The following is a 144,179-nucleotide window of genomic DNA, read 5'->3' as shown; positions in this document are numbered from 1 at the left end:
AGTTCTACTAGACTTGTTCACTTCCAACCAATATTAGATTGCATCTCTTAGAAGTTCAGATTGGACATTAGGAAAAGGTTCTTCACTGGGAGGGTGGTCAGTCACTGGAACAGGCTCCCCAGGGAAGTGGTCACGGCACCAAGCCTGCCAGAGTTCAAGGAGCGCTTAGTCATATGGTTTAGTTTTAGGTAGTCCTGCAAGGAGCAGGGAGTTGAACTCTTACGGGTCCCTTCCAACTTGAAATGGTCTATGATTCTATAGGTAACATTGGTCGAATGTAAAGTTGCTGTGTTTATTTATCAAGTAACTTGAATAAAAAATAGTCTTTAACCTACCTGTAAACTATGAGACCTTTTCAATGGAATATGAACTCACTGTTCAGCTATTAACTTTTTCTTTTCTTTCTGCAATTTAGGGCAGCAAAATACTTAACTAATACTACTTAACTAATTAACACCTAATTCTAAGCATAAATCCATTTCTGCATCTCTCAATATCTTGCAAAATCAATGGCAGGTGAAATGAATCTTATGCCACTTTATGGCATAAAATCTGTCAATCTCCCAAGAAACAGTTGGTTCTGACCTAATCCTAGTCTAGAGGTAAGCTTTATAGGGCAAAGCAAAATCCATTCTCAGTTGACCTCTGCTAGCTGAGGGGAAAACATACAAGCTCTTAACTAGCATATTAACTTTTTGCATAGTAAATATTTTTCCTTAAGTATGTAAACTGCAGTTGACAGTGGTCAAATTTCAAACGTTTTATAAAGGCTGATTGGCATTCTTTACTTAAAATTACAAGGATTACCATAGAGACTTTTGAAAGCAAACATTGCAAAACATCCTTGATTTAGAAAAGCCTTCCAATTTTTTTGATTACTAATCTTTGCTATGATTATGTACTTAGCTTTCTACCAAAAGAAAACACCACTCTTTCAAACAATAATTGGTTAAGGGAATACTTCGTATGCTCGGTGTTCTGTAGAGACAGAAACTGTAGGAGTGTAGATCTCCTGTTACTTTAGAGAAGCTGAGAATTTATTTTGCTTTGTATACGTGCCAATGAGAGTTTTACTGCAGTTTCATCGTTAACTGTTTAAGATATGTACACCCAAATGTGATTACCTATTTTTCAGGAGCTACTACTGAGATGCTCTGCTTCCTATTGATGTTAACTCCCAGGTGTCCTGAAGGGTAAGACTATAACCCCCACCCCGGATCAGGATGGGTTTGTCTTGAAGATACATTTTACATTAAATTTGCTGTACTTGGAGCATCGAGGCAATCCTGATCACCATACTGTTCCCCTCAAAGGGCACTATGCCACACATGAGCTTGGGAGTCCTGCAACTTTTTGCCCTCAGCACTTCAGTCTTCGTTATTTTGCAGCAGGTTTAAGTGGGCTGATTTTACCTAGAATTCCTTAGAGTTTCTTTTTACCTCACTTCACTTTTTCTACAAGTGTCTCTTGGCTTCCCAAGGGTAGGTCATGGCAATTGCTACTGTCTTCTCTCGCTCTGTGATACAGAACATGGAGAAAAAGGGCAATTTTAATTGCTGCTTTCATATCCTGCTTCCTTATTCATAGCACACAGTGTTTCTCCCTATTAGTCACATAGTCCAGGAACAGGTGTCTGTTAAAATCTGGAAATGCCCTTTCTCAATGAAAACTAAGGGAATAGCACCTGTTGAGGAACAATTGTGCATTCCTTACCTTTAGGTACTTCTTAATGCAAGCTATATATTTTTATGCAGTCCCATACTTGTCTCCTTCACCTTTCCTTTACTTGACACTACGCCTCTGCAAACTGGTATTGCCCCATTTGGAAACCACTTTAATACTTTGGATTCAAAAGGTAGATGATTTCTTTAGTGGTTTCACACTGAGAAGGAAGCTTGAGGAATAGAAAAGGTAAAGAGTAAATAGGAAGCCCTTGCACCAAAACCACTTTAAAGTTACTGAATAGTGAAACTAGTAGGTAAGAAATGCCTCTTTCCTGAATCTGTTTGTGGCAAGAGAATCCCTGGCTGGAACACCGGGTCTCCTCTGCCAGTGCCCCATGCCATTCTTTTTGCTGCTCAGAAAACAACTTTGTTGCTCGTAAGAAGTATCAACCTCAAAAGCTTCAAAGTGTGTCTGAGCAGCACTACTGATTTTCTACATACTGCTGCATGTGATGAGGGATCCAACCTTATGCTGAACCTGATGCATGCCCTACAGGCAGGAAAATGGTATATTTCAGATGCACACACAAAAAAACCCCACAAACCCCAAGCCCCAGCCCCTTCACTTTTCTCTCAAGAAATTCAGTTTCCATCAAATACCAGGCAATCCTGATGTGTTAGCATCTGTGTTTATACACAGTTCTGTATGTAAAGCACTTTTACTGGCAAGTGTGATCTGGTGAGTTACATTGATGTGTCTCACTTTTTAATAAATACAATCAAGTTCCTGTCTGATGCCAGCTAATTGCCATCTATTTTTCAGATGATGACTCAGAAAAAGAAAATATTAAAACATAATCCTGAATTTTTATAGTCCTGGCCAAGTGTTCTTATTTTAGATGTACTTTTTGGGATCACACAAGGTGATGTTCTACTACAGGAGAAAATCAGTTAGCATTGTATGGGAAAAAAAATCTCTTTGCACCTTCCTCAGTCTGATCAGGAGAAAAAAGATTGTTTACAAGGAGTGATTTGTTACTACAAACTCTCATAAGCAATAGTTTAGAAATTGGGCAGTCTCACATGAAGGATGAAACAGTAGAGGTGGTTGCTTTGTATGTACATTTTGAAAGGGGAAAAAATAGCTTTTCCCAAAATAAAAAACTGTGCACCTTGTGCCTATATTGACATTTAAGCAACATGGGTGGGAATCAGACCAGGGATTTTGTTTCTCACACTCTATGTGGTATACAATGACAAAAATGTTGAATGTTTCCATTCTTGGCAAAACACATCCACTTAGTGTGATGGAGCACAGAGCTTCGGATTCCCTCTGAATGAGGGCCTTACAACCAGAAATAATTGCCTACTGCTGGAATATGGATTACTTTCAATAAACACTTCAACACAATTTGAAAGAAATTCTGTTGAACTACAGTAAGCCTTTGTATGCAGAGAGTGAGTTTTTGGGAAACAGGGACTATATTTTTCAGACTATCTGAGTGCAGAATTGTGAATCAGGAAAGAAATCCCCAGCCATCAAAAGGCTGGGCTCTTGAGTCTGATATACGAATACTCTGTTCAAGTGGCTGCTGTAACAGACAAATTGGTAGAAATCAGACCAAGCAAGTGGTCTGTGAACTGCCTGTCCCAAAAGACGTAATAAAGAAGAAGAGAGAAACACTGTAAAAGAGTTTCTCTTTTCTTTTCTTCCAAAAGAGAAGACCCATAGTATTCTGCCTGGAGTGGTGAGAAGAATACTACTGACTTGAAAATATTCCTGAACAGCTTGGTTTAAATTTGAGACCGCTTGCTAGGGAAGGCCATACATATCACCCAAGAAAATAGACTTCCAGCATGTACAAACACATTTTCTTATGGTTCATCTACTCCTGTTTAAGTGAAGCGTATGTTAATTTAACTCAAGCAAATGTACACATCCTCAATTAGTCTGCTCAAACATCAGCGGCAGCTATAGCATGGTTAAACCTCGTAGTCAAGTATCTTTGACATCTCTCCTCTGTTCCAGAGTAGCGTGTTAGTCCAGCTTGTGAATCAACTTGTGTAAGGGTACTGATGACTGAATGGGATTTAATTTTAAAATAGGTGTTGGATATTCTTAAACATCAAAACTCATTGCAAAATATCTGAACAGTTCTGGAGTGCATTCCTAACCCAAAGGAACCCAAAGTTACCTTCTTTGTAACTGCTTCCGAAACACAAAGGGCTGATGAATTTAACTTTTTTGATGGGTGAGGGAAAGGTAAAGGAGGACAATCTTTTATAGGCCTACATCCCTCACATAGGCCCAATACTATAACTCTACCGTTCTCACATAGACGTACCATGTGACCAGCCTAAGTCCTGGGCAGATGAAGAGCAATCTGGTTTAGTCTCCTTTTGGGCTGCCACAGGGCAACAGGTACAGGGAACTGCTCTAGCCATTAGCATCATGAGAGAAAAAACACATAGCTTTCAATTTCCTCATAATGAAAAATCTTGGATGTGCTTTCCTTGTCTTGTTGATTTTGTCTCGAGTGTAAAATACCTCTGCTTACTTTGGCTCTGAGTTGTGTTACACGGTAAGCTATGGACTGTGCGAAATGAATTCTATCATAAAGGAAAGTAAACACTTGTCATTAAAAAAGCAAAGCAGTTTTTTAACATACACTTGCCTTCTCAGAGATTTCTCAAGTCTTAAATTGCAGTTATTTAGAAATACGTTGTAGTCTAACATGACTGTTGGAAAGCCAGTTCTAGAGCTAGTTTTGTCTCAGTCATTAGCTAAGCAATAAAAAAGCCAAGTGTACTTCATGGTAGTTATTTCAAGAAATTTATTTCTAAAACAAGAGGTGTAAGACTAATAACTTGAACCACCTGAGAAGTGTAAGAAGTTGTGAGAGATTAGCTGCCTGGAGTGTTTTGCTGCTGCTTTTGGACAAACGAGCTTTTACTAGAAAGTTAACTTCTCCTCTTATTGACTGCAATAGATGTGAAGTTTACTTGGACCTTGCTCTGCATTACTGATACTTTATCTTTGAAGCCCAGAAGGCAGGAGAAGGGTTGGTTAAGCTGTTTCCTCTTCCCTTCATCATACAGAAGTTTTTGATCAAAGTCTCTATTTTTTCGTGTGTGAGAGATACGGTTGAATTTGTTTTCAAGACTTTCCCATCCTAAGTGGTCATAGCAGCTTTCTGTTCCCAGGTGCCTCTTACCCTGTAGTAACGAGCAACATCCTCAATTTTCCAGCAGTTAACTGTTCTTGTTGTCTTTGCTGATCCACAATGACAGTTTTACTGCCAATTACTATTATCTGTTGCTGCCTGAATCCTTGCTGTGTGGTACACTGCTTCTATGCATCTGTTACTTCCTAATGGAAGTGCTGTAAAAGTCACCAGCAGCTGGACTGAAGCAGTAACAATAGACTGCCAGGATGGAAACTGGCAGGTGGCTGTAGATATGAAAAGTAACTCCAGAATACATAACGGACATAAAGTTCATATTTGAATGGGTTTGTTTGTTTGTTTGCAAAATTTTTTCTTAACTTCTATCATGAATAGTTAATGTTGGAGAAAATATATTTGTTTCATCAAGATCGTTCACTGTTAATGGTTACATTTTCTCCAGTCAGTTGGCTTTCAACAGACCCCTATCATACCCTTTCCGTCTAATCTCCAGCAACAGAGGCCCTGAATGAGGCAGGATGTAAGTACAAGCAGCACAATGAGGCTGTGATATTTCTGGAAGATTTGACTAAGCCTTTGTGACACCTAAAGAGCCGTAGTTGTCTCTTCGGTACAGGTAAGTCACCTAGCCAGACAGCCCACGAGAGAGTTAACTTCTTTCCCTGTAGATTGCCTGTGCTAAACTTTGCATATGGATAGCAGTTGACTGGATAGTCAATTGACTACATTACTTGCACAGCCATTTCTATTTGTATCCAGATTTCTGAAACCATTTAACAACTACATATGAAATGCACTTGAACTTAAAGTTTTCATGTTTAGTAATATGAACATGCATCAATATGACTCATGTTTTTCATTGTCTTTAGAAAAAGTGGCAGTTGTCAGCCAAATGGAAAAAGTCAACTCAAAGAATAAAGCTAGAGGTAGCTTTATTCTACTAAAATACTAGCATATAACTAACTTAAGAAAAAAATCTTTTCTATTTAGGAGCTACTTTCTCCAAGCACATGGTTTGTGTTAGGTTAGAGAGTTCACCCTGGCTGCCAAGTTTTATAAAAGTCAGTGTAATATTTTTTTAACCAATGGAGTTAAAAAACCCAAATTATAATGTCAGTTGGAAACACTTATTGGAAAAAAACCTTACTTGCCACTGGGTTTATATAAGCATGAGGAAGCTGAAAATCAACAGTATCCATGAATTTATATCTGAGTTGTAACGTGGGGGTTTTCTTCAAATTACTACTGAAAACGCCTAAACTTTAAAAGCTTCAGCTGGCTCAGATTTTGAGCCTCAGCCAACTGTACTTTTTAAGTCTTGGTTTATTACTAGTGAACTTTCATTGCAGCTAGTAGTTGGCTGTTTACCAGTGGGCTCAGTAATGAAAAGTTGGCTTGCATTTCCCTAGAGAGCTCAGACTTCCTTCCTCAGCTGAGTCTTTTCTAAGTTCTGTGTGGGGAAGCTCTGTCATTCTCATTGACAATGTCCAGCATTTGAATTTTTCAGTCCAAATCTGTAGTAGTTTCAATATAGCTTACTTTGTAAAGAAAAAAAGTGGAAAGGAACTTCTCTGCATTACTTAATAGAAGTTTTTAAATGTAAAGGTTATTTTAACACTGAAATGCACCTCTCCCTAGCATCCTGTTCAATTCATTCAGCTTGAGAATTCAACATTTACACAGAGAAACATTCTCTTCTAGATTATTTTTGTTAGGTAAACTACCATTATTAGAATGCAAGTAATGTATAGTATATACAATACTAGTAATACACGTTTAACTCCATCATAATTTGGAAGAGATGAGAAAATGAGTAAAAATTTGCCTTGATTTCCTTTCCCCGCACTTACCACCTCCACAGGCATTTTGTAGTATTTTGTAATTAAAAAAAAAGTCTCAATTTTTGTGCTCAATTACTGGCCTTACGCCTGCTTGTTCTTACAAATTGAAGTCTTGAACCTGTATACTTAACTGTATTTTAGAAGCCAAAGAACTGGCACAGTTTCGGTAGCTTGGTTTGGTTGGAAAGCTAAAGTGCCGCTAATTTAAAATTAATCTAATTTTTCATCCTTAGATGAGGCTAAACGTCTCTCCAAATGGAAAGCAAAGCTGCCTTTCCACTGTCTGAGGAGAAAATAGAGTGGAACTACTGCTTGTCTTACAAATTTAAAAAATCTAGCTTTAGAAGGTCTAAAACCCACACCATGTAGTGTTACTCTAAATCAAGAGATCTGTCCAAAACAGTAAAATGGGGTTGTTACTAAGTATCATGCTAAACTGGGATTCTAATATATAAATCCTAGTCTGTAACATTTCTTCATGTATAACGTCTTCAGCTTTGCCTTTTCTATATTGGTTTCATTAAAAGTACTTCGAAATAGTTTCAGAAGGATGAATACTACATAGAAAACAACTTTTTAAAAATAATATTGAAAAGTATAGAATTAAATTAGTTTGCCAGACTTCTTGGCTTGGTATTTTTTTCAGAAAGTTGTCTTGTGTATTTCCAACTGTACATACAACTTATCTATTTATATGCTGCTTTCATCATCATCATCATCATCATCATCATCATCATTATTATTACTATTGGATTAAATCCAAAAAAATACATATAAAATTTGGGGAGACAAAATTCTAAGTTGTAGCTACTCTCATGGAGATAAGTTTGACCTGAGATATTTTTGTTTGGAGGAAACTACTCTTTTTTTATATGTCTGAAAAGATTTGGTGTGCTAGTTCAGGCCCATGTATTTTTAGGAATGAAACAAAATGATGTTTTAAGTAAGTGCACTGAAATGTGTCCTTCTTTCTGAACAATTTATAAGAGTAACTAAAGAAAATCCAAGCCATTTATCTTCCCACCTAGTTGTGCCTGAAGAGAATTTTGAGTATGGTCTTTTCTTGGACGCGTATTTGGAGGAGGCCAGAGAGGGAAAGGAACGGTACTGAGGGGTGTCTGTAGATACCTACAGTGAGATATCTCCCAGTAGCTTTGCCCTCAAATGCAAACAATACAGGAATCCCTGTGGAAGCAAAACCAGAGGAGTAACCCTTGTAACCCTTTTCTTCCACTCCTCCCAGCACTGTACCATTCAATTCAGTATTCCTTTGCCAGCCAGAAGGCCTCGCTCTTTCCCTCTCCCCACCTCTCCCTCCTTCCCTCCTTCCCTTCCTCCCTCTCACACACACACACAGATGGGCTTTACAGCATGTCCAGGACGCTTTGGACTCAAATTGCTTTGGCTGGGGCTGTGCCTGCCAAAGTAAATAAAAAAGGGATGGAGGGGAGGGATGACCTTCAGGTATTCTCTTTTTACAACCAGCTGGGGTATGGCTTGACCTCGGCTCAGCTGTATAGCAGCATAGTAAGGAGAGGTGGTCTGTAAAGAAGGATGATGCCTAACTGTTTAGACTTGATTTTAATGACAGTTAAGGGGCTGTGAATTTTTTGAGGATATAGATTCTGGAGCTTTGTAGAGCAAAATTCTAGCTCCTTACAAAATAGATGCTTGGTAGGCAGTTTTACTTTGTGGGTGGTAGGCACTGTTACTTTGGGGCTAAATGCCACATATTGCTTAGAAGTTATGGAATTTATTACAATTCATCTAATGTGGCTGTAGACTTGCTGAGGAAAGAAAGGCGAGTACTCTGTTTCTTCCATAACTGTGGGTACTCACTACATCACTACAAATGGTTTATATAAATGTCATAGGTGCAACATTGTTCACTGCTTTTCAGTTAACTAACAAGTCATGTTGTTGTTTCTTGTCCCTGGATGGATAAAACCCTTATAGCAAGACCATTTAATAGCATGAAATCGATATTATAAAATGGTATTATTTGAAATTGTTTCCCAAATTTTGTCCTCTAAACTTGATTATTTGTACCTTCAGCATCACCCAGCAATGCAGAAAATGTGAATGTGGCTGAGACAAAACTTAATAAAGCATCTCAGATGTGCTCACGTTTACTCTGCCTTATAGATCCACGTATAGGAAGAATGATTTTCTCCTTTCCAAATGGCAGAGTGCTTTCTAGAAGATGAGGCAACAATAAAATAATGTCCTATTCAGTAGCTTTAAATAGGAGTCCAAATGGGACCTGGTTTTCTGATGTATATGAGAGCAGACACTGGGATGCAAGCGCAAACCATGCTCTTATAGATTGCCGTACTTCACCCTAACTGCTAATGGTGTACCACAGCGTTCCTGGGCAGGAAGCAGCTCTGTGGATTACAGTCTGCTAGTGGAAACATTCTGGGACCTAATTGTTTTATATCCAACATCTTAAAAATGACAGAATGTAGACTTTAAGGGTACATGCAGGGCAGAAAAAAATCTGTATCTGGAGTTTTATGCATGGTGTCAATTAAAAGCTTAATTAAATGTTAATGTTAGTTAATGTTAGTAAATGTTAATGTTAGTTAAATGTTACTACAGAAAATCCAGCCAAAGACATGTGCATGTTCTTCAGCCTTTAATTGTAGAATGAGAACAAATAATCTCTGAGTACATGCTATAGCATTTGGTTAGGCATTCAATTCTCTGCTTTCCTTAGTCATTTCCTTTAACAGTAAGATTACCATGCTAGCTCTTCTCATGCTGCCATTGTGTATACTCTGATTTTTGACAATGGTCTGTAAAATCCACCTGTAAGATGGGTACAAGTAAATGTACCTGTAAATATTTAGCAATAATATTTCAACTTAAGGAGCAGCCTTAGATAAGATGACCAGGTTATACCCAGAGCAAACTACGTAGTGCCAGTTCTGAGGATTTTGTGGGTGTGTCTGGCTCCTTTATCAGAATCTGCCATCAGAGCTTTAGGTGTTGGGTATCCCCATGTAACCAATGTGAATTGAATAGGTTGAGCAAACTCAGTTCTCCTGACCAAGATGTCTGAGCTGTAAAACCCACAATCATTTGGGAGGCTTTAACTTCCAAATGATCTAAGCAGAATGATGAAAGATTGAGTAAGCTGTGAAAGTTAATGTAACCTCAACACTAGGAATAAATTTGCTTTTGACTAGCTGTAGTAGGTTGACCTTGGCTGGCTGCCAGGTCCCCACCAAGCTGCTCTGTCACTTCCCCTCCTCAGCAGGACAGAGGGGGAGAAAATAAGATGAAAAAAACCTCGTGGGTCAAGATAAAGGCAGTTTAATAAAGAAAAAGCAAAGGCTGCACATGGAAGCAAAGGAAAACAAAAGATTTATTCTCTATTTCCCATCAGTAGGCTATGTCCAGCGAAGTAGGGCCTCAGAACGTCTAGCAGTTACTCCAGAAGACAAACACCTTAATAACAAATGCCCCCTACCACTTTCTCTTAGCTTTTATTGCTGAGCAGAGGTCATATGGTATGGAATATCTCTTTGGTCAGTTCGTGTCAGCTGTCCTGGTTATGTCTCCTTCCAAGATCTTGCCCACCCTCAGCCTACTGGCCTTTGAAGGGGGGGCTTGGAGGACAGCCTTGATTCTATACCAGCACTGTAGCCAAAACACTGCTGTATTATCAACACCTTTCTAGCTACAAATACAAAGCACAGCACTAGCAGGGCTGCTTTGCGGAAAGTTAACTCCATCGCTACCAGATCCAATACACCAGCTGCGCATGATACAGCAGTGAGTCAGTGGTGGGAGTTTTGTTTGAACTAGGTTTTTTTTTTAGTTTTCACCCTCCTAGTTTTGTGAAAGATTAATTCTCCCAGGCATTTGAGGCAAATTAGATTCCTAGACAAACCAAAAATTAATCTAAGCCTGTAAAATTCATACACCTTTAAAGGAGGGGTAGAGAATGGCATGGGAGCGAACGGAAAGTATCAGCTGAAAATAATGTTTTCTATATGCATTACTTGGAGTAGTATAGTTCTGCAACAGGCTGCAATATAGGGAAGAATGAATAGATCCATATCCTGGAGTCAAACGTACCACACTGTAACTGAGAGAGCTCTGTTATTTGTCTTAGAGTAACTGCAACAGCATACAAAAATTATAGCAGTAAGTAACTAAAGAAATGTTATGTAATGTGATGATATCTGAACCAAATTGGTATCTAGTTGTACGAACATAATACTGTCCATATGCATGAACTATAAAATAACCTCCAAGCAGTGCAAATGCAGTCTGCATTCAGCAGAGCAGGACCACAGTGTGCACTGGAATCTAGAGCTGTAGAGGAACCTTCCAGCTGGTGGGAGTGCAGGGTCAAGCCAAAAACGCTGACCTCTTTGGAATAAGAGTAATGTCAGTGATCCGCATGTTTTTCTAGAAAATGCAAGAGTAGGGGAAAAAAAGAGTATCTGAAAGAAACTGCAAAGTAAGGGGAAGCAAAATATTATCTAACATGAAAAACATATGTAGAGCACCTAATTTAATATTTAACATAGCAGCTTCCCAATTTGTGTCCAGAGCGTAGCTATTTTGATCTCTCATGGAGGCACAACATTTGATTACAGTTTTTCTCACTGGGAGCTGTCAAACTGGCCTTAATAAATTGTTGGCTACACCTTCCCCCACACAGAGTTATATCCTCTAACATGTGACCCTGGATGATCATGCTGAGCCAAAAAACTTTGGAAAAGTCACCGGGCTGAATTCACTAACTACCCTGTTCTCCAACAGAACAAGCAAATGCATAGTGCAAAGATGAACACTATTGCCTTTTTACCCTGCTCTCTTTAGCTCCAGTGAGCAGAACAGGACCTAGCCTGTTGTTTTTTTTTTTTCAGATCAATCAGTCTTTTGATGTGTAATGTTACCTTCTTGTACCAGTCATGAATTGCTTTAACAGGATTGAAAGCCAGAGCTGCTGATGCCAGTTCTGCTGGCATGAACGTGAATGAATAAGGGGCCTTCAGAGCAAGCGCTTACCCATGGGAGATCAGGAAATAGGGAAGACTGGATGCTATGGTCATGACAGCAAGGGTTTAGTGTTGTGCTGGGCAGAAGTTAATGCTACACCTGTATGAAAACATAAAGCTAAAATTCTGAAAGAGATAGCATCATTGAGTTGTATCTCTCAGCACCTCCTCTGGTACAGCTGCTCTCAAGCCCTAAACAGCCAGGTACATCCTTGAAGACTAAAGTGACCAACGCCATCTAAGCTGTCATCAGAGACAATAATCAGGGACAGTAACACCCAATCAGTCTGATTATTTGCAGATCTCTGCACATGCATAAGGAAATTCTTCCTACATTTATAAACTTAAAAAAAGTGTTCCCTACAAAACTACTGCAAACAGATTGCAGTGGTTTATTTCTGGTGAGCAATGTTGCCATTATCCCAGCAGAGGGAAATCTGGAGACATTGTCAAAGCAGATTTAGTTTTACAGAAGTAAAACCAGCTTGTGGTCATAAATATACAGGAATTAGTTAGTAAAGGCCTTTCTTTTTAATTATATGACTGCAGACAATGATTAACTGATGTTATTGCTTAGTACGCATTAGGAAATGTTTGTTTTTAAGCTGTATTCCCAAGAATAAGATCTGGGGCATTAAATACACTAGTGATGTCACTTGTTTTTCTATAAAAATTAAGTTAGTTTTTGTAAGTTATTTAAACTTTTAAGTTCTGGGTAGAAGCAAGATATATTCTTTGGGATTTTTTTTTTCTTCTTTAGATATTTTATGTGTGCCAAAAGTAGTTAACAGATCTTCACAAAAAACCAGAGAAGGCATGCTTTAAATATACTAAAAGCATCAGGCTTCACTGAAAGGGATACATGCTACTTAATGAAAACTGTTCTGATGCTTAACAGAAAGTTCTTTACAGCAACAAGTGGAACACTGCCAGGAAAATTATGATAGCATAGACGTAGCTATACTGACAAAACTATACATGGTAATGGTAATGTAAAAGGTTTTGGTTTTTTAATTGCTCATCTCCTACAGAAATGAGAGAGACCAATGTAATGGTACCTCCATAAAGGCATTCTGCTGACCTACCTATATTGGCCAGTGACAGGAACTTCCGATGCCTGAGCAATGCTCAAGTGACAGAAGTCTGTAATGTAAAACTAATCATGTGAAAACCAGAGATTCCTGATTAGTCATTAGAGTGAAGAAGAATAATTACTTGATTATTATTATTGAATGTATAGGAACTAGAACAGAAATCATCACTACTGAGTGGCTTAAGATTAATTTGGTCTCATATTCTAAAGAGATGAAAAAGTCTGGTAAAAGCTACCCAGCACCAAGCTGGAATTATTCTAAAGTGATAGGAAGTAAAACATTTGCAGAAGCAAACAACCACAGACTCCTACGCAATTTACTGAGCAAGTCTCCTTGGCTTTCTGCACAAGCCTTTGCCACAAAATTGCACTCCAGAATTTTAAATTTCATTTTAATACTGCTATTTCTGAAAAGGAAAACAAATATGTGAGAAATTGAACCAGATGCATACTGCTACTTAAAGCCCAAGAGTGCTGACTCACCATCACAAGGAACTTCAGGTCCAGTGGTGGATTTCTCTTTCTCCCTCCAGTCTTTGCCAGAGGCTATTGTCCCCAGCACTGCAGGAGCAGCCAACAAGAACATGTGTGTCCTCCTTATTCTCCTCAGTGCATAATATAAGCTAAGGTCATCAGCAATTTATACATGTCAGGCTGGAAGCAATGGTAGGACTATAAAAACTGTGCCATCCTCACTATAGAAGCTGTGGATCCATGGATATCTGACCCCAGAAAAAAGCTGCTGCTTTTTATTTGCTTATTTAATAGTTATTTTTAACCTTAGTCACTTCCTTGGTTTGGTTAACTTGTGGTTTTAGAACCAGTCTCATGAACTTCACAACTACCAAAACTGGGGGAGAACATGGCAGGGGGAAGAGGCCAAAGGACAGGGAGGCAGGAACTGCTTGCATCAGTTTTGCCAGGAAATGTCTGTATCGCCATAGCCAGCAGCAGAGTAGGGGACAGCGTTGGTTGTGGGGGATAGGAGCTGCTTCTGTGACTGCAGCTGAGCCTGCTGCAAGTATAGTTGAACGATGACTGTCTAGTTAGATTTGGCTCAAGGATGAACTCAGTAGTCCATGGCAATTTGTGTCTCTAGTGAGCTGTTCTGCAGCATACCCTGTTAATCTTCCTAGCCCCATTCACAAGTGCCTTCTAGGTGCTAAACTGCTTCCATTTATATTGAACTCAGAAGCCATCGTTAGGATTTCTGTGTTAAAGTCCCCGTCATCAGTACATAAATCTGCACTGCACTAAAAATACAGATGAAAAAAGACCGCTGAAACAAATCACATCATTGTATGCTTCATTTTAAAAAATAAGCAACTCCATTTTTAAAAGTGTCTGAATTTCTATGCTGTGTAATGCTGGGGTGACTTTTAATCTTCTTAAGCAATTTGACTTTACTCCGGAGACCTTGAGCCCTGGTTAATACAGCAAAACTTTGTTACAGAGTCTTCTGCCAACCCAGATTCCTATAACCTATGTATCGGGAAAGTTTGTCTGTCATGTAAATGCTGAGGTACTTTTACATAGAGATGCCCTTTCCCTGGGGCCTGTTGTCTGGCCTCCATAGCAGGGCATGCTACATTGTGCTTATATAAACACAAACAACCCCTTTGCATAACTGTCAAGCAGATGTATTACCCTTTTTAATTGCTGCTCCACACTGTATAGGTGGTGAAGATGCCAAGTTCTATGCAACTGCTCATGAGAAAACGTCCTGTTTCTGCATCACCTGGGAAAATCTAACTATTAAATTATCCAAAAATGGGCTACAGGTGAGTCAGGGGATGGGGACAATTTTACACCTGTCGAGAAAACCATTGCCAGATGTCCTGATTTCAGCTGGAATAGAGTTAATTTTCTTCCTAGTAGCTGGTAGAGTGCTGTGTTTTGAATTTAGGATGAGAAGAATATTGATAACACACTGATATTTTAGTTGTTGCTAAGTAGTGCTTACACTAAGTTAAGGACTTTTCAGCTTCTCATGCTCTACCAACTGAGAAGGCTGCAGATGCACAAGAAGCTGGGAGGGGGCACAGCCAGGACAGCTGACCCAATCTGGCCAAAGGGATATTCCATACCATATGATGTCATGCTCAGTATATAAGCTAAAGGAAAGCTGGCTGGGGGGCTGCTGCTTGGGAACTGGCTGGGTATCGGTTGGCGGGTAGTGAGCAATTGCATTGTGCATCACTTGTTTTGTATATTCTTTTATCATCATCATCATCATTATTATTGTTATTATTATTGTTGTTGTTGTTATTATTATTTTCCCTTCCTTTTCTGTCCTATTAAACTGTCTTTACCTCAACCCACAAATCTTACTCTCCCCACCCCCGCCGACGATTCTCTCCCCCATCCCACTGGCCGGCGGGGGTGGTGAGAGAATGGCTGCGTGGTGTTTAGCTGCCTGCCGGGTTAAACCATGACTGTCTTTTTGGCGCCCAATGTGGGGCTCGATGGGTTAAGATAACAACAAATCTGATCAGAGTGCGCTAGAACAAATTTGTTATAAACATTCATTAAATTAGTTCAATAGTCGCTGGTCACAATGTTGATTAATTTGCTCTCAAAGTTGTTGTGCTTGTTCTCAGAGTTGTGTTATGTAACACCTTACTTGCAGTATATGTTCCCTGTTGGGCTGTTTATCACCTCTGGGAGCTGGGTCAAGCTTATCATTTTGCTGTACTTTGTAGCACTGGCTTATGATATGATAAAATGGCTGGTCATGAGACTGATCTGGTATTAGCATGCAGCATTGCCGTCATCTCCATACTTCAGGACCCATCTTTCGGAAACTATTAATAATTACACTTTTTACCTTTTCTCCTCAGAGAGCCAATTTATGGGGGAGACACCTTCTTTCACCTTCCCCTTCTCCTCCAGGCTTGTTACAATAGCTCTTGAGAATTTTTAATATCTTGGGATGTTCAAACCGGCATGTTCCTGAATGTGTTTCTGGTCTTGTTTAAAGTTAAACAACTATTTAAGAATACCACCCAGAGATCTGCCCTGAGGCTGGATGGTTATGAGTGGCAGGGTGTGTGGGATAGTATGGGCAAGTGCCTAGGACAGTGGGCACCTCTTTGAACTTCACCTCTGCACAAGTGCAGAATCCTGAAAAACTAGTAAAGTGTTTGGAAAAAGTATGCTGTCACCCTGGCAACTCCAGAGAGACACAAATCACTGCAATGTGCTGGGGCTTGGCCCATGTCTACCGAGCCCTTCTCAACACTATTCAACACTTCCACCCTCAAGGGAAAGAGAAGGTCTCTGGATCTGATGACAAAACGACAGGCACTGCGGCTACTCCAACCCCTGCGACAGGCACTGCGGCTGAACCAAAGAACCAACCCGGGCCAGTATCAGTCACCCCTATACACAAGAAGAAATTTTGAAAGCTAAAGTCAGCTCATTTAGTAAGGGATGATCAAAAAGCAGGGCCATCGTGAGAAGAGGAAGAGGAAGAACTCATAAACGAGAGTAACCACCCGATCTCTATTCCTAAGTGAGCTGTGTGGTATGTGAAAAGATTTCAGCTGTCGTCCAGGCGACCACATTGTCGCCTGCCTGCTCCGATGCTGGGATAACGGGGCGAGTAGCCTGGAATTAGAGGATACGGAAGTCAAGCAGCTGGGATCCCTTTTTAGGGAATGGAGCATTGACAAAGCGATTGGACAAGGGGCACAAGCCCTCAGCCTCTGGAGGCAACCCCTGTCAGGCGTGAAGGAAAGGTATCCCTTCAAGGGAGATACAACGTCACCCAGGCAAGTGGACCACTATGGAGAAAGGTATCCAATACCTGAGGGAATTAGCCACTAATGACATTGTCATTGTCCATAGTGACTTGGACAATGAGCGGTTATCCAAAGATCCACATGAAGTCAAGTGCACCTGACCCATGTGGCGGAAGTTTGTACGGAGCATATCTTCATCATATGCCAACTCATTGGCAATACTGACCTGGAAGGATGGAGAGGAACCAATGGTGGATGAACTGGGTGGCCAACTCTGGCAATACAAAGAAAATATTTCTTCCTCCCTCCTCTCGGCTGTGGAGAAACTGACCTGGGAGTTTCAGCAAATGAAAGAGGATATGTCCTACTCCCCACCTGTATGGACCAGTATCTCAGCTATTAGGAGTAAGCGTCCCTCTGCTCAAGAGAGAAGATATAGAGAGTACACACCACAGGCCACCCTGTGGTTTTATCTGCGTGACCTCGGAGAGGACATGAGGACGTTGGATGGAACTTGACCCTAGACGCACGTACGTGAGTTGCAAGGAAAAACAATCACAAAAGGGGGTTCTTGCAGGAAAATTGCTGCTGCAGTTTCCAATGAGCAGTTCCCCAGACAGAGTAGAAGGGCTGATCTCACTTTTGATCTCAATGAAGGGAATTCTGACTCATATTTACAAGAAGAGGGTAGCAAATATGATGACCAGGACTAGAGGGGCCCTGCCTCCAGCCAGGTGGAGGAAAGGGACAACTGGGATTACTGGACTGTGTGGATTCGATAGCCTGGCACATCTGACCCACAGGATTATAAGGCTCTCATAGATACCAGTGCGCAGTGTACTCTGATGCCATCAAGCTATAAAGGTGTATAGCTTTATATACATCTGTATTTCTGGAGCGACAGGGGGATCCCAAGAGTTAACTGCATTGGAGGCCGAAGTGAGCCTAACCGGGAATGAGTGGCAGAAGCACCCCATTGTGACTGGCCCAGAGGCTCGGTCATCCTTGGCATAGACTACCTCAGGAGAGGGTATTTCAAAGACCCAAAAGGGTACCGGTGGGCTTTTGGTATAGCTGCCTTGGAGACGGAGGAAATTAAACAGCTGTCCACCTTGCCAGGTCTCTTGGAGGACCCTTCTGTTGTGGGGTTGCTGAGGGTCAAAAAAACAACAGGTGCCGATCGCTACCACAACGGTGCACCGGCAGCAATATTGCACTGAGACTCCCTGATCCCCATCCATAAGCTGATTCGTTGACTGGAGAGCCAAGGAGTTGCTCACCTTTCAACAGTCCCATATGGCCATGAAAGTCTAATGGCGAGTGGAGACTAACAGTAGACTATCATGGCCTGAACGAAGTCACACCGCTGCAGAGTGCTCCTGTGCTGGAGGTGCTAGAACTTCAATACGAACTGGAGTCAAAGGCAGCCAAGTGGTACGCCACAATTGATATCGCTAATGCATTCTTCTCAATCCCTTTGGAGGTGGAGTGCAGGCCACGGTTTGCTTTCACTTGGAGAGGCGTCCAGTACACCTGGAACCGACTGCCCCAGGGGTGGAAACACAGCCCTACCATTTGCCATGGACTGATCCACACCACACTGGAACAGGGTGAGGCTCCAGAACACCTGCAGTACATTGATGACATCATTGTGTGGGGCAACACAGCAGGAGAGGCTTTTGAGAAAAGGAAGAAAATAGTCCAAATCCTTCTGAAGGCTGGTTTTGCCATAAAACAAAGTAAGGTCAAGGGACCTGCACAGGAGATTCAGTTTTTAGGAATAAAATGGCAAGATGGATGTCGTCAGTTCACAATGGATGTGATCAACAAAATAACAGCTATGTCCCCACCAACTAGCAAAAAGGAAACACAAGCTTTCTTAGACGTTGTGGGCTTTTGGAGAATGCATATTCCAAATTGCAGTCAGATTGTAAGCCCCCTCTATCAAGTGACCTGGAAGAAGAATGGTTTCAAGTGGGGCCCTGAGCAACAACAAGCCTTTGAACAAATGAAATGGGAGATAGTTCAGGCAGTAGCCCTTGGGCCAGTCTGGGCAGGACAAGATATAAAGAATGTGCTCTACACTGCATCCCCACCTGGAGCCTCTGGCAGAAAGCACCAGGGAGACTTGAGGTCGACCCCTGGGATTCTGGAGTCAGGGATACAGAGGATCCGAGGCCCGCTACACTCCAACTGAGAAGGAGATATTGGCAGCATATGAAGGGGTTCAAGCTGTTTCGGAAGTGGTTGGCACTGAAGCACAGCTCCTTCTCGCACCCCGACTGCTGGTGCTGGGCTGGATGTTCAATGTGAGGGTCCCCTCTATACATCATGCAACCGATGCTACGTGGAGTAAGTGGGTCGCGCTGATCGCACAATGGGCCCAAATAGGAAACCCCAGGGATCTTGGAAGTGATCAGGGACTGGCCAGAAGGCAAAGATTTCAGAATATTGCCGGAGGAGGAGGTGACGCGTGCTGAAGAGGCCCCACTGTATAGTAAACTACCAGAAAATGAGAAGCAATATGCCCTGTTCACTGATGGGTCCTGTCGTCTTGTGGGAAAGCATTGGAGATGGAAGGCTGCTGTATGGAGTCCTATACGCCAAGCTGCAGAAACTGCTGAACGAGAAGGTGAATCAAGTCAGTTTGCAGAGGTGAAAGCCATCCAGCTGGCCTTGGACATTGCTGAACGAGAAAAATGGCCAATAGTTTATCTCTATACTGACTCATGGATGGTGGCAAATGCCCCATGGGGGTGGTTACACCAATGGAAGCAGAACAACTGGCAGCGCAGAGGCAAACCCGTCTGGGCTGCCGCATTGTGGCAAGATATCGCTGCCTGCGTAGAAAATCTGGTTGTAGAAGTACGTCACGTAGATGCTCACATACCCAAGAGTCAGGCCACTGAAAAACACCAAAACAACCAGCAGGTGGACCAGGCTGCTAAGATTGAAGTGGCTTAGGTGGATCTGGACTGGCAACATGAGCGTGAAGTATTTATAGCTCGGTGGGCCTATGACACTTCAGGCTATCAAGGAAGAGATGCAACACATAGATGAGCTCATGATCGAGGGGTGGACTTGACCATGGATACTCTTGCACAGGTTATCCATGAATGTGAAACATGTGCTGCAATCAAACAGGCCAAGTGAGTAAAGCCCCTCTGGTATGGAGGATGATGGTTGAAATACAAATATGGGGAGGCCTAGCAGATTGATTATATCACACTCCCACAAACCCACCACGGCAAGCGCCATGTGCTTCACGATGGTGGAAGCAACCACTGGATGGCTGGAAACGTATTCCATGCACCATGCCACTGCCCAGAACACCATCCTGGGCCTTGAAAAACAAGTCTTATGGCGACATGGCACCCCAGAAAGAATTCAGTCAAACAATGGGACTCATTTCCAAAACAACCTCATAGATACCTGGGCCAAAGAGCACGGCATTGAGTGGGTATATAACTTTGATGAAAACCAAGCAAAGCGCAGTGATAATGGAACCAGAACTGGCTTCAGCATGCAACAATCCAACACCACACACCATCTCTTCTGCCGTGAAGGACTGTTATGGAGATGGAGCCCAAAGTCATGGACTAAATGAACATAACAAACGTTTTATAGGGAATGAGATTTGTGTGTATATATCAAAAGACATGAAAAGTGGTGGTGATTAATTGGAATGTATTGGAAAGTGTGGGACTTGGGTATGACGTAGATGGTATAGAATAAGGGGTGGATACTGTCCTGGTTTCAGCTGGGGTAGAGTTAATTTTCTTCCTAGTAGCTGGTAGAGTGCTGTGTTTTGAATTTAGGATGAGAAGAATGTTGGTAACACACTGATGTTTTAGTTGTTGCTAAGTAGTGCTTACACTAAGTCAAGGACTTTTCAGCTTCTCATGCTCTACTGACTGAGAAGGCTGCAGATGCACTAGAAGCTGGGAAGGGGCACAGCTAGGACACCTGACCCAAACTGGCCAAAGGAATATTCCATACCATATGATGTCATGCTCAGTATATAAACTAGGGGAAAGCTGGCCGGGGGGCTGCTGCTCGGGAACTGGCTGGGCATCAGTTGGCGGGTGGTAAGCAACTGCATTGTGCATCACTTGATTTGTATATTCTTTTATCATCATCATCATCATCATCATCATCATCATCATTATTATTATTACTATTTTCCCTTCCTTTTCTGTCCTGTTAAACTGTCTTTATTTCAACTCACAAATCTTACCTCCCCCCACCTCCCCGATTCTCTCCCCCATCCCACTGGGGAGGGGAGTGAGCAAACGGCTGTGTGGTGTTTAGCTGCCTGCCGGGTTAAACCACGACACCGGCTAAGTGGTTTCAATTTGTCAATTGTCAAATTCAATTTTGCGGGTAGTCAATTCATTTTGCGGGTGTTTGAGTCTTTTGGGTAGAATAGTGCTTACTCCACATTTGTTGGCAGGAAACAAGCTATCTTGCTGTGTGGCAGTACCACAAAAATAATCCAGAATGTGCACTTTAAGATACAGAAGCTAGATAACAAACCTTCCTAACTCACAGTGCTGCCCAGAGCCTTTTTATCTTTTCAAGGAATGACTGCAGTGTTAGCACTAACACTTATATGTGGTTCCACAAGATAACTCTTTGCTGTCCTGGACAAAGCCTTTATCTGATCAGCAATTCAATCCTATCTGCAAGTGCTAGGTCAGCAGGTTAATTGGAAATCTGTGACTGGTTTGACGATCCAGGAAAACTAGAGTGATGTCTCACAGGTTTGTATTTGTAAGACAGAAGTATGTTGAGGTCAGTAAGTCAAAGGGCTCAGAGAAGCATCCCCAAATTGTTTCAATTCCTGTGTCAGCAGAGTGCTGTTACTGTTTAGTATTTTGAGATTTACTGCCAACAGGAAACTTCTAAAGCAAAGACCCCTGGGGCTTGTGATTGTGTAATTCTAAACAGCATAACAATACTTTTTGTCGCTTTTATCACTCTTCTGCCTGGAGCCAGCAAACTGCAGTTATAGGAGGTTTGCTCCTCAGAATGATTTAGGACAGGGCATTTGAGTTACAGAGATGCTCAGAAGCCATGAAGACAGTGATCTATATCAAAAGAGAGAACCAAAAGGAAAGGTGTTTGCTTGGGCAGACATCTCATTCTGATGCTTTCCTCCTGCTGCTGCAACTGTTACCGCATGCAAACTGACAGGTTCCTTCTGCACAGTGATTTGTTGCACCTATAGCTGTCGCAGCACGTAATTCATTGTTTCTGGCACATCTTCTCCAGCTGTTCCTTGGCAAGAGTCTTCCTCTGGTGCTGCTGGTGGTTCAATCTTTAGTGGAATGATTGAAACATGTATGCTCTTGGAAAGGCATATGTAATGATGGTCCAGGCAGGCCCTCAGTGGTAGCTTTAGGCAAAAAAAGGACAGTGTGTGACTAATATCCAGTCCACATTTTGTGCTCTTGCTATACCACAGAACACAGTAATGCTTCCAAATTTTTGTCTCTCTTCCATTAAAGAAACATATTTTAATTGCTTTTACAAGCTTCTAGGATGTTCTTTTTCAAAACTTTAAAAATATACTTTAAGCCTTTTTCTTTAAATTTATCTTCCTCATTCCGTATGAGTTACTAACTTTGGTTGTCTTTAAAAACATGAGGCAGATACCATAAATTGTTTGGGGACTAAACACATTCATGTTGAGATGCAAAGTTCTCTTTGCTTCTCAAAGCTTCTTGCCTCATGCTAGGCCAAATTCTTTAATCAAGAAGTGCAAACAATGAAAAAAACTCCTGTGGTGCATGCAAAGACAAACTGATGCTTTAAGTCAGATGCTTTTTAAATCTGCATTTACACTTCCTTTAAAGTCTTACCCAATTTTCTGTCTGTAGCACTTCTATGCTTCAGAGCAGTAACCACATGGGAAAATGTTTCCAGTGCATGTTCCACGCTATGACATACCTTATTTTTCAATAACTTGAATAATTGAATTTGAAAATTTGAATAATTTTCAAATTGAACATGGAGGAAGGTGTAATTCTTGCTACCTGCTGACCTTGCTGTGTAGCTTTCCACTGTTTTGGAGTAAAGCTGTTCCCCGTCCCCTCCTTAATGTTTCATTAAATCAGCAGTTTCTGCTAATTCTTAGATGTTGTGTCATATTTGGTTAGCAAAAAGGAAAACAGATTTAATTCTGTTGAATGAGATTTTCTCTGATAAGTTCTGTGTACAGAAAAAAGGATCTGCCGCCTTCACTGTCAGAAACCTCTGTTCAGGGTTACTCAAAAAATTTACTGTCAAAAATCGTCTCTCAATTCTTGGAAGACAGTATATGCTGGGTGACAAGAGTGAATTGCGGTTGGGGTAAAACATATTTAATATCCCCATTTTTATTTTTCATGCTGAAAATAAATGCTCAATTTTTAACAGTGCTGCTGGAATTCACAACAAGACGACATTTTGGGGGGAAAACATCACTGTTCCTTCACGTGTTGTGCAAGATTTTAACCCAGAATGTTGATATCTTCCTCCATCAAGATAAATAATGCCATTATTGCTTAGGTTCTCTGACCCATATCCTTTTTATTATTCTGTTGCCACGTAGGAACTAGACACCCAGACAGCTGGTTCCTCAGGAACTCTGTCTTCACCAAATGCCACAGGGCTGTTTCTTGCCAATAATGCAGGAAATCTAGTAACTTAATGTATCTCAAGACTTGCAGCATCTTTCTTGATGTTGGTAAAATGCAAATTTTTCAATAGTTTCTGAATTATATCTAATAAAATTAGAGAAAGAGGGTTTTTTAAGCTTGCTTTTTTCTCTTTAATCTTAGAAATTTGGAAGAAATCTGGCATATTTAATATGTAATTCTTTGTGAATTACCTAATACAATGCTTTGGAATAAACTGTGATGGCCCTCATGACCTCTTCTCCCTCACTAGTTGTTAAAAATTTCCCTCACAAATTTGAAATGTGTGCATTTCCACATGGATTTGTGTATAATCTGGCATATATTTGAACATATGGAGAAGCTTGTGTTTCAGCAACCTACTTCATGTACTTTCATCAAGCATTTTTTACATGCACGGAAACTATCTCTTTGCATACATGGGAGTAATTAAATCTATTGTTTGCAGTAGCATTGTTTTGCTGACTAGGAGGTTCAGCATTAGACAGGCTTGCTCCAGCCAGTGACAAATTTGCTAGTCAACAGGACAGCTGACTTAAGGAGCAAAATAAATAAAACCTTTATTAAGTGAATGTTTTTCTGCCTTTCAGTACATATTCTCCATTATTTGAGTAAAATCTACATATGACTGTTTGTTGAGCCGTTCTTCAGCCTTAAGACTTGACATGAAATGCCACAGTTACCCTCATCTAGTCTCCTTATAGCAGAAACTCCTTACTGGTACCAATTCTTCACGGATGGTCCTATCTGAGCTAGGCAAAAATCACTTTTTCTTTTAGCAAAGGAATTTCGGAAGGACAGAATTGCTTCTGGTGGCTCTGACCAAGAGGAAGGTGACACACTGGAACTCCTGATGTAGTAATGGGACAGGGAAGAGGAAGATAAAGTAGATTTGGTTTGTTTGCTATGAAGATATCCTAACACCATTGTGTGGCAACATAAGGAAAGAAAACATAAGGAAATTCTGTGTGGAATAAATGCATGAAGCATCTTTTGTACTCCAGGTCTACCAGATATGAGCAGATGATAGATACGCTTCTGAAGAAGGCAGGCTATTTTAATATGAGAAAGCACCTTGGAATGGAGATTCTCTCATCTAATTCCTACTCTTTCAGTAGCTTTCTTCTAAGAAATATTTCTTCATTGGAAAAGTTCCCCAAGAGCTATTTCTAGGAGGAATGACAGATAAACCATTGCGGTTTTCCTTTAAACTAGCTTTTTAATTACATCATATGCCACCTACAATGTACTAAGTCCTCTGCCTTGTATTTATTTCATTACTGTGAGTTGGTTTATGGAAAAAAAAGAACTAGATTAATGCCAATTTAAAGCTTGGACTGGCACACCTCTTACCTAGAGAAAAACCTATGGTGATGTAAAACTTATTTATCCAGCAGTTCTTGTTCAGTGTGGGCGTCAGTTATATTCTGTGATAGAATAGAAAGGGAGGATAAAACGTGACATGTTTTAAGGGCTGATGAAAGGAAATTACAAACTATTTCTACAGAAATACTTCTTAGTTTGGCCTGTTGCCTCCTTCACAGGAGATTCTGCCACAACTTGAAGGCACTCAAGATTTTTTTGGGAAAAAAAGGGGGTTTTTTTGTATTTTTGGTCTGACACCTGAAAGTAATATTTCATCTCTTGCTTTGTTGGTTCAGATTTCCCTGGAGAGTTTACAGTGACTACTCTGACTATGCAGAGCCTATTGACTGAAAGGAGTCCGCAGTCTCAGCTGGAGCCTCTAAGCATAACTGTAATACAAAAAAATAGTCCAGGGTACTACATGAATGATTTTGTAGATGTCCTGAAGCCCTTGTCATCCCTTGAGAGTAATTTTTAAGTATATTAATTATTTAACAAGCATGACATTGCAGAAGTAGTCTGAAGATTGCTGCTAATACACTTCTCTGTCCCATGCGTCGTCTGTCCTTGAGCAAATGCATGCTTGTAAGTCAGGATTGCAGCCTACTTTTCTGGCAGTGTTTGAAAGTTTAGTTGGCTTGAGCAGTTAAGGAAGATTTATACAGGAGCAGAGACTTCAGACGTGTACCAACCCCATTATTAGCTTGTGACACTAAGGTCTTGTATTTTGGGCTTGCTTTTAAATGGCAAGGAAGAGTGGAAAAACACAGAAAAGGTTAGAATGACCTGACCTGGCTTGGAGTTGTGCTTAGCTGGCCAGATACAACCTCTGTTCGTCTCTTAGTCTTTGCCCTTCTCTTCTTCCTCCACAGTCCCGAAAACTGTCAACAAAAAACAGCCTCCAAGTTTCACTTCAAAATAACTGTCCCTTCTCAATCTGCTCTCATTTTAGAGCCAACATTATAGTGTTCATGATTGCATGTGGCAGTGATTTTCTTAATTCGGCAAGACTGATAATAAGCTTTATAGATTTTTTGTTAGCACAGGTATTGAAAATGTAAGTAAAAAAGAAAAACAACCAAGGAAAGGAAAAACCAAACCAAACCAAAACTCCACTTCTCTCATTCTTGGGAGGCACGTATTTTTCCATCCCTCTGGCTTCTCTTTTGACACTATTAAAGACTTTTCTGTCAGCATATTCTTGCCACTCTGTCCAAAAACATCACAAAAGGTGTGCAACCCTTTCAGAATTGTCTAAAATTAGGATCCACGGGTATACGGTAGCACTGGCAGCTAACCACTCCAGGGTGTATGCAGATCACACGCATCTGTTTCTTACTGCATTTACTGCTGTGAGTCATAGAATCATAGAATCATTAAGGTTGGAAAAGACCTCTAAGATCATCGAGTCCAACCATCAACCCAACACCGCCATGCTCACTACACCATGTCCCTAAGCACCTCATCTACACGTCTTTTAAATACTTCCAGGGATGGTGACTCAACCACTTCCCTGGGCAGCCTGTTCCAAGGCCTGACCACTCTTTCAGGAAAAAAGTTTTTCCTCATGTCCAGTCTAAACCTCCCTTGGTGCAACTTGAAGCCATTTCCTCTCGTCCTATCGCTTGTTACTTGGCAGAAGAGACCAACACCCACCTCACTACAACCTCCTTTCAGGTAGTTGTAGAGCACGATGAGGTCTCCCGTCAGCCCCCTCTTCTCCACACTAAACAGTCCCAGTTCCCTCAGCCGCTCCTCATAAGACTTGTTCTCCAGACCCTTCACCAGCTTCGTTACCCTTCTCTGGACACGCTCCAATACCTCCACGTCTTTCTTGTAGTGAGGGGCCCAAAACTGAACACAGGATTCGAGGTGTGGCCTCACCAGTGCCGAGTACAGGGGCACGATCACCTCCCTGCTCCTGCTGGCCACACTATTTCTGATACAGGCCAGGATGCCGTTGGCCTTCTGGGCCACCTGGGCACACTACCAGCTCATGTTCAGCCAGCTGTCAACCCACACCCCCAGGTCCTTTTCCTCTGGGCAGCTTTCCAGCCACTCTTCCCCAAGCCTGTAGCGTTGCATGGGGTTGTTGTGGCCAAAGTGCAGGACCCGGCACTTGGCCCTGTTGAACCTCATACAGTTGGCCTCGGCCCATCGATCCAGCCTGTCCAGGTCCCTCTGCAGAGCCTTCCTACCCTCCAGCAGATCAACACTCCCGCCCAACTTGGTGTCGTCTGCAACCTTACTGAGGGAGCACTCAATCCCCTCATCCAGATCATTGATAAAGATATTGAACAGGACCAGCCCCAGTACTGAGCCCTGGGGAACACTGCTCGTGACCAGCCACCAACTGGATTTAACTCCGTTCACCACAACTCTCTGGGCTCGGCCGTCCAGCCAGTTTTTTACCCAGCGAAGAGTGTACCTGTCTAAGCCTTGAGCCGCCAGCTTCTCTAGGAGAATGCTGTGGGAGACAGTGTCAAAGGCTTTACTGAAGTCCAGGTAGACCACATCCACAGCCTTTCCCTCATCCACAAGGCGGGTCACCTGGTCATAGAAGGAGATCAGGTTGGTCAAGCAGGACCTGCCTTCCATGAACCCATGCTGGCTGGGCCTGATCCCCTGGTTGTCCGACACATGCCTTGTGAGCGTACTCAATATGAACCGCTCCATAATCTACCTCGGCACCAAGGTCAGGCTGACAGTCATGGAAAAGAAATGAAAGAGTGCTCCAGCATGTTGTCAAAAACTGCAGCAACCGAGTTCCTGTTGGTAGGAATTGTTTGCTTGCATGTATATATATTATATAGGCAGATTCATTTTAGTCTGATACAGTGGGTGAACATCTCATGAGAGACAGAAAGCCCAAATGGAGGAATACCAAACACAGGCACGTGGTACCTGAAGTGTCTCATCAGCTACTGGCCGATGAGTGTATACTTTTCACCAGACTGCTCAATCCTGGCTCATATTAGCAAAACTATTTGTATATGAACAGTTCATCTATATATGAACTACAGAAAAGGAATTTGAGAAGCCTAACTATCCCTGATGGCAAGAGGAACAAAGAAATGTTAGAATATTGCCCTTGGTTATTACCTGTTGTCTAAATCCACATATACATGTTGTTTGTACTGTGAACATTGGAAGTTTTTGGTTTTAGTAGCTGCAGGCTGCATTCAGTCCCTATTTTCTCTTAGCTGTCATCAGGCTCCACACAACCCTCAGCCTCACAGCTGACTTCACAGGTGCCCTGCGATCTTGCTGCATTGTGCCTCATTTATTTGTTCTTATGAGATGTGCTGCTAGAGTGCTGTTTCCTCATCCCTAGTAAAACTCTTACCTAAAGAATCAAAACCACAAAAAGAAAATTAAGGAAAAGAATCAACTGTATACTTAGCAGTTTGTTTTGTAACAGGCACATTGCTATCACTACTGCCTGCGGAAGAGATCTGTGGTGTTTGAGGAAAATACCATATTCTGCACAAATGCTTGAAGTTCAAGTACAAAAGTAGCATCTACAATGCTATTGTAGCTTTGTCAGTCTCTGTGCTCTGTTGTGGAATTGGAGCTCTTAACACTAAAACTTCATCTTCCTTGCATCTTACCTCAAGTGTCTAACCACTTCTCAAGCACTGAAGAAAAACTCGTAGATTTAGTATGGGTGATCAAGGCACCCATAAGTTTCCACCCTGATACACACCACTTCTGAGACCTGCCAGCCCGAAGAAGCTCCCCTATAGCAGATGGGACCCAAGAGAAGTTTACCCAAATGAAGTAATGATCTATGAAAATAACATCAGAGGTCAGGACATGTTTCACCAGAGATCAAAGTCTACTGGTAGCTAAAATATTTCTCTTCTATAACTCTATAGAGCAGCTTTTGCCTCCTTCATTGCTATCATGAAAAACCTGCATTATATGAGCAAGAGTCATGGGACATCTCTTCTAGAGAATCTGATTATCAAACCCTAGAGGATATAGTTGCTGGTAGCTGTGGTGTGAATCTGTGAATATAGGGGTAATCACACTTATGGAATAGCTTACCAGTAATTGTAGTTCCAGATGTGTTGTCCATATGCTCATTCATTATTCCTCCCCCACTTTTTTTTTTTTTTTGCTGTGTCAAAGGTTGAAAAAATAGAGTATGTGCTTTGCACTATCCTTTTGTGGTCATGCACAAAGGAACAGGAAAGAGGGACACACACCACAGGGTGCAGCACAACACAAGGCTAAAATAGTGCCGAAGAAAGGGAAAGGAAAATCATCATGAGCAGCACATGGAGAAGAAAAAGTAAGGGGACTATCAGAGCAGGCAGGCAAGACATAAAGAGGGTAAGGCAGCACCAGCAGCAGCCTAGCCAGAGCTTTAGCCACGGGCATCACACAGGGACTTGAAGGGCAGGGAGAGGGGACTAGAGAGGCTCCTTCTTACGCCACTGACTCAAGCTCAGAGCTGCCATTCAGACCTCAGCAGAGCTTTAAAAATGCTCCTGTTCTGGTGCCTTAATTCAAGCCTCTTCAGTCACGTTTTGTGCAATGCAGCTCGAGAGGAAGATTGGACTGGTTTTACCAGTGTAGTGGTTTTACCAGTGGGAGCAAGTAAGAGGTTGGGGGAGAAACCAGTTGCTGCACAGATACCTTGAAGTTTGCCTTGCTACAGACTGGCACAAGAAAACAAGTTTTATAGGTAGATTACATGGATGTGTGACATTTTTCATGCCCTATATCTGCAGTGTATGTTGCTCTGCTTCTTATTTTACAGTGTGCTGTCTTTATTTTCTCTTTACTGCAGGGAGCAGAGGCCTCATCTATGTGATAAATGCGCCTGGCACCTTTTAATGGTCTAAAGAGTGTTTAACAGGGAGTGGAAAATTGGGTGGTGCGTAGATGATGGAGCAATTCCACCCAGTGGTGGCAATGCCACCATTTTCAGTGTGCAGGAAACGGCCAAGGCAGCAGAGCTGCATGAAGCATGGGGCAGCTATTCCCTTTGTAGCTGACCAGAGTATCCTAAATGTAAATGGCTTCATCAAGAATCGCAACAGTGATTGCCCTGTAAATTGGGCAGGCAGCTCTCGCATCTGCTCTCAAAATAGTTGTTGTGTCTGCAGAGCTGGTTTCTCATCCTAGGTGACAATTTGGAGAAGCATGCCTGTGAGCTTTGCTGTTTACAAAGTGTACATTGCCAGGGCTGTGGGGTGGGAAAGTTTCTTTTCCCGCTGTTGGTAGGGAACTATTACATGTGGTTCCAGAAACCAGCTTGTCCTGGTGGAGGAGCACTGCACGGCAAAGCAAGTGCAGAGGCCCAGAGTGGGAAAGGCTCGTTCGCACTGCCATCCTCAAGCGGAGAGGGACTGGAGCCTTCCCAAGGGAAATGGCAGTGTTGGAGCAGCGTGTGGCCCTTGGGGCTACTATGGATGTGATGTGCTCCACATGGTGCCCACTCCTCAAGCTTTCGGCTGTTCATGCCATTCTGGTACTGTGTGTCCTACACTGCTAGAATCAGCTTTGGGGCAAGAAAGTTGGAGAGGGATGTGAGAACAAAGCATTGCAGGAAGACCTGAGCTAAGGCTGGAAGCTAGTTGTGCTGTCTGACTACTTAATATCGTCTCATGTAACCTCTCTCACAAGCAGCTTAGAGCCAATGAATGTTTTGAAAACCAGTACCAGGCTGGAGCATGACCTGAGAACGAGGCATGCTTATGCATGTACTGTTTTGTCCTGTGTACAATCTTCTTGAACAGCATATTTCAAAAACGGAGTATTTCCCACCTAGTTCAGAAGTGCCTTTTCTTCCACCTAGCCAGAGTAAAGGTGATTGCATACAACAGCTCTTTGAATTTATTTATAGGGAAGTAACAGAGATGGAAAATGTCCAAAACCAACAGTGGTTTTCAACAGTGATTGCCAGGCCAGCTGCTTGCCAGGTCTAAGAGGAGGCAAGACAAGGAGATCCAGAGTTTAGCCAGACTTGATGAAAGAGGATAACATCATAGTCTGAGTTACGCACTTTCTTCTCCCTCCCCCATATTTTTGTGCTAACTAGTGCTTATTTCTGAGTGCCAAATGCAGCAGAAAATATGTAGCTTTTTTCTTGGTTATGTATTTGTTAGAACTTGTTACTCTCTTGCTCTGGGGATGGGAGAAAAAAAGCACAGTCTCTAGTTACTTCTTTGGTTTGGTCTTCAGGGATTTGGGACAGTCTTAAGGGACGTGCAGAAGAGCTTTTGTGTTTCTGAGGTGATAATTAACTTGGGGCAGGTAAAATGCTTCTTCTCAGTGTGCCTGGTGGGAAATGGGTATGTCATGGGCTCTGGCTGGAACTAGTGCTAAAATGCCCAGGAGTAAGGCTCGCAGCTAGAAGCGAGGAGACGGTACAACAGGAGGTGGGGTTGCCAGCAGAAAATCATGGGCACCGCCAGTTAGGATTTTCAGTTTCAGCTGAAGCAGAGTACAGCAGACAGTAATATGGCACATACGGCACTGTGTCAAACAGCAACTCCCCCCTTTAGAGGGGACGTTGTTTTCTGCTGCCTTTTTTGCCTCTCCTGTGAGCTGAGGGCTCCAAGAGTGTCATCACAGAGCTGGTCATAGCGGGTTGCTAAAATCTGACTGCTCCACTGAAAGGCAGAGCCCGGAGGAAGAGGGGCTCACAGTGCAGATGACAGCACAGGGGGAGTCCCGGATTGACTCAGCTCAACCAAGCCAACCATTTTAAGCTGATTTGTAGCAGTGAGAAGTTTAATGAGTGTTCAGGATCTAGTGGATAAGCAATGTTATGGTGGTTTTTTTTTTTCACATATGAGATTTTTCAGGACTTTAGACCTTTTAAAGACTGACAGCCAAGTGCTCAGTGAGAAATGGGGTTGTCCTAAGTTTGACATCTGAGATAACCCTCACTGAAGCTGCAAAGTGTTCTGCAATGGCAAGAAAGCAAAGTCAAGGGGGTAAAAAGCATACAGAGTTTTATTATTTTTGTCTAGATTCATGTGTTTCTATTTTTCTCTTACTTGGAACAAGAAACCTATACATCACACCAGTGTGCTTCTCACTGTTCGTGTCGCCTTCACCCAGAGACACACGTAGAGGACCAAGGGCAGCAGCACACTGCAGACTTACACGGCGACTCACATCACCACTTGCAGTATGCCGGGAGACCTCCGAACCCTTGTACACTGCTTTGCTAGGTGGAGTCACAGTATACTCTCAGAGGGAGGTCAGCTGTTAGCCAATATGAATGGGGGTAGCAGACATCTTACAGCACCTGTTCTGTGCAGTTTTGAAGAAAATAAGGCTTAGCACTCACCAGTCCACCTTGTGTGAAAGAGGATAATGTCTGCCCACCACATTTTTCAGAAAAGCTCTCAGGCATAAGGGAGAGATTAATACCAGGGATGTACTGGTCTATTGGGTTTACATGGTGAGGTTTTGATAGCTTGGGGACTGCAGGGGTGGCTTCTGTGAGAAGCTGCCAGAAGCTGCCCCCATGTCAGACAGAGCCAGCTCCAGCTGACTCTGAGATAGATCCATTGCTAGCCAAAGATGAGCCCATCAGTAACAGTGGTAATGCCTCTGTGATAACATGTTTAAGAAAGGATAAAAAAGCCCACTGTGCAACAGCAGCTGGGAGAGTGGAGTGAGAACATGTGAGAGAAACAACTCTGCAGACACAAAAGTCAGTGAGGAAGGAGGAGGAGGAGGTGCTCCAGGCGCTGGAGCAGAGGTTCCCCTGCAGCCCGTGGTGAAGACCATGGTGAAACAGGCTGTCCCCCTGCAGCCCATGGAGGTTAACAGTGGAGCAGATATCCACACTACAGCCTCTGAAGGACCCCACACCCAAGCAGGTGGACATGTCTTGAAGGAGGCTGTGACCCCATGGAGAGCCCTTGCAGAAGCAGGGTCTGGCAGGACCTGTGGTCCCACAGGGGACCCACGCTGGAGCAGTCTGTTCCTGAAGGACTGCATCCTGTGGAAAAGACACATGCTGGAGCAGTTCGCGAAAAACTGCAGCCCGTGGGAAGGACCCATATTGGAGAAGTTTGTGGAGGTCTGTTCCCCATGGGTGGGACCCCTCGCTGGAGCCGGGGAAGAGAGCAAGGAGGAAGGAGCGGCAGAGACAACATGTGATGAACTGACCGTAACCCCCATGCCCCGTCCCCCTGCACTGCTTGGGGGGAGGAGGTATAGAAACGGGGAGTGAAGCTGAGCCCGGGAAGAGGGGAGGGGTGGGGGGAAGGTGTTTTTACATTTGTTCTTATTTCTCATTATCCTACTCTGTTTAATTGCAATAAATTAAATTAATTTCCCCAAGTCGAGTCTGTTTTGCCTGTGACAGTAATTGCTGAGTGATCTCCCTGTCCTTATTTCAACCCATGAGCTTTTCATAGTATTTTCTCCCCCTGTCCTGTTGGGAGGGGGAGTGATAGGGCAGCTTGGTGGGCACCTGGCAGCCTGGCAAACTGACAGAAGGGTCAAGTGCAGCGGGAACGGAGCAGGACTAGAAAGATGGTTTTTAGCGTAGTGAATCCTGAGACTACCTGAGGCAAGACGAGAGGCAAGCTGATGAGGAAATCTGAGTTGCACAAAGGCTCCTGCAGTGGACAAAATCTTTCAGTTCATCATCAGGCATCGCTGTGTCATTCAACTTAGTCACTTCTGCACCAAAACCCAGCCCTTTGCCCCTTCTGAAGGAGGCTGGTGCAGAGTTCAAAGCCAGTTATCAGTTTTCCGTGAGCTACAACAAGCTGACATCACTTAGCCTACCATCTTCCTTGAGTCCTGGTGCTGACAATCATCTGCCAGCTGAGGCTTTGCACACTGCCATGTTTTCATCAGCCCAGAAAGACTAGCTGTCTGCCCCAAAAGCGTTCCTTCTTTCAGGGACCAGCCGTAGGACCACTCCAAAGACTTTTCCCGTTTTCCTCTATCTAGGCAGGTTTACATGACCAAAAAAAGCTAGTGGAGCCTGGAATGCAGAAGCTGCTGAATTTTCCTTTTCTCACTCCCAAGAACTGCTGCCAAAGCCTGCTTGTATTTATGGGCTTTTATGTGGGGCCCCGTGCTCGGTCTCAGAGCAGCTGGGCAGCCACACGGTGGGTCTGGCTTTGAAGAGAATCACTGATCCTGCAGCACACACCTTTTTGTGCACTTTCACCTCCATGCAGGCTGAGATTTTTCTGTTGCTTCACATAACCCATGAATGCAAACATCAAACCCACTTGCTGATTAAAGAACCACAAACAATCAAAATCAATATTCACTTTGCAAAACGGCAAGACCTGAAGCATTAGGGTCTAATGAGGACATGATGCTATGTTCACAATAGCATTCCTCCATTCATCACCCTGCCTATGAGGAAAATAGATGGTATGTTTTTGACACCTCTATTCTCGGAGATAAAGGCTCAAGATGGTATTACATCAGAGTGACAATGTTGTGTCATGGGGGCTGACTAAGGGGGGCGTCTTAGTGTAAACAACCTCTCCGACAATCACATGCAGACACACTCACAGACAAAGAGGTATTTGTTGAAACCATGCAAGGATGCACAGTCAGAGGCCTCTGTCTCTTGCAAAGAGCTGGTATACCAGGTCAGTGTGTGTGAGCAAAATGCCAGATGAGCAGTCTCGTGGACAGAGCACCCAGTTACAGCAGGCATGACTGTGACAGCTCCCCTTCTGCTCTCCTCCCCACTTTCCTTGGACGTGTTTCTTATAGGAACCTGAGGAAAAAGAATTATCCCGTCTATCTGTGCAAGTTCCTTAGTCTTTCCTCTTGTGGTTTGGTGTTTCTTCCATCATGCCAAGATGTTGGTAACAGGACTCTCTCTCTGCAGCAGCTTGGCAGAGGACAGATCTCATTCCTATGTCCCATCAAATGAACATTTGTGATAGAAGTGACTAAAAGCTGTATCTGAAGCTGTATTAGAAGTGAAAGGTTCTCTCTCTGTTCACCCAGGTGACCCTAAATGCTCTTACTGACATAAATTAGCAAAGTAAAAGTAAGTTGCAGTCACCTGTGATGAGACAAGTTGTCCTATCCTGGCTTAGTTCCTGCAGTCCTTGTTCAAATAAATTATTTCATTAAACCAAATGAGGCTTTTTGACAAGAGTGCTGTGACCCTTTTTACTTTTCTCGGAGAGCTGTTTTTTCTTACATTGTGGTAATTGCTTGAAGCAGTAGAGAACTCTCTTGTTACCCTGCTGCTTCTGAAGCAGTCTTATCTTTCTGGGCACATAGCACAGGCAAGGGACAGGGCAATTAGTTTTTGAAAAAAGATTATTAGCTGATTTATTAATTATTAATAAAAATAAATTAGTTTTTCTTTTTCAAACTGTCTGTTATACCCTGTGTGCTCACTAGAAAGCTCTGAAGTGACATTTCAGTAAGTATTACTGACTGAAATGAGGATGAGGCCTGGAATGCCAGTCATTTGATGCAATGCTACAAAAGCAAAATGTGGCACTGCTGTTATCCTTTAGAGGATGTGAGCCCCCAACCAATTATCAAAACACTGCTAATGCTACTTTAAGAGCATTCTAGGAGATGTTTAGGAGCAATTTTCCTATGTTTGTTATTTCAAGCCTCACTTAAATTCATTAGCTCCTGCTGCATATTCCTGATAATCCATGTAAATGTGGCTATGATGCCATTTGTGATGGGAGGATTAAGGTGGGAAACAAACAACATCAGTAGCACATAAAGTCTTATGAAATCATTCTCAGAAGCCCAAAACCTTACGTAGTACACAGTGAAGGAATAAAAATGCAGCTGATGTGGTGTATCAGAAATGTGGGCAAAAGGTTGTGCAGAGGAGAAAGCAAGGCAATGAAATCCTGAACCATGCAAATGTATTCTTAGTTTTGTAAAATCCTTTAAAGTCTTTGCAGCCCTCTGATTCTGGGTCCTCTTGGCCTGATTAGAAAAGGCCATTCTCATTCGCAGGTTCATTTATGGTCAGAAGATTGGACTGTAGGGTTCTTAATTGGGAAATAATCCAGTGTGCTGTGAAACTGGCTTTACCTTGGGACAGTGAACTATCTAAAGCAATTGCCCATGCAGGGAGGCCAGTGCCTACTTTCCAATTATCCAAATATTTATTGCAACTTTTTAAACATCTCCTAATGTGAACATCAAGATTGCTAATATGGGGGGAGAGGGGGGTTATGGACCCTATGGCATGGTTTGTTGGACAGGACTGTGGAAATTTCCTACTTACAGAGAGAGAAGCTTAAATTTAGAAGGCATGTGAGTCCCATGGAGGATTTTTCTTCATGGGTGTGGATAACTTTCCCACCGAGGAAAGCTATCCAAATGAACAGCTGCGCATATTTGATCACAGTTTTCCAAGCAGTGACAGCACTGATTATTGTATTGATAATAACCAGCTCCACTCGCCCTTCCATTAACTGACTGGGCTGGTGTAAGCCTGCTACATGGGGCAGGGAGGAGGAGGACCTGACTTTTCTTTGCTCAGAGTTAGCCAAGTGCCTTACTTAGAAGATCTGATTCGAGAAGGGTTGTCTTAACTCAGTGCAATACTATGCGAATTTGCGTGTAGGAAGGTAGCAGTGCTGCCCAGGAATGTGATGCAAACGTTTAGTTTGGGGTGAGGCTGGGGCTGTCTCAGATGCCCCTGCAGCAGGGCAGCTGCTGCGGTTGCACGTGTTTGGGCAAGTCTCGCCGTGGCAGACCCCGCTGAGCCTGAGCTGGGGGCACGCGCTTGTGGCAGGCTTTACCTGCCGGTGGCTGCAATGCCTGCAAGCACGGACAAAAAGAGTTGCAAGTCCCTTGCGACAGATGGCTTTGGCACTTTGGGCTGGGACAAAATGTCTGTCCTACCAGCTCTGCACTGGCCTCCGCATTGCTGCCGGATGGATGTTTGAAGCACTGCTGTGCAGGAGGCGGATGGATGTCTTACACAGTGGCTGAGAAGTGCCTCGTGCCCCAGAAACCGTTAGGCACTCATTCTTAGGGAAGAAATCATTATGTCTTATTATAGTATGTTCGTTGGGGACAGTATGGGCCACTGCATCTATGTAAGTCAGAACAGTTTAATTTGAGTATGCAAGTGTGTTTTAAGAGGTTGAAAATCCTATTTAAAATTGTTTTAGTAAGCAGTCATCTTGATGTAACTGCAGTTCTAGGTTTTACAAGGCTGTGGTATTAGCCAGTGTTTCCTTCTGTCATGTATTTCCAGTGCTCTGGTTGTGATTCAGAGAATGTGAAGAAGCTCTTAACCAAATCATGGCAATTTAATTCCCATTTGAGGACTGGGCTGGGTGCATTTTGGCAGTCTCTGAGGAAAACAGCATTTGTGCAATTGCGGATAGATATAAACAGGGAGAAGTGGGTGGTTCTAGTCAATAAAAAGAAATAGTGGGACTTAGACCTGTAGCAGCAATATCATCCTGATGTTGTCCAGCTCCAGCAAATGGGTTTGGAAACAGACTTCTGAATGTTTATTTAAGAGATGTGGCGCTGCATGGGCATCCATCGCACCATCCTATGTATGTTCACATTAAGAAAAATAGTTTGCATTTAATACAAACTTTGAAAATTGTCGAAAAGAGTCTCATTTCCCAGCTCTGTTCACCGGGCTGCTCTTACCCCGCCTGTTCTGTTGGATCCTGCTTATGCCAGCTGGAACCCAAATGTCTGCTGCAACTTACAGAAAGAGTAATTGGCTTGGAACCTACTACCTAAAACAGTGAAAAATGGACAAGTCTTGCTGCACTGGGCTCTGGATTTGTGGCTGTTGCCAATAGCTCCTTCTTGAAAAGAGCACCATGGGGAATTGGCCTGGGTACAATGCTTGGACACCTATCAAAGTTTACCCTCCTCCCCCACTTAGACTCCTTTCTTTTCACTCACCCACCATTAATACCTGCCCTCCCCACAGTCCTCCATTCTTCCAAACCCAGAGTGGTGCTTGCTGAAATGTGATTGTTGATTCCTTATTTCCACTTTCTGAAATGTTTTTCTCCCTTTATGAACGTGAATCGAAATGCTGGACAATGCCCCACATCCATGCATTATCTCTGCTGCTTAATGCATACGCCATACACATGAGATGATTGTTACTGCTCCAGTAGGTGAAATTGTGACAAGTGGAAAATGCTTTGAAGTGCCAAAATGTACATTAGCATTAACCATCTGGAAAGTGTACTCTTCTCCAAGGATTATGATTCTTTGCATGTTTCATTGCTACTGTAAAGATTATTTCCTAAGGAAAACTGTTTCAGAATAGCCATTTCCCTAGTGTTGCCACATTTAATGAAATCTGAGGACTTCAAAATCAATTCCAAGTAATACTCATCTTCCTCCTGGGGTGATGTTTTAAGAAGTGGCCTTGCATAACAGTCTACCTCACACATTTGGTGAGGGATCATGGTGAGTGACAGCAGGTGGAAAAGATAAACCCCAGCTCCTGTGTGGTGCATGAGGGCTCCTCACACCATTGCTGTATCAACAGGAGTCATTCATCTGAGCTTCCTACCAGGAAATGCACAAATGCAAAATATGTTTATATTGCCTAGCAGGTATTTCAATCAATTATATCCTACAAAGGCTGATGTAATGGTGAGAGATTTAAAAAACAAACCAAAAGCCAACAGCCCTTTGTGGCACTGAAGGGCATAGCATGGGCGAAACACAGCATACACCTGGGAAACAATTGCCCATGACTCTGACATGCAGAGCACTGGTAGAAGACCGGCAGTCCCTGAATGCTGACATAAATATATGAAGCTTTCTTACTGCTTAGAATTTTGAGGAAAAATGACATGTATCCATAGTGGATGGCTCACTGTTTCATGCTGAAACATCTCCTACCCTCAAAGTCACTGTTGGACTGATAAAGCTTATCATGACCCTTGCATATACCAACACCGTCTTGAACTGTTGGAAAATCAGAGTAAGCTAATTTCAGTGTTACTACGTACCAGATCTCCAGCCCTGCTCTGTGCATGTGTGGTGACATACCAGGAGTGTCTTCTACTACAAGCCAAGTCCAAAATTGAAGCATCTACTTCCCTTGAAAGAATTGATAAACCAAACATCACACTCTACATTTATTTTCTGCTAAAAGGCTCTGTTACTATCTTGTCTCTAAAAACAGAACACCAAATTTTTGGAAAAAAAGATAAATTTCGCTATAGACAATCCATGCCATGGAAAGCTCCCACAAATGCTTAAATAGCCAAGTTATAACAAATGAATGTGCCTTTTGCATGACAGCTCAATCATTCATTAATGTGGTTATACCATTCTGCATCATATTTAAGTAAGCAAGCTTGGTATTCAGCAAATTATTGCCAACTCCACCAGCACTCTGTTTTCTGGGCTTAATACGAAACCTGCTTGAAGTCTGAACTCATCATAGAATCATAGCATCATAGAATCATTAAGGTTGGAAAAGACCTCTAAGATCATCGAGTCCAACCGTCAACCCAACACCACCATACCCACTACACCACATCCCTAAGCGCCTCATCTACACGTCTTTTAAATACTTCCAGGGATGGTGACTCAACCACTTCCCTGGGCAGCCTGTTCCAAGGCCTGACCACTCTTTCAGTAAAGAAATTTCTCCTAATGTCCAGCCTAAATCTCCCTTGGCGCAACTTGAAGCCATTTCCTCTCGTCCTATCGCTTGTTACTTGGCAGAAGAGACCAACACCCACCTCGCTACAACCTCCTTTCAGGTAGTTGTAGAGCACGATGAGGTCTCCCCTCAGGCTCCTCTTCTCCAGGCTAAACAGTCCCAGTTCCCTCAGCCGCTCCTCATAAGACTTGTGCTCCAGGCCCTTCACCAGCTTCGTTACCCTGCTCTGGACACGCTCCAGCACCTCAATGTCCTTCTTGTAGTGAGGGGCCCAAAAATGAACACAGGATTCGAGGTGCGGCCTCACCAGTGCCGAGTACAGGGGCACGATCACCTCCCTGCTCCTGCTGGCCACACTAGTTCTGATACAGGCCAGGATGCCGTTGGCCTTCTTGGCCACCTGGGCACACTGCCGGCTCATGTTCAGCCGGCTGTCGACCAGCACCCCCAGGTCCTTTTCCTCTGGGCAGCTTTCCAGCCACTCTTCCCCAAGCCTGTAGCGTTGCCTGGGGTTGTTGTGGCCAAAGTGCAGGACCCGGCACTTGGCCTTGTTGAACCTCATACAGTTGGCCTCAGCCCATGGATCTAGACTGTCCAGGTCCCTCTGCAGAACCTTCCTACCCTCGAGCAGATCAACACTCCCACCCAGCTTGGTGTCATCTGCAAACTTACTGAGGGAGCACTCGATCCCCTCGTCCAGATCGCTGATAAAGATATTGAACAGGACCGGCCCCAGTACTGAGCCCTGGGGAACACCGCTCGTGACCGGCCGCCAACTGGATTTAACTCCGTTCACCACAACTCTCTGGGCTCGGCCGTCCAGCCAGTTTTTTACCCAGCGAAGAGTGCACCTGTCTAGGCCGTGAGCCGCCAGCTTCTCTAGGAGAATGCTGTGGGAGACAGTGTCAAAGGTTTTACTGAAGTCCAGGTAGACCACATCCACAGCTTTCCCCTCATCCACGAGGCGTCACCTGGTCATAGAAGGAGATCAGGTTGGTCAAACAGGACCTGCCTTCCCGTCCTGGCTGGGATGGAGTTGATTTTCTTCCTATTAACTTAGCCTCTGGCAGAAAGCCTGGTGTAGTGCTGTGTTTTGGATGTAGTGTGAGAATGTTGACGACACAGTGATGTTTTGGTTGTTGCTAGGTAGTGTTTACGCTAGTCAAGGACTTTTCATCTTCCCGTGCCCTGCCAGATGTGCAGGGGGCTGGGAGGGAGCGTAGCCAGGATGGCTGGCCCAGCTGGCCAATGGGCTATTCCATACCATATGATGTCATGCTTAGCATATACGGCTGGGTTAAGAAGAAGGAGGGGGGGCGTTCGGAGTGATGGCGTTTGTCTTCCCAAGTAACCGTTACGCGTGATGGAGCCCTGCTTTCCTGGAGATGGCTGAACACCTGCCTGCCGATGGGAAGTGGTGAAGGAATTCCTTGTTTTGCTTTGCTCGTGTGCGCGGCTTTTGCTTTCCCTATTAAACTGTCTTTATCTCAACCCACGAGTTTTTCTCACTTTTACCCTTCTGATTCTCTCCCCCATCCCACCCGGCAGGGGGGGTGAGCGAGCGGCTGCATGGTGCTCAGTGGCCAGCTGGGGTTAAACCACAACACTTCCATGAACCCATGCTGGCTGGGCCTGATCCCCTGGTTGTCCTGGACATGGCTCATGAGCGCCCTCAAAACCAACCGCTCCATAATCTTCCCCGGCACCAAGGTCAGGCTGACCGGCCTGTAGTTCCCCGGATCCTCCTTCCGGCCCGTCTTGTAGATGGGTGTCACATTGGCAAGCCTCCAGTCGTCCGGGACGTTCCCAGTTAAACAGGACTGCTGGCAAATGATGGAGAGCGGCTTGGCAAGCTCCTCCACCAGCTCCCTCAGTACCCTCGGGTGGATCCCGTCTGGCCCCATAGACTTGTGAGCATCCAGGTGGCATAGCAGGTTGTTAACTGCTTCCTCTTGGATTATGGGGGGGTTTCATTTCTATTAGCTTCTGTGAAGGCAGAAAGTCATGTCTTGTGTAGCGGTGATAGATGGAATTAGCACTGATGGCAGAAATGAATCATGCTGCTTGAGGTTGGCTGACTCTTGGTGATGACGTAGTTGACCATTTGGCAATGTACTCAACGTGCTCTGTGCCCCCAAACCAAACAGAATTACCTGGGCAAAGCTGTTGAGCCCAATAATACATGGAAATAGAGCTCCCAAAAAGTGGAAGTAGCTTTTCAGTAGACATATTCACAGCCCCAGTTGCAGCTAAGCTTTGTCACTAGGCTGAATGTTCTGTGGGTTTTTTTTTATTCAGAAAGCTTGATGCTTTTCCACAGCCAGGTTAAGCTATCAATGTTAACAGATGTATACATATCAATGTATAACAGATTATTTCTGATCCCATGCCACTCACTCCCATGCTTACTCTGGATAAGCATTAAGAAACTAATCCAGGTTAAAACTAACCAATTTGGCCAAAAAAACAACTTTCACTATAGGTCAGTACCCAATACAATCTGCTGAGCAGCCAAATCAGCGTCAGTGCTAGCACGGACTGTGAGAGTAAGTAGATGGCACCAGCCCCAATCAGTTTTACTGGTATGCCTTTGAAGTACTTCTACTAATCATTGGCAGAGCCAGGACATCATTTTCAATAAGCTTTAATGTCACAGTCACTGTATATGGATCTACAGTCAGGACTACATCATTATTATTCAGGATGCTAAATACAATTAAATATTTGTCAATTTATTTATTGAGTAGTGCACATTTTTAAATAATTCATAGCTGATTTAATAAGTTAAGTGATGAGGTGCACACGTATGAGTAGTTTGCTTCATGTCATCAATGCAGTGAAAGTAAATAGGTTTTCTTTTTCTGAAATATGAAGAGCACATGCAACTCTTCTCCATAACATAAACTTCTAAAATACTATTTTAGTATCTGCCAATATTGCATAAAGTAGGACATCTATCAAGAGTGAGAAGGATGTTTTACTGTGTTTTGCCTGGGCATGCGTTTTATTGATTTTCAAGGCATCTAGCCAGAGCTATACATTCACAGTGGCAATGCAAGGAATATGGCTTGCACTTTGAGAGTGTTATTTGCTCAAGTTCACAGTAACTTCCAGTTATGTTGGCTTATTGCATCTATGCACAGACATCGCTCCTAATCACCTAACAGCAAACATTGAAAGAACCATCTAAAATTTACCTATTGCTACTTCGATGCACAGATTTTTGCCAGCAGGAAATGGTTAAATTTTCATTACATCTCCATCTGGGGAATCTTGCTCACTGCTTGGCAATTACCTCACTCATTATCTCTTAGTTTCCCCGTGGCACACATTGCATTTGCCATCAGTCTCAGGCAGGTGAACTTCTTCAGAAGTAAGGTAGTGCTGGGCTGATTATCATTTTTACATCTTATTAGTAGAATAGTTTTATAGGGAAGTTGTAGCCTGTGGCTGCAACCAGCATGTTTTTATAGACTTAATACAAAAGAAGCCTCAAACTCTCGTCCCAAATACTGAGCCTATGATGTCTTTTACTCTGAAAGTGTTTTGTGTCCTGATGTAACTGATTGTGCTCACGGAATTGCATTACCACTAAATCTGCAATTTAGTCCAGATTTCATCATTCTATCATGTTAACAACTGTTTTTAAAGAATAAGAAAATGTTAAAGAGTAAATACTGCATAATATAATAATAATAATAATATGCATAATTGTGCACAGTCTTCTGTGATTAGCTGTGATCATAGAAAAAGGGATATGGAATAAGGAATGGGAATTTTACTGTTGAAATTCAAATAAATGCAATATTCCCATACTGCAAAATCCAGGATCACAATCAGTGTGAAATCCTCACGAAAAGCTTTTGATCTGTGGGAATGTGTACTACCCAGGTCTCTTCCATTAAACTGTCTTCATTCAAATATAAAAACCTAATAAACTTTCTTTGGCAAACCCTATACTGCTTCCTAGTAGTTTCAGAAGGGGACATAGTACTTTTAAAAGTTTTTTTAAGGCATATAGAGAAAGTACAGTCAATTCATGAAATCTTTTGAGTGGCATGCATAGAGATCTTCATAGAAGACAGAGATCCAGAAATACAATAAAATGCTGAAGATGTATAGAATCCTTATGAAGCTCAAAAATCACTTTCCATTCTCTAGGAAGGGGCCCTATTCACATGCCTACACACAAAATAGAAATAGCTTTAAGAATTAGTCTTTGAAAATTAGTCTTGTATTTAATTGACTCTATCCTCCCCCCCCCAAAAAAAAAGAAAAAGAGACATGGAATACTGAAATCTGAATAATTGTGTTGTGATGGAACACGTATTGTACTTGGTAAGAATATGTCATTATGTAGACAGAGCAAGATTTCCTAACAACTTAATTTTCTGGATCTGAAGGATGGGGTTTTTTTGGTGTATCAAATCATGGCAGAATGCAGCGCTACTTGGGACCAAGACTATGTTCAGAGACTTGGTTGCTAATGCAGCACCTTCTCATTTAAAAATTATAAAAGGCACAAAAGGGATGAATTGATTCATACAACTGCTTTAGGCAGCTCAACAGACTAAAGACTAAGTATAAACAGGCTGGCTGCTTCTTTAAGAGGTCAAACCCCTTTATTTTTATAGATGGTTATATTAAAACATCTGCTCTTCAAGACACACCTTTGTAGACAGTACTAAGCTTCTATAACCTGAACAATTAAAGAAAAGAACCCTTTAGTTGATTGATATCTCATGGCTTTATCTTGATCTTTCTTTTCCTTTAGAACTATCTTTTTTCCTCAACTGGCAATTTCAAGAACTTGCCATGAGCTAAAGAATTCATTATCAGTCTTTAAAACAATTTAGCGTGAAGTTTAAAGTAGTAAATTAGTGCTTAAGGAATTAACTTTGAGAGTGTCAAATACAAAAACTGAGTCAAATACAGAGTAGACAATATTGTGCCTTGCAGGTATGTTTAATGCAGATGTGCATATTACGATGATTAGTTGTACAATGAAGTCTCCTACTGATCACCACAGTAATCTGCATCACAATCAAGAAAGTAACACACATACTAGTTGCAGTCAGAAGGAAAGAAAACCTGTATATGAAGGTTTCCAATGTATTTTTTAAGAAACCTTCCCTTGAAGATCCTTGCAGAAGCCCCTGGTATACAGACTAAATCAATGTAACAAAACCGCCAATAAAATTATGGTTTAATCCACTCGGCAACAAAAGGGTCAAGTAGCATGAAAAAAGCTCACGCCTGCAAATTACTTATTGACACTAATAGGTTACTCTTCAGATAATTTTCACCACAAATTCATCCGTTTTCTAATGCAAATGTAACTTATGAAAAAGAAAAAGGGTAGGCCACCAACTGAAAGAAAACATTTATTGAATCAAAGTCAATACTTTCCTTTTAATATCTACAAGCAATGCTGAACTGACTTTATTCAAGAATGAACACAATGTACAAAAAAAGTATGTCTGTTATAAAAATACGTCAATTTTTTTTTCCTGGCTATTGAGCTGAAAACATTTTGACAAGTGCAAGATAGGTTTGGCAAGCAAATTTAAGCCGCTATTACCAATGACAAAGTTCAAATGATTTTGTACTTATAGTATATTTGACTCATTGATAAAGTGGCATTGGAAATGTTGACCCTTAAAAAAAAAAAAATCACTGCACTGCCATGTGTTTACGCACCCAGACAATTGAGTATCTTGATCTTTTGTCATCACAAATCAGTACCTTTATCAGTGAAGACTATCCAACCTAATTCGAACTATTCAACCAGATAACTGACTCCTACCACTGGAATACAACTTAGGGAAGGCAAACTACCTCCATGGCCCTGTATTTTGTGTGTTGTTTGCAAAGTGAGAGAGTAGGTAGGTTCATACATGTTTAAATCAACCTGACAGCTGTTGCAATGTGAAATCAGGGAAAGGATGGAAAAAGAATAAAGAATCATTTATGACAGCAATCTATATTTATGAATATGTGTATTTACATATAAAAATGGATCTGACTAGGCTCAGTTATGCCTTATTTGTTTGGATGTTTTTTTTCACATAAAAATTTAACTCAACCAGGACTCAAATCATTGACTTCTCTCAAACCACCAACAAGGAGGGAAAAAAGGGACCATTTACAGAGATAATCTGAAAACAGTGCAATATTAAAATACCATTTCACAACGTGTGAAAGAAACATGCTTTGGAACCTGAGCAAAAGGCGTTTTACTGACTTAGTAAAAAGTCACCCTGTACGTTGTTTTCATTGGCATCTGTTCTGCCAGATTAGTATGTTGCTCTTAGCAACTTTCATGGCCCCTAAATATTTAGTACACAGAAACTGCCAACTACTTAGAGAGGTCCACTAAACTTTTCAGCTAATATTGCAGGCAGTCTGACATGCTGCTACTGGAAATGACCGTACAGCCTAAAATTAAGAAAAATTGTAGAAAGAAAAAGAAGCAGCCAAACTCGATGCTTTTCTTTTTTAAATAGACTAAAGCGCTTCCACAACACTTAGATACGGTACTACACTGGTTTACAGTCTCAAGGTCAGCTCTTTCAAAATAAATATACTGAACATTTACAACAAATGCCTCATGAATGCAAGCTCTCTCTTTATTATTTCAAGACCAGCTGGATAAAAACTAAAATAAAGACATAACTCTGAAGCAGCTAAGTTACAAGTCCTTTTTCAGAAACAGGCATAACTTGGTGCCACAGCAAAATTTCTCACCAGTCTGCAGTAAGCAATTTTTTTTTTTTTCTTCTAGCACCAAGCGGGCCACCATACAAAGCAACCTCACAAAGCATGCGGTCATCTACTCTGCTGATTTTGTATGAAATAATCATTTGTGCTTGCAGGTCCCAGACCTTTCAAAAATGGGTATGAACAACAGATGATTGAAGACATTAATGGAAACTCACTCATTTCTAAATTACTCAAGTGGAGAAAAGATTTAAAGACTAAAAAGCAACAGAACGTTGCGCATTAGTATTTGTGAGGGATGAGGGAAGCTAAGGTTGGTGCTTTAATTTGCCTTAAAACCAACAAAAAGCTAAAAACAATTCTAAACAGCTCTATGTCCATGATACTGGTAGAGGCCAATGTGTGCATGCCACTGAAAGGCACGGTCGGACCAATCTGATAAATGGCATCATCAGAGCAGAACAGCAACTTTTCACTGGAGTAATCACAAAGGGTGAACAACGAGCCATCGCTTCTCTCATGAGCACAGAAAGCAGTCACCAAGGCAAAAGAGGGGACACAGGAAAGAAGATACAGGAAACTCACATAAACCTGGAAGACAGAAAACACACATTAAACTGAGTTTTGAACATTCTGAGTGACCATTTTCCTACTGCAACGCTGCTATTCATTGATTTAACACCATACATATTATCCTAAAATGGAACTCTTGTAAAAATGGTACCCTAATCATATCACAAAATTCTTCTGAAATTTGTTATAACTAACTAACCTCACTTGCAAAGATTTGCCTACAGTATCATCGTAGGTATAAAACAGGCTTACGGACAGACTGATGCAGTCAGGACAATCTCTTGTTCATTGTGTAAAAAACCTAACATGCTTACATGATATTGAATTTTTTTACTCAGAAATGAATGTTAAAATCGGGCATCATAAAGACACAGCTATTTATAGGGAGCCAATTATGAAATAGTATGATTGTTCTGCCTAAAAAGCAGAGTGCAATACTTACTGGAAAGGTTTCCCCAAGGTTATCCTGCCTTTGTATCTACAAGCTGCATCTGAACATTTGCAGACATGCCACCCCCATAGCCTCCCTTGGACTGCATTTGGTTCTGAATTGAGCTGACCTGCAGACAGAAGGAAAAAGGGGGCAGAGAAAACAAGAGAGGCAGTTAGTGAGCTATGGCATCTTCTTGCTTCCAATTTTATTTCTTGTTTAGGTTTGGTTTTCAAGTGCTCCTTTACTATTAAAGCTACATTACTTTTGCATGAGGAATGCCAGCATAGGCTTGCTGGAATTTTCACTTCTGCAGGCAGCTCAGCAGGAGAGATGGAAGAACTGGTGCTGAGGCAGAAGTTTTTCCTTATTCCCAAAGAAAACTGGCTGATTCAGGCTTTCACTGACCCGCTTGATTACTCAAAAAAAATTAATCAAATATCTTACTGGTATCCAACTCCACTCCATCTGACAAGCTGTAATTTATCTGGTTATATGGAAAATGTTCTTTGCCAAGTATGATAAACCAGAGAAGTTGACACCACTACCTTAAAAATATAATAGACAACTTTCAAAATGTCTGGATAGTATGGCTAACTTCAGATAATTAAAAGGACTTTCTAAACCAAAAAGGAGCTTTTGGTTTGTGGAAGGTCTTTCATTTATCTATTTACGTAACAGCACACACTGCTTTCCTTAATTGCTATTATTCCTTTAAATGGCAGGGCATTTATTGTTTAAATCATATTCAATCTATCAACTTCCCTGGAAATAGCTTATGTGAAGGTGTTTTTAGCTTGATGCAAATAAATACATAAAGAACCCCCCCCACACACAAAGACATGCACATCCCTCTATGGCTTTCATTGCCTTTATCAACAAAAAGGAAGGAAATCCACAGTTCTTTGCTGCTTGTGTTGCTAAGTCAAAATAATCATCTCCAAGTGCCTGCAGGAAGACAACTCCTACCTTAAAGGTTTGGCCTTTTTCTCTCTGCACCCCGGAGGATACACAACAAGTACACAATGAGCACAAAATAACACATTCATTCATGGCTACAGCATCTGAAATTGAATTTGCAGCAAAGCCTATGCCTGCAGGGCACCACTTGCAATTATTACATGTATGCTCCTCCTTCATAGAGACCTCAAAACATCACTAGAAAGCTAGATTAAAACAGCACTGGAGAAATATTTCCAAGTAGCTTGCACGATATTTTCCCTGTCTACAAAGACAAAAGTATATTCTTTTCCACACCAAAGCAAAACACACGCGCACACAAAAAATGAATCAGCACAACTCTTTCTTACACAGTTTCTCAAATCAATGTGAAAAAAAGAGCCTGTGTTAGGATCTTTGTCTTGAACAGTATGGCATATTGCAGTGCTGTGCAAAAGATCGGATTTTTATGTATTTAAGCAGCGCAATGTAAAACCATTTTCTATCTTGGCACTTTGCTCAAATAAGTGATCCAGCTGCAGCAAAGCAATTGTTATATTCACATTTTTCTTCAGGGAAAAGTGTTCAGAGCCAATACTCTAGTGGATCTGACATCAGAGACTACAAATTCAGTAAGGAAGTGTGGAGAAGTGCAACCACATTCATGGGGTCGTGTCTAAGAACTTTCACATTTCACCAGGCTGGTCATCTTCTTTACCAAGCATCTTTTGTTGCTCATTGGAACAAAAGGCGTTTGAATTTAATCTTTTTTCCCTCAGAAAATAATTAACCTACATGTAAACGTATTCACAAGAATGACTTGAGGATGACATTAATTTCATCTGAATGAACCCTGCCTCTAGAGAAAAACATCTCCAGGCCAGGTCACTTTCCAGCCTGACAACTTGCCTACAAGACTTTAAAATTTTGGAGAAAGCAAATCGACACAAATCGCAAGGCTAAAGTGTAAATTTTTATGAGTACTTCTTCTAAAGGTTAAAATAAATTCTCTGGCACTAGAGTCACACATATAGATGTTTATGTTAGTGGGTAAGGAAGTATCAGCCTAAATTGCAGAGGCTGTTACACCTAAAGGAAAGAGAATGCAGCAAATGAAACTTGACTGCATTAACAGTTCAGTGGCTATTTTGCATATGAAAACTTATATAGCAGACATACAATGTTAAAAACACTGAGCAAAAAGCAGGTCTAACAATTGTAAGCTTATAAGGTGGTATTCTTTCTGAAGCATCCTCCTTTTGAGGCAGTCTGAGCTACAAGAACAAGCACCATGAAATGCAATTTTTTTTTTTCTTTCCCAAAGATGCCATTGCCTTTCTTTGATGATACATAACAGCAAAGTTCTTCTCTCTTATGTCTAATTTAGACAGGATAAAGATACAAAGATTTTGGAAGAGGAAGAGGATTGCACCAATTAAAGATCATACAATCTGTTGTGCTGCTTATCTCTCTCATTAATTTCCTTCTTTCCTTTTCTTTCCCTCCCTTTTAGAATTAGGAAATAGCACAGATTGTCCTTGAGAAAGAAAAGAAGGGAAAACTAAGAAAAGGACGGAATATGTGAAATCAAAAACTAAACTGAGGAATATGAAGCAGCAGAAAAAAGTAAGAGATTTCACCATGGAATATGAAGGTAAAATAAAGTAAGTGATGGGAAGGAGAAAGAAACAGTGCACAGAGGAGTCCTACTGTTTAAGCGTACCTTTGACAAAGTAGCAAGGCGCTCTACAGAGAAGGCAAACAAAAAAGTAAAATATTTCAGTAGTCAGAAAACTACTGTACTCAGAATCATAAGAATATGTAATGAAGAACAACACTAATGAAAAAAAGACACAGAGTAGATAGTGGATGAAGAACCAAATTTATATGGGAAAAAGTAATGAAATTGGAGGAGGTCCTCCTAAGGTATTCAGAAGAGAAAAGGCACAAGGAGGTTCACGAAGGAGTATAATGTCCATACTATAAAGGAAATTAAGCAGCAGAAAACCATGTGGAGGTTAACAATGTAATCTTGGAATTTACGCTGTGAAGAATGAACAGGGAGACTGGATGCAAGATTATCACAGTAAGTCACCACAGAAGAGGTGGGAAAATAAGCAGTGTGAAAAAAGAGATTTGTGCTTCTGAAGAGAAAGAGGGGAAAAAAGGATTATTTTTTGCATATAGATCCTTTCTATCTGAGATCAGAAACATCACTCTGGCCACTGAATGCAGCACATTATCCAAATGAAAAAACGTGAGAGAAACTTTATATATCCAGTTATGAACATTCAAAATGAAAAAGTCTATCTAGAGAGACAATGATGATTACCTACTATCTAGAGATGAATTGGATATTATGCAAGGCAAAGGTGAGGACAAGCAGGGGGAAAGCGAAAGAGGTGAAAGAGCAAAGTTTCAGGCAATCACCACCACAAACCTCACATAAGGCAGCTCAGCTGTGAGAATGAGGAAGGTTCTCACAGGAGGGACAACTAACATTTAAAAAGCAAAATGCCATGCTTTTAGAAAAAATAAAGAAAACTGCTCACTGTATTATTTCGATTTATAATGGCTTTAAATATTAATGTAATATATTGCATTAAATAAGTAATTAGCTTTAACTGAATTTTATCAAGTTGAAGCTGTGTTTGTCAACTTAACTTGCTTACAGATGTTTTAGTACAAATCACTTCCAATCCATTATGTTGTTTCTGGGAAAATGTAGTATATTGTTTGTCTTATCAGATTTTCTAGCTTTGCCCTTCCCCAATACGTACTGAGTTACAGAAGTTTTTGTCTGATCTCAGTAAGCGGTAAACTAGTTGAAACTACAAATGACCTCACTTGCCTACATTAAAACCATCTTTCTTTTACAGTTCTGCTTTCTATTCTGATACCTCTGACAGAACTCTTTCTTCTTCTTTGTCAAGAAGTATTTTTATCATCTTCATCTCAAAACATTTTTTTCCTTTTAAAGAGGATTATTAAGGTCATTTCATCATCATCTACATAAAACCCTTTTCTAGATTGCATATTATTGACTTTAAAAACAGATTGGCATTTCACATAAATATGAAGCTGTACAAAAGAAATCTATCCTCATAAGCTAATTTTCAGTATCTATCTTAGCCTCTGTTTTTCTCTTTCAGAGAGATAAAAATATTTATTGCTCATATCAGCTACAGGAAGCCACAAAACCTTGCCTGTGACATCGTTGCTTGCTCTGGAAATAATTCACACTGTAAATAGGGCTACAGAGTATAGAAAAACCTCACCAAGGACACCCAAAGATATTTGTGTGCACCATAAACCAAGGTAAGTTAGAGTTTAACATGAACTATATTTAAAATAGATTAAAGCATTTAAGGTAAGGAATCTAGTCAATTATAAGACACTTTTAAAAGTTTTCTCTAAAATACTCTAGTGTATTTTCAAATATACCACTATTTTAGTTCATACGTGCCATCAGAACAAATTTTTAAAAAGTATTCTACACATACCCTGTACAATTTATACAGCATCTACTATGGATAAATATAGGAATTTTAAAAATGATATTCCATACTCTTGAACGCAAGTGTTTAGGACTTGGAAATAAGTAGGTTGTTCTTAAGTTTTATAGAGATTCTTTCTTATAGTTGAAAGACTCATTGCTTCAGCCACAATATACATATACAGTGTTCCTGTATTCTGTCTAAGATGAAATATTCTTCATCCACTCATGCCTACCGAATTCATTCCACTGAATAGATCTCCTGATCCTACATGTGCTGTGTGAACAAAGTTTGTCGGCTCCCCAATCATGCTTCGGTCAATCCGCCGTCGTCTTTTCTGAAAGGAAGGTAAAGAAACCATCTAACTGAGAGTCATTGAAAAGGCAAAAACAATGTGTGTCATAAATGTAAAAGTTAATTGCTCATAGGAAATTTCATGCACTGTAAGATATTTTCATAGAGTCAAAAAGCAGATTCCAAATTCCCAGGTTAACCAAGACATTGGTAATACTGACCTTTGTTTTTACTTCGAGGATGTATAGCAGATCATTAGAGCAGCATTCATACCACTCCTAACATTTAGGCCAAGAAAACATTTGTAAATAACCTTACTACATTCCATGGTTTATTAAGCAATATTTGCAACGTTTCATACAGTAACTTCCACCTATATTTGTATTTAAATCATGATGTGACAGATCAAATTTGAGGTTCAGTGATTCAAAACAAGAATTGAGGATCAGAGAGCATTAGTATAGTCTATAAAACCACTAACTTACAGAGTTTCTGATTTGCATGCCATGGGAACTTTTTTCACTATTTGTAATATACTTCATGGTGATGTTCAAAACAATGCCTTGAGTTTGATCAGGGTTAGTCACAGACATATCTTTACTGAACCCCATATACTCAGATAACTTCCAGGCTGCGTGGTTGTAGTGTGTGAGCGGAAGGGGTGCAGTGTGATAATAAGGCAGGATGCCAGATGAGGGACTCAGATTCCTGTGCCATGAGACAGAAGGCAAGAATTGCTTAACCTCTGCCTCCCCCTTCTCACAGTCACAGCTTCATTTTTTATTAATGTAATAACACGCAAATTAAAAATTGGAGGCAGTAAGGACTTCCTCTAAATTAAAGCTGCTTTGGTTGCCTGCCTCCAGCTAAGCATTGCATCTAAAGGAATAAAACAAGGAAACCCTATCCTTGTTTCTTAGGCCAGAGCCAGGGAGCTTACATAGAGCAAACCATGGCGTGTGCAGTCACTGTACACCTGTATCCTCTATTTGAAAAAAACCACTAGCCATGAAGCACAGTATGAATTTAAGGTGTCTCATACAAGATCAAGTGTAATAGCTAAGAAACTACTTGAGCTCAATTAAAAGCTTCCCGTCATCTTAAAATCCACTCAGCCTCATTTTTAAAAGGATGTCCGTTTCTAGTCTTCAGTGAGATCTTAAGACCACCCAGACTCGAGACACAAAGGTATATGCCTCACGAGTGGGCTAGCTGCTGTTGAAACACAGCTACAGATTAAATCTTTATGAATGAGAGCCCACGACTATGAGAATATATCATGGGGTTTAGCCAGCAAGACCTTTCCTGTACGTTTTCCCCATTACTAAAACCAGATTTCAGTAGGTTTCAGTACCTTACTGCATCGTATTAATAGCTGGGGTGAGGAGAAACATGAAACATACATAAAACGCTTCCATAGAATAGCAAAACAAAATGATCCGATCTATGCCAAAACTATTAGTGAATTCTCTACTCCCAACAAATTTGACAAGATCAACCAAATAAAATAATAATAGCTATAAAGCCATCTCCTTGTAGGTTGAGGGCTTTCACAGGGAAAATGTTTATGGAAATTAACCGAGACGTCCCAATTACAGAAAACATTAGTAGAGTTCATAGAGCCACAACAGAATCTATTACCATGTCCCACAGTGCATTAATATTTCAATCTGGAAGTCAAGCTCACTTATACATACAGCAAATGATTTCTTAAGTTAAGCATGATATCAGCTAGTAAAGCATACGTCACTGCCAACTCTTTCCCACACCAGGTTTATGCTGGATGAGAACTGCTCATCTGACATGTTCAGGATGAGGAGCATCTCCACCAGGTGTGATGATTATTTTAAATGCACGTTGCTGTATTTACACAATATAGTATTGTAATATGCTGTGACTCTGAGACAGAAGAAAGCTCTAGAGAGCTGTATGAAACACACCGCTCCAATTAAACACTTAAAATTGTTTCAGGTCTGCAGTAGTTGCCCCTCTCCCCCTTTTAAAAAAATAACTGCCAGAATCAGATTAATTTATATGTCTAAACAATACATCCATGATTTCTTGGTTTTAGTAGAGTTTTGAAATGCAGGGTTTTGATGTAGAGAAAATGTACACAATCTCAAGGCTTTGGCAATTTTTTGTTTGTTTATTTGTGTTGCAAACAACCAAACTCTTTCTTTGGGCAACTCAACTTATTTTCCTCCTTTACTTGTTGCTAAGATCACTGGCATGCCAGTAACAGAGTGCTCGATCTTGTGAACGACTGTAAATGATTCTCCGCTAATCTTCAGCTAGTCAACCAGTAACCACTAGTTAAAGTGCATCACCATCAAACCCTGTTTCTTATCTTAAGGGAGTTTCTTATCAGAGGCATCAGCCAGTTACGCCCTGGCATGTGCCCATTGATGTGATCTCCTTGAAGCAATGGAACAGTATTTAAATGCTCTGCTATATTAAGACCACAAAGTAGTTCACTCTGAAAGCAAATCAAACGTTTTTTTGCTGCAGAGCACTCAGTTTGCTTTACATTAGTGTTTTAGCTTGGATCATGAGCATGCTTTTAAAGGAACTTTGCCAGTCCCCATTTACCATGCTTCAACTTTAATTTCAGAATAATCTTGGAGCGTACAAATTAGACTTCTTTTGGGTGAAGCTGAACTGGAAGACTAGCTGATGCACTCCCATTGCTAACGGACACTGTGGCCAATGGACCAGGTAAGCCGACCTGAAGCAGACCACAGAAGATATCTAATGCACACCATGGTTCCCCAACACCAACTGTTCTGCTCTACTACATAGCTGCTCCTACGAGGATGTACCATTTCCATAGACACAGCCTCAGCCAGCACTGAAATGACCAGTTAGCATGGATGAAGGGATATGGGGAGCACTATAAAAAGTCACCTGGTTTTCGAGGAACGTAACACAAGAGACAGGAGTAGGGGAGCATGCCTGGAAAGGTTACAAAGCTTTTGCAGAGAACACCATTAGCTTTGCCAGGATTTTATTGTGAAATGTGTTTTCTGAGGCCCTGTACCTATAAGAATACATGCAATACCATTGTTTTATAAACAACTGATTCTTCAATAAGTTTAGTATATTTAATTTGAAAGAAGCCGAGAAGCATCACATTCGTCTCTTACTTAGGAAGAAATGAATTGTACAGTTACGCTCATTTCCCTCTGTGTATGACCTGTGCCTTTCAATGCTTGTTCCTAGTGCAAGTCATATGCCTGAGCTGACAGAGCCCAGCAAAAATGAATTCCCGCTAGCCTTCACCCATGCCCCAAACTTCGCTTGATAACATACCATAAATAATTAGCCTTAGAATATAGATATACCACTAACCATTGTAGTAATGAGATCTGACTATAAAGGTGATCTTTAAAACAATTGCATGTTTGTGATGCTAGTACAAAGGACTTCAACATACACACACCTGAATATTTGTATCATCTAAAGGTTTGTTTTAAAGATGTTTCTGACGGAGCACATATATGTCCCAACTGTGCAGTCTAACTGCAGTGAGACCCTATGTCCTGTATCTGTGTTTCTTGTGGATGTTTTCTTAGCAGGGGGGAAGTAGAAGAAAGCTCACTTTACGATTACCTCACTTGTCTGTTATCTTTCTTGTTAGTTTGGGTCATTGGTATCAATAGGCAAAAAAAGTTTAAAATCTGAATTGTAGTATTGTAGTATTTGACTTTTCCCCCGCCCCCTTGCCTTGTCCCAAGGCATTTCCCCCTTTACTACGTGGGGAAGGGGTGGCAAGGAGCACAACAGAGGTGAGATGAGAGGAAAATACCTGTAAAGGGATCCTGGAAGTGGAATATGAAATGTCATCATTTAATGGCTTTAATCAGTTTATTCCCTTGACAAAAATCTGCAGAATTTGGATTGCAAAGTACACACCAGGTAATTTTTACGCCATGGGAAAAAAAAAAATCTTTAAACAGAAGTAGAAGAGATGCAGGTTTGTGTGTTAAATGTTTGAGAGGAGTGGAAGCATTCTCAGGACCCATCTCAGAAGCTTTGCTTTGAACGTATACTAGATGCAATGAAACTGGATCACATTTCAGTTACCATAGTAATGAAGTAAAGAATTGATGTCTCTTCTATTCTTAATCTGTGAGTGATGCTTTGCACCCACACAGGGTAGCATCTCTTTCGAAGTACAAGATCAGTATTCAGAAAGCCACCAACAGTTGCATCACACAGAAATTATTTTAACCCTGCAAGTTTCTTGAAACTTCTGATAAACAGTTTTAAACTCTGTTTAAAAAAATTAAACTAATTATACCATGTTATCAACCTGCCCTTCAGGAAAAGCCACAAGCATTTTACTGAAACACCGTTTTCATTGTTCAAAAAATACTTATTTGCAAGAAATTCAAAACTGTAATCTGTTTCTTTAAACAATTGCCACTGATGGGTCCAGAGACATGTAAAATTTCCTTTTTATTCGCTTCTATTTTTGGCTTGCAAGGAAGAAGTGATCTTTTTTGACTATCTCCAAATTTTGTCCAGAGGTTCAGCTGCACTTCTCTAGCTCAAGCCACTTCATAGTGATGGCAACAGTTCTGAATTAGACAAGTCCTCTGTCTGTATATATACATACCAAAAAGAAAAGTTTTGGAAATTTTTCTCCATTGCACAGTTATGCATCCCTCTCTGCCCTTCATGACAGGCCCTCTCAAAAAAAGAAAAAGACATGCAGAGTAACATCAAGGTCTCAAACATATCAGAAAATATTTGAGTGATGTCACTTAGATCCTAGCAAGCTGATAATTATTTTTCTGGAAACTGCTAAAAGTAGAAGTCGCAAATGAAGTCAAACAGAATATCATACAAAGGTATCGCAAAGTCAAGTACCAACCTACATATGCTGGGGATCAAAAGCAAAGAAATCTCTTCTGTTAGCTGGCAGAAAAGTATGTTCGGCTAAATCTACACCAGATTTTCTGAGATAGCTGCTAGATACATCTCCCAAATCCAAGTCTGAGTGAAACATAAGTTACACACAGCACTTCAAAGGACGCTGCAATATAAAAGCCTGCGTGGATTTGACCTGCAGAAGGCTCCATCTCAGCCCCGGTCAGCACTCAAGTGGAAGTGGTATTGCGGGTGCAGATGAGGAACATGCTCTCTAAGCGTAAAGCGATACATGGTGGAAACTGAAGAAATTCAGAGGGGATGGTAAGTTATTGCCATATTGCGAACATGTAGAGTTTCTGAAAACAATGCTGCTTTATTAAAATCCCCCACATATGGCACTTTTCTCCTACCACCTACTTTAATTTATCTCCACTTTACACACAAGAAAAACTGCCAACTCTTTTTCCCACACAGCAATGCTTTTACCCAGTTGTATGTTGTCCTGGCTTTTTGTATCTTAGGATCTCAGTCAAGTAAACTGTAAGAAACCAGGCACCAGTGAACCCACTGCCTTCAATGCAAGCCTACCATGGCGAACAAACAGAGCAGGGGCAGACTAGAACTTTGCACCTCACATGAAGAATAACAAATTTTGGTATTTAAGTCACAAGTAGTAAATCTTTGTTTTGATCATTCTTCTCTAAAACTAACAAATACAGTTGCTTTTCTATTAAGGAGAACATTTTATTATTATTTATTATTATCATCAAGCTACCACAAGGCAAGGATAACACTTTCCTAGTGCTAATTTTGTAACATTTACCAAAACGTTACAAGTGTCATTTTTCATGACTGTGCTTCCATATATATATATAGTTTTGTCTTATTTTATGTGCAGTAAAAATATATTGCACTTAATATATTTATGTATTACATAACAATATATATTAATATATCATATATTGCATTTCAAGGCATTTTTCTGTCACTTCATATTTATCTGTGTTCCAAAAAATGTAGGGCTCAGTAAACTAAATTAAAAAGGAAATAGCATGCCGATGTGATCTACCTAGTCTAATCTTGTGCAACACATTTCCAACCAGATCCAAATCAATATGAAGTGATCCATCTGTAAAACGGCAAGTGATGCACCTTCCTTTTTTTGGCACAGTTCTTTTTGTCTTTCATTCTAACTCCCCGTAGAAAAGGAACTTTGGATCGAATTTGTCATCATTTCTCCTTATTCTGCAAGACTATCTCTATTATTTTTCATGACGTTATTTTGCTATACTCTTGTTATTTCAATACAAAATTTGTAAGCTTGCCACAAAGACTTATATGCAGAAAATCTAAGAAGTGACATTTATTGAAGCATAATGCCTGTGCTTTATAGTCTCCCTTTCTGAATAAAATTATGAGAAACATCTTTAGTATTTTAACTTCAAAACAGCTTTGACGCATCATCAGGGAAAAACAGAACAAAACACCATGATTTGGCACCTCATCTGATGCAAAGTAAAACCATCAACTTCCCGAGATTCATTTTCCAGTCTTGTATCAGTCTTTTCTCTAATTTCAGACTATTTTTTAAAAAAAATTAATTCTTTAAAAGGAGTGCAGATTGCATAGATCAAGGTATTCATAATATTCCACATTAGAGTGGGCTATTGCAGCAGCATTTCAGGCTTCAGTGGGCCCCATTCACCTGCCAGGATTGCCTTCATCGACTCAGCAATGCTTACTGCTGGCTGGCAGGCTCAGTAACCTAGCTAAGACAAAAAAATGTTTTTTTCCTTTTCTTAAATGATTACTGTCATACAACAGGCTTATCTCTCTTCGCAGGAAGATAACTAAAGAACATTTATTTCCTCTCTGAAGCCTCATTCAAAACTTAATAAATTTACTTGCTAATTCCCTATTGGAAAACTCTCCCTGCTGAACAGAGAAGTGAATGCTCTAAAGAGTTGCTTTGCAGAATGAGTTTCTGTGGTCAGAGAACGACTACTTACGTTTATTACCTCCAAAAATTTTGCTCTTTTCAAAGCAGAAAGATGACTTCGAATTCATAAACACTAGAAAGTTACACAGCTTTTAAACTTATCTCCACAACATGAGGGTCAGTCTTTCAGACTGCTCAGTCACTGCTATCTCAGTCATTAAAATGGCATCAAATACAGTAAGAAGCAATTAGCTTTCTATGATAGCTCTTTGCAAGCTTGACTTCAAACTAACAGCAGGGTAATTTGAACATAATAAAGTATAATAAATTTTAACCACATCATCTAATCCTTTGCCACACCAAGAGATCTAGAGTTAATACATCTTTCCGTATTAAAACAATCCAAATCCCAAACTCTCCTAAAATAAAATAAAACCCAGTAGAGCAATCACAACTGTTGTTCTTATGGTAGATAAGACAAGACACATGCAAACCAGGAATACGCTCCTGGTTCTCCTCTGTACCTGCCTAGTGCATTTGTTTTCATGATTAGGAGCTACTCTGCTCGTACATCCAACACTCTATGGATGCACTATCAAGACAGTGATAGGTATGTATGTGATTTGCCTTTTTTTTTTTTTTTTTAAATTTTTTAGGGAGGCTCACAGCTATTAGGGAGGCTCACAGCTATTATGTTTGACCTTCTTTCACAAATAACCCTCAAACAGCAAGCCCTTTTTGGAGAACTTCTGTTACCATTCATTCTAGTGTTAATTTCAGGCTAACCCAATGCAAAAAGTAAGCTCTTTTAATCTGCTAATTTACTCTCTGGGATCTTCGCAACCAATCAAGATAGGCGTTTCATAACTTTTCCTTGAGGACAAAGCAATCTATTAAACTTTTCAATACTGTAACTCTCTGTTGAAATAGAGCTGTTTGCTAGCTTTGTATTCAAGAACTCAGCTGAAATTTCAAAAGCAGTGCAGGCCAAAGAGAAAACTAAGATAGAAATCTAAGGAAAGGATTTAATCAAAGACAAGATCGTCAACCATTTCAAGATGGGGGATTTGGATGGTTACAGGAGAAACTGAAATAGAGGAAACACCACTTTATTTTCCTTCTTTGATCTCTCCTACTTTTTATATCTCTCCGAAAAGAGCACCAGCAGCGAAGGAGTCCCTATGCTGTGCCACCCAGCTGATCCTCCATACGCTAACACACAGGAAGAGCTAGGTACTTGCTCAGAATAGGAAGTATCAGATCACCCTGTAGAGGTGGCTTTCTCTCCTCCCACATACATGCCGTTCTGCTCCCAAAATAGTCTGATGTGCACAGGGTGGCTGTCTTAAGACAAGCTGTGGTCTGAGTGATGTGTCTGGGTTCCCGATATTGACCCATCAAAATTCCCTAAAAATTCTTAAAGTGTCTTTTATCAAACCCCACATAAAGGGGCTGCAGGGGCAAGGGTGTCCCTTGCATTTGTTTTTGTCCGTTGTGTGTTTAAGATGCATTTCTCCACACTTTCGTCCCTAATTAGGAACCTAGAGATCCATGTTAAAAACAACAAAAAGCATGTACACGTATAAAGCTGGAATGCTAATACCAAGTGGATCATTATGTAGCAAACTAGTACTGTGAAACCAATGGCTGGATGTATAGGACCATCATAGAGCCAGGATAATATTTTTGAACAAAAGGCTGCACACCTCCTAAACATTTCCCTGAATATTGCAGTGCTCTCCATTTTTTTTCAGCTTTTTAAACCCAGGAGCTTACACTGCCAATTCCAACATTTATACAATCTGCAAGTACCATACGAAAGTTGATGAAATTAAAGAGACACCACCCACAGTAATGTTAAAACTCCAGTCACGCACTAGCATATATTTAAAGTTTCAACATTTAATTTAATTTTTGAACCATAAAGTGACAGTGACTATATTGAACTGCAGGAGACTACATACTCTCTGAAGAAGCAAGGATGAAGAACTAGACCTTTAAGTTTCAAATGCTGTATTTCAAGAGGTCTGTCCTCCAGAAGAAACGTACAGAGAAACACAACTAAGATAATATGCAAGATAAATTAAAATGCTAGGCAATCCCTCCAAACCACCATACGTCAGTGACAGATTTATTCTAAAGCAGCAACATGTGGTATCTAAGCCCAGCGTAATGATGTTCTGACCAGCGCTTGTGATCTTCATCAACTGTGAAACACCAAAGCTGCTACCATTAACTTGTTTTTCTCAGTCCCTTACATGGGCAGTTTCTAGCTAATTGCTTTAAGAGCCCTGATTGCGTATGGATCTTAGAAACAACAGCTTCATCAGAACAGAAGCAGGAGGAAACCAGCACAGGTTTTCATGCCAACTTTTAAGCAAGAGAGATAAGTAGCAGGCCTCCAGCACGCTCAGCTTTCATCAAGTTTTCAAAAAATCCAGGACGCTACCTGACTTCTGTAGTAAAAGGAGAGTCAGGAATCTGACACAACGGATTGAAAGAGGTAAGTTTTTAAATAATGTAAGCTGTTATAATTAACATCTAATAGATTGATTATCAAACGTACACTGGATTTAGCCTTTAGGCAAAATCACTTGGCATTTACTGACTAACTGGCAAAAAAAGAATAAGCAAATCTGATCACTTTCTGAACTCCCGAGCAAAGGAACTAAAAGTTCCACTCGTACTTAGAAAAAGACAACAGTAAAGGGAAAATAAGAGAATCTAAAATGGCACAGAAGCTGACTTTATCAAATCTTCTAGCCTGTTTTTAAGTACAACTTCACATCGAATTAATCTATTTTGTAAATGAATACCTCAAACTGGATCACATATTGTTACCTCAAACAGCTCCTTTGCTTTTAGCAAATTCAGCACCTTCTTGAATCTTTTGAAGTGTATGCTTTCTGATCTGTTTACACAATATTCCTTTGTATTATGATGGTGGTAGTCATCACATGACAAAACTGGCAATTGTAGCCTATGTTTTCTAAATAAACAGGAAAAATTGCCAGATGAGGTCAAATGACTCTGAAAGACAATAGGTCTTTTAAGAAATGTGTTTAGCTCATACATTAAAGGGAACTTGTTCCATTCCAGATGCTTAAACCAACTTTAATTCACATAGTAAATCAGAATCCATTCCTTGGTATAGCTAGTAAGTACTGTCCTTTTCAAAATACACATTAGCACAATTTTAAGATGACATTTACAACTTGTAACTTGGCTGTCACATTATGCCACGAACTAACTGCTCTTTCCAATAAGTTTATTTTCATTACTTTTGGTGATAAATGCCTCTTTAACATCATGTAAAAAACAAAACAGTCATCTAAGATAATAATACTGGTTTTCTACTCTAGCAACCATACTTCTTTAATATCGTTAGACTATGCGTCTGATTGTAGAGTAACAGGTAATTCATCAATGATAAGGACAACAGGGAGTGATGAAACGAACAAGTCTGTGATACTGGCTTGTGGTATCTCAGCAAAAATCAGAACTTAGCATTTAACATATACTCTTTTCTTACAGTTGCCAAGCTGTGCAACTTCCAACACATTAGCTGTTGCTTGGAACAAGTGCTTATTACCAGCCCGCACAGCTGGAAACAAAGTTTATCACTGCACACCTTTTGGAGTGATCCAGAGCTGTGACACAGGTAAGGGACAAAAACTCTGCGGCACATGGTATAGAAGGAGAAACTGAAAGAGTGGGTTTGTTCACCCTTAGGAAAAGAGGAGACATCTGCTTGTGGTCTTAATGGTCTTCCACTACCTAGCAGGAGGGTACAGAAGTCAAACAGACTTAGAGGTGCAAAGTGATAGCATGAGAAGCCACAACCTGAAGTTGCAATATAGAAAATACAGATTAAATAAATAATTTTAAAAAAGTAATTGTTACGTAGGTGGTCAAACACTGGACCAAGAACCCAATAAATCTGAATGTCCGTTCTTGGAGATCCCGAGAACACAACTGGACATGGCCCTGTGAAAGCCAGTGTAGCTGGCTCTGCTTTCAGTAGGTGCATTGCACTAGATGGCATCCAGAGGTCTCTTGTCACCAAGATTATTTTCCAAGTCTCTGTCTTCAGCTGGTGATGAAGAGGAAGAATGTAGAGCGGGCTAGAATTGACTTTGCTGTAACACAGATGCAGTATATTCTCCCCAGTGATCAAAATCATAATGTTAAAAGATACACATTAAACAAATAATGTAAAGATACACCACAATACAAACTTTCTGGAAATTTCTAATAGCTTCTTAAAAAAGCAAATCCCAAAGTCCTGATAACAGCACACTGCAAATGGCATCATGTTGAGCTCTCTTCCCTTGCACTTGCTCACCTTCCCCAACAAGAACATAGGAAATACTTGAAAGGTCATCTGGCATGATCAGAGCTGGAGCTCTCTAGAGGACGTGTGTCAGGATTACAACATGTAGCCACCTCCTGCTCAACCAAATGACTGTCACGCCCCCCCCCCCCACCCCACCCCCCCGCTACAACGGAAACAAAAGCTTCAGGTGTCCTTAAGTACAATGCATATTGAAATTCTTTTGTTAAGAAATTTATTTCATGCTTGCAAATCCTGTAGTAAGACTTCCTAGAGCTAGCTGGCTAATATAAACAGGTTTGTTATGTCCTGCTTCTGCAGGCTTCTGCACCCATTTGCATCTATATGGAAGCATACATGTTGCATAAGATACATTACATACAAGCTTTCTGTACTCCTATGTACACTCTGTATAATCTTCTAAATCAGAATGATATGCACATATCAAACTCCATTGCAGAAAAGTAAAAGAACAAAAAATAAACTGAAATATTACCTCCGAACAGGTAATAGCCACTGCTAGATACAGGATCCTCAGTCACACTCAGCATACAAAACCGATCACTTAAGTCCAACGCTTTGTCTGAACCAGCTAGTTAAAATATCTACTGCTCTGAAGAGAATAGCTCTAAACGCGTTGTCACATGTGCTCGCAAGCAGCAGTGTGGTACTGCACACTGTGATTCACCTTTGACTATGACAACAAATCAGGGCACACGTGGTATTTTCAGAAAACCTTCACAGGCAACTCATAGTAATTCCCTTACTAGGAGAAGATGGGTCTTCAGGAGTTATGGCACTGATATTTTTTAGCAATAGGATTCCTGAGTGGGAACTCTAGTACTTGTGCCGCAAGCAAAGACAAAGCCACGATAGTTAATAATAATATCCTCAAGAGTCAACAAACACACAGTGAATTCATCAGCTTTTAAATACCTCTGTGAATGTCATCTTAGAAGCTTGACATTAGTTTGCCCAAATAGCAGCAGCTTCTTGTTTATATACCTATGCAGTGAAATATCTAAATATTTACCTGGTTTTCTAGTGGTGTTCTGTACTACTTACTTCTCAGTGAAGTTTTATCAAAATGAACTTACTCTGAATGAAGATACTTTCTTTTTTTTGTACAAATCCTTTTTTAAGCGAAGTAATCCCATTATACTTTTGTGTGTGTCAGCTCTACAAGACACACTTCTGACTGCTGACCTTTCTGGCAATCTTCCCATTGGCATTTCCTTGCCAGGACAAATTATTTGTCACCTGTGTGAACTCATCATTATCTCTGGGTTCTCCTTGCTGCTACAAAGGCATCCTGACCAGTTACCTCATCAGCATATAAGCGCTGTCACATAGCCTTGCGTAGCCCATTTTGCAGTGGGGAGAAGCATTTATAAACATGGAATCACAAATTTGCTTCAGTGGCCATCCCACTTTGCTCCTGTGAGGACTTTGGCAAAGCTCCCAAATTTGAATGTCAGTGTTGGAAATCTGTTCATCCAGTTCGTTTTAGGTAAGTCACTGGAAAAAGTGTGTCCCAAAATATGTTATGATGTAGTCTGTCTTTGCTTGCTCTTGAAACATCAAAGCAAAAAGGAGTTACAACCTACACAAGGGAAGCAGGAACAGCCTCCCATATTCTTCCCATACTATGAAAAATAGTTAGGCATTTGAAAGGTGATCCCAATAGTGGACGTGGAAATGATGGCATTATACACAAAAAAAAAAAAAAGACAATACAAGCAGCATCCAAGACAATTTAGCAACTGATGGCCCTGTAGATATTTTAGGGATGCTTAGATGCCGAGCCCACACATAGCATGGCTAGAAGCATCTCTGGAAGAGTACTCTACCAGCAACTCTTACGAAATGTTCAAATCAACAGCTGCCCTCAGACTTAAAATAGCTTTCTGCTCAACTTTTGACATATTCAGAATAGTATCTGACACAGAGCAGCAACACAAAAGCCTGTGCCCAAAGTGTGGCAAATACCCCCAAAAGATGGAAGGGGAGTTGTTCAGGAGCTAATTAATGAGTCCTAACAGAAGCATGGGGGCAAAGGAAGAGCAACATGGTGTGCCATTGCAAATCCATAGGCTCAAAAGACAGACAATGAAGAAAAAAGGCCATTGTGAGGGAAAACTTGTAGTCAAGCACTGTATTCCTACCTATTTCAGTTCAACAAGGAACATAAAAAGGAGGTCCTTTCAAGGAGTGTTCTGCTTTCCCTGGCAAAACAAAGGAATCCTTGCTGCCTTGTCCAACTTCCTATCAAAAGAAAAACACCAGTTCCAAGCATGTACAGGCACTTTAGCATAGTCTAGCTGAGGCATGCCACAATTCCACAGGTCCTGAGTGTAAACAATCATTAACTATTTAAATTTCATCAAGTCAGGAAGTGCCCCATATTCCTGATTTATTTGTCAAATTCTACTCTTCTAAATACGGCCTCGTTGAAAAGAAGTATTCAGCAGCAGTAGCAATAGCTCCTTACTCTTCCACTAGCTGCACTAAGACACACAAATTTTGTTGAGGACGAAGTCTCAGGTACATTCATTATTCAGAATTTACTGCCAGACTCACGAGTAGGATCAACAACACATCACACAATCATTTTTAGAGGCATAATGTTCAGAAACATTATGTTCAGTTTTAGGACGAGAGGAAATGGCCTCAAGTTGCGCCAAGGGAGGTTTAAGCTGGACATTAGGAGAAATTTCTTTCCTGAAAGAGTGGTCAGGCCTTGGAACAGGCTGCCCAGGGAAGTGGTTGAGTCACCATCCCTGGAAGTATTTAAAAGACGTGTAGATGAGGCGCTTAGGGACATGGTGTAGTGGGTATGGTGGTGTTGCGTTGACGGTTGGACTCGATGATGTTAGAGGTCTTTTCCAACCTTAATGATTCTATGATTCTATGAAAAATCTTTCTACTTACTAATCCATTTCTGTGGCAAGCCTATCCCTCCTTGTCTTGCAGATCTTCTGCACTAAGTTATCTATGATAAATTTATTACAGTAGAGCAAAATTTCTATTATTGTATTATTGTGTCTCCTACTTGCATACTTTTTGACACCATTCCTTCAGTTTAGTACTGGCAATTCTGAAGTTGGATTCACTGTAGAAATCCAGAAAATATAGTGGCTTTCTCAGTGTGTCAGATCTATTGGTCTTGCCAGAATAAGCCCATATTTAGGAGCGTCTTAAGATAGGAAGAATAGGAAAGCATGGTTCTTTAACAGTCAGCAAAACGGGAAGCTTTGGCAGTGCAACACTGAGGACCATGGAGATCTCTCAGACTCCTCCAGGTTCTTGCATTATTGGCAACTTCAGGGCAACAGCTTCCCAGTTCCACAAATGTAGTCAGCTTCTATCAAAAACAAGATACGGCCAACATCAGCTGTTGGCTACAAATTTACAGTCACTGGCAGTTAATGAAGAGAAGAAAAAGCAATAAACATACAGAACAAAACCGGGTTTTCTGAAGAGCTGCAGGCTGGGAATTTCTAAACTGGGTGCATAACAACAAGTGTAGATTATTTATAGTAAATATTTTTCCTTTTACTCGTCAGCAAATGGAACCATATGATACCTAAAAAGACAGGTACACAACTCCATCTTCCCAACAACTAGAGTTATGAACACAGAATTGAATAGTAATTGTTGTTAGGAAAATATCTATTGTTCCTAAGTTAAAGAAAAAACCATCAACTACCACTATCACTCTATGTTTCAAAGCCTGAGCGTCAGGTACCCTTTACCAACACACAGGTCTCCAGTGAACTCTGGCAGCTATCCCAACAAAACAAGTTGTTTTTGAACAGCTGGCTCACCAGCATGACAACTGCCAAATTCCGATCGTATCAGATTGTTTTAAGAATTCCCTGTGCCACAGTGTCATCAGGCTACACTACCCAGGAACATGCTTCCATGATCAAGGCACAGAATTTGCAAGAAGTTCATTTTCTTCCGAGATTTCCTGCATGGTTTCTATGCCTCAGCCTCGCTTCGCCGTTTCACTGAGTTTCCCTGAAGTTCTGTGAAGATCCATGGACACAGGCATTAGAGTAGCCGCCTACAACTGCCATCCTGAACTGACATTGCCACTTACGTACTTCTCAATAGCTTTGAAGTTTTACACTAAGGAGAGCTGCATACTACATCAAAATAATTTAGGACAAGAAGAGATGCACCAACATGAAAGGTCTCATAGGCAGAATCTGAGTTGTCTACCATGGAATTGGTAAACACCGGTTGTCACTTTGTAGTTACCCTACGCAGAGCTTCTCAGAGCTTCTTTAACCTTTCACTTCAGATGTCTGGAAATAGCGCATTAGAAATATTTTTGAAAATCAGAAGGCTGTGGTGGTCCTGCTGTCCCTCTGGTGTTTGCTCCACATCCCTTTCTTCACTGCCTGCTGGAATGAACACGTGAGCAGGCACAGACAGCCAGAGAAATTTCATCCTTTCAGGTGACTAGCATTTACAGTCATTACCGCATACTCACTTCTCAGGAGCCCTCCCTGCCTCTGCTCCTTGCTCTTTATTACAATAACTTTAACCTCTGTCCTGGTCCCCTAAAGCTATCGGTCAACTTCGTTATTTGACAGCCATTCAGGCAGGAATTTTACCCAAACACTGCTGTTTTTTCTAGAAAGAACAACTGATTTTTGGGATAAAGGATCCCAAAGGCTGCACAGCTAGAACAATAGAGTAGTATTAAGAAAACCTGCCACTTCAAGCTTCTATTTCCTCACCTGTCTTTGTCCTAAATCATCTGTAGCAGCTATGTTAAAGTCCCTCCTGAAAAAGGGGAATTGCTATAGCTCTTCAGAAGCTCAGAAGCTTAAAAAGCTTGTCTTCATAAAAACAATGTATACTTGGTTTATGCTCCAGCTGCTTTTATGCAAAGCCAAACATTACAGCTTCAGAAGTGACCCTAGTTCTCCCTATAACATAATTTCTTAAGCTTTAAAGTCTTAATTTTAACATATTATACTGAAAACGCAAATACATTTTAAGTACACTTTATGTATCTAATATTCTTTACAACTCAAGGGCAAACATAAATTTCTCCACTAAGAATAACACAAAGAGGTTTTGTTTTCCAGCTGCAAAGCTAAAAAAGTCAGAAAGCGGAAAGACGCGTGCATTACCAAGACACTCGACATTCCCTTTTTCGGATCACTAAGGAAAAAGTTGAGAAACGCAAACCTTTCCGCCCTTCCCAATTGTTTCCCTGCAGGCTTCATCTTTAAACCGCTCTTCTGTGTTCTGAGATTGTATAGTCAGTTCAATTTTGTTTAAGAAACTGAAACAAGTAAACTTGCATAAAACACACTCTAAAACTTAGGTGTGGCTGTTTTTCTGGGGAACAGGAACAGCATGAACCGTACCAGGTTCAGCATTTCTTGTCTTATGCATTGCAAACATAAGTGTCTGCTATGTTTGGTCATAAAAAATAAATTGTCAGTGATACTCACTCCTACAATGCCCCCAGAGCCAACATTGCTAAGAGCCTAAGTTGAATTCTATTCCTTCTTAGGCACGACCAAAATTTACTAAATTCCAGTGAGCTGAAGCAAAGGGATTACTTGCAGAAAACTTACTGTACCAGTGTGAGAAAAAGATTCAGCTTGACTCTCTGAACCCAGACTGAGTTTGTAGACCTGTCAACTGGAAGTTTTACTTGTTTTCAAAAGTGGTTCCGTGTAGGAGTCCATCACTTGACGTACATTTTATTGACCAACAAACAACTATATGGTAAAACAGGTTTTCGAGTTGTATTTCAGAGCATGCTTCAAAGGGAAAGTTTTGTCTGTCTTTTTAGATAAAAAATACACGGACATCAAAACCAAATAAAATCCTCCTATTCTCTTTATCATTTTTCTTTCCTTTTCACTGGGTAATAATGTGAGCTGACTAATTCTGGAACACTAAATTACATAAATTATTATGTAATGTAAGGTACTGCAGAGTACCTGATCACTTTTCCTAATTATATAAAGTAGAGACAGATCAGACTGATGTAAGCTCTTCTGTTCACTCTGACTAAACAGAAATTAGTATTTATACTGGTGTCAAGTTCAGAGAGAGTGAGCAAGAGGCAAAGATATTGCAGAATGTCATTTTGGTGATATGAAGCATGCTACCAGCAGCATACAAGGCGACTGATTTTACTGTCTTCAAAGGATGATCAAGATGCCCTAACGTTTGTAAAATATTATGGGAGATGTTACAAAGCAGTTATCTGACACAAGTATTGTGCACTTCAGAAACTCATATTATAATCTCTTTAAATATTATAATCTCTTTAGATCTCTTTCTGTTTACAATGAACATCAAGTAAGTAGTTAAGTCTAAAAAATAATATATATGTAATCTATAATTAACATAATCCATTTTAAAAATCTAGCTGGAATAAATTTTTGCCTTAACATTTAAGCTGTGCTGCCTTCAAAAAAAAAATCATGATGCTTATACACATGCCACATAAAAACCTACTACTAAACATCCAAGAGTTTTGTGTTTTTTAGTATTTAGTAGTGCCTTTCCTCAGAGGATCTCAGCACAGTTAGCAGGATCCCAGGCAAGCACTCAGAAAAATACTGTGGCAGTAGGTTTTTGCTGTAATTCAGCAGATTATTCCCTACACACACACACAAAAAAATTACAAAACACCAAAATCCAACCCACCATCCAAATCATACTTCACAAATCCGAGAAACCAGGAACTACAGTTTGTAAGCCTTTGTTATGTAGAAAAACACTAAGTATTGCAGCCTGCAGAAAACCCCATAACCTTCAGTTCTTTAACCACTAAATCAGTTAACACACATCTATCTTCACACATCAGTCAGTTTCTTGCCAGATTTTAATCTAAGTGTGTATGCATTAAAATGTGTAAATTTCCTCTTGATTATCTTCTCTGTGTAGGAACATTACTCTCCTTTTATAATGGAAATGTTGGCATTTTATTCCTGAATCAAAAAGAGCAGCTGAATCTCACTGACCTGAGATGCGTGCAAATGTTTTATTTCTTTAGGGGTAGGGCCATAAAAAGCGTCCTTGATTACATCCTTTCTAGCCTACCAGCAGTCAGTTTAATCCACACGGCTTTCACCATGGCCATTTTAATCACCTCTTCTCCCTCATACTCACTGCTGGTAGCAGCCTAACATTGGTTGCATCGCATTTCACAGATTTTCACTGTCTTCATGGTTAGCTTACAGAAAAGATAATATTCACATAGCATAATGGGCTTAGAAATCTTTGACAGGTTTTAAAATAATTTTTAAAAGCAATAATTAAGTAGCCCCAGTTCTTCTCTCTCACATATAAGTCCTGTTTCTTTATTCTCTGAAGTACATACAGTGCAGTTATTTTCTTTCCTCCCCCAAATCTTCCTTTCTTTGCATTACAAATTGAAGAGCCATTTCATTTTCAAAGCTTAATTCTGATGTTCAAAAAAGAAAATATGCCTTTGATATTTTACCATGGGGAATAAAAGGCCCTGCAGGCTCTTTTGCCTGCTATTCTGTATATCAGCACGCCTGTTCTTGTGTTGGCATTTCTTCTTCCCTTTACAAGTTCAGCAATGCCAAGCTGCTATCACAAACACAAGCAATCCAGTTACATACATATACATGTGTGTGCGTTTGCATATCCTAGCAGATTTGTTTGGAATATGTGCCTAGCAGGATTTGTTGCCCCATTTTAACAGTAATCTACTATTTAACCATCATCCTAGAGCCTAGGAATTAAATGTTTTTTAAGTAACTGGAGTACGGCAAGCTGTATTTAATGTAGTATTTGTTTCAAACAGAGTTAAATAACATGTTGGCCTATATTAGTTTTACACAAGTCTTTCAAGAAATCTACCTGAAGTGGATTTGGCTTGGAAGCCCCCTACATTAGAGGAACTTGATGAGTCATAAGAGTAATTTCCTTTTATAAATAATACACTTCTTTGACACACAACTTGAGTTCCCAGTTGAACATAGCCAAGTGTGCTTTCTTTAGATAATCTAATTCCTGAGAGCATGAGTTTTTCAGTTCACAAAACTGATGAAGGACCCCAAAAGGCAAGTTTTATGTAAATATACATAATGAGATAAAGATTAATAACTACAGTTTATGCAACTGTCTTAGACATCATCTCTAATATTCTATCATTCTGGCGTAATCCCCAATTAACATCTATTCATCAATCCTGTTGAAGTCTCTTCCTCCATTTTATTCAAATCCGATTCATTTTTCTCTACTCACATCATCCTATACGCCCCAAACAATTTTTCTGTTCTTTCCTCATTTAAGATCAGAAGCTCTGAAGCCACTGATGGACTACCATACAGCTCCCCAAGTAACCTGCCTGACATCTTCCAGCTGTGAAACAAGGATAGCAATGCTGATGTCTCAGATGAGTCAGGCCTGAGCTGCAAGAAAACTGAACTCAAAATCAGTGGCATAACTTGGGGGTTTCGGTGGAGGCAAGACTTTAAGCCGTGCTTAAAGCAGTCTGAGGCCAGAATAAGAGACTGTCACAAACTTCCAGAGCATTCACCTGCACTCAGCTGTCACCACAGTCACTGCCCATCAGAAATGTTTTTGGTTTTTTAAGTAAGTAGAAGAATTTAAAAGATCACAATTTATTTTAACAAAGTGAAACTACAAAGCTCTGTGCTGCACCACATCCCCACAGAGAGATGGACGTAAAAGAGAGGGAAGGCAGGCTCTGATAAGCAACAGTATTTCCCACCGCGCACCGTGATGAGATGAGCTCTGCTCCAGAGGTGGAGAGCTCCAGCTAGCCAATACCACCATTGGCTAGAGCAGTAGAGCATGAAGTGCCATGCTATCCAGCAAAGAAGTGCTGGTCTGGGCAAACTTAGAAGACCAATCGCTATTTGGTCCCAATTTATTTCTCAATCTCCAGAGATAAGGCAGTCACATACCAACTTAAAACCATCTTGTGCAGGTTAGGAACACCTAAACCGTAATGCAGGCCTGCCAAAGGTAACACAAAATTAAAATATTCTGGTTTGAGAGCATCCCAGTACCAAAACATATGAACTATGAACTAGGTAGTCCTTTATGATAAACCATCAAGCAGAAAACAAAGGGTAGTTACGTTCACACTGAAAAACAGTCATACCACAAGCAAGAGAAACAAACAATTATGAAGACCGTGGGCCTGCTGAAGACAGTGTATTATAAACCCACACTATTTTCTGAGACTGAATGAGCTGAATTTACAGTTCAAGAAGACAGATAATGTAACTTAAAACCATTTAAAAAAATTCCATGCGAGCCTCTCCCTTTTGATGTCAGGTCACTCTCGGAGCTTGACATGTCAACAAATCACTCCATGTCACACATTTATTTGAGGGAGAAAACACAAAGAGAGATGATATCTTTCCTCAGCTACAGTAAACTACAGCTCTCTTGAGGGTACACCCAAGCAGCTAAAAACCCCTCTAAAATTATTTAAAAAAAAAAACAAAAATAAAACCGATGGGTTCAGAGAGGCATTACTTCCTTGAATCTGCATCAGAGTGCGGTTCACAGCTTCACTTTTTCTGCCCAACCTCCACTCCTCTATTCTCTTCACTCTGTGGCAGGATATTAACCCAGAATTACAGAAGTCAGCATTTTAGAGTGATCAGCTAAGCCACTCTGAAGATGCAAGTGAGAAAATCATTGCAAGTGATTACATACTGAAGTCTATGGCTTAATGGGTACCTTATAATTTCAGGATCTCTGAGAATACATGAAGAATAACTATAATATAATTCAACGGGAACTGGAAATCATGCATGTCTCACGCATAAGTAAGAGTCATAACAGGAACTGCAGAACCAAAGGTTTGAGGAACAGTCTGAAAAAGGAAAACTTTCATTATTGTGAAATGTTAATGTTGGGAATTAAAAATGTAAGTGCAGGCAGAGATCTTTAAAATAGCCATTTAAAAATGCATATTTTGTGAGTTGCATATTGGTCTTCAGAATTATCTCCAACAGAGTATCTCAGATGCATTACAGAAAAATTACAATAAAAATACAGCAAGATAGCAGCAGAGGAAGCTTCTACTCTCAATACTCCTTTTCATATCAAAACCAGTGAAAGGTAAAAGGCTGAACACTTAGCTTCAAGGCAACAACTGACTTCTCTATTGACTAACACAAAACATATTTCCATACGGAGTCAGTGAAAGTGCACATCTCTCAGACTATATCCAAGTTACCTCTGCCTTCAGCTGTTGGCAAGTAGAAATGCCCCTAAACCTACATGCTTCCCCATCTCTCCTGGTCCGACAGGAAAAGCAGAACAGGGGAAAAACAGGTGAACTGCCATGCATTAAAATTAAGGCATACCAAAAATATCAGGGCTTTGCAGCTTCAACTTCCATTAAAAAAAAATTACAAAAATTGCACTGGATTTGTTAATTTCAGAAATGCTTCAGCACAGCCTCCAAGGGTGGCTGCAAAACTTCAACTTTTGCTAGGCAGTATCAACTATTTCTTGTGGCAGCTCCTTTTGTCAGTGACTCATACTAGGTTTTGCTCTTGAAGATGTCTTCTCACTGAAAAATTTGGAGATTTAAAAGAAAGAGGCTCTAAGGGCTCTAACACTGGTGTCCAGATCAACAAAGAGTACAGTCTACTTCCTCCCCATGTTTAAGCAGAAAGCCTGAGCTCTGTAGAGCTTGTAGATATTGAAAGCATATTATGTCCTTCTTCAAATATGTTGATAATGGCAAGACACATTCTCATCAACAGAAAGCTGGCACAATTCTTGTTTCCAGTCCCCCGAAGAGCTCTTTTCCAACCCATCAACTAGTACTACATTAAATAAATAGCATCAATACAGCTAACTAAGAGCTCCTAAAAATTTCACAGGCATAATAAGGGATCGCAAAATATTCAGTTAATTTTCATTCGGTTATGTATACATAAACACAAAATACTGCCTTTTTTGTTTTCTTTGTAAACATTTTAATACTTGAACATCGTAACGGATATTTTAAGACGTGGGGCCTAATTTAAAGGTAAAAGAAAAATCTAAAGTAGCTCTATCAGGCTGAAAGCAGCACAAACAGATCAGGTTTGAGAAATAAAATCCAAGCATTTTGCTGCTTATTTAACTCTGCCCCCTTTGATAAGGTGTTCCCTCAGGCTACTTCTACAACAGCACTGAATAGGGAAAGGAAGAAATTTGGAACATCTGAACTGGCAGCTCAATACGTAACTCAGTATGACAATTCTGAAATCTGAGGGCTCTCTAGAGTTGTCACCTTTTACAACTGAGTCTTTCATAGGCTTACTGAATGTGGTAGGCTGATCATAGAATCATAGAATCATACAGGTTGGAAAAGACCTCTAAGATCATCGTGTCCAACCGTCAACCCAACACTACCATGCCCACTACACCATGTCCCTAAGGGCCTCATCTACACGTCTTTTAAATACCTCCAGGGATGGTGACTCCACCACTTCCCTGGGCAGCCTGTTCCAAGGCCTGACCACTCTTTCAGGAAAGAAATTTCTCCTAATGTCCAATCTAAACCTCCCTTGGTGCAACTTGAGGCCATTTCCTCTCGTCCTATCGCCAGTTACTTGGCAGGAGAGACCAACACCCACCTCGCTACAACCTCCTTTCAGGTAGTTGTAGAGCGCGATGAGGTCTCCCCTCAGCCTCCTCTTCTCCAGGCTAAACAACCCCAGTTCCCTCAGCCGCTCCTCATAAGACTTGTGCTCCAGGCCCTTCACCAGCTTCGTTGCCCTGCTCTGGACACGCTCCAGCACCTCAATGTCCTTCTTGTAGTGAGGGGCCCAGAACTGAACACAGGATTCGAGGTGCGGCCTCACCAGTGCCGAGTACAGGGGCACGATCACCTCCCTGCTCCTGCTGGCCACACTAGTTCTGATACAGGCCAGGATGCCATTGGCCTTCTTGGCCACCTGAGCACACTGCCGGCTCATGTTCAGCCGGCTGTCAGTCAGCACCCCCAGGTCCTTTTCCTCCGGGCAGCTCTCCAGCCACTCTTCCCCAAGCCTGTAGCGTTGCCTGGGGTTGTTGTGGCCAAAGTGCAGGACCCGGCAGTTGGCCTTGTTGAACCTCGTACAGTTGGCCTCAGCCCATCGATCTAGATTTAATGAGTAAGAGAGCATGTGTTTTAGTCATTTCGAGCCAGAAGCTGCACTTGCACAGCACTGCCATGCTGAACAGGGAGCCTGGTCCAGTACTTCTTCAGTAGCAAACACCTGATTTACTGTGCATGCCTACTGAGGGTGATTTATTCTGCATTATTATGCATACTGAATGCTTCATTATCTTTATTGTGTTCAAGTTTTTAAGAGTTGCAGTGCTAGCTGTATCCTCAGCTATATCTATGACTCCTCTAGAAATAAAGCTAAAGCTGACAATATCCATCAATGGTTAATTTACTTAAGTAACCAGAGTCAAGATCATTTATGTCTTCTGTAGCATTCAGCATTCAGTTCAGTTGATAAATAGAGCAGTATGTGCAGGGTTTTTCCGCCTGTATTTTGAGATGAGCCTTCCCACTTTAAATACAGATCTGTCAGTCCTCTTTCATACATCAAAAAAGACACGAAGGAAACTTCACTTTCTAAACCACTTTAAACATTTATGGCATAGCATGCAGCAAAACCGTAACAGCCCTTTGACAAAATACAAAATGGAAATAATCTAAACAAGAGACAAGCAACAAAACAGAAACTAGTTAACTAGAGAGGAAGCTCAGAGCAAGAAGGAGAGCAGCACAGTTTATTCTTTTATAGCGGAGCAGTAATTTTACTGCAAGGTCAAAGGAAACTGAAGAGCTCAGCTGTACTGGGCGGTGGCCCAAACCAGGTGGGAGTGCACCAGATTATGACCAAAGGCTTCTCAGACTGAAAATTAACTTTGCAAGTTAAAAAGGGACAGAATATGAAAAAAAAAAGTGGAGGAAAATAACAGATTCCTGGTGTAGGCGACAGCTCGGCCTAAGAAAGAAACCATGGACATGTTCTCTGAAAACCTGCAAGATAAAAGGCTCTCTAAACTTTTGTTACCAAGCAATGCACCTGGTAGTGGGGATTTGGGAGAGTTTACTGAAATGTAATAGTGCATGGGATGATAGCACATAGGAAGCCTGGGAAGACAGACTCATCTTGTCACTGGGAAGCGCAAGATCAGCTTACAGAACCTATAAAGGGTATCAGTGGGAGGTATAAGAAACCTGGTTCAATCATAGGAAGTGTTACTCTTCTCAAAATAAAAAAAGGTTTGGGTCAGATCATAAGAGATTGAGTTCAGCCTATTTAAATGACCAAGAAAACCTGAACATAGTTATTGAGATACTTCCTTGGTATCATGAAAACAGATGTGAAATCAACTAGCTGTCTGAAGTCTTCATTGTGGTAAAATTTTTATTACCAATCCAAATCTGATAAGAGAAAACTAGAAGCTGATACAAAAACACCTTCCCTTGGCTTTTGTTTGCATTCTACTCTGGTAAAGACCTCAGCCTATTAAGAAGCAAGACTTAAGCCACCATCAGGAACATGCTTCCTTCAACTGTATCACTATTTAGTTTTGTTTCTTTGCATACTCAACTTCTTCATTTATCACCGTATTTCAGAGAAGCATAGAGACCCATGTTCAAACATGCCCCTTCCATGATCTTACTATGAGTACTGCAGTTTTGGAAACACCAAGTGAAATATTTAGCAACCAAAGTAACATTAGGAGAGAGAGTAGAACACTGCTTTCTAAGACGCCCATGTTTTATTTCACAGCAACACAGTGCACCCATTTAGCACTGACAAAAGACAAAAAGCTGTGCCGTGATCCATTTCAGTACAAGATGATGGTAATAGTTGAATACTGTCTTTTAATTAAGGAACCTCTTAAAGTGCACTAATATGTAACTGCAACATTGTTACTGTTCTGCTCTGGGGTATGCTATTAGGGAAGTGATGGCAGTGAAATCAGGTAAGTAATGTGTTCTTACTGCCACGAAGTTTGCTAATCTTATCTAAAAAGACGTGGTTCAAAACCATGAAAATGCACTGGAAAGCACCAGTATGTAAGCCTGGAAGGCATACAGAGTATTGGCAATAACCTAGAAAATGCCTTTTTGTACAGTCCAAATAATAGTCTGCTATAAAATTGACTGAAAGGACTCAGTGCATGTACGCGTTTTTCATTTTAAGTGCATTATAGCTACAAAGAATAGAGATGCCATGCTGAAGATTCCTAATTAATATGCTAGAATTTTGCCAGAAGAAAGCAACAGAGACAGGTCCTGCATCCTAGATTTCAAAGAGATGAGGAAAACGCCTTAGCTCAGTGGAAACTATAAACATCACAGAAACATGCAACTACTAAAAGTTCTAGGGTTTTTTTCTCCAGTGAAGAGGCTTAAAATTTATGTCACTGTCCATGACATTAAAGGTCTCCCAGATACCAGCACCTGACAAAGATTATGTGAAAAAAATCATGTTTCAGAAAATGTAAGTTTAAAAACAAAAGCAACATTTTAAGCACTGATCAGAACAAGTAGCAAATTAAGTAACTTCCTGCTTTCAAGGTCTTTATTCTGAGAGGCTGGTAGTTGTTAGTGTTGCTACAAGACCACATTAGTCCTTCCACAGAAGGAGCACGCTGAACATAGAATGGCTGAACATGAAAGTGATGGCTGGGACACTGTTAGTCAGGCCATGAAGAAGTTCAGATGTGGGAGGTAAAATGAAAGAAGGCACATGAAAGAGATGAAACCGGGCTGATGAGACATTTCTCCTGAGAAACTGGACTAAACTGACAGATTGAATGCACGGTAGGGGACAGACAAGTAGCTTTTACACAAGTTTGCGTGTTTCACCTATCTTTTGATACAACAGGGCAATTAAGAACCAGTATTTTGGGGCTAAAAACTAGCATGTTTTTCAGCATGTAAGTCTCCCAAACATGGAGTCACACAACACCTGCAGAGACAGGGAAAAACTGCTTCCTCACCACTTGTCTGGTTTATCAGTTTGCTCACGCTGATGGTACATGCTTTGCTACATGTCAGAGAGGAAAAACATTCCTGTACTTACTCAGGTAAGTACACTTACTCAGATGTACATATATCTGATTAAATACTCCACTTACTGCAACAGCGCATGGCAGAACAATGGCTGTACAACACAACACAGCAAAATGAGCTGAGTAACTGCAGGGGAAGGACAACTAAGCGCCTATTGTCAGGCATGCCAAGGAGGGCCCACACCACTTTTTTTCTGAGATGCGTCCTGAAGAATTTTGGCAAGGCTCCTACAACATTTGAAAGGCAGATTTCAGGAATTAGGTCAATGCTCAGCAACGTGCTATTTGTATCTTAAACATAAAGACGGTTTTAATTTTCTAAGTAAATGCACGCCACCAGATCAGCAGAAACATACAAAAATGGGTTGTTTCCCTTTTCTCCACTTTTGAAGTACATTCTCCACCCTTCCCATGAGTCATGACCCACAGATCATGACATGCTATATTAACATTCCGTGTATTTCTCCGGCAATAACTTAACTGTATCATAAAGTCAGGATTTTATAAGGACTAAGCCTCAGGATTTTTGTGAACAAACAGAATATGCCATTTTCTATCTCAAAGATTTTTAACAGTCATACCTTATTTTTAATGGAAATACATGTTCCAAAAATTAGGCAAATAACTTTGGCTATATATGGATGCAGCTAGCATTTTAAAGCACTGCATGGTATTCAAATAACAGGAGAGGACTGCAGCTTCCCATGTTGGTATCTTGGAGTTCATCTCCCACGACTCTACTTGACTAAGAGTAAGATAAAGTTGCATTCATTTGTTAGAAATGTTAATGGTCACACTTTAATATCTGCATTGCCACGCAACGATCAGTCTGGCATTCAGGCTTTATGCAATGACAATGTCTAACATTAGATTTTTTTTTTTAATCCTTTGTCTTCCCTAAAGCCAAATACTATAATCTCAGATATTAATGTGAGTTTGCTCTATTCACTCTGGGATTCTTTTGGTCACTGTAATTCCAGCGTATCCTTTAGTAGTAACCGGACTCTTTTCTACGTATTTGCAAGATGACTGTCCTTTCTATACATTCATTTAGCTTGATCTGGGTGCCACACCAGACAATAATTTTTCGCACAGTGCTAACCATATTCCTGGTTAATGCCACCTTCATGCAGACAGACTTTCTCCCAACAGCATTGGATTCAGGAACACACTCTAAAGCATAGAATCATAGAATCATTAAGGTTGGAAAAGACCTTTAAGATCATCAAGTCCAACCATTAACCTAGCACTGCCAAGTCCACCACTAAACCATACCCCTAAGCACCACATCTTTAAATACCTCCAGGAATGGTGGCTCAACCACGTCCCTGGGCAGCCTCTTCCAATGCTTGACAACCCTTTCAGTGAAGAAATTTTTCCTAATACCCAATCTAAACCTCCCCTGGCTCAACTGGAGGCCATTTCCTCTTGTCCTATCACTTGTTACTTGGGAGAATAGTAAAAGACCAACACCCACCTCACTACAACCTCCTTTCAGGTAGCTGTAGAGAGTGTTAAGGTCTCCCCTCAGCCTCCTTTTCTCCAGGCTAAGCAGTCCCCAGTTCCCTCAGCCGCTCCTCATAAGACTTCTCTAGACCCTTCACCAGCTTCATTGCCCTTCTCTGGACACGGTCCAGCACCTCCATGTCCTTCTTGTAGTGAGGGGCCCAAAACTGAACACAGTGTGGCCTCACCAGTGCCGAGTACAGGGGCACGATCACCTCCCTACTCCTGCTGGCCACACTATTTCTGATACAGGCCAGGATGCCATTGGCCTTCTTGGCCACCTGGGAACACTGCTGGCTCACGTTCAGCCGGCTGTCGACCAGCACCCCCAGGTCCTTTTCCTCTGGGCAGCTTTCCAGCCACTCTTCCCCAAGCCTTTAGCGTTGCCTGGGGTTGTTGTGGCCAAAGTGCAGGACCTGGCACTTGGCCTTGTTGAACCTCACACAGTTGGCCTTAGCCCATCGATCAAGCCTGTCCAGGTCCCTCTGCAGAGCCTTCCTACCCTCCAGCAGATCAACACTCCCGCCCAGCTTGGTGTCGTCTGCAAACTTACTGAGGGAGCACTCGATCCCCTCGTCCAGATCGTTGATAAAGATATTGAACAGGACCAGCCCCAGTACTGAGCCCTGGGGAACACCGCTCGTGACCGGCCGCCAACTGGATTTAACTCCATTCACCACAACTCTTTGGGCCTGGCCGTCCAGCCAGTTTTTTTACCCAGAGAAGCGTACGCCCATCCAAGCCATGAGCAGCCAGTTTCTCCAGGAGAATGCTGTGGGAAACAGTGCCAAAGGTTTTACTAAAGTCCAGGTAAACAACATCCACAGCCTCTCCCTCACCCACTAAGCAGGTCACCTGGTCATAGAAGGAGATCAGGTTAGCCAAGCAGGACCTGCCTTTCATAAATCCATGCTGACTGGGCCTGATCACCTGGTTGTCCTCCTGTATATGAAACCCAAGAATATTTCTGTACTTTCTGTCTGCCTTACGTATGCTTTGAAATGTTCTTTTATCCACTGTTTGCTATGTACTTTTTCACACAACAGCCATTCCAAATTCTATTTAAAAAAAAAGTATTTACGGTATAAGTGCATCCCTTCACTCTCTTAAGGTTTCATCTGGAAATTAACAAAAACCAAAGTAAAAATTAGCAAAGCAATTAAGGCTGAAATCCTTAATTAAATTAAGGTGGAGGAGTACTGGATTTCACTCTGGACTTTTTAACAATATCATTTCCTTCCTTCATCATTGTCCAGCCACACCTGAAGACAGGCCTTAAGCCATACAGAAGTCAGGACACTTACAAATCTCCACTCAAAAATGACTTACTTTAGAATGATAGTTTACCTTCCTTTCCTTTCCCCTCCTCTTCAATTCAAACAAATAAAGGCTCTTTCCAAAGACTTTAGATAGATTTGATCTTAAGGACAGGAAAATATCTGTGTGACAACCGCCTAGAACAGACATTTTTTTGTCGCCACTAAGCCAGGATGTTAGTTAATTCCTTAATTCTCATTGAGCCTGGCCAAACAGCACTAATTTAAAAAGCTACAAGAAAACCAGAAAATATGAACAATATAGTTAAATATACAAAACCAAAGCAGCCAATATTCATACTTACAGGCTGAGGCTGTTCTGCAATACAGCAGTTGAAACACAACCAAAACTCGCTCATTGTTTACAGTCTGAAGTGGGAACACAGACGAAAAGCAGAACTCAACCTCCGTAAATCTGTCTCCAGGTAGCAAGTTCTTTAAATAGGTTTATTTATAATGGTTCCAATGTGAAAATCTTTTCTCTGTTGAGCTCTTCTCCAAAGACAAGTCAGTCCCAGGACAAACAACTTGAAGGCAAAAAGTTATTTTAGAGTCTTCTTTCAGAAGGTTGGTCCCAGCACCATAGAAATGTTACGTATGCTTCTTTGGTCCCTAGCGTTATGTGAACCTGAAAACAGAAGTACATTACATCAAAAAGAAGAATATACAGAATCTCGTGCTCCCAGACAGTCACCCACACACTGATTTCTTGGTAATATCTTGAACCATAGACTAAAAAGAGACACTAGCAAACATGTCATGTCCTTATTTCTACAGTGACTACCAAAAATGGCATATACCAGAAATCCATATGAGGCTTACATTCCAGCTTTGGTTAGATGAAGTGATATCAAGAACTGGTGTCCAGTCTTTTGGCAGCCAGCTCTGTTTGATCTGTTTCTAATTTTCAAATGTCATTTTAATAAGTGACAATTGCCCATACACCCCTTTAAATTTCTTAGGGAATTGTGCCTATTGACACTTCATATTTCTCAACGGAAAAGTCAGCCAGTCCATTCACAGCAGGAGGTTTAAATAGTATTTAACGCCAACCCTGTCGCACAGCTGTCAAGCAAAGGCGTGCTTTTCTAAATGTTGAGGAAACAAATAAATAATTTTCTGTATATGGAATATTTGCAAAATGGCTGCACTTGGTCAACTCATGGTATTTTCCTTCCACTCTCTCTACCCTCCTGCTTCACGTACAGTTGGCTTCAAAATAGGACATTACTTGTCAAGTTTGAAACTGTTCCCTTAACCCTCTAAAATTCCTCATGTGGAACAACTGAGGCCCCAGATTCCAACCATTCCTTTGTTAAAATGATGTCTATTGGTTAATCTCCAACCTGGTTTCTTTCAGTAAGAGTGCAATAAAAATTCCTGTGAGATTTCACCCTGGTCATTTATCTTGCCATCTATCATAATCTGTACTTGCAGAGAAAGTGAGATAATGACTATTCAGAAGCTTTTACATGCATACTTGTTAATAATTCTATATATGACTGCATCTTCATTCATAGAAATGTGTGCATAACTATGCATCATTATTTGTATGCAACTCCTCACAGCATGACATAGTTTGGAGACTCCATGGGATACATAAGCGCTACATATATATATATGCACATATATGCACATTCTGTGGCAGAGCAGTCCCACTTAGCTACTGCCTTCATCAGTTCTCTACATGCCAAGCACATAAGCTATGAGGTCCCTCATTTACTACATACATACCAACTTACTGTACTGTGCAGCCACCACTAGCCAGGTACTTTCCAGGACTGTTGGCTACAACGCACGCATACAGAAATACAGTAGCACCTTTCCCACACTAAGTCCAAGGCCTCTGGGAAGCTTTCCCACTTCTTAGCTTTTAAGGGACTAACAGAGGCTCTTCAAGAAATAAATGCGTGCTGCAGTAACACCATCTAAATAGCAAAACCCCAGCAAAAGTACTTGTCTCTCCTAGTTTTGAAAAAAGCTACTTGCAGTGTTTAAATTAAGTTTATATGCCTGTTTGCGGCACTTCTTGCCTAACAATCAGAACAGGAAGGGGGAAAAAATGCTTTGCTAGCTTTTCCTATCACTAACACCATATAGAGCAAAGCAATTTTATTAAACAGAACACCTCAAGGGTAAGAAAAAAACTAAAAAAAAACCCAAAAAATCCTTCTACACAAAGTTTCTTTTGTCAGACACTTCAGAGAAAGGTCTTAGTACAGTGCTAATATGACATATTTTCATTACCCAAAAGAAGATCTTTCTCTACCTCGAAGACGATCATCTAAATCCCATGTATGTGTCAAAAAGCTGCAATAAAACATGGGAATTATCAACCAACAGTGTGAAATCCAAGAATGAAAATAACTTTAAAAGTCTCTAAGGAAGTTCTCACTTCATAATTAGGTAGCTTCACATAATTTTCTCAATTATTCTGGTTAGTGAAAGTTTGATCAACTTTAAATAGCAAGAGCTGGACTAACGTAGAAAAGCTTGATAAGAAAATACTGTTCTCTGCAGTCTCAGAATTTGCATGCTACACAATTCTTTTCTAAACTTGATTCAATATGTAACAAAATTGGAACTGAAACATGGTTAACTCCTGTCAAGCATGTAACAATTGACAATTTTAGTCCAGTAACTGTACAGCTTATCTCTCCTTAAAACTTGGTGGGTTTACTTTTGAGAAGATAGGCTCCAAGTTGTTCTGAAACGCAGCAATGCTCCCCCAATGCTAGCTGCTTGGATTAGGAGAAGTTGAGAAAGCAAGTACTCAAAGTTAGAGCATTTTGAAGTCTAATATATTGTAACCTGCCAGAGCTGTAAACGGATACATTGCAGTGGGCTTCTCTTGCTGCGCAAGCAACCCTAAATTCTGATTGGCAGCTCCTGAAATTCTGACACTTGTATTATTGCTTCCTCACAATGTCTTTTGGACAAAGTCCAAAGTTAACATATCAAATCCTTGTTCTGACAGAGGGTTAACTTCCATCCTGCTGTTACACCCCTGTGCAGAAGACGTACATGGAAAGGGCAGGGAAATCTCTCTGTCGATCCGTCTCCTCATTTGCTCACTGAGAGGTGGCACACTCCTCCAGCTCACCGCAGCATCAAGCGCCGTGTTGAGCTGAAGCCCTGGGAACAAACCCAAAGGGCTCGTGTGTGCTCCTGTCAGCCTGGAAATACTCAAGGGTGCAGAAGACTTTCTCCACTCAGCCCCTGTCAGCGTGCAGGACTTGTGCCCTCCAGGAGAGTTCTCTTTGAAACAGACTCCCCCCCCTTAAATCAAAAGCTGCTGAATGACAAAGCCAAACTAGAGATCACGAATAATAGTCTCTGATAACACGTTCATTCTTAAAAATGTATTTCGTCTTCCATAGCCTGTATAGTGCCACATTTGCCTTTAATTTCATGGTTCTGCAATCAGTAGCAAGCAGTTTTTCAATCTGTCGTCTTTTAATTAAAAAAAAAATACATGGTGGGAGGACATATCTGTAAGACTGGAGAAAACTGACAGTAATTGCACCTCTTAAAAGGCAAACAAAAGCTTAGCAGTATTTGTTGTTAGCAGTGGAATTTTATACCCCCACTCTGCTAAACAAATGACTTTTACAGTGACCAAGTTAATATAAAAGATCCGGTATAAATCTGCCACACGAAAATGGAAAGAAAAAGCAATTAAACTGAAGGCAAAAAGGCGTATCGGCACCGCAATATCAACCGCAACACACTAGGACTTCTCTTACACTGCTAGCTGCTTGTTTAAAGAACAAGTTGAAACAGGAAAATTCTGCTGTTCTTTTCCAAATTATTGGTTATAAAGAAAGAAAGAAAAAAGTATCATACTGACTTACAGCTACCAGTCAGGTAATTATGTAGTATCAGCCCACTAGCAATCTCGTGAAAAAGTGTTCCTGCAAAGCCTGGGCTGCACCCCAAACCTAATGAGATCCCCAAACATGCACAATACTTCACAGTTCTCTGCTTTGTCCTACCATCAAGCTTTCAATATGGTGCAGTTCGCAAGTGTTGCTGCATTTGTCTGTGTAGACTTGCCAGATAAAGAGGCCAACAGAGGCTGAAGAACACAGGTCGAGGCAACAGCTCCATCACTCTTTGTTTTCGCTCTTTACACAGTTTATGGTGCTCAGAGTGGCAGAAGACCATACAGCTCATGTCGAAAAGACAAGGCGCTTATTCTGTCTGAACCGGAAAGTTAATCGAAGTGACGAATGGTGAAACACCTATTTGCTTTTTCCCATTTAAACTTTCTGAACTCTGAATGCAACTTATTTTAGAGTGTACGATTCACATTGCAAGAACACGCAGGACTATTATGCTAAACAACTTTGTCACATTTTAAGGCTTTTATATCTTATGTATGACTTTAATTTCATCCCATTTATAGAAATTTTAAATAGTATGAAGAAATGAAGATATTAAAAAGGATACATTGTTTAAAATTTAAAGCAAAAACCAATAAAGTAATTTTCATTACTACGAAGTTTATTCCACGGTAGTTGATCTAATGCAAAACCAAAACTACTGCTTATTGTTAAATACCAGTCACAAAGGCAGTAAGTGCAAACATTACATTAATGGATAGTGAGAGTGGAGTACATTCTCTTACAGTATCAGCAATTTTTCTTATTAAAGCAGTATTAACTTTTTTGTAGGAAAAACAGAGCAGGAAAGGAGGAAAGGTACAAAAAGAAATCAATCTCCCCTCCAAGCTCTTCACGTTTACTAGCAAAAAGCAGGTTAGAGAGCATTTACCTTAGCTGATCCAACCAGGAGTATGCTGCATGCTGTGGAGGGTCAGCTCGAATAAAGCTGCTTATTAATTACATAGCTTAAGAACAGCCCGCTGTTTTTAAAAAACACCTATAAAGTTTCTTTCAAGGGTGACTGCATATATGTCCTCTATATCCTTTGACTGCATACTGTTCATGATGGCTTCAAACAGGAAATGCAGTAACAGCGCTCTTTGACAATTACTTGAAGCAAATAAAACCACAGGAAGAGAAAGAAAACGACTGCAGGTGTTAACATCTGAATTTAACTAAATTTGCTCCAAAGCTCAGACTATTATTTAAGGCAGGGGGTGAGGAAAGTGAAACATGCACAAAGTCACGACCAGGACTACTACTAGTTTTTTAGTCTCAAGTACTTTATACGAAAGAAATTTACAGTTATTCTTAATATGGAAGTATCATTTCACAAAAGACACTTTTCTTCTTCTTTTTTTGCCTTAAAGGCTCTGAACAGCTATCATTTGTTTCAATCCTGCAAGCTGTAAGTAGAAAATTATCATTTCAGAGTGTATTTTTAAGACTTCTTTCATATTTTTAACTTTAAATCTCTATTGTAGCCATGCTATTTCCTCTTGCTGCTTAGCAGATACAGTCAAGTGGCAGCAAGAAATGAGGGGGGCGAGGGGATTAAGGTGTGTCCAAACCAACATAGAGGTTGCGCTGGTGCACACTTCCATACGCTTATAGCTGTAGCAATTGGAGGATGTTCTCCAGCTCTCAAAGGAAGTGAGAAGTGTTTACTCCCTTGCCAGCCTCATTTTTTGAAATAAAACAATCTGTACAAGAAGCAATAGAGGTTTTAAACAAACACTACCTACAGGGAAAGTTGCCTTCATGCATGAATTTTGTATCAGAAACATTATCTCACCAGGGCAGTGCACTTGCAGAAGCACTCTTCCTCCCTTTCCCCCCCCAACAGAGCAGGCACTTCTGGGGACTTTGGCGCTGCTTTTAATGCACCAATTATCTTTTACACTTTCAGATCCTGAGAAACCTGAGCTGCAAGCAACTCTTGTCAGACAAAAGATAACATTCACCATCGACATAGACTGAATAAGGCTGAAATCCCTTTTTCGCTTCCTCATAACTTCTCCGTATCTATTCTGCCCGTCCCCCCAAGTGCTTTAGAGTTTAGTTTCAAGACATTGAAGAAGCTTCTTCAAAGCCTGACTTTCTTGTGCATTTTCAAACCCTGAACACATAGGTCCTGACTCTGTAAAAAGGTATTTTATTCATGTTTTTATGATACAGTTTTATGAACATTATGACTAAAGCTACTTCTAAGATTTTATTATAGGGTTTTGTTTTGGGATTATTGGTCATTTGGAGTCAGTTGGGTTTTTTGCTGAAATGGTTTTCTTTAGCATATTTCCTTAAGCAACTTAGGAATAGGTTGTACTTCAAATCAAGCTCAACACAAATTAATAGTCATGAACAACTACATATTACGAGTGCGCTTTGCTTCTGAATTAAAAGTTTAAAAGAATATTGAAAATGCTGGAATAGGATGAAGGTACTCTTACGGCTTACTTAAAGGAGAAAGATGGGTTGCTTTTTTTAATTCTTCTTGCTGTTAATAGAACAGAGTCTAGCTTTAGGAACAATCTCACTTTCACTGGAACCAAAACACCTCCAGTTTTTGTTGGAGATAATACATGGGAAGGCAGCAAAAGATAGAGGAAGGGAACCACAGCAAGTCCCTAAGGAGAAATACTAGCCTTTTCATATCAGGTCACTGACGGTGTGAGAGGGAGCTGTAAAGCAGGTGAAGACAGGAAAGCACACCATTCAGTCAAGGAAAAAACAGCCCCTGCAGTGTGACAGTAATCACATTCTTTGCGAGTGCCAGCTGGGAGCTTAAAGCAGAGAGCCTTTAAACATCCTTAAAACATCTTGATAGTATGAAGCTCAAACATTTGTTTTATCATTAACAAGTATCCAGCCCTTTTTTTTTTTTTTTTTTTTTACACCCCCTACCTACAATTGCCTGAGTTTTACTCTCCAGCCATTCTGTTAAATTTAATTATTTTAGCAAAGTGGGCCAGCCCTTGAAAGGTCCTTGTTACGCTGTGCACAAAAACAACACCTGAAACAGACAGTATTACACTGGTCCCATTAAAAATCCCCGTGTCCAGTTTGAAACATAAAAGCAGAGTTTTTCAGGACCAAACCAAGTTTAACTGTGTGACTGAGCAATGCAGGTAACCTCTTCCCCAGCACTGACGTTTCAAAGCTTCCTGTGTCTTCACTTTGTAATTGCTTTCAATATACATGGGTTCAATGCAGCTTTCTGAAACAGGAACCTACTTCTCTGAAAACCACAGCACAGAATCTAATAGTTCGGCACTATGAAAATATAGAAAAACTAACAGAAAACTAATGGTCCAAATTTATTTACTAAATAACAGGAAGACAAACCAAAGACAAAATAAATATGTTTTGTCCTACCTAAGACATAGTCCAGGCATAATGTATTTTGCTCTACCTACAAAAACAGTCAGTTAAGAACAAGTGAGAAGCCTTTGAGAATCCACTCCTGTGGTTTAGGAAATCTGATTTCATATTGCCTACCCATTCACGTTAAAAAAATAAATAAATCCTGTTAATCAAAATTCTAATTGGTCAATAACATTATCTTCTTAAGTGGCAAGCTCTACTGAAGGTAACACAAAAGAACACTTTTCTCAGCTGGCCTCCTTGTTAATTCTAGGAGGTAATACCACTCAGAGAGAAAAAAGAAAGAAGGCAAACTAGTGGTCTAAGGCAGGCTCTGAACAGGGTACCATTTCCATAAAGAAGGGGCGGGGGGGGGAAAGAAACAAAAACCAAAACCTCCCTGAACAGCCCTCTGTTATTATGTCTAAAGTAATGACGAGAAATGCTCAACATTGGTGTCCAAAGAGTCCATCATTTTAACAACAGTGTAGCATTAAAAGGAATGGAATAGTCTATGGGGAAAAAATACCCATGACAAACTACGTGACAGACCATACAAGATATCCACGGGACCCCTACTTGTTTTTTAGTATGACAATAAGTAAAAAGCATTAATCACAGCATTTATAATATTCCTTTTTCCACAGAAAGCTCATACACCAAAGCAAGTTCCAAGGAATAAGTGATAGAGAAAAGGAATAAGTGGGAACAAGGAGAGAAAAGGCCATTAAAATTGTCGGGAGTTCACAGACGCAAACTCTCACCAGTACAGTAAGTGTTTCATGTCAAAAAAATCAACATGGCACACCGCTACTGCAGATTTTAACTTACTGCTGTAAGAGAGAAGCTTTGCAACAGAAGTCTGCCATTGTATCTGAAGAGATTTTAATGCACTTCAGCAGATTATCGCTGTCACTTCCTCACCTCCCACTCGAGTACAAAACAATTACAAGACCAATGACAGTAAGCAAAGCAGCATCACGTTTTGTGAGACTAGATAAGTTACGTTTACTCAGTCACCCAGTAACACTAGCTAGGGTGCATATCTGCCTGTTTGAAAAGCCAGATGAATCACCTCTGTTCAAGCCTTCCTTGGCACGTGGCGACAAGATGTTTCAATCAGGAGGAGTGCATCAGCTCAAGCAGCATGCTTCTGCTTTAGCTTTCAGTTCCGTAGCTTGCAAGCAACAAAACAGCAATAGTTTTCTGTTCAAAGTGCGATAGAACAACGTATTTTTCATCTGCTAGCATTTAAGACCCTACCATTTCTTTGTATTTATTCTCTAGCCCTTTTATCATTTCTCTATTATTAGCTGCTTTAGATGACTTGTGCGTGCACCTGCATGCATGCACATGGGAGATTGCTTAAAGAAACTTAAAAATTAAGAGAAATCACATTTTCAAAGATACTTGAATCACTCTAGAATAGAAGTGGAATTTAGGATGTTTGGAGTATGTACTTACGGAAGTTATAGGCAGAGAACTATTAGTTCATGCAGCCCACCTTCTCAGGTGTACTGGTTCCCTATTGTACTGTGCAGTCAATTGTACTTCCAGCGCTTGCTTTCTTTAATTCTCCTGAATGACCACTCTGTAGCTTAATACAGATCACATCTGCTGGCTTCAACTTCTACCACCTTTACTGGTTGCTCATTTAAGCAGCACTCACACGACAAGAAGTCTAAATTAGGCTACGACTGGTCTGGGACACTTCAAAGCAGTATATTAAAATATTTAGTTTATTTCATAGGAAGTCCATCTTCAGACAGAAAATTGTGCAGAAATACAAGCAATACCACGCAAGTTAGGCAGGAAAAGCAGGATGTTACTGGGGTATATGGCAGAGCCAGGAAGCGCAGAAGCTTTAGAACCGGTGAGAGGTGGCAAGTGCTAACTGGGCCTGTTAAGATTTCACTCTAAAGATAAGCATGGGGAGCTGCACCAGTAGCCTGACAAAGCAAGTCTCAAAAAGAATGCTCTAGTCAGAAATATGCGTACACGTAAAAATGCTTACCACAGCTACGTGTGCTTTCAGACCAGAGCACGTCGGGGGGCGGGGGAATCAGATAAATTGCATGGCGTTTTCCTCTTCTCCCATCAATAACCAGAGATCTGCTAGCACAGTACTGGATTACCTAAAACTAAACCATATGACTAAGAGCATTATCCAGACACTCCTCGAACTCTGACAGGCTTGGTGCTGTGACCACATCTTGGTCAATTAGATGGGTGACCTTGTCATAAAAGGAAATAAGGTTGGTTAAGCAGGACTTTCCCCTTGTGAACCCATGCTGCCTATGACCAATGACTGAATTGTCTCTCAAGTGTTTTTCAGTATCTCCCAGAATAACCTTCTCCAGAATTTCATCAGGCACTGAAGTGAGACTGACAGGCCCGTAATTGCCAGGGTCTTCCCTCTTACCCTTCTTGAAAATTGGGTTAAATCACTGCTTAATTACCATTCAATTATTGCTTAGCTGATTACCATTTAATTTTCATTCAATCATCAATTAATTATAATTTGATCATTGTTTAAGCATTAATAAAACCCTTTTGTTAACCCCATAACGATGAATTGTCTTAATAATTCACCTGCAACACATCTTTTTATACACTAGACAACATGAACAACTTTACCAATAAAGTTTAATTATAAGTTAATAAAGTTTAAGAAATCAGGTAGAGATATGTGCAATTTTAAAACCAAAAGACACTATGCCGTAACATATGTAGAAAAAATAGCCAACCATACATATAGTCAGCTTAAAACAAAAATAATTGGTGCAAAAGACAAATCTCCAACACTGAAACGCAATTTCAGTGAAGATACTAGAATTGTTGACCTAGTTAAGAAACAAAGTGCTGTACAAAAAAGGGAGTTTCAAAATGTTCCAGAAACATTTTAACAAAGTACGTATTCTCACCAGAACAGTTACTGCTGTTCTGAAATCTGAACGCACAGGAGGCTAAATTGTCTCCTCAGAAGTGACCTGCCCATCTTGCCAAGAAACACTGAATTGTGTTCCCTGTCTACCCACAAAAAGTTCAAGGCCATTACTGCTAAAAATGCTCATTTGGAAAATGCCCTGGGGGTCCTATTCAGTGGTGGTTAAGTCACCTGGAAATTTACTGCCAATGTAAAACCACTGTAAATCTCAAGTGATTTGGCTTTCCTATGAAACGCCCATGTATACAGCAGCATATGGCATACTTACACAGAGGTATCCAGTAAGCAGAAAAACCTAGAATAAAGGTGTGTCAAAGCTAAGAGTTATTTTACCGACGAGTTTTAAAATAAGTTGTTCATACCTGTAAATGCTAAACAGGTTCATTTCAGCTCCCCAAACTGAAAGCTGCTGACAAAACCATAAGCAACTTGCAATGCTTGTCTACTAAAAATGAAAGAAACCTTACGTATCTTGATTCTTAGTCAGTGGCTTGCTATAAGGAAGTAAATAGGCAATGTGAAAAGTGTACTCTGACACCAAATAACCACAGGATGACACTATTTGAACTCCACAATGAAATTCTAGTTATATTAACTACAGCTATTCAAAATTGTATTCTCATACAACAGACAGAAAATACCCATATAGTTAGAAATTTTACTTCTATACATCCTCTTAAAAAACAGGCATATCACAGATAGCATATGATATTCTGGATGCAAATACAGTCTGCCAACAATTTAAAGAACTTTCATTAATAAATTGCCGAGATTATCCTATGTCATAAACTATCCAATCTTATCCAAGAGCCTACTAACAGAATGTGTTTAAAAACGCTTCACAACAAAAACAACTGCTCTTGTAAATTCTGAGTTTTGTTTTTTTTTAAAGAAAAAAATCCCTCAATTTCTAAAAACATCAAAAAACCACTCATGTGGAATGAATTGTGATAAATACAAGCACTTCTCAAACTAAAGACCTGGCTGTTCTTGGTGATGCAAAGGAAATATTTTTTATATGTTACACTAATATGCAAGAGAGGACTGAGACAGTACACCTATCCGATTCTGGTTTGTTCCTCAGGACACAGCCAGACAAATTTTTCAGGATACGTCTGGATTCAGTGGGTAGTCTCTTGTCCTCCCTCAAGATACCCACCTTCTCAGTTGTGTCTATTTCACCATTAGCTTGAAACTTTTCTGTGAAATAGAAGTGTTCGATTTGTTTAAGACTTGGGCTATGTGACAGCAGGGGACGACAACCAGATGAGCAGGTAAATTGGCAAGATCTGGAGCAGCTTCTCGGCTGAAGGCGCAGGAGGCCGGGTGGGAGCAGCCACCAGGTGTCCAGCTTGCTGCAGGCAGACCACTCTTTGCCAGGGGGCAAGCCCTGGGTCAGGGACCCCCACTCAGCTTCCTGGCCCCCGGATACGGCCTCGCTGGTGTTACGCACATCTGGAAGTACCCTCCAGTGCAGATAGCTGACAGCTTTGTAAAAAGCTGGAGGAGGTAACAGATGGATACTTAGATTAGTAAGGTTTTCTTTTTCTCCCCAGTAAAAAAAACTCATTCACCTGCACCACTTTTACTCATTTATTCTGAATGCAAAAGTTGGCTTTGACATACTCGTGCATCTGCTGTTAATTCTCTTCCTTAAAAATGCTGCTTTTTATTTGCTTTTTATTTGCACTAGAAACAGCCTTCCTATTCTTTTCCCAATACATTCTAGACTAAGCTCATGTCACACAATAAAAATTACATTCACTAGAGGCAGAACTATTACATGACATTTGTAGAGCAGAGTCATGCCAGCTATTCAATAGAACCTAGTTGAAAATTAATCAGAACAGTATTTTTTCCTCCTAAAAGCACAAGCTTAGGAAAAAAAAAGAAAAAAGTACACAAAAAGGCATTAAGAATCATATGAAAGGAGACTAACTGTCAGGCTCCAATCTCAATCCAACCAGTGGAACAGAACAGGTATTTCCTCCCAAAAATCTCAGTGCTGCAGCTTTCAATGCTACCTCTGCTACACTGCAAATGGGTTTGCTTTACATGCGAGAACACTGCAGCATGAAAAATAAGCCATTCTAAAGCAAAGAGCACACACAATTATAAATCTGCTCTGTGTTTCTATCCAGGGCAACAAAAAAGATTTAAATAGCATGACATTTTTTGCTCAATTTACCTTCACAGTCACTGGTTTAATTGCTAACCTCTTGTTGGGAGAAAATGTTTTTGTACTCTAAAACTCAACTTGCAGCAAAGCTATCTGCTTCTCAATTTAATGCAGTTTGAAAAACAGTACTTTCTATCACGCGACCAGGTGTTCAGAATCAATGGGAACACACAGTCAACCGCAGTGCTTGTGCTATCTGGAGTCTTAACTAGGCTCTGATTTCATTAAACAAAAATTAACAAGCTGTCCAGCTCTTCTTATCAGGATTGGTTCCCACGACTGATCGGAGAGCTCTATTCTGGATCAGCAAGTAGCTACCACAACAGCACAAGACCTTCCCAAAAAATCCTAACACCCCCTCCCAAAAAATCCCCCAAACAACCACACCACAATCCTCCCCACCCCCAAATTAGGGTATTTCATTCAGCATTTGCTGCTTACTTCCTATTATCTTTCAGTTACAGTTATGTTCCTACACTGTGACTTCTGCCTTTGAAAGTCTCTTATCTGTGAATTATGTTAAGAACAAACTACATTACTAACAAAGAAATCAGAAAACCTGTTCTGGAAAGAAAAAGAAAAGCAACCAAGAACATGCTGGATGTGAAACTAGATTTGCTATTTGTCACGTACGCTATGTCTACAGAAGGAAGAGGTCGGTACTCCGTTGTCTGAGATGTGATTTCATGCATAATCATTGTGCTGCACTTAATCCCCTCCCATGTGGGCACGTCAGGAGGTCCCAAGCGCGGCTCTAAGTGAGGGGAGCTGACTTTCACAAGCAGAGTAGCAGTACCCATGCCAGACAGGACTTTTGAGCAGACTACAGAAAGTAAGTCTGGACTAGCTACTGCAACTTCCACATATAGATATGACCCAGACTCACCTAACTTCAGAGCATGGCCCCTCACCAAATATCTCACCCCTGCCTCTCACATGCCCTGTACCTCACCCTCTGCATGGGCATCTGTCTGGAAAAGGGGATTCATTTGTGCACAGTTGATAGCTGGGCATCAAGAGCTAGCTCTAACTTTGTTTTTAAGATACAGCCTACAATGCAGTGTATTGGTATCTTGCATGAAGGAATCAAAGCTGCATCACATCAAAACTAAAATAACTATTTCCAGGTTATTGTAACAACAACAAAAAAATCTGGACTTAAAAGGATCTGTTTTTTCGCATTCTTATTCTAGGAACTTCGGGCATGAATGCATTTATGGGTACAGTGCTGTTATAAAACATTTACTTATTTGTCAATAACTAGTACCTATTATCTCAAGAGAAGCTCAGAGCACACAGCCAACTCAAGACACTTTTATGTGACGCTTTTGTTTCAATTTCACAGAAAGATTCTGCTGCCCTGAGGGGAAAGAGAGATGCTTATGCTGGACATAGACATGAATTCCTCATTTAGTTCATGCCAGCTAGAAAGCCCTGTACCTATTAAGTCAATATTTTTCATCCCCGAGAGCAATTAAGACACCAGTGCAGAGTTTTTACCAATTAATGAAAAATCAAAGTTAAGTTACAAAGAATAAACACGAGATCAACTAATCTAGCTTATTTATCAAACATGGCACTTTTTTATTTGCATGGTCACACTTTCAGATGATAGATGGAAGCATAAAACACACCTTTAATTAGAAAAAAAATTATTATGCCCAAAAGCACGAATGACATTGTTGATATAACTGGGTAATTACACTTTTGAAGATAGGTTTGCAAATCAGCACTTCTGTTCTCTGACACCCAGCCTCCAGGTGCCCTTCCTACTCTAACACAGATTTAATCGATTTAACCCTACTTAAATGAGTATATAGCTTGAGCTATAGGGGCAAAAAAGGAAGGTGATTATCAAAAAACCCACTTCCTAGGTTTTTTTCTAAATTGTAGAACAGTCTCAGTAGGCAAGTGGTGGAAGTTCCAGCACATGAGTCATTTAGTACTAAACTGTACAGAGCATTAGTTAAAAAAACAAAAGAAAACCCCACACACGAACAGTCATATCTTGGCAAAGAAATTAACAGATGAATGAGCAGATCTTTTCCATTCCATTTTTCTTAATGATTCTCTGGGAAATAAGTTAAAAGGTCTTTAATGTACATTAAAAAATTGCATTACCAAAAAAAAGAAAATTGATTCAGTAAGTATTTAAAGACTTGCCAAAAACTTTGAGAACCAGTATCAAGCAGGTAAAAGTTTTTTTCCTGAACTTTATATACTTCCAGCATTCTAACACAGGCATAACTCTCCACCTTGGACCACGGTGACTTCATTGATATAATTTGTGAAGTCAATTTTGTGACAGGATTGTCATTGCAAAGACTGGCAATTACTGAATTACTGTAAAAACATATCATGCATACATATAAAGATCTTTGAGTATAATCCATTACATGAATCGTATTGCTAACTAACAGCAACTAGTTTAATTGTTAAAAAAAAGACGACACAATTAGGAGGTTCATTGCAGGCATAGGCTTTGCCATGAGCACTCTGACTTTGAGGAAGTCTCCTGACCTCTTCCACTTTACATGTGTAGGAAACTGAGGCATAATGACAATATTTTATAACTCAGAATAGCCAAGGACATTCTCACGCAACTTTGTTCCAAGCACATGCCTTTCCACCAATTTATGGATTTCAATGAATGTCTTCTTGCAGAGCTAGGACACTGGAACTGCTCCGTGATGCTAAAGACAGAAGGCAACACTTCATCCTGCAAAACCGGCCAACAAATGTTTATTAGTTTTTAGAATTCTGTATGTTAATCTTTTAGATTTTTATGAGCAGGCATTGGAAAGAGCAAGATAAAAATATGATATCTTTTTATATAAAGCAACAGGTATGTTTCTCAGCAGACCTTTTTCTGAACTCTGCTCACGGAACTCTGAAGTTGCCATGAATGGTCTGCCTTGAAAAAACCCACTGAATATACACTAATAACTTTAATCTGTGATGAATTTTAAAAATCCTCTACACAACTGTCTTGATATCTGCTTTCATTGCATTCTAGCAATATAACTGTAAAGTCCCGTATTCAGACCATTTCATGATGAAATCACAACATTCTTTTTAAAGGGAATCTTTTCAATTATTGAGTTTTGCTGCTCAGAGCAAACAAGTGGTCTTTTGCAGGTCTGGCAGTAAGACAACATGTTGGTTCTCAACTAACATTATCACTTTAAGAAAAGACTAGTTTTAATATTTCTTTAGGTGGGAAAGACCGACTGTAGTAAGCTATGTTATGAATATATTGCAGTGGCTGCAGTATCCACAGATACTACTTCTCTGCTAGACATGTGAAATTATAGTATCCACATGGAGAGTTAGAGTATGATATCCATCGATTTTTATGCACTTTTAGTAGTTTCATTTCCCCTATGTCAACCTTGTCTTCTGTATTTATAAAAGCTCTGCAGTATACTCAGCAGCTCTTTGACAAAACATCATCGTACAACCTTCTTAAAAATCCCTAATGGGTACAGCAAGTCTTTTCTTTAGGTAACGTATTAATATATCACATATGCGGTTCTTATACTTATCAATGTTTACTTGCCAGGTACATGCCAAGCAAAGACAATCTCAAAAATATGAGAGACAAGATTTGCCTTCTGTGCTACAATTAGGCAAAAACACAGTACCCTAACTGTGCCAGATAGCACTGCACTTCTTAATGTTTATTAAGACACAGGTTTGCATAAATCACTAGAATTTCATATTTTATTTTGAATGGATTTTTGTATGACATAACAGGATTTTAAAATGCCTAATCTTTTTCTCAAGATACATACTGTATACTTAAGGCTTGAGGATACAAATAAGAGACAAAAGCCTTGCAGATGAGACAAGTTATACAAGAAAAATAAGCTAAAGAAACAAAACATGGTTTGCAAAGAAAGCTGACTTACTAATGCTGACCTACAGAAGTTAGCTGGAGAAGCAACATCATCCTATTTACTGATGCATGTATTTTCTAGTACATCAGTCAGAAAACTGCATTTCTTTGCATGATTGTTCTTTGCATGATTGTTTGCCAAGCATTATTAACTTGAAAGTAGATTCTCATTTTTACTCAGTCAAAACAACAAATAAAGATATAGTTAAGTCATTGGTTGATTTGTTGCTACTAATATGCTTCTACCGCTTTATATTTAGCAAAATTTTCAGTCTTCTTTTTGTTGTTGTTGTTTTTGTTTGTTTGTTTATTTGTGGGGCTTTTGTTGTTTGGTTGGTGGTAAAAAAAAAACTTCAGGGGATAAAAACCCTGAAGTTTGAAAGTGCTTTTGTGTAGACAAATGCCAGCTAAACCGAAGATGGCCTGCTTTAGAATTTCTAGATACAAACTGAAACGGTGATAAATAGACTGGTAGTTCTTCCAGTCTGAAGAGGCCTCTACAATGTTGTTATCCAATATTCTAACAAAGAGACATTAATGTCATAATTGAATGAAAACTAAGTTCTTTAACCTCTAGACTGTTTTGTGATTTTTTTTTTTTTAAATAGGCATTCAAATGTCATTTGAAGAAAACAAATTATGGGGAATCCATTAGTACCATTAGAAAGTTGTTATGATTATTAAGCAAGCTAAGTCTTATAAGTATGCCCCTTTATTTCCGTATAATTCAGAGCTATGCAAATACTTTATCCCACTCAACTTTTTTCTCCCTTTCTCAAACAACATTTTCTCAACCTCCACACTTTTCAAAAGGCAAGATACAGGAAGCAATACAAGTAAGCATCTGGAAGGTATGCATGTGGGGGGAGATCACACATCACTTGCCTTTTATTATTATTTTCATTATGTATGACATCCAAGTAAAGACATACAATATATTGTTCTCTTGTTAAATAAATTAATCAAGGCTTTGTAGAAATTTTCCCTACTTCACAATCTACCTTCACATTTTTGCCATGCATGTATTCTATTTGGTTTTTAAAAAAAAATTTAAAAATATGCTGTTGGTCTTGTCTATGTATCTAGGTTCTGTAGGATGATCTACCTGGTACAGCTCAAATCTTAAGGGAATAAAGATATTGGAGTGACAGAGGAATCAGGAATTTAGGAAAAGTGAATGCGAAACTAGCAAACACCTTCCTCCTTAACCCTTCCCTGAAGATACCTGCACTATTATACTGCTGTTAAGGCTGAAACTGTTATTAGCTAGAGTTTTGTGCAGCTTTCATCTTTCTGCTGGTATTTCAAACAAACAAAGCAATCACCCTCAAGGTGCGTCAAGCTGCCAGATACTCAGCCTCTAGTGTTTCTCCTCTTTGTGCTGCCTCGGTTCTCCCTGCAGTACTGCACTGCGAAGCAAGCATGTCGAATCCTGGGAGTAGTGGGGATAGGAGCCAAAAGTTAGAAAACAAAACAGAAAGAACAAGCCAAGTGACCCTTTTGTGCTGAGTCCACCTCTTCCGTCCAGTGAAGGTGAAAAACCGCCCTTCAAAGTGATTTGAACTAGGTGCTTCTTGCTACAGGGTCCTTTTACACTTAGGTTCCCAGAATTTTTGTTGAAAGAGGCGGCTGTGTTTCCTGCTCCTACCCTGTGTTGTCCAGGTCTCCATGCTAGCCTGGCACAGTCTTCAGACATTGCCCCTACCTACTTCTTTCTTCCTCATCCCTTCCTCAAAAATATCTATACTTCTCTCCTCCATGCACACATATGGCGAGGAAAAAAGATTCACTAAATACTGCATTTTGTAATAGCCAAAATAGTATCTACTGACAGCAGATTTTAGCAGCATGAAATAAAATCTTATCACTGTAAGATAGCACAGCAATGAAGTTAAATTCTTTTTCCCATTGTGGGCACTTCAATTCTGCTGTCACGTTACCCAACATTATTTGCTTATCCACACTGAATGAACACTTTCAAGTACAAAGACCTACCTCCGGAGAATTTGTTTGGGAGGGAGGGAAGGGAAAGGGAATAAGTGAGATTATTTACAAGAAAACACATTTGAAAACAGTATCAGCAATTGTGGTATGGATCAGTAGCATATTGTCTCCAAACAATCTCTCTTACATTATTTTAGTTAGTTACCTGCTTGCAAACAGGTAAGGAAGGGAAACAAAACACACACACAAAATACTGCCCTCTTCTTTCCAACCTTCTGACCTAAACAAAACCCCTAATGGAAGCCTGAAAAATAAACAGTGTTTTGACCGTGCTATTTCTCATGCCAAAGCAATCACTAGATATACAGTACTTCTGTTGATAGACTTGAGAGGTCCTGAAAAACAAATATAAAGTATAAAACTTGTGCTTCCTCGCTATGAAAAGAATGCTGCTGCTACACAGAGTAAGAATCTCTATAAATATAAGCATGAAGACTCATTTCTCACATCAGTCAAAACCATTTGCCCACTTAAAACAGGGAAATACAAGTTCCTTTAGTCAAGATCAACTATGGAAGTTTTTCAGACAGCCAACGCCAACAGGCAATCTTTTTGATTCACATGACAAAGCCATAAAGAAAATGGCAGTAGCAATCATTGCAGCTCTTCGTGTCAGGAAGGACTGTCAGGTTCCTCCAAGACCTCTTTTGTAAACTATGCTGATGAAGACTGCAGAACAAGCCACAGGCAGTAAAGTGAATTACAAGGCTTGGTTCATGATGGATTTAACATCAGATGCTTCCAAGTTTAAGCCTGAAAAAAAAAGCTTTGCCAACACCACCTACTCTGTCCTTCACCGTCTGTTGTCTTATTCTACTCTTTTGACAGGTAAACTCAGTTAATCAGCGTTATTTCTCTTGGCGAATACTTAGTTCCCTAGACCACAAGGTAAATATATATTAGTTATTCAGAAGGACCATCTTAGCTCCAAGTGTTGTTATGGAGAAACATGACAGACCATTAAAATTTCCCACATACAAATCCACTACCTTTTCTGGTACCGCCAGGGTCAGAAAAGCCTATGGATACTGGTGCATGCTTCCCTTTTAAATAAGACTATGCTTGTGTTTTAAACACAGTGGAACTTTGTCCTATGCCAGGATCACAGCAATCTGGAGATACAAAACACTAAGTAGCACAACAGCTTCATTTTCTCTCAAGAACTGCTGTGGCAAATGACCAAGAAATTGGAATTAAACAGACAAGTTTTGAACTATAAAAATAGCCCAAACTGGCACACTGCCTTTTACAAAAGAGGTAAAATGGCAGAGTTTTTGATTTTGAGAGAAGATGCACTATTTTCTTTAGTCCTATGGAGACTTTTGCCTCTTTCCTCAGTTACCTTGAACTCCTAAGAAGTTTTGCAGCCACTGTTAAGAAGAGATTGTAATAGCTTCGAAGTATATGCAATTGTAAGTATCTTCATACTGAACTTTACAAACTTTGTGGTGAGCATTCTTTCCGCATGCTACAGAACTGCTGGCAAACTCCATTATCACTGAAAATTTAAGCTGTAAAATTCAGTGGAATCCTCTCTCTTCAAGGGGAAAAAAAAGAAAGGTCTTTTCTGCCTTCACATTTCTTCTGCTTGGGGTTGGTTTTTTTTTGCTAATTATTTAATAACATCATAGTATTTGACTTGTATAATCTTCTGTGAAAGGTCTGGAGATGAGTCACTAGGGTTTTGCTGTCAATTAACTTAAATGAAAAGCAAGCAACAACTACTTTGACTAAATTGTCAAACAATTGTGACAATTCCATTTACCATACAAAGTTTCCCTATTTTGAATAAGATCCTACCTCCTCCAGTGCCTCACAACTGTTCATTTCTTTTCTATGTGTGGGTGCGATGGGGGACATTTTCCTTGAATCTGCTGACAAAGATATCCTGTATATATTTGGAAACAAAAAACCCCAAACCACACACCAATTCCTTTGCCTGGGATAACAATTTTTATCTGAAAGTTAAGATTAAGGTGTAAGAAGTATGCAAGAAGTATGTAAGAATGTAAGAAGTATGTAAGAAGTATAAAAGTTACAGTTGCTCTTTAACATCTTTCTCCATTATGGTTGCTCTTTCTCAAATAAAGGAAAGGGCTGTTAAAGGGGGTGTCAAGCTCTTTAAATTTGTAACTTCGCTTTCACTAGCAACTTCTGCAAAGAGCACAAGATACAGTTGTAACATCTAGCATTTAAGTACAGCCTCAAATCCTATCCCAGCCCAAAACATTTCCCTCATCTTTCTTACCCCTCACAAAAATACAGACAATTCTATAATTTGAGACTCAAGGTGTCACCAAATATTTTACAGGTGCCAGACCTTTCCCTTTGCACTTTACAGCAAGTCAACAAATACACCTAGTGAGGGAATATGTTCTTCCTAGCTTTCACCTTCAGTCCTCTTTCATTGATCAGGCTGAATACAGAACAAGTGAGGGAAGAGGCAAAAGAAAAAAAGGAAAGCCAAGAAAGGAGTAACTCATCCCATCTACAACCAAGCTTCAGTAAATTTTTCTTGAACAGTTTAAAATGATGTTGTTCTAGCTTTCCACCCAGCCTTGAGCAGGACATTATTGCCTGTGTAGCAGAGCCAGTGGAAGGGAACGTGCTCCTGACTTGCGGTTGCCCCGGTCAGCACGTTGGTCTGATCAGAGAGCATCCAGGAATCATCCCATCTGCTGCTCTGTTTGCTCTGGGCTCTGACTTACAATCAGCTTGCAGCACAGACGTTAGAGACTGCATATAGGAGGTAAGAAAGTGGAAGAGAAAACAAAACAAAGATCTGTAGCTATCTTGCCAAAAATTGGCTACTCCATTTGTCAAAATACTGGAAAACAGAACTAAAATAACCAAACTTTCCATCTCACCATTCTTCATTACAGTAACTAAATAAGCATAATGCAGTAATAGCTCCTTCACTGGCAAGGTGCACTTACTTCCTACATGGGTTTGATTTCCCCTTTTTCTCCCCAAAAAGAAGGGGCGATGGCTCACATGCGAGGTTCAGCATGAAGGCCAGATATGGCTGTGATCCTTCCACACAGGATAATCAGTCACTTCCCCAAAGCTCTCTTTGTCTGCCCTTCAGCCACAGATCATTTGGTTTAAGGTATTCATTATTCAGTCTCTCCCTCAAACAAACGCCCCCTCTCTCCCAGACGTGCAGCCAGCATTGCGGCTGGTGAATCACTATCCACAGCTGGGTAATTAATGAAGCCTATTGTATTCACATCAGTAGCGTTATCCCAATTCATTCACAGGACCTCCCATGCAAATACATCAGATTGCCGCATCTTACAACTGAAACATTTAACAATTTCTCTAGAAAACATCTGTCACAATAAGCATAACCACTTTAGAAGCACCAATGCAAATCTTGCAAATAGTCCCGTGAAAAAAAAAAATCTTTTTTTTTTTTTTTTACAATAAATTAGTTTCTTAAACCACTGCTTCTTTAATGATTTTGTGCATCTATACTACAAAGAGCAGCTTCAACTGAATTCCTTCATGCTTTTTAACTGGTGACAATGAATTGTGCACTGTTTCAAACAGCACTGTGAATTCTCCAGGAAATACACCATCTCCAGGAAAGACTAAAATCACATCCCCCGCCCCCAACAAAAAAGAGACCCAAAACCAAAAAAATCAAGGATTTTTACTACTTGTTATGAGAACAAACTTATAGTGTTATGTTCAATATGAGAAATTCCTAAAGCCCAAACCAAGATACAGTTAAAAGTAACAAACAAAGACACTGGCAAGTCTAAAGTCATTGATTTATCTATGTGTTAAAAACCACATAAGATAGATTTCAGTCTAAGGGTTAAAATCAAAAAAGGAAAAAAATCCCTAAGAAGAAAAACAGGCACACAGGTTGTTCTTAATACTATGCTACCGGTTTAATTTGCTCATCTTCAAACGTGGCCATCCTCTGTTGGGTAGCTGCCCTCATTCTTTCCTCCAGGCCCCTGTTGCTAGGGTTGCAGCTGCACGGCCCATTCCTGTTGAAGCACATGTCTTTGGAGGGAGGCACAAAGGGTTTCATTATCCACTCCTCCGGGCAGGCACAGCACCGCCAGAATAGAGCATTCACCCTTCTCCCCCCACCAGAAAGTAGGCAGGCAAGCCCTGCTGCTCCGCTCCGTTGTGACCATTTACAAATGAAGAGCTGCAGAAGGCATCCGGTGCCCCGGCCAAGCTGTCCGCCACCACCACAGGAAGGGTCCCCTCCAGGGAAGGGTCTTCAGAAGCTGCTCATTTATGATCCAGTCATCTCTGCTCACGACGTGATGGGAAGGTCACACTGCAGTTCGACTTGACAACTAGTGAGATGGGATTTGTGTTTTTTAAAACCAGTAAGAACAGCCTCCTAATATTTCTAATCTTCCAGAAAGAGTTGTGTTTAGAAGTCCTGGGCTTCTCTGGGACATTCGGATTGAAGACACGAAAGAGAAAAGGACACAACGACCAAATCGGCACACCATGCTGTGGTCTAAAGCTCTATTCATTCACAGTGAACTACCTTCCCAGAACTTGATTTAAGTCTTGGCATTAACAGCTGGATTCATTCTATGAACACGTTTATACGGTTGTGTCACTTGTGAAGGGGAGAGCAATATGGGCAGCATTTCCATTCAGAAAATTTAGAATAATAAATAAATTTTTTAAAAAATTTGAAATAATTAAAAACTAATTGTTCTAATTGTTACTGATTTTGGTAACATCTTGCTTGTAAATGCCAGTCTATTGTCAGCAATTTCCTATAAAGTTGTTGTTTAGCATTTCTAGTGTCAGAGGAAAGAAAACAGACAAAAATAATTGGTTTTCACTTTGGACTCCTCTTCCTCAGGGCAAAAAATTCATTGTTGAACAGCAGAAAATGAACAGAGAAGAGGAAGAAATTAACTCTCCATGAGAACCCTGAGTATCAATACATAACAACTCATAAAACATGTTTTTTGAGGCCATGTGCAAATAAGCAGTTTACAATGGAAACTGAGATTTATTTCACAGAAAGCAACCCGAAGTGATCATTAGTTTTACATTAATAAGCATATGCAGAGAGTACACAGGGTGCAAAAGCATTCTCTTATAGGGTGTCAGACTATTACACAGCAAGGGGTGAAAAGAAAATCACGCTTTTCTAGACCTTAACTAAAAGTCAGACTAGTTTTTCACTTACTGTTATCAGATCAGCAGTCCTATACCTGAAAGTTTATCTCTTTAACAACACTGGAGGAAACATTTGGGATTTGTGCTGGCGCTGAGGAACCCAAGTCTCCACAGAAGGCGATAGGAATTGCAGCGTTTGCTGCTCATAAGATTACCAGAGCATCCTGGCAAGGTTATGCAGTTACCGCCCTCCCAAGGAGTCAGCGTCTGACAACTTCCGGATACACTCTGAAATTAAAAGGCTGCTACCTGCCCCATGAATCTGACACACCTGTGATCTAACACTGGAAGGACCACAGACAGGAGTATGATACTTTAACTCTGTGTTGATGCAGGACATATGCAGGCAGTCTAGTCTATTTCCCAGTAACCTTTTGAGAAACAGCTTAGATCTTCCCTAAGGTGTTTCCTCTTGGTACTTCTCCTGAGGTCTTTGAGACCCATGGGTTATTTCTGAATGGGCACAAAGGAAGGCAGAGATGAAGAAGCCTAATTTCTGCAAGGGAATGTTTTCAAAAGTTCACATTTTGAGAAAAACAACAGATTCACAGTTAACTGTCTCAGTTCTCTGTAAAGCATTTAATAACCTGGGGGAGCTGAAGCGGGGGAAACGGCCAGGAATTTAAACAAAGAGATCCTGAAGAATATAGCTGGTATTATTCAAGGACCATGACTCAAATACTTCTAGTGCAACAGAAACTGTTCTTCTAATCCAGAATTTGTGATGCCTTAACCTACAATTGTAGGCTTTCTTCCATGTGAGTATCTCATAATAGGAATACAAGATCAAAAAAGGTACATATACCATGCTTAGTTGTAATACTATGTATTTTAATACTTGACTCGACCTGATCTTTTTCCTAGCCTGATCGCATACCTCTCTCTCCATCTCCTGTTGTACAGCTCTGTAATTGGGATGGTAGAACAACTGGTAGGAAGAACTTCAATTTCCGTGTTAAAGGTATACATTTGCTAGAGCCCAACAAAAAAAAAACAATAAAACAACACAGGTATTTCACATTAGGCAGCAAACAAGACAGAATTAACTAGAAGAATAAGGAGGGGTAAGAGTCAGAGGAGCGGTAGAGTAATACACAGTGATGCTGAAATAACTGCAACTCTTGAACATGCAATGTAGTGAAAAATGCTCTCTTTTTGCCAAAAGAGAGTGAATGTGCTTTTTATGTCACTACTACATCCATTTTTGAACATTTGAAATTAACTAGTATGTGTGTATATTTTATTTTTATATATATATAAAAAGCATATATATATATATCTATCACAAGCATTCCAATTGCTTTAGTGAGATGTGCACAAAGCTATCACCCTCAACTTGAGACTGAGACGTCAAAACAAATGCTGATTTAACTTGCTTTATAATATACTGATATCCCAGACAGTTGCAAAATTTAGACAGCATTGGTAACACCAGTAATAATAGTCAGTGCATACTGGTCATCAACTTTCACTCGTTAATTCTGTACTAGTACTTTGACAGGGAAAGAGACAAAGCGTTTGGGATTTTTGCAGAAGTTCTGTAAACAATAGTCTAAAATACTTCCTTCCACTTCTTGATGAATATCCTATTTTACTGTAATATTAAAAATGCAATATCTCAAAAATGAAGTACTTTCTAAAATGTACAAATACTAATAGCAGGACAATGAAACAGTGAAAAGCCTTTCAAAAGCTTTTCTGAGAAGTTAACTGCTCTTAATTTGTGAAGTGACGGATGTTTCTTCTTTTCATAACTGCTTGTTATTAATAACTGTGTTATTGAACATTTCCTCAGAATATAATCGGTTTCTGCAAAACAAGCTGTTATTTCTGGATATGTGTGAATGTTTCTTCCTTCTAGAGGATTCTCAGCTATCTGAAAAGAAGCAGTGAAACAAACAAAAAACCACTTCCACACTTGAGTTCAGCTCGAACTACCAAATTTGTAATAGTTGCAGTGCTGCTCTACTGTAGAAGCTTCCAGTAAGTAAACGCTATGTGAGTTTTTTAAACGTATATGGAAATCAAAGTATATCAGTCTCTAGAGACGGGAACAAGCACATGCTTTTGTTACAGTTTGTTTTGGGACACATAAGTCAGACTTTCCTGCAACAAAGCCTTACATCTGGAAATTTGATGCCTATTTACAAGGGGTTACTAGCCACAGCAATGCAATATATTAGGTTATCAAAGAACATCCAACAGCCTCCACTACTACATTAGTAATGCACACCAAGCCCCTCATCCTTAAATGGCACTACAGTCAGTTTTTGCAGAGCTAGCAACTTTTTCCAAGGCGTTTAAAACAGAAATAGTTACAGTTTTCTCCCATGCCTTCCTCCCACGAAGGACTTCATAACGTAACTTTATACGGCAGCCTTCAAATTCTGGGTCCATCCTACAGCATCACCACAGTGGTAACGACCACTACAGCTATTTTAAGATACAAGCAGCTGAAAGGAAGAGACAGAAAGGTAACAGGGAAGGTTATAGTGTTATATCGGGGGAAGGAGACACGGAGAGGAGAAGCAAGGCAGAGCAGAGCAAAAGAAACTATAGTCATGAAACAGGCCTGAAGTTTACATGCAATATAAAAGAACTGGATGGGAAATTTGTGTGTTTTTAAACAAACAAAAAATTGAAAAATAGGGGAAGTAAAAGCACTTGTAATGATACCACAACAGATAACCCACTGCATTAAGAACCTTTGCTGAAATATATCTAAATATCCAGAGGCAAAGATAGTGAAGGACATATTGAGGAGGTGGATGGAGAGCAGAAGAAAGAGGATACAGAAACAAAGGAACCATTGTATTTATGAGAGAGCACTTGTTGACAGAATAATTTTCTAGACTGACTTATCTGAAGGTAAATAATAAAATTTTGACAGTAAATCATATTTTTATCCTATGGCAACTCTGTTAACAATGAGAAATTTCAGCGGTCTTCCATGAGTTTGTTTTCCATACAACAGATAAATCAAGTAATAACATCTGTGTACAAACTAATCTGGGGATCTGCAGTTTAAAATCAGCTAGGACTACAGAGATTCATGTCACAGTGTGGCTTTTCATTTACTTGTTAAGCCACAGTCCATTAAAAGGCAAAAAACATTCAATACAGCAGCATCCCAGTCTCTTGTGACATCACAAGTTAGGAGCCTTATGTTAGAAGCATCTCAAAACACAGCTGGAAAGTTAGGTAACTAGATTTTCAGAAGTGCCAAGTACCCAGCAGTTGCCACTCAAAGCCTGCAAGATTTTTGAGACACAGGTGCTACTCAACTACAGATTTGGCTTGCTGTTTTACAAATCAAACAATTCCTCTGGCACCCCCGCCCCCCAATAATTAATCACAATGCTTCTCCACACCTCTACTCCCTCTTCTCCATAAGGAAATTAACATCTTTTCATATACGTGTATAGCAAATAATATTCACCCATGCATTCCTCTTTAAGAGAGGGTATTTCACATTTCCACCTCACCACAGTAAAGGCATCTTCCCCAACATCACTGGCACTAACTTAAAACTAACTTTTAACACTGTTAAAAAGGGGGCTAGGCTGGCATTACCATCCTCATTTTTTAATTCACTCATATTAACTAAAAAAGCAAACAAAAACCCCAGTGAAGCCACTGCAACTCCCCCACCACTATTTTCCTGCCTGAGTCAATTCAAAAGCAGCGTTCCTCTTCTGCCAGTCAATGGGATTTAAGGAAGTTACAGCTTGAGGCCACTCTTCCAGTTCTTCAAACTCCTGCATCAACGAGTCAATGTGATCAGGATATGCAAATGCAGTTCAGCCTATGAACATGATTCATACTTAAGGCTGGTTGACTCAACTTGACTGACAGAATAACCGTTGACAAATACTTGGAATGAAGTCTAACAAATCAGCCTCAAAAGAATGGTCAGTCATGCATAATCCAGCCAGAGAGAGGCATGGATCTATTATGCAACAGGAATAATGGAAATATTGGCCTGCTTACCCTTCCTCTCCAATTTACTCAGTAACAGATAACATTCCTGGTAAGATTAATAACTGGGAATCAGGAAAGACTAGAAGGATTAAAGATTGATATATATGTCAATACAGAGGAAGACAGACAAGATGTGCTTCTTCTGAATTGCCTCAGTCAAAAGAAGAAATCAGATTCTTGAAAAATGCTGCAGCTACTAGCTCATGCTTAAGGAGGCAGAGCAGCAAGAAATCGCTTTGCTCATTGTATTTTAAAAAGAAAATGACATCGCAGAATGGGGTTTTATGAGAAGCCTAATATGATTTGAATGAAGCGTATTCCAGGAAACTAGATCAGTCTCTCCTGGACACAGGGTAGCATCCAAACGGCTCAGTCAAACTGCAACGATTCTGAACATAAGTAAACATGCATGCTAGGCATCTGTGAAACTACAGAAAGAAAGCAAGATGTTTGTGAAATCTGCATGTCCAAAGCTGAATGTTAGTAAGATTTTCAAGACAGTATTTTGAATCTATGTGCCAAAGTCCTGAATAAGTGCTTACTGGAACACATTCTTCCTTCAAGAGACATAGCTTCTCCTATTAAGGGAGTACCCAGTAAGCTGTACATAATGTTAAAAAAAAAGCTAGAAAATAATCCATCCTATGTCCTTCGGTGTGCTGTAGCAACTGTTGGTCCAAAAGAAGACACCAGAGTGGAAAAGTATTTTGTGTGGTAAAGATGAACCTGAAAGTTAAATTGGGCCATTAGCAAAAGCCTTTTCATGACTTCCTCCTTCCTTCTTGATACTAGATCATTAATACAGGAGACATTATTATCCTTTTCCTTCTTTTGAAGAAAATGGTTAGAAGTTGCCATGGTTAGAAGTTCCATCCAGAATTCAAGAACAAGATTCAGATATGGTAAGGGAAGCAGATCTCTTCCACTTGTGTTCACTTTTGCATCCAACCTGCTGTAAAGATCAGATTCTTAGACTTCATATGACCTTTTTTCTGCCTCTGAGGTACCTAACTTACTAGATTTTAAGTATCTCAAGTAACTTAATGCTGTAGAATAGGGTTCCTTAATTATTTGATACCTATAGTGATCTAATTTGACTGTATAACACATGCACATTGTCTGGTAGCTTTTCTGAATGGATAGGCATTGGACATTGGAGGGTAACTACAAATCTGATGTACAGAAGACAGCCAGTAAGCACTAAACAATTTGTCACAAGGACTGTTAACGCTTAGCCTGGGCTCTCCCAGGAAACAGGACGCCAGCGTTCAAGTAGTCCCAGGACATTTGTCCTTGGCATTCTCACTGCAGACAGCACTTTGTCCTGAGCGTTACGCACCACGTGGGTTTGGGGCATTTTCTGCGGAGACGTGATTATTCACGGTGGTAAAAGCCAGAATTTCAGTCTTAGGCTTCTTGCCTTAATTACAAAATGGCAGATTTTTTCCCTGCATAAAATCACATATTAAAAAAATATATGATTGCGAAGTACAGTGTGTGTAAGAGGGCAGGAGGTGCATACAGGTTTTTCAGGATGCCATATTTCACACTGTACATAAGCTTAGCCAATTTAAGGAAAAGACCTTATAGAACAGAACTTCCCATCTGTTAGAGATACTTTAAATATCATTATAAAGTACATTCCATAGCTAGTTAGAAGTCTAAATATAAAACATTGAAAAAGAAAGATCTCTCAGGGTATATATTCAATATTTCAAACTACAGTAACTGAACATCAGGCAGGTGTACTTCCCAGCATGATTTCTTTGCAGGTCTCATGCTTTCCTTCCCTTCCCCATTACACTGCAGGATGGCTTACCCACAAAGGAGGACAAAGCAGTTTAAGTGTCTAATTTAGACATCAACCAATATTCCAACACACTTTCCTATCCTACTTTTTGTTTACTATTCTCTTCATGCAGACAGGTGTAATGAAAGTTGGCTTCCATGACAGCAATTTTCTTATTAATGGTCTTTGATTCCTAGCTTTCTTCTGTTTTATGGTTTCCATTGGCACAAAGTTTCAGTGACTTTGTTCCTCATGTTCCACTTTATTGTGAAAAGTGACAGCAAAAGTTGTGCTGTGGACTTCTGCATTAATATCGTTCAATTGGATCAGCTGTGTTCTACTTCAACATGCAACAAAATATTTCAGGGAAAAAACCCAAAACTGTTTTTGAAGACCAATTTAGGAAGCTGAATCAATCACACAATCCAGCTGCAGCCCAGTGATTTGACCCAAGTTTAACAATGAAGGAAGTGGAGGACAGTCAGATATAAACACAGTTGGTGCAAGAGACAGCAGTAATGAAATGTGAGTATTTGTACAAATGGGCATCTGAAATGGAGTAACAGAAGAGCACAGTTATTCTACAGGATTAATGCAATGAGCAGAACTCAGAAGTTGCAGGTAGAAGTTAAGCTAAACTGAAAACCAAAAGTCCTTCATTAAATAAAAAAGTTAAAATACAACATCTCATGTGATTTTTTTTCCTTTGCCCTTAAAGTGAACAGCACGTATAAATTTCAATTAAGTAAGTGAACTAAAACTTCCTTTTGCCATTGCTCCAACTTTATGAATCAATTATTAAACTGAAAATTAGAGTCATATGGAATTGATTAAAGTGTGGTGGACAAAACTAAACACAGAAAACTAAAATCCATGAAAATCTTGCTCAGAAAAGATGGCCCATGAACCAAATTTGAAAACCACACACTACAAAAGCAAGGTAATAGAAAAGACATATATCAGATTTTGAAGATATGCAGGCTTTTCTCTGGTGGTATCCAGCCACGAGCACAACACATGAATAGTCTGCTAATGTTTTAGGCTAGGACTTCTGGCTGCAAGTGTGTACTGCAGAAGTGTTGCAGAAGCTGTTAGTGCTAGATGTGAATGCAGTAAGCTTTCCTTGACAAACTCAAGTCGTTTACTGGTGTGAAAGCATTTATCTAAAATTCACTACCATTTTGACACTACCTCCAGAAGGGAGAAAAGAAATTTTCTTCCACCTTCTCCCCCACCCCAGTATTCTAGACCTTTAGTGAATTAAGTGATAAGTAGCAATACTAGAACGGAAAAGTTAAGGAGAACACATTTTTACCTTTTTTTCAGATTATTCTGGGTTTGGTCTAAACAGTTGCAAAGTGTATGTTTCAGAGTATATGAGACCAGATGAGGAACAAACTAACCATGATGAAGAGCCACAAGCCCTACTGCCTTCTCCTTCACATGACTGGAAATACATCCACCCACTATGCGGTTGAAGTCATGCGATAAGAAACACTGGCTATGTGAATGAAGATGCAAGTCCAGCCACACAATTGCAGGGGAACAGTGGAGGGAAAAAATGCAGGGTTCTAGGTGAAGAGGCAGCAGGGAATGGCCCTGGTGCACTGTCCCATATCACTGTCTTACAACCGTCAGTTTGAACCTCAAACCACTTAAGATAAATGAAGAAAAATATTAGGACTTCAAGCATGGTTTTTTTAGGCCGGAATAGGACATACCGTAACATGTTTATGGAGATTTTACACTCACCAATTTCACAGCTGCCAGCGAGACACCTCAGGAAGGCTGTACTTCCTGACCTGTGATTGAAGCTTCCTGCACACACTCCTGGAGCATGTACAGAAAGGGCAGACAACAGGTTGGGAACACCCATGCACTTCACTTGTTTCTGGCACAAGAAGGAAATACACATATTTTTGCACTTGTGGAGTTCTCTTTGCTCCCTGCCTCCCCCTGCTCCAGGAGGGATCACCACTGGCTGACGCCAGTGCTCCAGGAGAAGTCCTGTCTCTTCCCCACTTGGTCTTCCTGCATCAGCTCTCATCTATGCCCGCACCCTCCTCCTGCTGCTTGCAGTACAGCCCTTATTCTCCCCCAATAGTAAATATTCCTCCTCTTTTCCTCTCAGTCTTCTTCAAACAGACATCACCATCTTTCACCTGCCCTTATCACCCCTACATCTGCTACCCAACTGCCTGCCTTCTCTTCTCCCCCTTCCATCCGCCTCCACAGGGTGGGTTTTTTTTGGTTGTGGGCTTTTATGGGGTTGGCAGTTTATTAATTTATTTTAAAATTACCTGATTGGGCTACCATTTCCTTCTTCTCTCTGACCTCGCCCTCCCCCCTGCCCCCCCCCCCCCGCCAGAGTCTCAAGGACAGAGATTCCCCATCCCCACATCCCATTCTCATTCTGCAATGAAACGTTTTTTTCACAGGGTGGGTACTTAAATGTCCAGGGAAGCTCCCGAGGCACAGCAGCAAGGCCAGCTGGGAGGCTGCAGCTCCTGCTCCCACTTTGGAATGCCACTTAACACTTCCAGTTTCACATGCTAGTAATAAAACCACCTCCTTGTCACATGCTTCTCCAGGGTACATTAATGTGCAGACTCTTCCTTCTCCAGGCTCTCTGGCAGAAAGATTTTACAAGTAATAGTGAAATCAAAGCTGAAAAAAACAGGCGTGTTCATAGAAAGGAAGTGCACAACGTGAAGGATAAGCCCAAACATGTCTGGTATCGTCAGTCGCACTGAAAACACCTCAGAGTTGTCAAAGGAACATGGGGAAAGGGAGAGAGAAAGAAGGAAACAGAAAATGTAATGTTAGCCATTTATCAGTATTTAAATGAAATTCAGCAGACTTTGAGAATTTTTAGGGTAAAGAATCAAGTTTGACTGCTAGTTGAATTACATCATGAATGATGCTCAGAAGCACAAAGAATAAGGTAAAATAGAAAGAGATTTATTACGTAGTACCTGAGAAATGAAATAGTTTTGCAGGCTTTGCTCTCAATGTGGAGAATTATGCAATGTGTTCCACAAGTTACACCTCTTTCTGAGGAAGCAGCATGTGTAAGAGATTTTTATGCACGTTTCCTAAAGTACTGTTACTACCTAACAGAATCGTTCTCCAGAGTTCATTTGGATTTTTAGACAGTAAAATATGAAATAGTAAAGGAAAACATTAAAGTAGAATTTACAAGCTTCTAAAATTAAAGTTGCTGTACGGAACCAAGCTCATAAGAAACCAGCAGTAGTTTCAGGATTCAGCTGTTCTGTCAGCACTCATGTAATCCACAGAAATTAACCCTACCTAAATGTGGTGCAATCGTATCACTTACTAAAGTCGAATAGGAATAGATCTATCCCAGAATTTTGCTGGAGGCAAATTCAGCTGATTAAAAACACTGGCCATTCGTCTACATTATTTAACACCAAACCAAAGCACGTGTACTTGATGGCAATTAGAAAGTAGTAAAGTCAAGCTGGAGGGGTCCTTCAAATCTCAGCAAACCAGGATAAGCAGTAGCATATGATATTAAGTTGCAAGTTAAATTATTAAAGCCATGAAAGGTATCACAGAAAGAACACCAAAGGAGTTTTGTCATCTTACTGAAGAATTAGGTATTGGAGATCTATTTAGAAGCCTTACTTTGAACAGAGATATAGGAATGTGAAATTAACATAAAGTTATTAGCAAATCCATCGAGAATATACTTTGGTAAGAAAATTAGGGAAGGAAATTTAGATAAAGTATATGTGGCTGCACATACCATGAATACCAGAATCTGTTGGGGCAACAAGACAATTTAATGCTGTCAAAAATAATTCATTAAGTTAATTGAGGGTCACAAAGTACCTGGACCTCCTGTCAAAGTTAGTCTGAATTAGATATGAATATTAATCAATCTGTTTTTATTATGAGCACAAAGGACATTTGCATATCATAATTCTGCTGGAATTCTTATCAGGGGCTCATCGCCAGTGAGGCACTTGAAATGCTGCTTAGAATTCATGAGAAGAGCCGTGAAAGCAGACCCAATCTACTTAAGCTTAAAATCCCTATCATGCTTTGATGGTTTTGGTACCACAATGAATATTCATAGATCTGTCATCTACCTCACCATTTGAAGCCAAAAGTAAACTGACAGTATTGCCTACCTGAATTTCACAACTTCAGTTACTCTAGTCCTTTCTTTAAGCGGCAAGTTATTCACTGAAAAGATCCCCAAATCTAGAGAGCAAGGAAGAAGGGAAAAAATGGCATAAGTAACTATATATTACAGCTCCTAATGCAAATTATTTATAACAGAGAGCAATGTAACCATGTTAGCAAGAAGAAAACAGTTACCAAGGGGGAGAGTCAGGAGTTTCTCCAACTATTCTCCTTTGCAGAGCACCACAGATGTCAGAACAGCTGAGATACCGCCATTTGTGAATGAATTCAAGGATTAGAGGCTACCTTGTTCACTGCAATGTTGGAAGACTTGTGCACTCTCAGGTGATCTTTATTCTTATCTTAATATGTTTCCACACTGTTGTCCTGGTTTCAGCTGGGATAGAGTTAATTTTCTTCCTAGAAGCTGGTAGACTGCTGTGTTTTGGATTTAGTATGAGAAGAATGTTGATAACACACTGATGTTTTTAGTTGTTGCTAAGTACCCTGCTAGTCAAGGACCTTTCAGCTTCCCATGCTCTGCCAGGTGCACAAGAGCCTGGGAGGGAGCATAGTCAGGACAGCTAACCCAACTGACCAATGGGGTATTCCATACCATATTACGTCACGCTTAGTATATAAAGCTGGGGGAAGAAGAAAGAAGGGGGGCACTTTCAGAGTGATGGCGTTTGTCTTCCCAAGTAACCCCTATGCGTGATGGAGCCCTGCTTTCCTGGAAGTGGCAGAGCACCTGCCTGCTGATGGGAAGCAGTGAATGAATTCCTTGTTTTGCTTTGCTGCTTGTGCGCAGCTTTTGCTTTCCCTATTAAACTGTCTTGATCTCAACCCATGAGTTTTCTCACTTTTACTCTTCCGATTCTCTCCCCCATCCCACTGGGGTGGAGTGAGCGAGCGGCTGTGTGGGGCTTAGTTGCTGGCTGGGGTTAAACCACGACAACTGTTTAAAATACATATAGATAATTAATGTGTATATATATGTATGACATAGTTAAAGGAAGTAAATAAGGAGCATGGGTTCAAAAGCAGTAACTACTTAGTTTTGGTTGCTTCCTTTGCTAGGGTCAAACCTTAATATTAGCAGGGGCTGGTGGAAAGGCCCTAAATCAGATGCATATTCCAAGATCAGTTAGATAATCCTTCTTACTGATCAGCCTTCAGATCACTGGCAATACCAGGTAGTTCAGGAAATAACTGGTTTGTACTAACTGCCCAATAAAAACATGTAACTTGGCAGCTAAGTCTCATGACATGTGTGAGGTTTAGCAAACAAGTTTGTTATTGAATTATTGTCCATGACGTCTGCTACAAAGTTCAGCAGTTCTCAGTAAAAGGAAGGATGGATTACAAGTACTGCTGGCAATAACAGAAAGGAAACACACTCGTAAGAGCTGGCTCTGAGCAACGAGAAGAATCACTGCTCTAGAATCTGCTGTTGAAGTAGCACTGGATTATTTACCGGTGTTAAACATGTATTCAAAAAAAAACCCCAACAAACCAGAACATCCCTGTATTCAGAGAGCATCCACCTTTAATGACAAACTGTCATGACAGCGTTCAGGTATCAGAATTGGGCTTCAAAACAGACAGAAGCTGTGAGGAAGGCTGAAAACTCCAAACACTTCAAACGTTCACATAAAATAATGTAAAAGTAGTAGTAAATTAAATTTTATGCATCACCTGTGTTAGGTAGGGCATGTTTTGTAGATTTTATTTAAAAAAAAAAACCCTCTCTTCTACACTTGAGCTCCCTGGTGTTTTACCTTTCAAACAAAACGGCAAGACATTTGCTTGCCGACTTCCACTGGGAGCTTGTTTGTCATGTGTCAGCCCTTCCTTGCTCACAAACTAGGGAACCAAGTCTTCTGTTTTTTCTTAGACTGACGTAAGCCAGATTTAAAAAGTAAAATTAAGGGGCTTTTTTATCTTTATCCCGGTAGTTTTCAGAAAAGACTGTCAGAAAATTTATGGACTAGAAACAAAGAGCTGAGGCAGATGAGAGCAGGTAAAATAGGCTATAAATGAAGAAAAATGGTAAATCAAGAGAAGAATGCTGGGGAGGAAACGAGGGAAGGTGGAAACTTGTCTGGACAGTGTTACATGTCAGAGACAGAAAGCTTTGATCACCTTTTTTGTTAGGATAGAAATCTGGGTGGCCAAAAAAGAAAGACTTCACAACAGTGGATTACTAAGAGGAACAGTATTAGGAATTGGCTATAACTGCCTTTGAGAAAATAACACGTTTGCTGATTGCATAGCCCTGACAGAGACAGAAGGAGACTCTGTGGAAAGAATGAGATTTGAGTCTCCTTCCTTTGGCTAAAAAGTCAGACAACAGCTTTTTACTCTTTGTTTATCTGCTGTTACCTCACAATAGTGAAGAGGAGAAAACAGTAAACTTTAATTGACAGAACAACAAGCTTGACAGACTATATAAAAGGTGTAGAGTTACCGGATGAAGGGCTAGAAAACTACAGGTCCCAAAGATGGGACATCTAGTCGGAGCAAAGCAGGAGGCTATCAACATAGCGGTAGAGGCTCACAGGCAAAACACTTCCATATCATAATGCTTGGGATCCACATAAACTATATTCAGAATACCTGTGAGTAGAGTTCTAATGATTTTTCTTTCCCCTGGTAAAATAACCATATCACAATAAGCTGTTCCTCAGACAAAACAGCTGAGCAACCAGCTTATAACACATAACACTGCACTGGTTGCCTAACAAGTTCAGTAAGAAAGCAAATAAAATCCTTAAACCCAGCAAGGCAAATATGCATTTTTAGAGTAGATGTGAATTTTGTAACTGAATTGTCACTCAAAGTTGGCTACCTTCTAGTTAAAGACTCTGATACACAGACAGGAGAATCAACTAATTTAACTGTAGTTAAACATGGACCTCCTCACTCAAATGCAAAGCAACTGAAATCAAAGTGGAGAAAGATTCATATTAGTAAATTTTACTGAGAGAAAACTGAGACAATTCTGCATTTTTAGATGTTAGCACAGAGTACATGTTAACAGCACATAACATAACATCCTAACGTAACACATAACATCCTAAAAACATGTAGAGACTGCAGTTCTGTATAAGCCATTTCAGTATGTAACAATATTTATACAAATGAGGTAACGGTAGATATGAAGAGTATCTATATTTACAACTTCTAAGCCAAATGTCTTCCTCCACCCCCTCCTTAAAGAAAAATTAGACTAAGTAGAAATTAAATTAATTACACTTTCCTAAACTGTAGCATTAGAAATCTAGGGCCATGCTCTAAGAGCAGCAGGACAGAACAATGAAAGCGCTCCTTGTACAATAACATTTTAAAAAATCAGTAACAAATGAGATCTGGACCAGCAGCTGTAAGTCATCGTGTCACAGCTATTTAGAGTTCCAGATGAATGAAGCCTTTAGACTAAACCTACATCCTAATGGACAATTTAATTCACAAAACCACTTCTATAAATGGTAGACTTCTGGCTTGAAAGGCTATTAAATGAACTGGCATAGAGTACCAGCCAGCAGAGTGGAAAGAACGGTTGTTTGCAGGTATTGCCAAGGCACACTACTAATCAAGCTGTAACCACTTCCTATGAAGCCTGGACAGCTTACTGCAGACTTGCCCACACCACTTACTCATTAAGAATGTCAGTCATAAATAGCAATTGTCTAAGTGTTAGCATTTGCATGAGAATTTGAAGCTTTATGCTTGTCTGAAGCCTTGTTTTCAGAGCTAACAATTCAGTAAACTTCCTGTATTTCTAAATAATAATTAAATTACTGATTTAACCAGTTACAAGAAATCGCTAATGCGATTTCATCATTATCCTGACATTATCTGCTCAGACGATTTCTTATTTTATTTAGTCCATCACAGCTTAAAAGTCAGAAGTTCAGTATAAAACCCTTGTATGAAAACAAAGATGACAAAGCACAAATCAATATGATAAATGACATACAGATTACCTTAGAAAGGTGAAACATATCTGTTAGTACAGTGCTTCTACTGAAGAGATACACATTCCTTTAGAGAACCTAAATGCCAAAGTCTATTTTGATGGGGCAGCTACAAGTGTCATAAGCATTAACAGACTTGAGAAAAATTACTGCTGTTATTACTAAATGTATCAAATTCAGAGAGAAAAGTCATTAGTGCAGCCCCATAACATTTTCTAAGTTGTTTTCTAATTGCACAGAACAGGTTGAAATTTAATAAAAAACTTGAAGACACTATATATGTAAAGTGTAAGTTTTAAAAATGCACTTGTGTCTTAAGGAAAAGTATTTTCTAAGCTAAAGAAGCCACAGGTTGACGACAGATGAAGACTTAAATAGCCTGCAAACATTCACTCCTTTCCATTGAAAAAAAAGTCCAGACATTGAACTTCAGCAGTTTCACCAGCTTATCCATAAGAAAATGGTAATCTAAACTTTATATTGGGTTTCGTTATTCTCATTAGAACATTTGACTTTTTCATCCTTTTGCAAGCTATTAAAAACAGAAATGGAAAAAATACCAAGGATTAGTTTTTCTCCTGCTAAGTAATTTTTGTACCTCTATAGACATATATAGTATATACACACAGATTTACAATCATCTTTCCATTCCAGTCAATGGCAAAGTTATATACATACAGAAAATTACAGATAGCCAGTAGAGCATATTTTATCATTTCATTATGAAGCTTATAACTGGTACACCAATTCATTTAACAGAGCCATAATGAATGTGAATGGAGCCAATAAATGTCAATAAGTTCAGAGCTGTGCATATTTGGAAGCAAAAGAGCCATAAGGTATGTAAGTTGAGGCACAAAGAATCACGAAACCTCATTTTAGTTTCTTCCATTCCTATCAGAGGAATATAAGTCTCAAAATTAGAGTCCTTTAGAGGACAATGTAGAGATGGAGTTTATACTTAGATACGTCTGAAGGAGGAAGATACCTCTATTCACCAACTTAGCTTAGAAGAGGACTTGGGACAGTAGCTTGCTTGAACTTGTCTCTGAATACCTTTTCCCCATCTCAAACATTGTTTTCGAGAGATCCTTAGAAGATAGCAACATTAAGACATTTCAATATTTTATAATGTTCACATTTACCTCTGTTGGCCTCCAGAAATCTCCCCAAGAAAAAAAGCAAATAATCCTCTTGGAAACTACTGGGAGTCAGACACAGAAGGCTGACCTCCAGGTCATGTTTAACTGTGCTGGCATCAAGCTTTCCTACCTCTTCTCTGTTCTAATGTAATTCTTTGGCTCATCAGTGACACAGGTGTGTCTACTTGGATGATGAATGGACACTGTATGAACACACTAAGGAGAAGACTGAAAGATACCTCGGTCAGAGGCTGGGAGTGCAGAAATTCAGCTACGTAAAGCGTGAAATCTTGTATTTCATTCCAATTAGATGCACTGGATTTTGAGCATGGAGAAACTCAGCATCTATTACAATGTCTGAGAGGCTAAGCCTTTCATAAAGAGAAGGAAAAAGTATCTGTGCACCAATATTTCTTTTTCAGATTATTTTACTACCATACAACCTAAATCTAACAGCAATCTCTTTCGCTATATGTTAAGGCTTTCCTTTTTCATAAGGAAATGGCTGAAAGAGGCTAATACCATCAGGGGTTTTGGTGGGAGGAAGGTGCGTTTAACAGTATGCTTTTCAAAAGCAAGTACTGTGTTTTCATACCTGCCAACATAGACTTTGAGAACCTGACATGAATAACTTAACTGATTTATCAGATAAAGGATGTAATTTACTCAAATTTTTCCTTCAAAATGTAGTATTAATAATCCCTTAGCTGCCTGCTTCAAATCACAGAGGTGACAATCAACCTGTGTGCTACTACAAATCCTGTACTAACAGAAGCAGACAGGTCGAAGGAATCAACAGAATAAAAAAAAACCACCCAAAACTACAACAGATCATTGTTTGAAGTCCTATCGATCCTAAAGTTTTGTCTTTTAAAGAACTAGAAACATAGGTATCCTGTTGGATAGTGGACATTAAACATCTCCTTCTCCAACAAGCAAAGAAAGGACCTAGCAAGTCACTAGCTATACAAACAGCTCCACTGCCTACACAGGGGAGTTCAGCCTTCGCAAAAACAGCCTTGAAAAACCGCAACTTGTTTTCCTAAGGCAAAGACTTGCAAAGTCATCACTTCCCACACTTACCCTCTCCAAAGGAGACCTGGCATTTTGAAGAAAAAAATACCATAGTAATAAGCATTAGTACTACGACAGACTGCATATAACAAGCGAATAGCGTTGCAAAAACAAAATACACCAAGCAATGTGAATGCACACACGGATGGCTCAGACCTACAGCTGACTGTGTAAGTTTAGGACAGTCTGACTGAGTGTTTGTGTCACGCCAGGCTAATTATTCCGCTCTGCCAGTGGCACGGGCAGCTCTCATGAGGTTTCCCTGACTCATCTGAACTCTGATGCAAAACCACTCTGGTGGTTTTGCTATAGGGTTTATCTATGCAATGGAAGAGTGAAGCAGCCCATTCTCTCAGGCCATTTAACACAAAAGTCATTATAACTTGTCTGCATTTTGAAACAGTATCAATGCCTCTGTAATTCTCAATAGCAGTGGGCCAGTATTTTTAAACTAATAAGTTACTGCAACTCATTAAAATTTGAGACAATCGATATAGTAATGGGGAAAACAAACCATCCTTCATCCAAGTCTCCCATTTTTTTCAGTTTATTTAGACTACAATGGAAAGAGCCAAGAAATGTCAGGTATAACTTCGCTTGTTCCCCACACAAAGCAATAGCCAGTCTTCCTATAAATTCACAGGAATTTGTAAGTTTATCTGTCATCAGCACTGACTGAATAAGGGTTCTTAATTATTAAGAACCAGTTTCAGCACTCTAAAACAGAACACAGTTCCTCTTAAAAATATTTTTTTTAAAAATTTAAACTAGCATTGACTATACTTCAGAACAAATTCTGTGTCTAAGGCAACAACTGCTTGTACAAAAGCATCCAGACAGGCTTACCCAAAACCAAGAACGTTAAACATTTACAATGACTTGGCAGAAATCACCAGAACATGAGCTATCAGTAGTAAATGTCCTTGGTATGTAGCTCCAGTTGTAAAACACTGACTTTTAAGCCTATCCATAAGTTCTTAGGGAGGCAAAGAAGTTTTGAAGTTCCTTTGCTAGATTACAAGATTCTTATATGCTAGTTCCTGAAGAGAAAGAAGACTCAGTGATTACCCACATACCTGATTATTTCAGTGGATTAGTTTCAGAATCACAAAAAATATCTGATTAAAAATCATACTATAAGCAGTATTAGCTGCATCATATTACTTTGTTTTTAATTAAGCAAAGAATACATCTACATCAAAGAACAAGCAGTGCTAGTGGCACTCAGCATATGCAATATTAACAGATTCTGTGAATGCAGATTCTGACTTTAGCCTTCCTCCCACACACACACACACACACACACACACACATTACCATGGTGATTTGCAAAATTTGCTGCCTGGGATTTTGGAACAGTACAGTATTTGAAATGCCCTCAGCATCTTTGAATAGATGCAAACACAAATTAAGTTACATTTAAAGAGACAATAAGCCACAAATAGTTTGATAAAGCTGTCTTTAGAGAAGAACTCTGACAAAAATATCTTAGTATGACCTCAACCAGTAGAAACAAAGCAACAAAGCTTTCACGTTATGATTTCTGTCCCTGAAAGAAAGGGAACAAAGTTTAAGGAATCAAGAAAAGAAATAGCATACATTCAGTATAAAAAGCATCATCTAGAATCACCCATTATCTCTGTCAACATTTAAGTAGCTATCTGTGGAAGTGTCACTTTCAGAACAACATATTTTCTTTAAAGGAATCCTTAATTTATACACTATTTCACTAAAACGCACACTTGTTTGGACTATAACAGGTCTGTGCTTGTTGCGAGTTTCCCACAAGTGGGATCACTCTTGACGTAGTTTCCTTTTATTTATCAAAATTTTCAACAGAAATTTAAAAAAAAAATTCATCTTAAGAAGTGAGGATCATCTTACTGTGAATACATACATATCTGACAATATAGAGGGCACAGGACTGGGAGTAAAGATGACAATTCTCAGTTTTTTGTGCCCCGATCAAACAATAGTTTAAACAAACAAAACCACCACAACCTCCGGTATCTGCATTGTCCTGTATATACAGTGATAATGTCTCATACTTTAGTTTCTAAGCACCTTGGGATACAACTAACGCAATTATGATTCTAGTGAAGAAATACAACAGGCAAGACTTCACCATAACTGCTACCTGCAGGTAATGACAAATATTACCCTTGCAAATGCATCCTTGCAGAGATGCAGTTGACTTTCTTCACAGAAACAATTGTAATGGATTTAGGATGTCAATGAAAGGTTCACCACTAACTTCATCATAGCCGGGGTTTAATTTCAAACACTTAGAACTGACAGGCGTCCCTCACCACCCCTACCGACTTCCCGGGAAAGGCCTGCGGGAAGTGGAAGCACCACTTAACAGTCACGCACGGGTGAAGAAGAGGCACCAGCGCAGGGATTTACAGGCTCTTCTTTAGAGCCCTCACAGGAAGCTTAGCAATGGTGGACCCTGGGGGATGGTCCATGCGGAAAAACTGCATTAGAGTCAATCACATGTTTCACGATAGAATGACTGTATGTCAATACTTCCCCTTCGAATTCACCTCAATGCAGTCTTAAGTCCAATTAACATTTTTCAAGACCATCACAAGGCTTTGCCCATTACAAGACAGCTTAGCAGAAAAAAAGTTACAATTGCGTCAAATAACAGAGCTCGACACACCTAGATTTATCTTTCAGAATAAGTCACTATTTAAATACTGAAATAAAAAGACTTGGTTATGCAGCAAACCCTGGCTGTACCAGTGACATGATCAGTTACATGCTCCCACTGTGTAAGATGAATTTTTGATAGGACAACAAGAAGAAAAGAAAGAAAATAAAGGAATGCACCAGAGCTACTGACGTAGTCTTCCGTTAGCTCCACAAATTATTCCCCCCATATGCTTGAGGACAATTAAAAAAAAAAAATTTGATGTGCAAGGAGTGCATGAAATACCGAAACCAAAGCAACTATGTGAAGACCACTCCCTGCTCCCTCCTCCCGCCCCTTAAAAATTAGAGGTTACTTAAAACAGGTATTTCTAAACCTTTCTTTCAGTCCACTGTAGATTGACTTCTTGGATATGTCACCACAAAATAAAAAACAGGTAAACTCCTGCTTCTGAAACACTTACTTTTGGCTGGAGAAAACAGTTTCTATCGTATCTTGAAATCTGTTTATATAGTTCAGGTGAACAGGATTATTCTTAACTTCAAACTACTTTCTTACAGCAATTTTAATTTCTTTTTATTATCTCAAGGCAGAACAAATGTTATAAAAACTCAGCTTATTAGAAACGGACTTCAGTACATAAAATCAGGGCAACATACCATTCACTTGAAGGGTTAAGAGGGGAAATAAGTAGTTGAGCTCAAATGAAAAACTGTTCTCAGGAAGCTTTAAAGGAGTAGGTGGAATCCCTTTACCAACTGGTGTTTGATGCGAATAGCTGCATCAGGTGGGGCCAATTAAAAGAGATGTTATCGGTCAGCACAAGAGTTATTGAACACGAGCCATAAGATAAAAGCAACCAATAAATGTAACAAAGAGATTTCTGCATGTAAAATTTCAATACTTACTAGTATGACTGTTTTGACGAGGAAGCCAAGTGCAATTTATGAAAGTCCTATTTTTCCACAATATTTAAACAGTCGATCTCCAAATTCAGTGGGTGACTACAAGAAAGATGACAAAAGATCCCCTTCCAAAAAGGAAGTGAGGGGAAAGTATATCAAGCCCATACAAAGATAAGCCTGTACTTTATGACAGAAAAGGCACTAAGTTTGAGACAGAAATCACCAACATCATTCAAAAGACAGACACACTTATTTTTTCTATGAGGACAATTGGGATTTTGACAGGGAAGGCTTTGGTGACAACACACTTTCTATTCTGTGGGAAGAAAGTTTTTCTAAGAAAATATTTCTGAACTCTGTGTAATAAATGATAAAGTTCAAGACATCTATAGTCAGAAAAAAACCATGTTGAGTTGTACAGTAATTTGTAAAAAAGCACAAGACACCAAAGTACCCAGCAAACAATGATGCAGTCTGTAATCAGATATTTGGTTCACGCATTGTTTTGCCCTTGTACTGTGATTTATATACTGATAAAACAAATAGCTCTGTGTTTTAGCCTAAATGGTTAGAGACACTTACACTATTTTATCCCTGCTTGCCTGAAGTGCAACTGTAAGTACTGTAACTGTTTTGCTGTGAAAAATTATTGGATCGGAGTAGTCATCACCATGTGTAATCTTCTCCCAGCATTATAAGCCCATTATTGTTTAGATGAAAGTTTCTCCTTTACTTTGCTAAAGATGAATTGCAATTTCTCCTCCAATGTGGAGGCAATGGTTTATACAGAGCAAACAAACCTCATCATGGGCCATGACATTTCTGCTACAATTTATGTATGGTGGGGAGAGAATTCAAACTCTGTCCAGTGAAGGACTGAGCTGACAGTTTTCTAATAACCACAGTGTCTGACCAAGTGCTCAGGTAACTGCAACCTGATAGACCTTTGACATTACTAGATGTTAGCCTATACTGTGATCCATACTTTCAACATCAGCCAAATAAGCAAGCCATCCATTGAACACAGAGATCCATTTCCGTTGTTCATTGAATATACCTTAACCATAACTTTGAAGCAAGATGAACAGCAGTTCCTAGCTCTTCAGGCAGTGCAGCTGCCAGCAGCTTGCTTTCTCCCATGTACCACTCTGATGCACTACTGCACATGCAGAGAGAAGGTATCAGTTCTCCCTCATGACAAACATTACCAATCTGATTGGACAGAAAGCTAACTAAATCAGAGGAGGAAGTTAATACAGTATAGTCATGTTTCCAGGAAGAAGCCTGCAAAACCTGCTGATGATCGCATTGACACCTTACGTCTTCCTCCTTACACCTCCCTCCTCAACCCTTCTGTTAATGTGTCACTGACAAAAAAGATGCAAGAGTGCTCTGAAGTAGGTCTGCACTCCCTTAACTGTGCCTTCATTACAGGCAAGAGAGCTCTTCTTCCTCTTGGAGTTGAGGAGAAGCAGTCAAGAGAAACTTTTGTTCCTCTTGGGACAATAATTACCCTCAGACTAGTAGTTTCATCTCACATCCACTTCTAACTGCACACAAAACATTGAACTAGAAAGAGACCAAAGGGGTCCTCAGGCAGTTACCCAGCTATGTAACAGGCACTGAGAACAGACCCTCTCGTAGGACACCCACCAGCCTAATTTTCTTACATTCTCTTCGTTAATAACAAAAAGCCTTCTCACTGCTAAACCTCCTCTTCAGTCTGCTCTTTAAGTGAAGCCCCTGCTTCAACATGTTCGGTGCAGCTGTTTGATTGCTCTCTTATCCACTTTCATTTGTTTCAGGTTGCTTGTTCCTTGAATTTGTCATTATTTCTTGACATCATCACTAGTCATGCAATAAAACAAGAGACACTAATCATGCAAGACAGACTTGCTTCATCAAAATATCCTGAAACCTTTAAGTGATTGTGAATACTCAAAAGCCTCTGTTCAGATTTACTGATGTTTTTTTAAACAAAAAGGAATCCAACCCTCCCATCCCAGGATCAGCATCCTTCAGAGAAGCATTCCTCCTCCTCCTCCCTCTTCCCCCTTTATTTTCCTCCCAGGCTTGGCTACAGGAAGGAACACCATGTCCCTGTTTTTCTAATGCATCTCCATCTCCACCTCCTCTGCTCAAAAATTTGTTCTTGAAAAAAAGTAATAATTTAGTTGTGCAGTCATCATCACATACACTTAGCTTCAGTACTTTAACGCAACAGTAATACAGCAAGACAGCTATAATATTAAAAACACTCCTTCATGTTAACCCTGCTAAGTATACTTTAAGAATTGATAAAACTGCATTAGAAGACAGGCATACATGTATCATTTGTGGAGTAAACAGCAGCCAATTCCCTACAATCCTTCAGCATATATAAGAAAGCATTTCTCTGACTTTTAAGGTACCAAAACAGTGACTAATACTTTCACAACACCCTCAGTTCTTTTAAAACTTAGTTATTTGCTTTACAGGCCAATATTAAGATTAGGAGACAGAAGATGACTAATATTAAACAGATACAGTAGTTAGTAGCAAACACATTTTAATGAATATGACACAGCAAGGTACAAAAGGCTCTACAAAGGGCCACACTAGTCTTCACCCATTTTCTCTATCTGAGCACACAGAGAGGTGTACAGCAAGAAACAGATAGCCAGGGGTAAGGCGGTGACCAAAGATAACTGGGTCACTCAGATGCTTGTTTATGTAAGGCAACAGTCTTTAATATTAGCTAGAACCATATCTAGTAAAAACATGTGTTGCGGTAATGAATTTGATGATAAATTGCTATTCAGTTCCTGGACTCATATTGTCAAGTGTAATCAAGAGTTGCAACTACGTTGCTGAAAGCTAGTTTGAATAGTCAAAGTATCACTCGAAAGTAAGTGAAAGTTAGTCATATTTTAATACTATACAAGTACGCAGTGACACTGACCAGAACCCAGTGGGTTTCTGCACATAGAGCTAACAGAAATCATGACAGAGCTTGCAAAACAGACTGGCAAGAAATTTGCTTTAGCAATATGGTATACTAAGCTTACATATAATTTGCCGCCCCACAACAAGCTAAGCTCACCAAAAATGAAACAAACAAAAAAAAGACCTGCAAGAGAGGTACTTCCAGGAAGTACTTTAACTTTTTTTTTTTTTTTACATTATTGAGTAATTCAATTCCACATTATGCTTCATGCCTAAAGGTTGCTCTGTAAATCATATTAAGCAAAGCAAATATCTCAACACTATTCTTAATAGTTTGAAAAAAAATTATTAAACTCCCAAGAAACTGCCACCTCAGTCATTTATCACAGAATGAAATATGTTATCCTTGTAATTCATACGTCAATAGTGTAAAGAAGAAGTGTTTTTCTTATACTGTACTGTAATTCTAGCAAGAAATCCTAACTGAAGAGACAAAAATAAGAAACACCTTCACACCCTGCCTTTGAGGGTCAAAAGGTCTGGCACAAATATCTAAAGGGTTTGTGCAAGTTTGCTCTAAAAGGCTTGCTCAAATTACCAGGTGTTACATGGACTCCTCCCCAGTGGACAATGAACTATAGCAGCAACTGCTGATTAACATTATTTCACCACCACAAACCATTACTCCTTCTAGAAATGTAAGAGAAAGTCAATTAAACTTCTTGTTGGGGAAAAATAGGAAATGAGATGTTTAACACTTCTTGTTTACTGTAATGCCTCCGTAGGACATGATCTGATTTCTCGACACTACTCTAGGGTTAATGCTGTTAATGTTTTGTCACTGCAATGAAAGCTCTGATATCTAGGTTAAAAAAAAAAAGTCACAGTAAAATGTTTAGAAAGCCATTTGGAACACACACTCAATTTCTCTTCTCCCCTTCCTGTTTCTAAATCAACTCCACTTATTTTTTGGACAGCAGAAACTATGATGGGATGTTCAAAACATTTCTAACTGCCTTTTCCCTACCAGGACAAGCCACCATGTCCACAAGGCTTCCCACAGACCACCATACTGCAAGCCACCACAGAACTTCTGATACCGTCGTAAGGTCAAAATTACTAGCAAGCTTCAAAACAATTTATTTTGTTTGGTTATATGACAGCATAAGTAAACTGTCAATTATTTTTCAGCGAAACAGTCTTTAAATCAATGTATGACACAGCTGTAACATTTCTGGACAAACTACACCTAACAACAGTTTCAGAGTTCTTCATTTCTCTGGTGTACAAATGCATTATAAAGTTTTATAGACCGTACATTGTAATTTCCGATATATACAACTTTGGTCTAGATATACAGAAACTTCACCAGGAAGTTTCCTGAACATAGAATAATTGATTCTCTGCTGTGGAAAGGATACCAGCCTTTCCTCAAAGCAGAAAGCATGTAGAGAGTATAAGCAGAATTATTTTACATATCTAGACAGCTATATCCAGATTCTAGTTTCTCACCCAAGCTAAATGGAGAAATTAAATTTGAGAGAGCAGTGATGTAACTATTGACACACAATTAAATTTATATACATACTAAAATGTATACAGTGAATTATCTCATTGCTTATTTGAGCTGCTACTTAGTTCATTAGTGGTTGTAATGATTTGCTTGATCACTTTCTACAATTTCATCTACAATAGTCCCTTTCACCCTTCAAAAAAACTATTACAATAGAAATTTAGTATTTTATTACATCTTTCAAAATTGCATCTATATTTCAACAACGTAAAAAACAACTTTCAGAAACATATCTGTACCTTCACTGAGCTATTATTAATCAGATTACCTAAGCAAATTAATTGACTAAACATTCCTTATGAGTGAGGAAAAAGCACCATCTAATCTCAATTACTTCAGTTAAATATAAGGAAACATACTAGTATTACATTTACATTATATTTCCTATACATTGATTTACACTTAAAAGGTGACTGTCAGCCCTTGAGGATTAAATAAGACCCCTCAGCAAAAAAAAATCTAAAAAAAGAGCTTAAGGCAACCCCTTCCCCGGGGCTTTAGAGATTTTCTTTACTTTTCTATTTTTTAACCAATAATCACAGTCCAGGAGGGATATATTTGCAATGGGTGTGGGAAAAGTCTGCTTAGGGTTTCACTTAAATTACTTCTGAAGTTTTTGTCTCATAAACGTGAAATAATTACTCCATTCATCCATCCAAGTTCAAAAGCAAAATCAGAAGACTTACGGTTTAATGCATATCCAACTTCAGAGTCAGAAGTCGCAGGATCTTATGTTCTCCTGGCCTGTGAAAGTAAGATTTATAATTTCGATAAGAGCAGAAGGTTACATACGCTGAATAACTGCCTGAAAACCAAACGCTCAACCCAGAAGACAAGCGCCACATTTCAAATTACCGCGTTAAGTACGACTTCACCTCTCCGGACGCACAACAAAGTCATAGCTGTTACACCCCCAGCGCGGCCTTCTACCCCTCCCGCCGCTGTGCGGGGCTCCCCACGGCGGCCAGGGACACGGGTGGCCGCGGCCCGCGGGGGAGGGAGGCGGCGCGGCATCCCCGGCACGCCACCACGCCCTGTGCCCGGCGCAGGCCGAGCCCGGGCCCGGCTGCCCTGCCGCTCCCGCCGCCCACCCACCTGCTCACAGCAGCACCTGCCCTCCCGCCACACGGAGAGGGGAAAAAAAGCCCCAAAAAACCAAAACCCCCCAAAAACTCCTCATCCTTTTTTATCGCCCACCAGAAAATCTGTTGCTCGCTCCTTTTTGTCTGAGTGTCAGGCGGGATTACCGCTGAGCATCACCCGCCGCGCGGGCGGCACTGGCCAGCCCTGCTGCCCGCTTCCTGCTGCCCGCTCCCGCAGCGGCGGGGCCGGACGCTCTTCCCACAACGCCCCGCCCGGCCCAGCCCCGGCCCCCGCCGCCGCCGGGGCACCTCGCTCGACCCTCGCTCGCCACAGCCCGGCCGCGGGGCTGGCGGTGCGGGTAACACCGGCGGTCTCAGGCGCCGGCGGCGGGGCAGCCCCCTCCCGCCTCCGCCGGCAGCAGCCCGAGGCCCTGCGCCCCCCCGGGGAAGGGAGCGGCCTCGACGCAGCCCGGCCCGCCGGCAGGTACCTGCCCCGCGGGCGCGCCGGGGAAGCGGGGCGGCGAGAGCGGGGACCCCCTGCCCCCGTCACTCACCGCTGCCCACGGCGGCGCCCGCTCCTTTGTCTGCCCGCCGCGCCCCCGCACCTCCGTCCCCCGCTGCCGGGCGCCTCGCGCCCCCTCCCCGCCGCGCTAGGGGTGGAGGAGGACGCAGACGAGATCCGCGGAGGAGGCCGCTACCGCCCGGCGGTCACATGCAGCGGGCGGGCGCGGCGCGGCCGCAGGCCCCCTCCCGCGCTCCCGGGAGCCCGGCCGGCAGGGTCCGAGGCGAGGTAGGGGGTGAAGATGGCGACCTCGGCGGCACGGGGAGGGAATCCCCAGGCCGGCTCGCTCCGCTCCGCGCTGCCGGCTGGGCTGGGCGCGCCGGGGAGGGGAGGGGACAAAGGAGGCCGGGCGGCGGCGGCGAGGACGGCTGCCGCTGCCCGTCAGCCCTATCGATGTACCGCCCGCTCCTCCTCCGCCGCCGCCGCCGCCGCGCGTTCAAATTGCCGTCAGGGGCCAGCGCCGCAGCGCCCCCTGCCCGCCCCGCTCCGACCGCCCGGGCGGTCGGAGCGGGGCGGGCGGTGGACCCGCCGCGGGCCTTACTGCGCACCCCAGTGGGACATCGGGCCCGGACTGGCGCCAGTGTGGTCCCCAGGATGGGCTCGCCCTGTCCGGAGCCGGGCGAAGCCAGCGGTCCGGAGTCCTCTGAAATCGGCGGGGTCGTCTCACCTCCTCAGGTGCTTTTCCCGCCGTCGCTCCGTGAGGAGATAGCACGCCCCGGGGCAGTGAGCGCAAATGGCTGACCGTTGGTTAGCCCGCTGTCCAAAATTTTGTGGTCAAGGAGGGGGAAAGGTAGTGAAAGCAGGTCACGAAAGCTGGTGTGGTTGGGGTCGGACCTCCAGGAAAAGAGAAGGGGCTCTGGCTTCTGACCCCCAGCTGCAAACCCCCTCTGTTCATTGGTAAGCTTCCCCATCCTGCCTGCCCCTGGCAGTCACTTCAGTCTGTGACAGCAATATGAACCTGACCTTGTGGAGAGGTGACGGCTCGTCATGGGCGCTCCACACGCGTAACTGATTTACTGATTCAAAATAGGCATGGCACCACTGCGACGCTTGAAGAGACCTCTCTCCACTCCATTCTACTGGACCATATATTTTCTTTTAAAAAGAAAAAAGGGGGGAGAAAAGCTAGAGGTGATAAGCATGACTCAAAACGGAAACATGACGAACGTGCAAGATCAGGCGTTCCTCGCTGGGTGGCAAAGTACGGCTGGCAGCTCTATCCAGTGACACCTTGGTGCTATCGAGTGGCAGTTCTCCACATAGAGACAGGCTGCCATCCTCCTCCATCTCACCTGTGCACTTCTTGTCTTGGTTGATGGCACATCATCCGTGGTTTAGCGGCGTGGGTTAAAATGGAAAATGTGGCAGTGCTAACAAGTTGCCAGTAAGCTGAATGTGGACGGTATCACAGGGAAAGAGACTGCAGAGACTAATTGTAGACTGGAAAATTTCCTGGTCTATACCTAAATCCACAAACTGTTGTAAAACAGTCTGAAAAGGGTATAAGGATATAAAAAAAAAATTCAAAAACTTTTGATCTGTGTTTTCAGTCTGTATGAATCCCTGACATTTATGCTTACTAACGATATAGATTTCTTGTCGTTAATAAGACCTGCATCAACTGACAACATGGTTGGTTTTTATTATTTTTCCACTCTCATTTTTTATGATTTTGGACATTTTTCTAAGAGGTCTTTATTTGTGCCCACTGAGGTACCAGATGTGGTTATATCTAACTTGCCTTCAGAAGGACACAGCGTGAGGGGTGGCTGCGTCAGGCATGCCCAGTCACGGATCTCCCCTTGCACAGACAGGGGCACTGAAAACCAGTCCCAATCCAGTGCCGTGCGGGTGGTGGTTCACCTGCCAACGTTTAGATGGTGAACACCCTTACCTGATGCCTGCAAAGAACAGCTGTGATGGTTGCTTCCATTCTGCTTAAGCTTCTCATTGCTGTTAATGGACTTTACTTCACAAGAATCTTGTGATGCAGAGAAATCCCCACTTTCAAGATGAGAAATTGCAGCATAAAGAGGCAGTATAGCTTGCCTCAGGTCCTACATATAGTATGTGATAAAACCAGAAACTTAATCCAGAGTTTGGGTGCGGATGCTGTCAGTCTAACCACAAGTTCATTTTCTTTCTCAAGCTGTGTTTCTCAGGACTCCACTCCTGAAAAAGTCTTGGGAGAAAAAGCAAAGCAATATTGAAGGAGACACGCTAACAGAAGTTCTGTTGAGCTTGTGCAAAAAACCATGTAGTTAAATGGAAGTGTTGCAAGTAGGCATATTTACACAGAAAACTTCTGCAGAAACATTATCCTGGTTTGGTAAGTGTACAAGAAGGGGAAACCCTTGCAACATGTCGCTTCAATATTGTGCGTTTAAGACATATGATGTCTTAAATTTATTGGCCAAATTTCATGCAGGAGCAGGTGAATCACAGGAACATCGCAGGAATCTTAGGCCAAAGCTGCTAACACATTAGCGATTCCCATGGAGGACTGTCCACAGTAGGAGTACCACTGTATTCAAAAGAGTTGTGGTAACACATGGTTTGAACTGTTCCCCACAGCAGCTCCTCTCAAGGAACAAAGATGTGTCAAGTGCATGCACCCTCAGTCACCTGTGTTAGATGGTGCTGGTACATCTTCAGAGTTTTGGGCATCTCCCCTGCCACTGTGTCTCAGCAGGTACTAGAGTGCCCAAAGGCACATTCCATATCCCAGTAGCATAAAACTGGAAGCCAACCTCTCCAAACCAGGTCCAGCAGAAGTCAGGAAATTCATCTACATTGTGAAAGCGTGTGCCAGATACTTGTCAGAAGACAGTCATGTGCCAGGCTGCGTCTGGCAGCAGTGGTACGTATTCATATTGCCATAGTTACTAACAAAGTACTAATCATGTTGTGTGTGAGAATGAACTGTGTATAGAGCCAGCCATGCTTGCAAATAAACTCAATTAAGCCTTCAATAGATTGAACCAGTTTGGACGCATGTGCTCTGACCAACAGTTTGTACTCTGCTTTATTACGGTTAGTTCCTCAAAAGCGCTGTCATGCTGTCTTTACCACTTTCCAAGTATTTCTTTTGTGTCCTTCTGACTAAATGCTGACCATTCTCCTGATTTCTTTCCCCAGTGCGTTGTGCCCATATTACTGACTACTTTTACTAATTACATCTTCCATATCCAAAGTTAGGCAAGAACTTCATCTTTCGAAAACTTTTTCTCTCTTGCTGTCCTCAGGGCCTCATGCCAAAGCGTGAAAAAATGGTCAGGCAGAAATAACTCAATATGAACCTTTGATGGTAAATGACATTCTTCCCTGTGGTAAATGACCCTGTGGGCCAGAGTGCTTGCTAGTTAGCATACCAAACACAATAAAGAGAAATCCATCATTGCTGGCTTTGATGGTGTCTGTGAAAAAAAAGATTGCTTTTTAAAAGGGAAAAATTACTTTACAATTCCAAATTTAACAATGCGTTGTTCCCTTTTTTAAATGAACAATAAACCGAACATGTTAGCTGTGACTAAATAGCAGTGTGTGGGTATAACACTCATAAACACCACGGGATTCCTCTATTTCACCGGTGAAGGTGTGGACTAGCAATTACAAGTGGTTAAGAAAGCTATTCACTGAGCTGTGTTAGCTGACCATACCTGCATTCCTTACCTCTGGCAACTCTCTACCTTCATGACGGCAGCCTAGGCAAATGTGTTTTGTTTTGCAGTTGCCACAGGCAAGGAACCAGGCGTACGGTCCGTTAATGTGGCTCAGCTAACAAGAGGCAACGTGTTATGCTCTGTTCGTTCAGTCGGTTGCAAGGGTCTGTTCGTGACCAACGCTGAAGGTGAGTCCAGTCATAACCACCAGCTTTAAGAGGAGCTCAGCCCAACGAGTGGGAGTGGTGGGAGTGGAGAAGAAAGGCTAGCTTCTTCTCTTGTCTTCTCCTCTGCTAAAAGAGGAAGCTACTCTTCACCTTCCAGTGTTTTCTCTAAACGGTTCTTCCCTGTGAATGAGTCCAGGTAAGGGAAAAACTTGCTTTTTCCAAAGAGGCAGAAGTTTCACCTGGAAGTCCCAGCAAACTCTCTGAATCCGTATGCATTTTGGATACAAGCCCCTCTACATGGCCTGATAACTGTCCATGTGGAAGCTGATGCACCATGCCTGCTCCCTTATGGCTTTGTAGGTAGCACATGTCTTTTTCTGAATTAGATCCAGAGACCTGAAACACAAGGTGAGGTGCTCTTTCACCAAGTGGCGTGAGGCAGATTTACCACTCACCGAGAAAGTGTGGGGAGAATAGAAAAGAATGCGTGTCCTCTTGACTCAGTCACTTCTCACTCAACATGTAAAGACCTGAACTTGGCAAAGTAGCTCAGAGCTTTTCTGCATAATAAAAAGAAGATCCTTGAACAAAGGAAGCTCACCACGTGAAAATCCAAAGGGATTTTCTCAGATAATAGTACTGTTTCTATCAGAAAGGAACTTTGCTAAATAGCTGCAGTGATACAGTTGCTTCATCGTGAGCCTGCAATGAAATCTCTGTATGATACCTTCATTAATTTTCCTTTTCTCTGGCAGAAATGAAACGCGCAAACAATAGCGTTTTTCACACTTGCAAGAACCAGGGCTGGTAATTCCGTTTCTCATACATTTTCTGTAACTTCCCTTAGCTTTAATTCTATGCATATATGTGGCTTTGGAAAGTCATTATTTTTTAACATGCATCTCTGTTTCCTCTCTCACCCTCTGGCTGTCTGGTCTGTTTAGGTTCCATATTTCTGTTACATTTGTGCTATATTTGCACATTGCCCGGTATTAAGCAACTCCCAATTTGTTTGGCTTCTCTACTTGCTATTGTGATGCAAATAATAAATAATTCTACACTTCTAAAATTCATTATTATTTCAGAAGCTCTAGGGATTGACTTTGTTTTCCTCTTTATGAAAATATAATTTTATTGGTTTTAGCAGAGATCGGGGGCTTTCCATTAGGCACTGTAAAAAGCAGGCTTTGCGTTTTACAGGCTTTGCCACATGCTACTACGAAACTGGGTAGAATGGTCCAGGAATGGGAGGAAACCCCCTGGAATCCTCTGTGATGTCTAATTTTTCTCACCATTGCTGTTAATATTCCTAGGTGCCTTGTTAATGGCACAGAGAGTTTTACAGACTTATCTCATTAGTGCTGCTGGCTAGGTTCAAGTATTTTCCTAGGAAGCTTTTATTCATCTGGGAAAAAGTCCTCTGAAGTTAACAGGAGCTGTGGGTTAGTGACTTATTAGGTCTCTGAACCATTTACCACCATCCTCCTTAGCATCCAGCCAACACTTTGAAAGCTGACATTGCTCCCTTGTTTTTGTTAATTTTCTTCTTCTTTTTCTTTTTGATTTTTTAATTGCCACTTCCATTAAAGATTTATACTCACTATTTTTTGAATGTGACCGTACTAGCCCTGTTCTGAACTGCAGACCAGGTGGGCTCACATTCTCACTGCTATTAACCTGCCTATCCCTGCAGCAGAACCAGCTCAATACAGCTGAGGAATGGTGACAAGATGGCAACTCTTCATCTCATAACAATATAAATCCCCATTGCTTTTTCTTATTTGAAGCTGTTCAAACCCATTTGCCCCCCTCCCCCCCTCAAAAAAAAGGAACATAAAAAGGAAACCAGCATTCCTAATACTTTCAGAATAATTCTATTTCTGACTTTAAAAAAATACAATAGGATGTTGTATCCAGTATCAGGGGTATTCTGTGCTTCTAAGGTGAATTCTGTCCTCTCCATGAAACTTGGTTCCTAATCACAGGGAAGTACTCCAACCTGATGCTGACCTTAGAACTTGAATGACTTAGTGAGACCAGTTTTTTACCTTGTATACTCAGCTTCCTAACACAGTGCTTTGTGTGTCTGGGTCTTTTTTCTTTATACCAGGAGCTTTCATGTTCAGTTCCACCTCATAAATTTCAGTGTATCTTTTTTTTTTTTTTTTTACCCTACACTGTACAGTGTTTATTGTAGCCAGGTTAATTTCATTATTTAACTTTAAGCTTGTGAACAGTATCTTACTCAGCTGATGGATAGGTAGTACTAAAAGCCTGCTTGCAGCAGTATTTGGCTATGCCATCAGCCACTCCATTACGGTGCCTTCCTTGTTTATGTAACTGGCAGTAAGTTGCATCAACTCATATATTGTTGGTATTTTTGATCTCTTGCCAACCTGCTAGATTAATTTGGCATTGCTTTCAGTCCTAGGTCACCAGAGATTGATGACATTTGTTTTGAATAGGACATTCATATTCATGAGAAAAAAACAACTGCCCTCAGCATCTGAACAGTGACTGTATGCCCTGAAGCACATGCTCTTTGAACTTGCAACTGGGATTTCAGACAGTGTTATCATTAAGTACTGGTGTTTATTTCGTGTCCATGGTACCGGTCAAAAGAGGTGGGGCTCACAACAGTACTAGATGATGTGGTAGGAAAAACGTGCTGAGCTGTTCCTAGAACAGGAATCCCACTAACTGCTAGCAGAGTTGGGAGAATTTCAGAAAACTCTCAGGTCAAGCCAGAGGCATGATATATATGACGTTGCCTCAAAAATTAAACTCAAATGCTATCCACGCCACAGAAAATGCGTGTGTGAGGTTACACAGGTTTTTTTATCGCCACACCATCAGCCTCACTGATTCATTCTCAGGGAAGGTGGAGTTTTGCACGTCCAGCTGCACTGCCAGACAGTTTGCCACAACAGGGCATGGGTGTCTGCACAGGGCTGGGCCCAAACACCTGCCTTTTTATTCCTGAATTGAACAAGCCCATTGATGTAGCAAATAACGTTGACAATGGGGTACCAGTCACGTGGATGTTGCCCATAGTATTCCGTAGGAGAATGTTTTCCTGAAGTGTGAATGGATGATGACATCCATTCTGAATGCTAGTCTCAGATTTGCAAAGGGAAGTTAAATCTCGATCTGTGCCAAAACTACGAAAGAAAAGGACCAAAGTATTCATATATGTTGAAATATGACTAAGATGCACTAACAGTAAGAGAACAGTATGAAGTTCCATGAATGCTGGAACCCATAAATTCTAGTTTCTTAGGGTTTCTATCCTGTGATTGATTCCCTGGTGTCTCATAAAAAGTCAAATGACCAAAGTTTTTCTTGCAGTGGAAACATTCACAAAGTCTCTACTGTGTGATTTCTCCACAGTCTAATAAAGGGAAATAACATCCTGTAGTTTTCAATCTCCTGGGCAGAGTTTCTCTTATGTCTTGGTCTACATCTTTTAATGAAACTTGTAGGGACTTACAAAACTGGGACTTTACCTTTTTATGACAAACACAGAGACATACACAGCATGCACAACTTGAACTAAGGTAAAAAAACCCCTTTCTTACACAGACACAAAAGAAGAGAAACTCTAGCACAAAACTGAAAAAAAGAGCAAATAGAATAACAGGAAAATAGCTTTAGAGAAATCTCAGATTTTCACATTTAGGTATTTGGGAGAATTGGCCTTGAAAATGGGACTATCCCATTACTCAATTGACATGATGAAAATCATAGCTGCCATAGGCAGCCAGAATACATTTTTTCCAACTTTATGCCTTTAGCAATATATGGTGGCAGTAAGTTCTGCCAGCTAATTGCACTGTAAATCCAAATATTCTCTGAAACTCTATTTCCTCTCTGTCTTGAGTGACTGCCTTTTCTCCCCTATGACATGAAATTGAGAAAGGAGCATTTAATCAACCATTTTCTTTCCCTTTACTAGTTTATATTTCATCTTAATTTATTTCCTTTCCTCATGAAACCATGCAAAACATGGGAAGCTTTCCTCAGGTGTAACTGTTTAGCTCTCTGTAGCAACATTGCTGTCTAACATATCAGAGCATCAGGATATTTAACCTGAATTAAATACAAATCCAAAGACAAAAGTAAATATACATATATTTCTACAATAAGGGCATTTAATGCCTTGGAAGTCGTGCTGCAAAAAAAATTAAATAGTTCACCTGTATGAATTAACTGGTAAGTTGTCAACTAAAAGATTATCAAGTATGGCTTTCTGAGAAGTGTCAGAAGAGGTGGGTTTCAGAGGTACGAGCCCTCAGGGGAAGTAGCTTGCTGCCATGCCTTCAGGGCTTTACCTGGCAGCCAGCAGCAGGAGCAGTGCAGTAGGTTGGTACTGGGGTAACAAGGTGAGATGGCCAAAGCTTCCTTCCCACTGCAGTGGCATTTGTATCAGGCCTCCGTCCAGCAGGACAAGACCTTAGATGGTCTTTATTATGATAACCAACACTTTGAATGGCACTGAAAGTAGTTTTAACTAAGGTTTATTGCTCTGTGTTGTATTTCCTATATTCCTGGCACCTCCTTTTTTGTGGGACAGTGACGGTAGCACAGCAGGAGGCAACTGCAGTGCAGAGAAACATCTTCCCTCGAGCCATTCAGAATTTACCACTTGTATCCAATTCTTACCTCCATCATGTTATGGAACTGTTTAAAGAAAATATTTGAGGTGATGGTAATAAAGCAACCACACTAATTCATAAAAGTAAGTTTCTGTGAAAAATTGCAGGAATGCACACCTGATTTTCCCCTGCAAATAGAAGCATTCAGCTACTGACAAACTTAAAAACAACCTAGCCTTTAAATGGATACTAAATGTAATTCAGGTTCCAAATCAGGAGCCAGATCTTGGAGGTGCTCCAGATATTGAACTCCCGTTGAAATTTACAGCAACTTCAGCAACATCTCAGATTAAAAAGCAATAGGACTTTTATTGTACCTGAGTAGATTTCAGCTATTCATTCCAGAACAGTTCATTCTGTAAACAAAGCACACCAGTGTAGGTACTATTCATAAGCAAAGCAAGTATGCTACCAGACCAGGTTCAGGAGTTTGACAAGCTACCCCTTGCTAAATAATATAACTGTCACTTTTCTAACAACCCCAAAATAGTTCAAACAAAATGTTGATGAATTGTTTCCCACTTTGAAAATCCGTGACAAAAAGACTGATTACAGTGTGCATAAATAATAATAATAATAAAAAAAAAAAAGTTGTAGTGAAAACGTGGAGAATAGCAGCAGGGAACAACTATAAAAAATGTCCTGACCATTTATATATTTAGGAAAACATTCCAAGGATTTCTATGGTGAATACCTCACTGAAACTGTAAAGGGTCTTTTCCTCAAACAACCCACAGCTGAGCTGTACATGGCAATGATACCTAAATAAGGCTGTGCCCTGGAGGATATAAGGATGTATAATTTTGAAGAGTCAGTATGTACTTTTGTGCTTTGTGTCCACCACGTGATTGCTTCCCTTTTAGTTTCTCTATTTTTAGTCGTGTTGGTCCAAATACACATTTGGAAGCAGGTTAACCACCGCTTGTTTCACTGAGACCGTATGCAGCCTACCTGCGTGACAAAACCAGAACCAGCTGAGACATCCTGGTTGTGAACACACTGCATTGCCTTATCCAAGGAGCGAGGAATTCAAAACGGGGAGTAACATCAGTGTATCACACAGGCTGTTGTTACGGGCTTTCTTTTGGTAGCTTTATTGGGTAGAAGAGGGTCTGTAGGACACCAAAAACAAGTGACTTGTTTCGGTGTGTGGAGGACTGGGAACGACATTCTGCTTAACTCCCCCAAAAGGTTTACAGTTTTCTCACCATCTGGTTATATATAGTAGTTCTATTTTGAGGCCCTGTCCCTAAGGCACTTCAAGCGCTGATAGCCAGATCTGGGCTTAAACCAAAATCTTGCTGGAAAATAGCTAGCACCATTTACCCATGCAATGTGGGATCACATTTAAAAACCATTTCAATCCACTCAAGCACTAAGCTTTTTTTTAAAGGTATTTTTTAACCTACACATTGCCAGTGCTACGGCAATTTCGGTAATGTTGAGAACAAGTGGGAACAACAGCAAAGACATGCTGCTGGCAACCAATGCTGCTCAAACCTGTTCCACATAGCTGTCAGAGCTTTCCCTGTAATGTTGCACCAGCAGATTCCCACCGCTCAGGAATGGTTGGAAATTTTTGACAAAAAAATTTTGGTAGCCTCTAGCAAAAGTTTACAGATTGGTATTGTAAGATACTTTATCTATAAAATATTTGTAGTGGCAAACTAGGTTTAACATGTAGGCATATGTCAACAAGGGTTTAAACAAAAAAAAATGTACTAACTGAGTTGGGTCATGGGGCAGATCTGGAGCGGTCTGCCAGGTTTCTTCCCCAACCCATTCTAGATTTGGGAAAAAATGAGAGATTTCCTGGGAAGTGACACTCTCTGCCTATCTCCCCTGCCACTTCCTCAAGAATGCAGAGGTACTTACGATGACATAATTTGACAAAAAAAGGAAATAAATAATAATGCAAGGATGTATCCTAGAGGCCTATTTCTGTTCCCAGTGAAATCAATTTAAAAATTCCCACTGACTTCACTGGAAGCTGGATTAAATTTACTTAGTTTTAGAGGAACTTTAATAGGAGAATAGATGTCTGCCTTGGGCAAAAAGAGTATGAGGGACTTTCAAAGTATCAAATTAGAGACATGGAGCTCATGTGCCATATATTATGCCCAGACAATCTAGTGTGGGAACAGAACAATTAAATATGCTCTGGTCTTCCTTTACAGATTTCCTTCTACTACTTCTCTCAAATGAGATTTAAAAAGAACACCCCACACCCACACCCCCTCCACAAACCCTCCTCTTGACACTATAAAATTCCTCCCTCCTTCCCCAAAACTCCCTCTGTATCAAACAGTTCTTCCACACACGCGAATTTATAACCCAGGAACAGGCCAGATTCTGTTTTAGAAAGTGCCTCAGCTTTGCTGAGAATTTCGTGTTTACCTGCCACCATCCATTACATGGATTTCACCATGTATTATTAATTGGATCGTGATTGTCTTTCCAGTGTCTCAATCTAGGAGTGCATAGATAGAGTTGGGATACAGCCAGAGATATGGGAACACACCGTACCTGCCTCTTGTTCCCGTCTGTTCCTTGCTTGCTATACAGAGCTAACCAGGATTAGCAGCCCGTTGGGGACCTGAAATGTGCTCCAGCAGGTCCTATGTTCAGCGTGTTCGTGAACTAGAACATGGGAAGTGCTACAAAGGACGCTTACCCCACAGTGAAGACACAGCCTATTTGTCCCATACTAATGTTAGAAAATCTCACAACTGTCAAATTTCAGTTCAAATTTTGTAATTACTGATATGTATGCCTGAATAAGATACCAGTTTCTCTGGCGTTTCTGTCCATTTGGAGTTCACGTATATATGATCGCTGGACAGCATACAATTTTTACAAGCACAACAAACTGAATCTACAGAAGCAGGAAATGGCTATGTATTCATTTATTTCCCAAGGTGGTCAACTGCTTTGAAAACAGGGAGCAGGGGCCGGCTGAAAATGTAATGGAAGATCAGGATATTAAATATAGTTACTGTTAGTTTTGTTGTTGTTTACTGTTTGCCTTGGGCCAGCATCCAGAAGCCCCACTATGTCGTATTTAAAACCAAAACAAGAAAGTTCTCACATATGTAGAAATAGATCCTGCCTTGAGGAGCTCACAGTCAAGATGAAGAACAAGATGGAGCAAATAAAATGAAGAAACAATCATGAAGGAGGAGGTGAGGATGGTTAAATGACTAGTTGAGTGGCCTCGGTACCACTCTGGCCGTTCCAGGCTATCCACTGAAAGACAAATCTTTCTCCTCAGGTTTTTATCAAAATGGTCTGTTTCAACCCAATTTGACACTCAAAAAAATGCCTTTGCTGGTGCTCAGTTCATGCAAAACGATAATCCAAAGAAAAAAAAAAAAGAAACAAAATTTGGCCACAGGCATATTTTCCAGCAGTTTATTTTTTTCCAGTTGTCTCTTCTGCTTATAATCATTTTTCTTTTAAAGTACTGAGGATTCAGGAATATCCAATTAGTTCACACCTGCATTTGGCTCCCAAAACCTTCAAAATGTGTGTAGTGTAGACATTGGGTCCTCTGCACTGAGTGCTTTGCTCTACTACGCTGCTGCTGCTGCACCATGCTACTTGCTCGTGTAGAAACTGTCTTTCTGCACTATTTCAGATTTAGAATAAGCACATCATGCAGCAGACTGTAGCAACCCATGGACAAAACGTGGCCAGAGTGTGTTAGGCTTTCTGTCTCTTCTAAGCAGCCCTCACATACCATGTACCCTATTATAATGCCTAAGTATGGATTTACATATGTAACTTTGTCATCAAAGTTTGAAAGTGACTTCTAATCTGGCTCAGAATTCAGGACCATTGGCTTCCCAACCTATACTCAGGACATCTTACAATCCCACCCTGCACATAGGACATTTGTTTATTGTCTATTTTACTTGTTTGAAAAAGATAACTGCTGGATCCTCATTTGGCAATACAGAAAAGAAAACTGCATTCATGTATACTTGTTTAAGTTTCAGATAAACCTATTGTGACACAGAGAGCTCAAAATGTGGAAGTGCTCTAAAAATTAACTTAGGCCATCTGAATTCACTGATGTACAACAACAGATGTAAATTGAACAGCTGGGCATAGAACGTTTCACTTCCATTTTGTTCAAAAATTAGGCTGTGGGACCCTGGCCATTCAAGGACTGTTTGATTGTTGTACTTGTATTCTCTACAGAGAATTAATAAATATTTATATCAAATACATGTGCATGCATGCATGGTTGACAGAGAGAGAGAACCAGTTCCATGAGGCTCCAAAAACCGTAAACTCCTGTGACGGCAGAAAAAATGGAGCAGTGCTTTACAAACTGAGTCACTGGTGCATACTAGCAAGAGCAGATATGCAAATAATAGTGTATAAATATAAACTAATCATAAAAATAACTTTTGAAAACTGGCTATAACAGGGCCAGTTCATTATAATGAACCATATAAGTGGTTCATTAAAAACATCCCCATTGTTTTTCTTTATTCCCTTTTGTATCAGTGGTTCTGCTGTAATTCGTTTGTATTCTTGAGTCATTGCCAATGGTGCTATCTGGAGAGAAACAACTGAAGCAACTTTAGAGATTGCTGTCTTTATATGGCCACAAGATGCTAATACTGCAAGGCTGCTAATTCTGCAAGTTTACTTTCTCTCATGCTTCAATTACCCCAGATAAAATAACTATTGCAGAAAATGTTGTGCATAGCTCTATAATTTCTCTATAGGCTGGCAGTAAGGTGCTGCAGAAAGCTTGTTCTTAGCTGCTGCTTCTCCTGCACAGCTTTCCCAGTTTTCTCTTCGCTCTGCTGTCAACGGTGAAGTGGGTTTGCAATCATGAACTGTTATAGACCTCCTGCAGCAATGCAGAAGTGAAAGGAAGAGAGCTACTGTCAGGAATGAGTGAAAGTACCCATGGAAGAAGGGGAGCCTTCTTCAGTGTCCTCTTCCAGCAAGGAAATAATCTCCTTAGCTTGTGCTTTTGACTGGGCTAGACTGAATGAACGTCTGTTCTTTGATGATGCAAAGGGTCCCTTTTTAACCATAAAAAGGAAATAAAAACCACGTTCCTTAACTCGCTTGAAACACATGTTGTGGTAGACAGACAAAACGCACTCCAAGCATTCCCCTGTGATTCTGGGGAATCAAATAAACTCAGGAAGATGGTATAGCACGTTGCTTATGTTTGCATCTCAGGAGACTTCAGTAGGATTTAGCTTTCCTTTTTAATTTTTCCCTGAAAATATCATTGCAATAACTCTAGTACATTATTAAGGCCTTAGCCCTTCACACACCCATGTCGAACTTCACACAGACAAGTTGTCTCATTCATTTAGCACGTCTGAAAATACAAAGCTACTCCTATCTGACGCTGCCTGTCACAGTGCTCTACCTTGTGCTGCTTGACCTCACCAAATGCCTGTTCTGAAGGGGGTGCAGGTAGCCCAGCAGTTAAACCCTGCCTACACGGCTGGGCAGTCAGCCTCCAGAGCTGCAATTTCACCAAACATGTCACCTTTGGATATCTTTAGAACAGCAATCTGCCTCGCAAGTAAAAAAGACAGATTCTTTATCCCCTTGTCAATTGCCCTCAGTGACACTGTTCACAAAGTTGCATGTAGATTGAAGTCCTGCTGTGCACAGAGAAGAAAATATGAAATGCTGATACTGCTCTAAGTTGTTTCACTTCTCTGTCTGATA

The 144,179-nt window shown here is 40.6% G+C and overlaps 1 protein-coding gene and 1 long non-coding RNA gene across 8 annotated transcripts; both read right to left on the bottom strand.

Annotated features, from left to right (window-relative positions):
- Nucleotides 1–20,736: 20,736 nt before the first annotated feature.
- LOC142075487 (uncharacterized) lies at nt 20,737–32,035 on the bottom strand. The gene is made up of 4 exons (XR_012670898.1): nt 28,640–32,035; nt 25,381–25,470; nt 24,578–24,651; nt 20,737–21,942 (listed from the first exon to the last, which is right to left on the bottom strand). It is a non-coding gene; the product is annotated as an uncharacterized LOC142075487 (long non-coding RNA).
- Nucleotides 32,036–44,571: 12,536 nt separating this feature from the next.
- Nucleotides 44,572–130,312, bottom strand: CDC42SE2 (CDC42 small effector 2). 7 transcript variants are annotated; one of them, XM_075136642.1, is made up of 7 exons: nt 129,215–129,328; nt 129,026–129,083; nt 114,090–114,162; nt 81,015–81,337; nt 51,595–51,696; nt 46,936–47,053; nt 44,572–46,511 (listed from the first exon to the last, which is right to left on the bottom strand). In XM_075136642.1, exons 4-6 carry the CDS (start codon nt 81,066–81,068, stop codon nt 46,955–46,957), a joined length of 255 nt encoding a protein of 84 aa, XP_074992743.1. In that variant the 5' UTR covers nt 81,069–81,337; nt 114,090–114,162; nt 129,026–129,083; nt 129,215–129,328; the 3' UTR covers nt 44,572–46,511; nt 46,936–46,954. The 7 variants fall into 7 exon arrangements, with proteins under 7 accessions (XP_074992743.1, XP_074992741.1, XP_074992742.1 ...); XM_075136640.1 differs by lacking the exons at nt 114,090–114,162; nt 129,215–129,328 and adding an exon at nt 129,976–130,312; XM_075136641.1 differs by lacking the exons at nt 114,090–114,162; nt 129,215–129,328 and adding an exon at nt 129,537–129,696.
- Between the last annotated feature and the right edge of the window lie 13,867 nt (nt 130,313–144,179).

This window comes from Calonectris borealis, chromosome Z (genome assembly GCF_964195595.1).
Source record: "Calonectris borealis chromosome Z, bCalBor7.hap1.2, whole genome shotgun sequence".
Classification (NCBI taxonomy): Eukaryota; Metazoa; Chordata; class Aves; order Procellariiformes; family Procellariidae; genus Calonectris; species Calonectris borealis.
The sequence above is the reverse complement of the archived record's forward strand: the minus strand, read 5'-3'. Positions and strand labels throughout refer to the sequence as shown.

Coding starts and splice junctions, on each gene's coding strand:
- CDC42SE2 (XM_075136637.1), bottom strand. CDS start 81,068: ATGAGCGAGTTTTGGTTGTGTTTCAACTGCTGTATTGCAGAACAGCCT. Junction 51,697..81,014: donor TTGCAGAACAGCCTCAGCCT/GTAAGTATGAAT, acceptor CCTTCCTTTCAG/AAAAGACGACGGCGGATTGA. Junction 46,512..51,594: donor TATTCAGTGGAATGAATTCG/GTAGGCATGAGT, acceptor TCTGTCTTCCAG/GTTTATGTGAGTTTCCTGTA.